The following is a 115,055-nucleotide window of genomic DNA, read 5'->3' as shown; positions in this document are numbered from 1 at the left end:
GGTAGGGAGGAGGGGCTTCAACCCATGCCCTTGCACTTGGTAATATATGCACTTAACTGGGTGTGTCACCACCCTTCCCCCAGTGCTAGACATTCTCAAAGGTACCCTTTCTAAGAAGCCAACTGCAGAACAGAACTTTTTCATCAATAAAATCTCACTATTTTTGGTGAAAATCAATTTAATAGGATGACAAGGAAGGAATATTTTTGTTTTTTTTTTAAAGAGACTTTTGAACTAAGGATATATATCTTTCAATTTCAATTTAACAGAATTACTGATTCATCTGTTACCCAACAGCCATATCCATAACTTAAGTTCCATTTGCCCCTTGATGGCAGATCCTGTTATGAACTACATGTTTATGTCTTTTCCAAATTCTTATGCTAAAATCCTGACCACCTCCCCCCAATGTAATGGTAATTGGAGATGATGCCCTTTGGAAGTATTTATATTAGGAGAAGAGAACCTCAAGATAGGATCCATATTTCTTTTTAAGTTTGCATCTCTCTCCTTCTTCAAAGTAGACACAGAAGATGAAAACCTGAGAATCTAGAAGAGGTCCTCATCATAAGCCAACCCTGCTGGCACCTTGATCTCCAGTTTCTAGTCACTAGAACTGTGAGAAATAAACCTCTGTTGTTTAACCAACCTAGTCAGTGTTATAGGATAATAACATTAACAAACATCTTTAGATCCATCAAAAGCCAAAGAGATTTCAAAATATTCCTAAATTCCCAACAGTCATTAACTGTTGAGCCATGAAATATTACAATGTCTTCTTCAGGTTTAATGATGAATTCATATTAAGATATAGATCATGCTATTAATATCTCAAATGGCATTTCAGTTGGAAACTTTGATTCAAAATAGACTGTTCTATTAAGCAAGTGTTTGCCTTTTCATTACATAAAAGTTCTTCCTCTGTTTTAGTTTGGAAACAAAATTCATCTACCTTGAATCCATTGCAGCATCTGAGTTTCCTTTTCTCTGAATTTTCTACTTCTGTCATCTTATTCAAGTGCTGATTTAGGTCCATCATTGAAGTACAGAGATCATTTGAACGTGTTCAACTTCCTTGATGTTTGACTATGTTCCACTGCTGGGGAAAGGAAAGGGTGACTTGCAGGACCAGATTCACAGTTTTGTTCTGGTGTCCCTACCCACACCCCTGCTTCATCCCATCTGTAAGGTGACAAGTGTCCATGAAAATAGAGAATTGCTGTTGGAAGAACTATCAGAGACCAATTGTTTCTGAGTAACAAGGCAAAAGGTAGAGTTAATCCCACATAGAGTAGACACTAAATACAGGATGCCCTAGGAGACCTTGGTGCCCTTAGGATAACCATAACACCAACGCTCTTCAAACCTGGTTCTACTCCCAGTACAAACCCTGGTACAAGTTCAGCAGAATGAAATGTTCACTCACCACCAAGTATAATGAATATTTACCTCAGCATCCACTGCTGTACTCTATGCTTGTGATCTTCAACAAAACATAAGACAGTGAAAAGAAAGTAACAGTCTGAATAGAGCAATTGTCAGAAGAAAATTCAGATATGTAGCAGATGTTGTTAGAATTATTTGCCAAATGAAGATTCCTTTTTAAATTAATGTGATTCAAAGGGCCATTTTTGCAGAGGGTTTAAATGTATAAAAACTAACTATTGATGAGATTAATTCTAAACACACTGGTGAACAGACAAAATATTTTTGGAAGTTTGAAATCTGATTCTGGTGATCATGTTTTCTGTTGTTTTCTGAATATCCTATATTACTCATGTCCACTTTTAGTAAACAGTTGCTTCCTTTTTATGAATCTAAAATATTTTTACATAGAACTGGTTTAAAATACTGCCTAAGTTTTGGAAGGTTCACACTTTTTAAATGTACAATATTATGTCATACACACTATCAAAGTTCTAATAACTCAGTTCTTCCTATCTGTTACTCCTACACCTCAACCCTCCCCCTTCTGTGGATCACTGTTAAATTGCTGGAATCCAAGTTTTGTTTCATCTGATTTATTTCTTTAAATGTCAACTACAAGTAAGATACTCTGGTATTTATCATTCTCCCTCTGACTTATTTCATTTAGCATATTCTTCAAGTCCCATCTCTGTTCGTAAAAATGGCAAGATTTCATCTTTCTTATGGTCAAGCAATGTTCCATTGTGTACATATATTTTCTTTATACAATATCCCTCCATGGGCATTTAGATTCATTCCTATGATCCTGTGAATAGTGATGCAATGAACATAGGGTTATGCCTCTTTTTAAAATTATTGCTTCCTAACTGGTATCTCACACTTTGACTGACTGTAATTTCTCCGAGTTTAAATGGAAAACAAAGTCTTAGTTCAAAAGGAGAAATGGGAAATGATGGAATGTGGGTGAACACTGGTCTAACCATGGAGATTGGGTGGGGATGAGAAGTTTGCGGGTTAATAAATGGGAATATTCTTATGATTTTGCTAAAATAACATTGCTTGCATAATCCCTTTCTCATCTGGTTGGTTCTTGATTCTCAGATGGTAAGCACAGTCTATTTCGGAATAAGAAACACAGGTGAAAAGCAACAATGGTAACTACCAAATTTGTTATGATTTATTTTCATTATTTTGTTTCAGTCCAATCCATACATAAATGTCGAGACTGATCAAAGAGATCAGCATGGTTCCTGTGAATGATACATGGACACTTTTGTTATATTATGATTACAAACAATTACATACATACTTCATTGTGAGTTTCCAAAGAATAAGGATTCTATTTCATAAATGTATCTTCTGCATTTAAGACATAGGTAACAGTAAAAAGACACTTCTTGAAATTTAAAGTTTTAATTATAAATATTAAAATCTTCAAAACATTACTTCACATCCAATAATAAAACTATTATCAGTTTTTCATGTTGTTTTCAGTTTTGATTTATAATATTCATAATTTATGCAATGGGCATTTTAGAGTTTGTATATTTGCCTACTCATCTACTCATTCAAAAAGTGCTTGACAAACTGCATTTGTGTCAGGTACTAAGTTCATGGTGCTGGAAATAAGACTTGTGTTTCCATCAATAAAATTGAAAGATCTGCCAGTGAAGAATTCAGAGTTCAAGAACAGTGTGCTTGAATATAGATCTGAATATTGAGAAGCAGTCAGTAAAAGAGGGTGGGGAAGATATATCAGAAGTAACAAACATCATGACAAAAGACTTGATGAAGCTAGAGGTAAAAGCACATGTATTCAAGATCTCAATCTGCAACAGAGCACTTTATTTAACAAGACAGCACTCTTCCATTGAAAAATTGACAGGCATTTCTTTCCCATTTCTGCTTTTTTCCTAAAAAATATTGCATTTCTTAGTTTGATACATTAGTTTCTCTTCTAAATTATCCACCTCCTTTCACAATTTATCTTTTCTTCCACCTTTTCACATATTTTCATCATTGATCTGGGTTTTGGACATTATCTTCTTTCAACATTTTCTAATGTTGATTTTCACTGTACTCACATTATTTTCTTCCTTGCAAACTTGCCTTGCTTTATTTATATCTGTTATACTCCTAGAATTTGTATTTCAACTTAACAAATATCACTTAATAAAGAACCACTATTTATTCTTGATTCTTGGATTCTGAAGAAGCCATACTTTGTGGTATATCTATAAACTTCCCTGTTAAAGCCTTAGTTACAGATAAAACTTAGTTTTTTAATTTGCATAATTTAATTTTGATGATATTCTTTATATTGTTACCTCTATGAGGCAGCATCCCTTTTTTATCTATTACAATTCTCTTTCATATATATATATATAACATTTAAATATTGTTGAATAAATGTTCATGAGGATGTATCTATTTTTTGCAATATTTTGTAAAACAGCTCCATTTTTTTTTCCTTTTTTGGAGTAAGATGAGGTTAGGCAAACGTTTTTGATAGTAGACAAACGTGGGTGTTTTTTCAAGCGTTTTCATTATGTAACTAGCATGTCTGTTTTTAGGTCCACAGTTAAGAGAACAGGTTAGCAAATGTTACATGAAGGTAAATTCCAGATTCTAGCAAGCAGTTCTATTACACGAATTTGCTCTCCAGAGGAAAACCTATCACTCAGCTGTGGGCTTCTGGGTTTTATTGATTAAAGATTTAAGTGGCCTGTGCCATCCAGATTTGACTCAGAATCTCTGGGTAGAAGTACCATTTGTTACTTTTTAAAAAACAAATATAAATATAAATATTTTCACAGATAATTCTGATGTCAAATAAAAATTCTTTTAATGAATTGTGAGTAAGAACTAAAATTTCTAGTTAACACAGTATTAAGATTGCTGGCAATAACAAAACAATATTCTAATGTTTTGTACTCATTTACTCTTCTTCTAGATACATTTGTAGGGAATATGAAAAGCTGTCTTTTTCTAAACCAAAAACATATAAATGGGAAAACAAAATCCATTCTAGAGATAGAAAACAATCTAGTGCAAACTCTACTTCTAAAGAGCAAGCACGTGGAGTTTTGTTTCCTCGATATCAGCTTTTCTTAATTCATTGACTCAGGCCCAAAGAAAACTGAACATATTATGTGATCTGACAATCATTCCTTTCAAATTTTCAGTTGCCTGTATTTCTCAGAGTATGTTAAAAGAGGTTGAAAGTAGATATATCAGAGACATAGTAAGTTCTATGACACATATAATAAAATGTAAGTAACAGCATAAACCCTGCATCATACTAGAGTCCAGGCTTGACTAACATGATATAAACTGGTTTTAAAAAGATATCAGACAATGCAGTGGCCAGATGGTTGTGCACCTGGTTGGCCATGTATAAGGATGTAGGTTCTCCCACCTGCAGGGGGGAAGCTTAGTGAGCAGTAAAGCAAGTGCTGTAGGTATCTCTCTCCCTCTCTACCTCTCTTCTCCTCTCAATTTCTCTCTATTCTATCAAATAAAGAAGAAAAAAATGGGGAAAAGATGGCTGCCAGAAGCAGTGGATTTTTCATGCAGGCATCAAGCCCCAGTGATAACCCTGGTAGTAGTAGAAATAATAACAAAAACCTTTGAAGGATTTAGAAAATTTACTTAGGTGACTAGTGTATCTTCTTTCTACTTCTACTTATTTTCTAGTTGCTGGTTTTATTAAGAGTTATTAGAGTATCTAGGGCTGGCAAGAGAGCCCACCTGGGTAGGCACCTACTTTGCCATGAACAAAATCCAGGCTTGAATCTGACCCCATTACACTGGAGGAAGGTTCCAGCTGTGGTTCCTTTTCCTCTCTTGGTCTCTCTGTCTCTGTCCTTATAGCTCAAAAAGTTGGCTTGGAATGGTTAAGCCCTACCCTAGAAACAACAGAAAGCAACATATTTGAGCAAAAAAAAAAAAAAAAAAAAAAAAAAACCTCTTCTATTTCATACTAATAATATCTTCATTTTTAATTTTTTTTTTTTTTTTAGTGTAGATGGGTCATGACTTACCCAGTAGAGCACACAAATTAACCTACATAAGAACCCAGGGTCAAGCTGAAGCTTTATGAGTGGTGAAGCAGTGAACCAGGTGTGTCTCTTCTCTTTCTCTCTGTCTTCTATGCTGTATCACAGAAACAATGAAAAATGACTGCTAAGAGTAGTGGAGCTGTGCAGGTGCCAAGCCCTAGCAATAACCCTGATGGCTAAGTAAAACATTTTTTGTAGGGATCATATATTTAAATCTTAACCACAAGTATACAGCCATACCTTAACAATGGGTATTTCCATTTATAATTTGTTTCATTATTATAAATTTGTAGGTGATTCACTGTTGTATCATAAGAAGCAAACTGTCAGTTAAGGGACTAGAAATTGTTCAATAATAACACCTTAATCAAATACAATGTTGGTGAGAAACATAAAAACAAAAGACTTTTTTTTCTCACTTTAAATTCGTGTTTCACCATCTGTTTTGTTGGAAGGAAGCAACTGTTCAGCCTTATCTAAGGATTCTATGTTTGCTTCATTCATAAATTCGTTCCCATTTTCTGATGTCTTGGCATCTTTTCCTTGATATTTTTTCTTTACAGTGACAAGTAATGCACAAAATAAAAGAAGAGCCGAAAATTTTAAGATTCCCATCAAGCCCAAAAAGGAATATCTGTGAAAAGAGAAAAAAAGTTAATTTATATTTAAATTTTTGTGGAGTAATTAACAATGTTTTCCCTTACATATGGACCTTAAAAGAAAAGATATTTGGGGGCTAAGTGGTGGTGCACCTGGTTGAGCACACATGTTAAATTAAACAATGTGCAAGGACCAGAGTTCAAGTGTCCGGTCCCCACCTACAGAGGGAAAGCTTTGTGAGTGGTAAAGCAATGCTATAGCAGTGCTCTCTATATCTCTAGCTCTCTATCACCCCCTTCCCTCTCAATTTCTGGCTGTCTCTATACAGTAAGTAAATAAAGATAATAAAAAATTAAAAAAGAAAAGAGATTTGATATTATACATTAAAATACACAAAATTCTAGTTATTATTTTTTACTGCCAAATGTGTTTATGATTAATTTAGAAGGGTAAGTAAACTATGAAATCTATGGGTGGCTAATAATCTACCCAAGAAGTATATTTGGAATGTATCCAATAGAAATTTCTCAAAGACTGACTAGTTCAGATGTAAGCAGAACAGGTAATAAATTAAAGGCAATAAATTAAGATTGTCTGATATAATCTATTTGACTGAACTAAAAGCCAAAGTTTAGTTTATAAGCTAAAATAATCATAGTCCACTAGGCCCTTCCATGTGGTCTATTGGGAATGCCTTTAAACAATAACAAAACTTAGGTGCCATGATTCTTGCATATTCACAAAGAGACATTTTAAGACTCCCGTGCCCAGAAATACTCCAGGATAATTAAATCAAAATCTTTGAAGATGGGACACAGAACTTACTATCTTTAAAAGTTCCCCATGTGGAAAATTAGGTTGAAATGTACAGAAGAATTAAACTGAACCACTGTATCTCAACAGAAACAAAAGTAAACTCCAAGTGTATCAAGGACCTGGATGTTAGACCAGAAACTATAAAATATTTAGAGGAAAATATTGGTGGAATTCTTTTCCACATAAATTTCATGAGCATTTTTGATGACACAGACCCAATTACAAGGAAGACTAAAACAAAAATAAACCAATGGGAATATATCACATTGAAAAGCTCCTGCACAGCAAAAGAAACCATCACATAAACAGACTCCTCACAGAATGGGAGATCTTTACATGCCACACATCAGACAAGAGGCTGATAACAAAAATATATAAAGAGCTCACCAAACATAGCAACAATAACAAATAAAAATAAACAAATTCAAAAGTGGGGAGAGTATATGAATATTTACCATAGAAGAGATTCAAATGGCCAACAGACTTATGAAAAACTGCTCTAGGTCACTGATTGTCAGAGAAATGCAAAAAAAGACAACAATGAGATACTGCTTCACCCTTTTGAGAATATCCCACAACAGAAATGAAAGCAGTACTAAATGCTAGAGAGATTGTGGAGACAAAGGAACCCTCCTGCACTGCTGGTGGGAATGTAAATTTGTCCAACCTTTCTGGAGAACCCTCACAAGGCTAGAAATGGACCTTCCATATGACCCAGTAATTCCTCTCCTTGGGACATATCCTAAGGACTAAATCAGACCCATCCAAAAAGATATGTGTACACCTATGTTCATAGCAGCACAATTAGTAATGGCCCAAACCTGGAAACTACTCAGGTTTTCAACAACAGATAAGTGGCTGAGCAAGCCGTGGCATATATACACAATGGAATACTACTCAGCTGTAAAGAATAATGAATGCACCTTCTTTGACCCATTTGAATGGAGCTCGAAGGAATTATGTTAAAGGAGATAACCATAAAGAGGAAGAGAAATATGGGATGACCCCACTCATAAAAGTTGAGAAAGAAGAACAGAAATGGAAATGCAAAACAGAATTTGACAGAATTTGGAGTACTGCACCAAAGTAAAAAACCCTACGGGGGTGTTGCTTGGCTAGGGACGCGAGAGAGATGACCCAGGAGGTGTTTCAAAATTTTCATTCATTTCTGCCCCAAGCTTTTTGAGGCTGGACCACGGAAGGGGCAAATTGAAAATGGAAGTGGCTTGGCAGTACTATACACGGTTAGGAAAGGGGCAGAGAAAGCTAAAAGAGATCTGGGAAAGGTAGGAACTTCCTTAGCAACTGTTGCAAGGGGTTTAACTGGTAGGATTAATAATACCCTGCAGGCAGGGAGGGTCTTGAGGGTAGAAAAAGAATATATCAAGTGAGCAGAATAGGGAGGAGACCTTAAGTCATTTGTTAGAGGAAGCAGAACATTGATATGTAGATAATAAGAGAGCAGGCCATTGTATCAAGGAATGCAGGGTGAAACAGGGGTGCTGGCTTAATGTTTAAAGGAATGCCAAGTCTCTGGGGGCAGAAAAATGCAAGGTCTCTGGAGACAGGGAATAAGCTAACAAGGAGGCAGAGAACTGAGGTACATACCTTTCCCAAGCTCGATCTCAGAAAGAGAGAGTCTGACAGGGAGATTCGTTTCTTCGGTTCCCCATTTTTCAATGGGAAAAACCTCACCATGCTCAACCTGGTTCTCACAATATTCCCAGCAGGGTGAAAGGGTAGATTTTTAGCTCCAATGTACGGGTTGGTTGGGGGTAGGGACACAGACCTTTGGTGTTGGGAACGGTGTTAATAAATAATCCTATTAAACTATAGCCTTATAAATCACTATTGATTCAATAGAATAAATTGTCTCAAGTTCTTTAAATGCATATATTTCAGTTCTAAGTATATATTCCTTTATTTTTTAATTTTTTAAAAGCTAGTTAGGTCTATTTTATTTTTTTTTAATTTTTAAATTTTTTTATTATCTTTATTTATTGGATAGAGGCAGCCAGAAATCAAGAGGGAGGATGATGATAGAGAGGAAGACAGACAGAGAGACACCTGCAGCCCTGCTTCACCGCTTGTAAAGCTTTCCCCCTGCAGGTGAGGACCGGGGGCTCAAACCCAGGTCATTACCCATTGTAATACATGAGCTCAACCAGGTACGCCACCACCCGACCCTATATATTTCTTTAGTTTAAGCACTCAATATTTCAAATTTGTAAACTGGTTGAATTCTGACACTGGGCTTAAATTGTTAAAGCCTTTCTCTTTTTATTATTATTGATTTAATATTGACTTACAAAATTATAAGATAACAGGGGTACAACTCCACACTGTTCTCACCATCAGAGTTCTGTGTCCCTAATCCCTCCATTGGGGAAGCTACAGCAGTTCTCCCAAGTTTGCAGATACGGGTTAACTACTATGTCAGTAACTATCTGTCTATATTTGGCCTTTTTTTTTTTTAATTTATAGGTCCCATCTTCTTTTTCTTTCCAAGTCACACATATACCTATTATTATATCCAAATGTCCCTTCCCTTTTTTCTCCTCACTCCAGTTCTTGATGGAGTTGGGAGTTCAGAGCCTCTTGGTCATCACCCCTGTATCATTTCTCCTTCTCTGGGAGTATGAATCAAAATTATTTTGGAGATGCATTATATTTTGGGTGGTTTCTGTAATTGCTTATATCTGCTGGATACAGGCATTGACAGGTCAATCCATACTCCCAGCCTGTTAAAACATTTCTAATAATAACTTTTTTTGAAATATTAAATCATCTATAATCTTAGACTAGTTAGATCAGAAGCAACCGGTCCTGTCAGTATATAAGATATAGTGATTTTTAAATTGCATTAAATTACATATATCATGGTGAGGTCATATATGGTATAGTAAATCCTAATCATATGATTTTCAAAGTAAACCATGCTCCCAATAACTAGGTTATAATAATTATCTTCTTAAACTCTAAGACAGCGAGGAACCTTCCTCATACTTTTTAAGATCTGCATTTCTCTCAGTCCTGGAACCTCTGATTTTGTTTTTATTTCTTCATGCTTCTCGTGATCCACTACCATTTGATACTGCATCTGCTGACCTCAACCAAATTAATGGAACTAGTACCACCTTGCCACTTTCCACTTAGACCTTTATCCAGAGACACCAAACCTGAGATGTCAAGCTTCCAGCTCCAATAGTCTGGTGAGAGTCTTTCTAACACACTGGACTCCCTAGTTCCATTTCAGATGGCACATTTCCTAACAAATTTATAGAGCTTAGATATAGACTAGGGCCTAAGGGATAGGGAACATGTATCCATAAATTAGGAGAAAATATATACCTTAAAATAAAAGTGCACAATGACACTTTGACTTTGACCCAATAAGTGCAACAGGCAAGTAGAAAGACCTAAAGAGGACATTATAAAGTATTTAATCAAATATTTACTACTTAGGCCTAGACACCCTCTTCTCCTACCCTCTAGTTCACTTCCATTAATCATTAACCTTGTCTAACATTGTCAAATAAAGTAATGAATATAAAAACTGTAGAAAGGCAAGAGACTGGCATACTTTAATGATGGCCTTTTTGGTCAATATCAGGCCACCCCATCATCTGGGACTCTAGTCAGGGAATCCTCGGATTCCTACATAGATATGATAGGCCTAGGCCTCTAACAGATCCCTCTCTCCACCATCACTGGTCACTTCCATTGGGAACAGCATCATAGGTCCTCTTGTGGGCCTCTATAGGACCTTGCCTCATTGTAGATCAGCAGTGGTAGGGACTGCCCCACTCTCTGAAGGGAGGCTGGGTCAACATACTCTGCCACTAGAGAAAGATTGGTCCTGAAATGAGTGCTGCCTAGAATGTTCCTAGCTATGAGCATGGAATGTGAGCTCAGATCCACAGGGACTCAGAGGTTACACAGGTTTCGGTGCTAAATATGAATAGACATGGACCCTAGATCAGATGGATGGGGTTTATAGTTAACACTATTCATATACTTTCCTCATAATTTGGAGCTACTCTCTACCTTAATATAGCTTTCTAGTCCTATTTCTAACTCTGACACCATTTTCCTAGACAATACTTTCAGCACACCTGCATGTTACCTGTCGGGCTCAGGCAAAAATTAGTAAAGTCATGGGTACCTTGTAATATACCTAAAATAGAATTCCTAGCTTTTTCCTACACAAAGACTCTTAGTTTCATCTGTTCATTCTTACCTTTAGGTTCCCATTTATTAAACAATTTGTCTTGTTTTATATCTTAGTTCCTTTTAGCAACCAAGCTGCAGATGCTACCATGACAACATGCTAACTTCCTTAGGCAGAGGACTTCACCAATGTGTCCCAGAACCTCACCTCTCTAGAACCCTACCCAACTAGGAAAAGACAGAAACAGGCTGGGGTATGGATCCACCTGCCAACATGTTCAGTGGAGGAGCAATTATAGAATCCAGACTTTCCACCTCCTGCACCTCATAAAGAATTTTGGTCCATAGTCCTAGAGAGATAAAGAATAGAGAAACTTCCAATGGAGAGGATGGGATATGGAACTCTGGTGGTGGGAATTATATGGTATTGTGCCCCTCTTATCCTGTAACCTTGTTAATCATTATTAAATAAATAATCAAAAACCATTCTCCATGTGGTTATAATGATAAGGAAAGGTGGGTGACTCCTACCTTAGTAGGTTAGGAGGAATTGACTGGATTGATAACACATTAATTCATTGTTGAAGAGATTTATGCAAAACAAACTCTTAATAATTATTAGAGTTACATGAAAGTGAATGGAATGTATCACATAATTTTGATATGTTTGACTTTTTTTTAAAATCCAATGGGGCTTTGCAATTTTGTAGTGCACCAAATAAGACAAAATAAATTGTTTAAAAGCCCTCAAATCAACTTGTCTCAAGTCTGGGTTAAATCAAGTGACCATAAACTAATATAGAACCTTACAAAACTATCACTGCTATTAATAAAAATTAATATAGGTTTCTGTTAATAGGGTTTTATGTGGCTATTCTTGAGAAAACGTAAAAGTTGGGTTTAGATTTAGGACTAGCATAATGTAGACATCTTCTCCTTTGGTTAGAAATTACCACTATTCATCCCATATTCATCCTTCTGTTTCTGACTTATTTCACTCAACATGATTTTTTCAAGGTCCATCCAAGATCGGCTGAAAACGGTGAAGTCACCATTTTTTACAGCTGAGTAGTATTCCATTGTGTATATATACCACAACTTGCTCAGCCACTCATCTGTTGTTGGACACCTGGGTTGTTTCCAGGTTTTGGCTATTACAAATGATCTCACTCTCAGGCCGAAGTTGAAAAACAAGATTAGAAAAGAAAACACAAGTCGAACCTGAAATGGAATTGGAGTATTACACCAAAGTAAAAGACTCTGGGGTGGGTGGGTGGGTGGGGAGAATACAGGTCCATGAAAAATGATGAATGAAATAGTGGGGGTTGTATTGCTAAATGGGAATCTGGGGAATGTTATGCATGTAAAAAAAAAAAAAAAAAAAGAAGTAGAAACGCAAAGCAGAAATTGACTGAGTTTGGAGTATGGCACCAAAGTAAGAAAGCAGAAGTATACTAGAGTTTGCAGTGTGTACCTCCCTAATACTTCCTCTCCACTTTTCCAAGCTTTGGGTCCATGATTGCTCAACAATTTGTTTGGCTTTGTATGTTAACTCTCTTTTCAGTCACCAGGTTCCAGGTGTCATCAGGATGCCGGCCAGACTTCCCTGGATTGAAGACACCAGCAATGTGTCCTGGAGCTCAGCTTCCCCAGAGACCCATCCTACTAGGGAAAGAGAGAGGCAGACTGGGAGTATGGACCGACCAGTCAACGCCCATGTTCAGCAAGGAAGCAATTACAGAAGCCAGACCTTCTACCTTCTGCAACCCTCAATGACCCTGGATCCATGCTTCCAGAGGGATAGAGAATGGGAAAGCTATCGGGGGAGGGGGTGGGATATGGAGATTGGGCGGTGGGAATTGTGTGGAGTTGTACCCCTCCTACCCTATGGTTTTGTTAATTAATCCTTTCTTTAATAAAAAAAAAAATTAAAAAAAAAGAAATTACCACTATTATTTGTTATGTCAGGTACACATCAATGAGCAATTATCTAGTTATTACAAATGATAAATCAATTAATTAACTTATTACCATTCTATGGCCATGGCAGCTTGGTTATCTATTCACTTTACAAAGGACATTTTGACTGCTTCTATTTTTTGGTAATTATAAATAAATGCACAAGAATATTCATGTGTAGACTTTTGTGTGAGCATACACATTTCTAACTTCTGGGAAAATATTGAAAATTTGATATTCTGGGAATATCAATTACTTGATCATATTATAGACTTATACTTAGCTTTATAGGTAACTGTGAGATTCAGGGAAAGGACATAGTTCATCCACTAGAGCACACAATTTACCATGCTGGAGGGCCAGGATTTAAGGTCCTGCCTACCATATGGAAGCACCACACAAAGGGTAAATTTTGTGACTGGTGAAACAATGTGGTGATTTTCCCTCCTCATTCTCTCTCTTTCTTTGTCTCTCTCCTGCTTTGTTTTCACCTTGTCATTCACTCTGAAAAAAAAATTCTGTCACTCACATGAGTGGCAGAACAGTGCAGGCAAAGAGGCCCAGTGCAACCCCGGCAGCATAAACAAAACAAACCAGTGGAAGAAAAAGAAAAATATCTGACTCTCTTACAAAATGGCTGTACATTTTGCATTTCAACCAGCAATAAAATCTCTGTTGTTACTATCTGTGGTTATTAAGAAGTATTTATATATTTAGGGTATTTGTTTTATGTCTATGTTGAATTATTTTTTTTCAATTTACATTTTATCTTTGAAGTGCATTTAAAAACATTTTTAAATATGAAAATTTAGGAATATTTTATCAGGATGCAGAAAATAGGTTACACAATAAAACACACATTTTGTTATACAGAGAGCTAGGGTGCTTGAGAGGAAGCTCTATGAGTGATAGAATGACAGTGTTTCTTCTCTCCCTCTTATTCTCTTTTTCTATCTTAAATTAAGTGGAAAAATAAAAATAAGTCCATCAGGGCAGTAGCATTGTGCATGTATGAGGTACTGGACCAAAAGATATGTAATTTTTTTTTTGATCTCCTAAGTATTTTTGCAGAAGTTAGAAATGTGTATGCTCACACAAAAGTCTGCACATGAATATTCTTGTGCATTTATTTATAATTACCAAAAAATGTAAGTGTGGATATGAACGTTTGTTCATAATTAGAAACATATTTTCATTCCTTAGGTGATTAAGAAAATTCTGCTTCTTTTAACTCTAATATTTTCATATTTTATAATTATAAGATTAGTTAGTTTGCACTTAATATTCACTTAAAATGCATATTGCTATTTCAGTTTTATCCCCTAGATAAAGGCTGGCAATTCTTGCTTTTCCTAGAGAAGCCAAAGATCATTGAACTTAATGGTTGGGTATTGTTTTGGAAACAAAAGAAATTTTGAATGCAAATTCTGATGTAATTGTGATTTGCTGTGTGATTTTGAACAACCTACTTAATTCTCTTTGGATTTTAGTCTTTTATATTTAGGAGGAGAAAGAGAAAATAATTCATCCCCTACTGTTTCTATGAAAACTAAAGAGATACTAGGTTTCCTAATACAACAATGAATGCAATTCCTTAACTGGAAGGTATAATAATTGTTATAACTATTGTATATATTATTGTACATATTGGGCATATAAATTATTACACTTAAATGGTACTTTTTTAGCAATTAACATAGTAAATGAAAAAAAGAACAATTGGAATATCTTTACAACTCACCCATATAACACAGAGTCATATATCCTGCATGCTCCTTGCTTCCCAGAGTTGTTCACTGACCACTTCAAACAAGCTCTATCGATCAGAGCCCCAAAATAAATAGGGGTTGGGATTCCTCCTGCAACATGAGATGAGATGTCAATCCAAGGAAACTATTTCAAATCTAAATAGTTGAGATTCCTTATTGATACATTTTGAGTAAGTAAATGTTGAAAATGCTGGAGTATACTTCCAATGGTTTTGACTAAATTGACTCAAGGATCAAGATTAGACTCAAAAGATCAAGCTATATATATATTTAAAAAGTCACATTTTTATCTATGTTCATCATGAAAACACACATCAGTAAGAAGTTGCAGTATATAACTATATTCTTAGTTCTTCTTAAATTAAGCCTTGTTTGAAAGAGTATTGTCAGTAAAATACAGGAGTTATATTGGTTCATATGCAATTTTTTGTAGGCAAGGAGAGTAAAGCAAGAGTAGAAACAAATCTTCACAGCAAAAGGGGGGGAATCTCAAGTCAACTGCTGCAAAAAAGGGGTATCTTTTCCTTTTTTTTTTTGGTTTGTGATTAAAGTGGATCACATGATTGTAAGATTTGCAGGATACAGCTGCATATCACACCCAACATCAAATTTCTGTGTCCCTCTCCTCCAAAAGATAACCACCATAGTTCTCACAAAGTCTTAAAAAGTTTGGTTGCTTCTATTTTTGTTTGTTTTCTGAAAGTTCATATGTATCAGTTCTCTATATTCCACAAGTGAAACAATCTAGTAGTTATCTTTCTTCTCTTTATTTTATTTAATATTTATTTATTTTCCCTTTTGCTGCCCTTGTTTTTTATTGTTGTTGTAGTTGTTATTGTTGTTGTTGTTGATGCTGTCAGGACAGAGAGAAATGGAGAGAGTAGGGGAAGACAGAGAGGGGGAAAGAAAGATAGACACCTGCAGACCTGCTTCACTGCCTGTGAAGTGACTCCCCTGCAGTTGGGGAGCTGGGGGCTCAAACCAGGATCCTTACTCCAGCCCTTACGCTTTGCACCACCTGTGCTTAACGCACTGCTCTACTGCCTGAGTCCCAAGAATTTCTTTTTCTACGTATTGTCGCTAGGGGTTCCAGGAACTGACTCTTCTCATTTTCAGGTTTTTGGGTTCCTTTGTTTGTTTTCGTTTTTGCCATCTGAGAAGACCTTTAGGCCATGTTCAGTATTCTATCTCATCTTTAGAGGAATGATGTCTTTTTACTACTTTCTAGGAAGAAGCACATAATGTGAATTACTCTTACAAAGGAGCACAGGAAGGTTACCAAGTTGCTGACAACAGGAACCTATGAGGTGTAATATGATTAGAGCAATAACTATCCATTGTAAGACAACAGGAACCTCACATTTCCACTATAGAGCCTATATATATATATATATATATATATATATATATATATATATAGAGAGAGAGAGAGAGAGAGAGAGAGAGAGCCTATATTTCCACTATAGAGCCTATATTTCCTGGAACCTTAGGGTGGGGCCCACTTTCCTGCATGCTGCTCTCAATTCAAATCAAATAATATTGCATCCGCGGATCGCAACCTAATCAACACAAGGAGTGCCACCCCAGCATGCTTCACTTCATACTGTAACCAGAGACTTCAGGTGTGGAATGACAACCCTTCAGCTTCATCACTTGGGTGAGACCTTTCCTTTCATAGTATTCTCTAATTCCATTCCAGGTGGTCCACTCCCCAATATAGTCCCCAAACCTAGATATAGTCCAGATCCCCTGAGATAGAGCATAGGTTCACACGTGCCCATAAACTAGGGAAAAATATATACCTGAAAGCAAATGTACACAAAAGTATGCAGGGAATACCCCCAACACTTCATCTGCACTATTCCAGTCTTTAGGTCCATGATTGTTCAACAATTTGGCTTTGTATGTTAACTCTCTTTTCAGCCACCAGGTTCCGGATGCCAGCAAGATGCTGACCAGACTTCCCTGGACAGACGACCCCATCAATGTGTACTGGAGTTCCACTTCCCCAAAGCCCCACCCTACTAGGGAAAGAGAGAGGCAGACTGGGAGTCAACACCCATGTTCAGCAGGGAAGCAATTATAAGAGATATAGGTATCATACCTAGTGATCGTATAGTTAGAGAATGCAATCCCACTGCAAGTGATTTCAGTTCAGGTGGAACATTTCTAAAAGGCAGGAAAAAAACCATTGAACATCTCTAAGATACTAAACAACTTTCTATATTAAAACATATCTCAGCATCACTGTTTTTCATGATTGCATAAAAACCTTCAAATGAATATTTGATGTTATTTACTTAAGATTATATTCTCTATATATTTTAAAAGTTAAACATCTAAATGATAAAATGATCATTCCCTTATTCAGTTATAATAATTCAGTTATATGCACTTTTTCACATTTGTCTTTATGAAACCTTTTAAGACAGTGCTTGTAGACACTGTTATATTTGTGAAGAAACTAACTTCACTTAGCCAATTCACTTGACATACGCCATGAAAAAGAGAGAGAGAGAGAGAGAGAGAGAGAGAGAGAGAAGCTTCCCTCCTATATTGAACCCAGGTCCTTGCATGTAGTAACATGTGCGTACAACCAGGTGTGCCACTGCCCAGTACCTCATTCACGCTTTGCTGTAGACTCATTTTGATTTTTATAGACTTACTCTGATCTTTATTTTCTTTTGTCACTTCTATTTTATTGATATCTGCTTACTTATATATTTACTGTTTCTTGCCCTACACCTACACATTCCCCTATTTCTCATCCCTGCCAAAAGAATTGTTTTTTACTTAGTTTTTGGTGCTAGAGATTAGACCCAGGTCACATAATTACAAAACATGTACTCAACCACTGAGCTTATGTAAAAAGAGTTTTCAGTATTGCACCAAAGTAAAAGAATCTGGGGTGGGTGGGGAAGGTTCAGGTCCTGGAACAGGATGGCAGAGGACCTACTGGGGGTTGTATTGTTATGTGGAAAACCAGGAAATGTTATGTATATATAAATAATTATATTTACTGTTGACTGTAAAACAGTAATCCCCCAATTAAAAGAGTTGACAAAAAATGTTTTCATTTGTCAGGAAATTGTGAGGATGTGGTTGAGCTTGGCAGGGCTTGAACCTGAGGGGTGCATCGAATCCTGTTAGTCTCTCTCTCTACCTTGTGCCTTTAGCACCTGGGACTTTGTTTTTTACATATACTTAAGTACATAATGAAAACATTAAAATGAATGAGCAGAAGTGTTCCTGTTTGACTTATTATTAAACAAAGTTCCTATGATTAAAGTATTCAGAAATAATTAACAGTCTGTTTCATCAAAGTTTTCTTTCAATCATATCTAAGACTAAAAGCAATAGCTATGGTGAATAAAAATAAAGCTATGACTTTGATAATTTTTGCCTGAGCCTGACAAATAGACCAACTTTTTCCAGAAATGGAGACCTCAAGTCTTCATTTGAAATATTCCAGCCTTTAGGTTCATGAATAGTCAACAATTTGTTCTTCGTTATATTCTTGTTCTTCTTTTTCAGCCACCAGGTTCCAGATACTAACATGATGCCAACTGGACTTCTCTGGGCAGAAGACCCCACTAGTGTGTCCTGGAGCCCCACTTCCCCAGAGCTCTGCCTCACTAGGGAAAAAGAGAAACAGGCTGGGAGTATGGATCGACCTGCCAATGCCCATGTTCAATAGGGAAGCAATTACAGAAGCCAGACCTTCTGCACCCCATTAATGACTCTGGGTGCATACTTCCAGAGATAAAGAATAGGAAAGCTTTCAAGGGAGGTAATGGGATATGGAGCTCTAGTGGTGGGAACTGTGTGGAACTGTACCCTTCTGATCCTATGGTTTTGTCAATATTTCCATTTTATAAATAAAAATTAAAAAGAAAAAATGAAAAGTGAGTAGAAAAGGGGGAAAATGTAGGTTTTGACTACTGTCATTTGAAGTGGTTATTTTACAATAAGTAGATACTGAAAATTCAAAAAAGTAAAATAAAATAAAGCTATAGTGAAAGAGCTCAAAAGGGTCTGAGTTGGTGGCTCATCAGAAAGAAAACATACACACACACACACACACACACACACACACACACACACACTCATGCAAGAGAACCTGGGTTAAAGACCCCTGTTCCTACTTGCAGAGAGGAGCCTTCATGAGCTGATGTGTAGTGCTTTAGGTGCAGCTCTTCTCTGTGCCTTTGTCCCATTATATCTCTATCTCTCACCTTCCATCAAAAAAAAAAAAAAAAAAAAAAACTGGCTACCAGAATGGAGTTATGCAGGCATCAAGTTCTAGCAATGAAAGTCCATGGTAAATCAATTGTGCATGTGCTAATATGATATATTTCTTTTTTTTTTTTGAGACTGATGGGGGCAGAGAGAAAAAATATGAGAATAAATGAGGAGACAGACAGAGAGGAGAGATAATTCAGTTCTGTTCCATTATCCATGATGCTCTCCTTGGTGCCATACTCTCCTTGGTGACATTCCCTTGTGGTGCAGGGGAATGAACCCAAGGCCTCATGCATGGTACGGTATGCTCTCCTAATCATCACTAATTGTCTTAATAAGATAAAATAAAGCTTTCTCCTCAAGGAAGGAACAATGATTTCCAAACTCTCTATCTCCTCATGAAGGATTTTATAATAAAAGGTTAAAGTATGCTGAAATGCAAACTAATATTAAATGTTGAGATGACTACTTATAAATTAATGAATCTATAATTTGAGAGCTTGTTTGGAGGGTGCAGCTACTTCCTCGAATGAAGACAGGTTACTCTCTATTCAGGGAAGGCCATCTCTTCCACTGATACATACATAAAGCTGTGAGGGAGGAAGGGGATAAGCCTAGCTAGCCATATCAGCCAAATCAACCCTGGCGATCAGATAGTCCTCACATCCATGAATCTATAATGTGAGAAATGCAAGATTTTTTTTTTTTTTTTTTTGCCTGCAGGATTATCACTGTGGCTTGGTGCCTGCACTATGAATTCACTCTTTCCAGAGTACTGGAGGCTTTTTTCCCTTCTCTTTCTTTCTCTCTCTCTCTCTCTCTCTCTCACTCTCTCTCTCTCTCTCTCTCTCTTTCTTTCTTTCTTTATTGGACAGGACAGAAAGAAACTGAGAGACAATGGGGAGATATAGAGAAAGATAGACACCTGCAGACCTGTTTCATCTGTTGTGAAGCGAACCCCCTGAAAGTGGGGAGGCAGGGGTTCAAATTGGAATCCTTGTGTGGGTCTTTGTATTTCGTACTGTGTGTGCTTAACCTGGTGTGCCACCACCCAGCCCACCAGGAGATCTTTACATTTAAGTAAACAAAGTTTTGTATTGAGGTGGAGCTTGATTTGTGGAATACATTTGTATAAGTCATTTTTGACATCATGTGTAATTATGTTTAGGTGATTGTATAATTAACTTCACAAGTATTATCTGCATTCTTTCTAATTCTCCAGAATCATATTATATGAATTCCTTTAGGCTTATCCAGCCAAAGAGCTTCTTTTCACTTCTCAATACCTACCATTCCTCTTTCCTGTCCTGATGTATTGCCATCTAGACCTACTTATTGTAAAGTTCTTCATTTGGTTTTTATTTTACAGATTTTTAGATTATTTAAAATTCTACTTTTGATAAGTATTTTCTAATACCTCCTTAAAACCCTTCTTTAAATATTAAATAAAATTTCCCTTCTTCCACTAAAAGCACTCTTTTAATTAGCACTAATTACAATCTGTAATTATCTACTTAATTTTAATTGTCTTATGCCAGCCTTTCTTGTCATACTAAAGGCTGTTTCAGAACAAACACTTTGGTTTTAATTCATCCTAGAATACTTTGCATTAAACATAAACCAAATACATGTATGAAGAGCAAAGAAAGAAAGTAATGCTGCTCATTATTTCTATTTGTCTACAAGGTTTCTATGAGAGATTAGTTCTGAGTATGGAATAAGACCTTTAACATATCATAGAATTAACTTGATACTACATAATATATATTTTTTATTTTATGTTTTCCTCTAATTGAGCCAAGGAGTGACCGATTCTAACAGACCCAACAGGATGCAACGCATCTCAAAACTGAAATTTCTTTTAGAATCATTTGGGGAGCACTTCATGATTGAGGTAGTTGTAAACCAGTCCATGTTTCACATTCTTTGAAAAACTGGCTCTTACTCTTACAACAGAACAGAAGAATTAGAGGCCATATTACTATTAGTTATGGCATGAGGCATCAAAATAACCCAAAGAATTATGTATTCTTAAAAAATTGAAGTGTAACCAAAATGAATCTTGGTTCCAAGTATACTACAAGAAAACAGTGTGTTTATAGTATAATACACAAAGAAACACTTAAACAAGTCATACTCACTTAAAAACCATCAGAATATTTGCAGTGCTTCCAAATGAAGCGAAAAAATTAGTAAAGACGTGCAATGATGTGTATATATAGAATTTTTTTTTACACTGGTCACTTCTTGGGCATTCACCCAAATGAGCTGAGTTGTTTCTATTCCAGGGGCCAGTTTCTTCTAGACAGCTACAGTTGTAAAACACCTAAAAAAAGTTTTTGATGAATTACAGAATATACTTGCAAAATACAAATGTGATTTAAATATAATATTATATTTATGTAAGTTTCATCCATTCAATCTAAAATATCAACAGTTTTTAAAAGATATAGCTGTGGGGGGTCAGGTTAAGCACACGTGGTGCAAAGTACAAGGACTGGCGTAAGGATCCTGGTTCGAGCCCCAGCTCCCCACCTGCAGGGGAGTCACTTCACAGGCAGTGAAGCAGGTCTGCAGCTGTCTATCTTTCTCTCCCCTTTTCTGTTTGCCCTCCTCTCTCTAATTCTCTCTGTCCTATCCAACAATAACGACATCAATAACAACAATAATAACCACAACAACGATAAAAAAACAACAAGGGCAACAAAAACGGGTCAGGGAGGATAGCTAGTAGGCAAATGGGCATGGTTATGTGGATTCTGATCTAGATAAGAAAATCTAACTCATCAGCATTAACATTAAAGTCATCCCCATTTTAAACTTTAGGGAAGAACAGAAGATTTTAGTTACTAACACTCTCTATAATCTTCTCAGCCGCATAAACTGCCTTAAATATTCCCCCCCCCCAACTAATTTTTTCTGTAATACACCTGCTTATTCCCTTTAACAGACTTTTAAGTGTAAGGAACATTCCCTGAGCATGGAATACACAGAGAATTCAGAAAATACATCGGTTTGAGAAAGGTTAAAATCCATTCATTCATGACAATGATATGAGTCCAAGACAAAGGGGGCCCAGGTAGTAGTGCTAGACTTCCTAGAATTCTACTTGATTGCTGAAAGCATAAAGCCATATTCTTGGATTCAGCATCAGAGAGTTTCCACACAACAGAATGCCTTAATGGTGAGAATACAGAAGAGAAACTTAAAAGCAACTGTTTTTAGAGATAATTTGGTATTTATTGTATGCAGTTTTGTGTGTTTAATAAATTCTAGGGTAAACTAAATTGTAATAGAATTGCATTCTGAACTTACTCAGTACTAAGAACAAATTATTGAAAGAGGAATTGTAGAAAAAATGGAATCCATACGTAATCTGAAAACCAACCTTTATTTCTTCACCAGGATTAACATGGAAGAATCCTCTATTTAAAAAAGTCTACTGGCTGATAAAACCAAACTTAGGGGGTGGGGATACATAACAAAATGGTTATGCAAAGAGTCTCCATAGTCACAGGTTCAATCCCTCACAACACCATAAGCCAGCGCTGAGTAGTACTCTGGTCTCTCTCTGTATCTTTTTCATTAAAAATAAACAAAATATTAAAAAACAAACATAAGTAAAATTAAAATTATCTTAAGTAGTTGAGAAGGGTGGTTTATTATCCAAGTTTTAGTATGCTCTCCCATAACCTCAAAATTGTACAGTCATTGTTAAGAAACTGCCTCTATTTGACTCCAATAGAAAAGACAATGAAGCACAAGGACCGGCAGAAGGATCCTAGTTGGAGCCCCAGCTCCCCACCTGCATTGGAGTCTCTTCATAGACGATGAAGCAGGTCTGCAGGTATCTTATCTTTCTCTCCCCCTTTGTCTTCCCTGCCTCTCTCTATTTCTCTCTGTCCTAGCCAACAACAATGACATCAATAATAAATACAACAATAAAACAACAAAGGCAACAAAAGGGAAAATAAATGAATAAATATTAAAAAAGAAAGAAAAATTAAAGCAAAGATAGACACATTAATAATCCTGTAAACCATTATCAAATCACTAACAAAAGTTTTAAAATAAAATAAACACACACCCACAAAGGAAGCACATCCTAGAGCTGTTAAGAAAGTTACATTTATTTTACAACATACCTTGATCCATTAAAAATATTGCTCCAGGTCATTGATTATAAGAGAGATGCAAATACAGACAAAAATGAGATGTAATGTCATCCCTGTAGAATGTCATACATCAATTTAAAAAAGCAGCAATTAAAAAGACTGAGGTGGAGCTACGGAGCTGCAGCAGCTGTGTTTCTCTCCTGTCCTCTCCAGGGTCAACTAGGAAATACCAAAGGAGATCATCTGGGACTGCAAGAAGACAGAACTAGAATGCCTTCAGGAACCCAATAAATCACCAGTGAGTATAAACATGTGTGGCACTCGAACAGAGAGGAATCTAGGGAAAGATTAAATGGATGGTAACAGTCCAGCAGTTTACCAGTTGAGGTACCACCTCCAGTCTGTTTCACCAACAAAAAGACTGCTGAAGGGAGGAAAGAACTCCCCTAAGACTCACCAAATGCAACTGTGAGTCTCCATTACTACTGCCCTCAGAAGCTACAGGAGCAGGGGGAGGCTCTGTGCTGACTCCAGGGGACAGACAACTAACCAGGAAACTCAGAAGAAGATCTATACCTTGGTGGCCTAGCAGTGGGGCTGTGAGAGTTGCTTTGAATAACCACTGGATTATCTCTGCCCCATCCTGCTTTATCTCTTGGTCAGGAATCAGTGATTAAGCTAAGAAGCCTACTTACAGTTTAAAAGCCCTCAGGATCCCATAGCCTACAGGGTAGAAAAAGAACAAAAGAGGCTTTTAAGCCACTGAGCTCCAACTCAGAGATTAAAAATAATATTGAAACAACTGTCAATTTCTACAACTGTGAACCGTTTAAGTACCTTACTTAGACACAAGTCAATTCAGGCAGAGTGATCAGTAATTTGAAAAGTACTGAGAGAGGGACCTCATAGCATACTATATGAAATGGGTAAACCAACAAGAAGAAATATTGGAGAAATGAACCAGGACAAGAGTCCAGCTAAAAGGTCCCCAAAGGTTGAAGCACAAAATAATGAGGTCAACATCCAAATGCTAGTTAAGGAAATAATCACAGGAGTGAGTAAAGAGTTTGAAAGAATTGTCATCAGAAATGCAGAAACAACAAATGAGACCCTGGAAGAAAACACTAATTATCTCAAGGTTATTAAGAGAGTTGAAAATTGAAATAGATGAGTTAAGAACACAACTAGCTGAACAAGCTGAAACAGTATCAGAACAGGGTAACAAAATAGATGAACTCCAGACAACAGTAGAGGGGAAAGAGAATAGAATCAATGAGGCTGAAGCCAGAATGAGAAAGATCAAGGACGAATTAGAGACAACTAAAAAAGAAGTAAGAGCTCTCAAAAGAGATTAAGAAATACTGAAAACAACAACAGAGACCTATGGGATAACTTCAAAAGAAATAATATACACATTATTGGCTTACCAGAGGAAGAAAGAGAGTGAGGGGTGGAAAGCATTCTTCAGGACATAATAGCTGAGAACTTCTCTAGTCTAGACAACATCAAAGACATAAAGGTTCAAGAATCCCAGAGGGTCCCAAACAGAATTAACCTGGACTTAAGGACAGCAAGATACATCATATTTGGGATGGAAAGGAATAAGGATAAAGAAAGGATCATGAAGGCTTCAAGAGAATAACAAAGAGTCACCTACAGAGGAAAACCCATAAGATTAGCAGCAGACTTCTCCACACAAACACTACAGGCAAGAAGAAAATGGCAAGATTATCTATTGAGTGCTCAATGAGAAAGGCTTTCAACCAAGACTACTGTATCCTGTTAGACTGTCACTCAGACTAGATGGAGGCATAAAAACTTTCTCAGATAAACAACAGTTGAAAGAATCAACAATCACCAAGCCTGCCTTGAAAGAAGTTCTGAAAGGTCTCCTATAAACAGTTGGACTACCATAAATATGCCATATATCAGAACACCCTACAACTTTACAAGAATGGTGTTAAAATATCTTCAATCTTTGATATGAATAAATGTCAATGTCCTGAATTCACCTATTAAAAGGCACAGAGTAGGAAGATGGATCAGAAAACAACCCAACAATATGCTGTCTACAGGAAACCCACCTAACTCAGTAAGACAAACACAGACTCAAAGTGAAAGGATGGAAAACTATCATACAAGCCAATGGCCCACAAAAAGGGCAGAAACAGTTATTCTCATATCTCACATGATAGACTTTAAAATAAATAAATTTTAAAAAGATAGGGATGGACATTACTTAGTGCTCAGTCGATCAGTCAATCAAGAGCACTTAACAATTATTAACATCTATGAACCCAATGAGAAGCCATCTAAACACATCAAACATCTACTGAAAGAGCTACATCAATATATTAACAGCAACACAGTCATAGTAGGGGACTTCAACACCCCACTCTCTCAACTTGACAGATCATCCTTGCAGAAAATCAATAAAGACATGAGGGAGCTAAATGATGAGATAGATAGACGAGATCTATTGGATATTTTCAGAGTCATGCATCCCAAGAAACTGGAATGCACATTTTACTCAAGTCCATATGGGTCATTCTCAAGGATAGACCATATCTTAGGCCACAAAGATAGCATCAACAAACTCAAGATCACTGAAATCATCCCAAGCATCTTCTCAGACCACAGTGGAATTAAACTAACACTTAACAATCAACAAAAGATTATTAATAGTCCCAAAATGTGGAAGCTCAACAGTACACTACTTAGCAACTACTGGGTCAAAGAGAAAATAAAGGAAGAAATCAAATGTTTTGAGAGCTCAATGAAAATGAAGACAGAAGCTATCAAAATATTTGGGACACACGAAGGCAGTACTGAGAGGGAAGTTAATAGCCATACAAACACACATTAGGAAACAAGAAAGAACACAAATAAACAATGTGATTGCACATCTTAAAGGTGAAGAAGAACAAGGAGAAGAGAAGGAGAAGGAGAAGGAGAAGGAGAAGGAGAAGGAGAAGGAGAAGGAGAAGGAGAAGAAGAAGAAGAAGAAGAAGAAGAAGAAGAAGAAGAAGAAGAAGAAGAAGAAGAAGAAGAAGAAAAAGGTGGAGAAGAAGAAAGGAACCCTAAAGTAACCAAAAGGACAGAAATCACCAAAGTTAGGGCAGAAATAAATAACACTGAAAATACGAAAACCATACAAAATGTTGGTTCTTTGAAAGAATGAACAAAATTGACAAACATTTAGTCAGACTCACAGAATAAAAAAGGGAGAAGACCCACATATATCAGATCATAAGTGAAAGAGAAGATATCACAAAAGACACCGCAGAAATTCAAAATATCATGTGAGGCTTCTATGAACAATTCTATGCCACCAACCTAGAGAACCTGGGAGAAATAGATGAGTTCCTAGATACCTATGAACTTCCAAAATTTAATGAAGAGGAACTAGATAATATGAACAGGCCCACCACACCTAATGAAACTGAAACAGTTATCAAAAACCTTCCTAAAGATAAATGTTCTGGAGTAGATGGCTTTACAAATGAATTCTGCAAAACCTTCAAATTAAAACTAATACCTCTACTTTTGAAAGTTTTCCAGAACATTGAAGACACTGGAATAATCCCTTCCATGTTGCCTTCTATGAAGACAACATCACTCTGATACCAAACTTAGACAGGGACACAACAAAAAAGAAAACAGACCAATATCTCTGATGAACGTCAATGCTAAAATATTGAACAAAATTCTAGCCAACTGGATACAACAGTATATTAAAAAGTTTGTTCATCATGATCAAGTGGGGTTTGTCCCAGAGTTTCAAGGTTAATTTAATATACTTAAATAAAAAAAACGTGATTGATCACATCAACAAAAGCAAGACCAAAAACCACATGGTCATATCAATAGATGCAGAGAAAGACTTTAACAAAATACATCACTTTATGATCAAAACACTACAAAAAATGAAAAAAATGAAAAATTCCTAAAGATAGTGGAATGAATATATATATATACATATATATATATATATATATATATATCAAAACTACAGTCAATATCATACTCAATGGTGAAAAACTTAAAGCATTTCCCTTAGATCAGGTACTAGACAGGGCTGCCCACTATTACCATTACTATTCAACATAGTGTTGGAAGCACTAGCAATCAGGCAGGAGCAAGGAATTAAAGGGATACATATTGGAAGAGAAGAAGTCAGACTCACCCTATTTACAGATGACTTGATAGTATACATAGAAAAGCCTAAGGAATCCAGCAAGAAGCTTTTGAAAATCATCAGGCAGGGAAGAAGGAAAATGGCGGACTGAGAAGCTGCTAGCAGCGTGTGCTCTGATCACAACTTCTGGAAACAGTAGGATTTTCTGCCTTTAGCAGGCCAGTCAATAAGGGGTCCGAGTGGTGACACCAAAGAGGTGACTATAATTTAATTTGGGTTAAGAATTAGAGTAAAGGTGGCATAGACTAGCGGGCGGGCTGCTCCAGACTTCCCAGGCAGCGGCGGGCAAGGCGGGTGCGCCGGGCATTGTCTTCCGCCCGGGAAGGCAGCTCCTCAGCCGGTTGCAGAGCGCTGCTGAGCGGCCGGCAGAGGAACCGGAGGGAGCACTATAGCTCGGGGGCTTTCTCTTGGGAGTCTCCAGGGACCACCGCGAAACTGAGGGCGGATCCAAAGACTTCTTAAGTATAGCTCTCATTGGATCAAAGGACTTGGAACTAGTTTTCATTTTCAAGAAATCCTTTAAAAAAGTCTGGAGGGGGGGGTTTGCTGGAAGATGGCGGACTGAGAAGCTGCTAGCCTCTGAGCTCCGAACACATCTCCTGGAAACAGTGGGATTTTCTGCCTTAGCAGGCCAGCCATTAAGGGGCCATAACAGTGACACCAAGGAGGTGACTATAACTTAATTTGGGTTAAGAATTAGAGTAGGGGAAAAAATTCTTTTTTCTTCCTTTTAATTTTCAAGCATACCTCCTTCCACCCCCCCCCCATAAGCAGTCACTGGGGACAAGCTCCTAGCAGGAAACCCCACACCACCAAACAGGATGCTTTTTTGAATTCACTGATAAACATTTGGGAATTTCCTTGCACTGCTCTTTAATTACAACTCTTTTCCTTATCTTCTCCGTTTTCTCTCTCTTGTCTCTCTCTCTCTCTTTTTAATCTTGTCATACACTTCTTCCTTCTTCTTTGCCTTTCTGAATTTGTGAATTATTTTGGGGAAGAAATCTGACTCAGAGTGGACTCTCTATGTGTGTATCTCTGCTCTAGTTCCCTTTACCCTCTTGTTACCCTTAGAATATACAGTGAATAGTAGATTTGCATAACTGTCTATTCTTGCTATCCTCTCTTTTTTTTCTCTTTCTTCACTGGGATTTGGTTACTATTTTTTCACGGACTGGAGAAATTGTTTGGCTAACTGGTAACGATTAAACTCCTTCAATACTTACTTCAGTTGCTACTGTTATTCCGGAGGTTGGTGAGTGCAATTGTCATAAAGGCATTTAGTACAGTGTAACTTGTACTCAAGACACAACAACTGAGGAACAACAGAGCATAAAAAAAGAAGAAAGAAACATAAATAAAAAAAATGGGTAGATCAAAAACAAATAAAACTGCTACTCCAATGAATGAAGACAAGAGCCCAGAAGAAACTACAAATCAGCCAGAAGTAACCATAGATAAGAAAAGTATGCAAGCATAATAAACTTATTAATCACGGAAATGAAAACAACATTGGAGGAAAGGAATGGCAGTATTAGGGAAACAAAAGTTGAGACCCCCAAAGAAAATACTGATTATCTTGAGGCAATTAGAGAACCGAAAGCTGAAATAGTTGTAATGAAGAAAGAAGGTGAGGCAAGGGAAAGCAGACTAACAGAAGCAGAAAACAGAATTAGTCAGACAGAGGATGAGTTAGAGAAAACAAAGGAAGAGGTGAAAGAGCTTAAAAAGAGATTGAGAGACACTGAAAACAACAACAGACACATATGGGATGATCTAAAAAAAAAAAAAACATTCGTATAATTGGCCTGCCAGAGGAAGAAAGAGAGGAAGGGGAAGCAAACATTCTAGAGGAAATAATACAAGAAAACTTCCCAGACCTGAATAACAGAAAGGACATCAAGATTCAAGAGGCCCAGAGAGTACCAAACAGAATCAACCCAGACCTGAAGACACCAAGACACATCATAGTCACAATGAGAAGAAGTAAGGATAAAGAAAGGATCCTAAAGGCTGCAAGAGAGAAACAAAAAGTCATACAGGGGAAAACCCATACGATTATCTGCAGACTTCTCCACTCAAACTCTAAAAGCCAGAAGAGAATGGCAAGATATCTATTGAGCCCTGAATGAAAAAGGGTTTCAACCAAGGATAATATATCCTGCTAGACTTTCATTCAAACTAGATGGAGGGATCAAAACCTTCTTAGACAAACAACAGTTAAAGGAGGCAACCATCACCAAGCCGGCCCTGAAAGAGGTTCTAAAAGACCTCTTATAAACAAGAACATCACTATAATACTTGCAATATATCAGAGCAAACAAATTTTTTTTACAACCATGGCACTACAATACATTAAATCCATAATATCAATAAATGTCAATGGCTTAAACTCACCCATCAAAAGGCACAGGGTGGGGGGATGAATCAGAAAACATAACCCAAACATATGCTGCTTGCAAGAATCCCATCTGTCACAACAAGATAAACACAGACTTAAAGTGAAAGGATGGAAAACAATCATACAGGCTAACGGACCACAAAAAAGGGAAGGAACAGCCATTATCATCTCAGACACGATATATTTTAAATTAAATAAAATAATAAAAGACAGGCAAGGACATTACATTACATAATGATTAGAGGATCAATCAGCCAAGAAGACTTAACAATTATTAACATCTATGCACCCAACGAGGGACCATCTAAATAAATTAAGCATCTACTGAAAGAATTTCAAAAATACATCAATAGTAATACAATAATAGTGGGAGACTTCAATACCCCACTCTCACACATAGGCAGATCAACAAAGCAGAGAACCAATAAAGATACAAGAGAATTGAATGAAGAGATTGACAGACTAGACCTATTGGACATTTTCAGACTCCTCCACCCTCAAAAACTGGAATAACCTTCTTTTCAAATCGACATAACACATACTCAAGGATAGACCACATGTTAGGCCACAAAGACAGCATCAATAAATTCAAGAGCATTGAAATCATCCCAAGTATCTTCTTAGACCACAGTGGAGTAAAACTAACATTTAACAACAAACGGAAAATTATTAAAAGACACAGAATTTGGAAACCAAACAACATGCTCCTTAAGAACCACTGGGTCAGAGACTCACTCAAACAGGAAATTTAAATGTTCCTGGAAACTAATGAAAATGGAGACACAAACTATCAAAATATTTGGGACACAGCTAAAGCAGTACTGAGAGGGAAACTTATAGACATACAACCACATATTAAACACCAAGAAGAAGCTCAAATGAACGACCTTACTGCACACCTCAAGGACTTAGAGGAAGAGGAACAAAGGAACCCTAAAGCAACCAGAAGGTCAGAAATCACTAAAGTTCGAGCAGAAATAAACAACATCAAAAAAAAAAAAAAAGAACCATACAAAAGATCAATGAAGCCAAATGTTGGTTCTTTGAAAGATTAAACAAAATTGACAAACCCCTAGCCAGACTCACCAAACAAAAAAGAGAGAAGACTCAAATTAATAGAATTGTAAACGATACAGGAGATATCACAACTGACACCACAGAAATCCAGAGAATTCTGCGAAACTTCTATAAAGAACTATATGCCACCAAGCTAGAGAATCTGGAAGAAATGGAACAATTCCTAGAAACCTATGCACTTCCAAAACTGAACCAAGAAGAACTACAAAATCTAAATGCACCAATCACAGACAAAGAAATTGAAACCGTTATTAAGAATCTCCCCAACAACAAAAGTCCTGGACCAGATGGCTTCACAAATGAATTCTACAAAACTTTCAGGAAACAGTTAATACCCATACTTCTTAAGCTATTCCATAAGATTGAAGAAACAAGAATACTCCCTTCCACCTTTTATGAAGCCAACATCACCCTGATACCAAAAGCTGATAGGGACAGAACAAAAAAGGAAAACTACAGACCAATATCTCTGATGAACATAGATGCCAAAATATTAAACAAGATCTTGGCCAACCGGATACAGCAACACATCAAAAAGATTGTTCATCATGACCAAGTGGGATTCATCCCAGGAATGCAAGACTGGTTCAACATCCATAAGTCACTCAATGTCATTCACCACATCAACAAAAGCAAAGCCAAAAACCATATGATTATCTCAATAGATGCAGAGAAAGCCTTTGACAAAATCCAACACCTGTTCATGCTCAAAACTCTACAAAAAATGGGAATAGATGGGAAACTCCTCAAGATAGTGGAGTCTATATATAGCAAACCTACAGCCAACATCATACTCAATGGACAGAAGCTGAAAGCATTCCCCCTCAGATCCGGGAGTAGCCAGGGCTGTCCACTGTCACCGTTACTCTTCAACATAGTATTGGAAGTTATGCCATAGCAATCAGGCAAGAGAAAGAAATCAAAGGAATAAAGATTGGAAGGGAAGAAGTCAAGCTCTCACTATTTGCAGATGATATGATAGTATACATAGAAAGACCTAAAGAATCCAGTAGAAAATTACTGGAAGTTATTAGGCAATATAGCAAGGTATCAGGGTACAAAATCAACGTACAAAAATCAGTGGCATTTCTTTATGCAAACACTAAATCTGAAGAAGACATCCAGAAATCACTCCCATTTACTGTTTCAGCAAAATCAATCAAATACCTAGGAATAAAGTTGACCAAAGAAGTCAAAGACTTGTATGCTGAAAACTATGAGTCGGTACTCAAGGAAATAGAAACTGATACCAAGAAATGGAAATATATCCCATGATCATGGATTGGAAGAATAAATATCGTCAAAATGAATATTCTCCCCAGAGCCATATACAAATTTAATGCAATACCCATCAAAATTCCACCAAGCTTCTTTAAGAGAATAGATAAAACACTACAATCATTTATGTGGAACCTGAAAACACCTAGAATTGCCAAAACCATCTTGAGGAAAAGAAACAAAAATGGAGGCATCACACTTCCAGACCTTAAACTATATTATAAAGCCATCATCATCAAAACAGCATGGTACTGGAACAAAAATAGGCACACAGACCAGTGGAACAGAATTGAAAGCCCAGAAGTAAATCCCAACACCTATGGGCATCTAATCTTTGATAAGGGGGCCCAAAGGATTAAATGGAAAAAGGAGGCTCTCTTCAATAAATGGTGCTGGGAAAACTGGGTTGAAACATGCAGAAGAATGAAATTGAACCACTTTATCTCACCAGAAACAAAAATCAACTCCAAATGGATCAAAGACCTAGATGTCAGACCAGAAACAATCAAATTCTTAGAGGAAAACATTGGTGAAACACTTTCCCACATACATCTCAAGGACATCTTTGATGAATCAAAACCAATTGCAAGGAAGACTAAAGCAGAAACAAACCAATGGGACTACATAAAATTGAAAAGCTTCTGCACACCCAAAGAAACTATTAAACAAACAGAGAGACCCCTCACAGAATGGGAGAAGATCTTTCCATGCCATACATCAGACAAGAAACTAATCACCAAAATATATAAAGAGCTCAGCAAACTTAGTACCAAAAAAGCAAATGACCCCATCCAAAAATGGGCAGAGGATATGAACAAAACATTCACCTCAGAGGAGATCCAAAAGGCTAACAAACATAACAAAAAGTGCTCTAGGTCACTGATTGTCAGAGAAATGCAAATTAAGACAACACTAAGATACCATCTCACTCCTGTAAGAATGGCATACATCAAAAAGGACAGCAGCAACAAAAGCTGGAGAGGTTGTGGGGACAGAGGAACCCTTTTACATTGCTGGTGGGAATGTAAATTGGTACAGCCTCTGTGGAGAGCAGTCTGGAAAACTCTCAGAAGGCTAGACATGGACCTTCCATATGATCCAGTAATTCCTATCCTGGGGTTATACCCCAAGGACTCCATAACACCCAACCAAAAAGAGGTGTGTACTCCTATGTGCATAGCAGCACAATTCATAATAGCAAAAACCTGGAAGCAACCCAGGTGCCCAACAACAGATGAGTGGCTGAGAAAGCTGTGGTATATATACACAATGGAATACTATGCAGCTATCAAGAACTATGAACACACCTTCTCTGACCCATCTTGGACAGAGCTAGAAGGAATTATGTTAAATGAGCTAAGTCAGAAAGATAAAGATGAGTATGGGATGATCCCACTCATCAACAGAAGTTGAGTAAGAATATCTGAAAGGGAAACTAAAAGCAGGACCAGAACAAATTGTAACTAGGGCACCAAAGTAAAAACCCAGTGGTGAGGGGTAGACATGCAGCTTCCTGGGCCAGTGGGGAGTAGGAGTGGGTGGGAGTGATGGGTCACAGTCCTTTGTTGGTGGGAATTTTTTTTATGTACACTCCTAGCAAAATGTAGACATATAAATCAGTAGTTCATTAATATGAGAGGGGGAAAATCAATTCTATATCTCAAAATTTCTCAAAACACAAACTGAATCTTTTTAACATATAGGCTGTTTTTTTGATATGTGGACTCTCTCAAATGCCTAGACCAAGCAGATTAGAAGCATCCAATAGCACAGCTACAGTATACAAGATACTGGATACTGTACAGCAAACCATAACAAAAGTACTTTTCAAAGTTAACCCAATTACCAAATAATGTGATGATAATATTAACTATCGATAGTCTTTTTGAACCCTAAGACAGCAGGAACCTCACATCTCCACTTTAGAGCCCCTACTTCCCCCAGTCCTGGAACCCTTGGATAGGGCCCACTTTCCCCCATGCATCTCCCAATCCAAACCAAATAATATTGCATCCGCCGATCACAACCTAACCAATGCAACAATTGCTTCACCTCAGACTGTGTCCAGAGACTTCACGTGTGGAATGACAACCCTTCAGCTTCATTACTTGGGTGAGACCTTTCATTTTATAGTATACTCTAATTTCATCTCAGGTAGTTCACTTTCTAACCCAGTCCCATAACCTAGATATACACCAGTTTCTGTGAGAGAGAGCTTATGTTCACACGTACCCATAAACTACTGCAAAATATATACCTGAAAGCAGAAGTACACTAGAGTTTTCAGTGAGTACCTCCCTAAAACTTCTTCTCCACTATTCCAAGCTTGGGATCCATGATTGCTCAACAAATTGTTTGGCTTCGTATGTTAACTCTCTTTTCAATCACCAGGTTCCAGATGCCACCAGGATGCTGGCCAGGCTTCCCTGGATTGAAGACCCCACCAATGTGTCCTGGAGCTCAGCTTCCCCAGAGACACACCTTACTAGGTAAAGAGAGAGGCAGACTGGGAGTATGGACCGACCAGTCAACGCCCATGTTCAGCAGGGAAGCAATTACAGAAGCCAGACCTTCTACCTTCTGCAACCCTCAATGACCCTGGGTCCATGCTCCCAGACAGCTAGAGAATGGGAAAGCTATCATGGGAGGGGGTGGGTCATGAAGACTGGGTGGTGGAATTGTGTGGAGTTGTACCCCTCCTACCATATGTTTTTATTCATTAATCCTTTCTTAAATAAAAATTTTTTTAAAAAAAGAAAATCATCAGGCAATACTGTAAGGTGTCAGGCTACAAAATTAACATTCAAGGTGGTTCCCGGAAGATGGCCGACTGAGAAGCTGCTAGTGGCTTGAGCTCTGACCACATCGACAGGAAACGGTAGGATTTTCTGCCTTTAGTAGGCCAGTCAATAAGAGGTACTAGCGGTGACACCAAGGAGGTGACTATAACTTAATTTGAGTTAAAAAATAGAGTATAAAGAAAGGGAAAAAAAATTTTTTCTTTTAAATTATTATTCCCAAAGTGCACCTCCTCCCCCTTCCCTCCTCCCATAACCAGTCCCTGGGGACCAGCTCCTAGTAGGCTCCCCTGCTGAGCTTCTTTCTTTACCAAGATTCCTGTCCCAACAGGGAGTATCATTTATTCTTAGTCTATTCCCTTCTGAAACCTCTGGCCTTTTTTCTTTCTAAGTAGCCAACCAGCTGCCTCTGCTCAGGCAGCTCCCCTCCCTCCTGCTCCCCCATAGCTAATTAAATAATAAAAAATAAATAAATAAAAAACTCTTTCCTTTCACTGCTCTTTTATTATTGTTCTTTTTCTTATCTTTTTCTTTTTTCTGTCTTTCTTTTTTTTTCTTTTTCTCATTCTTGTCATCCTTTCTTCCTTAATCCTACAGCTTTCTGAATTCACTGATACAAGTTCGGGAATTATTTTTGTGAAAAAATCTGACTCAGAGTGGACTCTCTCTGCGAGTATCTCTGCTCAACTTCCCTTCCTCCTTTAGCTACCCCTAGAATATACAGTGGATAGTAGATTTGCACAACTGTCTATTCCTGCTATCCTTGTCTAGTGCTGAGGTTTTTTTTTTTCTTTCTTTCTTTCTTAACAATTAGCTGCCTTGCTCAGGAGGCTTGAGGTAATCTGGGACAGGGTTTTTACCCTGCTCTATTTTAATGATAATATTATATAAAGGAATATATCTAACCTCCCTTTAGGTTGATCAGAATTAACTCTTAGGATATCTTTCATTGCTAGGGTAGTGGGTATCTTATGTATTGTGAGAGGAACTTGTCTCATTACTTCTACCACCTCTACAGACTCTCCCCTTCTTTGTCCTCCTAACTAATTAAAAAAATGATAATAAAAAAATAAAATTAAAAAAATCAATTAAAAAAAGCTTTCCTTTCACTGCTCTTTAATTACAGCTCTTTTTCTTATCTTTTCTCTTTTCTCTCCCTTGTTTCTCTCTATTTTTTTTTTATCTTGTCATACACCTCTTCCTTCCTTCTTCTTTGCATTTCTGAATTTGTGAATTATTTGGGGGTTGAAATCTGACTCAGAGTGGACTCTCTATGTGTGTATCTGCTCTACTTCCCTTTCTCCTCTTGTTACTCCTAGAATATACAGTGGATAGTAGATTTGCAAAACTGTCTATTCTTGCTATGCTTTCTTTCTTTTCTCTTTCTTCTTCACTTGGATTTGGTTGCTATTTTTTCATGGATTGGAGACATTGTTCGGCTAACTGCTAGTGATTAAACTGCTTCAATACTTGCTTCAGTTGCTATTATAATTCCTGAGGCTGGTGAGTGCAATTGTCATAAAGGTATTTAGTTGCTTGTACTCAACACAGCAACTGAGGAACAGAGCATAAAAAAGAAACACATAAATAAAAAAAAATGGGTAGATCAAAAACAAATAAAACTGCTACTCCAATGAATGAAGAGCCCAGAAGAAACTACAAATCAGCCAGAAGTAACCATAGATAAGAAAAGTATGCAAGCAATAATAAACTTATTAATCACAGAAATGAAAACAACATTGGAGGAAAGGAATGGCAGTATTAGGGAAACAACAGTTTAGACCCTCAAGGAAAATACTGATTATCTTGAGGCAATTAGAGAACTGAAATCTGAAATATCTGTAATGAAGAAAGAAGCTGAGGCAAGGGAAAGCAGACTAACAGAAGCAGAAAACAGAATTAGTCAGACAGAGGATGAGCTAGAGAAAACAAAGAAAGAGGTGAAACAGCTCAAAAAGTGATTGAGAGACACTGAAAACAACAACAGAGACATATGGGATGATCTCAAAAGAAGTAACATTCGTATAATTGGCCTGCCAGAGGAAGAAAGAGAGGAAGGGGAAGCAAACATTGTAGAGAAAATAATAAAAGAAAACTTCCCGGACCTGAATAACAGAAAACATATCAAGTTTCAAGAGGCCCAGAGAGTTCCAAACAGAATCAACCCAGAACTGAAGACACCAAGACACATCACATAGTCACAATGAGAAGAAGTAAGGATAAAGAAAGGATCCTAAAGGCTGCAAGAGAGAAACAAAAAGTCATACAGGGGAAAACCCATACGATTATCTGCAGACTTCTCCACTCAAACTCTAAAAGCCAGAAGAGAATGGCAAGATATCTATTGAGCCCTGAATGAAAAAGGGTTTCAACCAAGGATAATATATCCTGCTAGACTTTCATTCAAACTAGATGGAGGGATCAAAACCTTCTTAGACAAACAACAGTTAAAGGAGGCAACCATCACCAAGCCGGCCCTGAAAGAGGTTCTAAAAGACCTCTTATAAACAAGAACATCACTATAATACTTGCAATATATCAGAACAAAAATTTTTTTTTGAACAAAGGCACTACAATACATTAAATCGATAATATAAATAAATGTCAATGGGTTAAACTCACCCATCAAAAGGCACAGGGTGGGGGGATGGATCAGAAAACATAACCCAACCATATGCTGCTTACAATAATCCCATCTTTCAAAACAAAATAAACACAGACTTAAAGTGAAAGGATGGAAAACAATCATACAGGCTAACAGACCTCAAAAAAGGGCAGGAACAGCCATTCTCATCTCAGACATGATAGATTTTAAATTAAATAAAGTAATAAAAGAGAGGCAAGGACACTACATAATGATTAGAGGATCAATCAGCCAAGAAGACTTAACAATTATTAACATCTATGCACCCAAAGAGAGACCATCTAAATACATCAAGCACCTACTGAAAGAATTTCAAAAATACATCAATAGTAATACAATAATAGTGGGAGACTTCAATACCCCTCTCTCACACTTAGACAGATCAACAAAGCAGAGAACCAATAAAGATACAAGAGAATTGAATGAAGAGACTGACAGACAAGACCTCTTGGACATTTTCAGAGTCCTTCACTCCAAAAAGCTGGAATACACCTTCTTTTCAAATCCACATAACACATACTCAAGGATAGACCACATGTTAGGCCACAAAGACAGCATCAATAAATTCAAGAGCATTGAAATAATCCCAAGTATCTTCTCAGACCACAGTGGAGTAAAACTAATATTTAACAACAAACAGAAATTATTAAAAGTCACAGAATATGGAAACTAAACAACATACTCCTTAAGAACCACTGGGCCAGATAGTCACTCAAGCAGGAAATTCAAATGTTCCTGGAAACAAATGAAAATGAAGACACAACCTATCAAAATATTTGGGACACAGCTAAAGCAGTACTGAGAGGGAAACTTATAGTCATACAATCACATATTAAACACCAAGAAGAAGCTCAAATGAACAACCTTACTGCACACCTCAAGGATTTAGAGGAAGAGGAACAAAGGAACCCTAAAGAAACCAGAAGGACAGAAATCACTAAAATTAGAGCAGAAATAAACAACATCGAAAATAAAAGAACCATGCAAAAGATCAATGAAGCCAAATGTTGGTTCTTTGAAATATTAAACTGTTGTATGCTTTACATTGGGTTCTAGTTCTCCCCCGCCAAGAGAATTAGATCAGTCCAGTTAATTTCGCGGGCCGCTTGGCCCTGCCCCTAGGAAACCCGCCAGAGTTCCAGGGTGACAGAGTTAGACAGTCGAGAGTTCCTGACTTTGAGAGTTTCAGAGTTACAGAGTAAGAGAGAGTTCCACAGTGGAAGAGTTTCAGAGTTCGAGAGTGCCAGAGTTTCAGAGGGTTCCCGAGTATGAGAGTTGAAGAGTTTCAGAGTTCCAGAATTCCAGAGTTCCTGAGTTCCAGAGTAAGAGAGTGCTTGCGCCGCCGCAAAGAGACAGCCGAGTTCTGTTTGGTGATTAGTTTGTCTTAGTTTATGAATAGTTGTTCCTGAATAAAGAAATACAGCTTCCCTGCCCAGCCGTTGTCTCTGCGTCTCTGTTACCCGCCGTGAAGCTACTCGGCCAGCAAGAGCTTCCAAAATTTTAACAACATTAAACAAAATTAAACAAAAAGCCCCTAGATAGACTCACCAAACAAAAAAGAGAGAGTTGGGAAATTGTGCAGATGCAGTCACATCTGTCACGTTTTCCCCTCAGGCAACTTGTTCCCATGAGAGTTGGGACATTCTGGGAGTGCCTGTTCCGCCATGTTATGCCCTCAGGACATTGTCTATATCCCCGTGATATCTGGAGTACTTTGGTCACTCCTCCCCCCTCCCATTCTCAGGAGAGTTATCATCCTATCCTGGAGTGCTATGGTTACTCGTCCCCCTTCCCATTCTCGTGAAAGCTACTACTATAAAAACCCTTTGGTTTCCGCACCTCACTCTCTTGCCAGCACTTCACTCCGGTGTTCAGACACAGGAAAGGTTACTGCGTGAGGCAGCAATTTTCGCTACCTCCACGTGGCCCAACCTGCTTCTCTAGCACCCAACTCTGAGGTGGCAGCGCAAATAAAGATTTGTGTTTCCTCTTCGCTCCAGACCCCCTCTCTCTTCTCCGCGGCCCGCGCACAACAACAAGAGAGAAGACTCAAGTTAATAGAATTGTAAACGATGGAGGAGATATCACAACTGACACCATAGAAATCCAGAGAATCCTGCGAAACTTCTATGAAGAACTATATGCCACCAAGCTAGAGAATCTGGAAGAAAGGGAAGAATTCCTAGAAGCATTTGCCCTTCCAAAACTGAACCAAGAAGAACTACAAAATCTAAATGCACCAATCACAGACAAAGAAATTGAAACCGTTATTAAGAATCTCCCGAACAACAAAAGCCCTGTACCAGATGGTTTCACAAATGAATTCTACAAAACTTTCAGGAAACAGTTAGTACCCATACTTCTTTGTTGTTTTCGACGGGTTAGGTTGTTTTCACTGGGCTGGCTTCACGGGTGGGTAACAGACGACCAGGGACTCATGGTTGAGCTGTAGGCAGTATCTCTTTATTCATGCAGGACGCAGCACAATCTAAGACGAGCTAAGTTAAACTCAAAGTACAGTACTGTAAAACTCACAATGCTGTCTTTATATATACTTGCCAAGTAGGGTGGAAACAGGATGTAACATAGAGAGGGTGGAGAGAAAAGTGACTGGCGAAAATCAGAGTGTGACAAGGAGGGGGCAGAGCAGGCAAGAATCCTATCACTGAACCACAAATGCCCTGGAGGGAGGGTGGAACTTGTTAACAGTGGTTATGTAAATAGAATGAAGTGGTTATGTAAATAGAATAGTGTTAAGCAGGGGGGATTTAAACCAAATGAAACAGAAGGGGTCTCATGCATACCAACACTTCTTAAGCTTTTCCATAAGATTGAAGAAACAGGAATACACCTTCCACCTTCTATGAAGCCAACATCACCATGATACCAAAAGCTGATAGGGACAGAACAAAAAAGGAAAACTACAGACCAATATCTCTGATGAACACAGATGCCAAAATATTAAACAAGATCTTGGCCAACCAGATACAGCAGCATATCAAAAAGATTGTTCATCATGACCAAGTGGGATTCAATGGGAGAAGATCTTCACATGCCATACATCAGACAAGAAACTAATCACCAAAATATATAAAGAGCTGAGCAAACTTAGCACCAAAAAAGCAAATGACCCCACCCAAAAATGGGCAGAGGATATGAACAAAACATTCACTACTGAGGAGATCCAAAAGGCTAAAAAACATAAGAAAAACTGCTCTAGGTCACTGATTGTCAGAGAAATGCAAATTAAGACAATACTAAGATACCACCTCACTCCTGTAAGAATGGCATACATCAAAAAGGACAGCAGCAACAAATGCTGGAGAGGTTGTAGGGACAGAGGAACCCTTTTACATTGCTGGTGAGAATGTAAATTGGTACAGCCTCTTTGGAGAGCAGTCTGGAAAACTCTCAGAAGGCTAGACATGGACCTTCCATATGATCCAGTAATTCCTATCCTGGGGTTATACCCCAAGGACTCCATAACACCCAACGAAAAAGAGGTGTGTACTCCTATGTGCATAGCAGCACAATTCATAATAGCTAAAACCTGGAAGCAACCCAGGTGCCCAACAACAGATGAGTGGCTGAGAAAGCTGTGGTATATATACACAATGGAATACTATGCAGCTATCAAAAACAATGAACCCACCTTCTCTGACCCATCTTGGACAGAGCTAGAAGGAATTATGTTAAGTGAGCTAAGTCAGAAAGATAAAGTTGAGTATGGGATGATCCCACTCATCAACAGAAGTTGAGTAAGAAGATCTGAAAGGGAAACTAAAAGCAGGACCTGACCAAATTGTAAGTAGGGCACCAAAGTAAAAACCCTTTGGTGAGGGGTAGACATACAGATTTCTGAGCCAGTGGGTGGTGGGAGTGGGTGGGAGTGATGGGTCACAGTCTTTTGGTGGTGGGAATGGTGTTTATGTACACTCCTAGTAAAATGTAGTCACATAAATCACTAGTTAATTAATATGAGAGCGGGAAAATTAATTGTATATCTCGAGGTTTTTTAAAACACAGACTGAGTCTTTTTAATATATAGGCTGTGTATTTGATATGCAGACTCTCTCAAAAGCCTAGACCAAGAAGATCAGAAGCATCCAATAGCACAGCTATATACAAGATACTGGGTACTGTACAGCAAACCCTAACAAAAGGACTTTTCAAAGTTAACCCAATTACCAAATAATGTGATGATAACATTAACTATCGATTGTCTTTTTGAACCCTAAGATAGCAGGAACCTCACATCTCCACTATAGAGCCTGTACTTCCCCCAGTCCTGGAACCCTTGGATAGGGCCCACTTTCCTGTATGCCTCTCCCAATCCATATCAAATAATATTGCATCTGCCGATCACAACCTAATCAACACAACGATTGCACCTCAACATGCTTCACTTCAGACTGTGTCCAGAGACTTCACGTGTGGAATGACAACCCTTCAGCTTCATTACTCGGGTGAGACCTTTCCTTTCATAGTATACTCTAATTCCATCCCAGGTGGTTCACTTTCTAACAAAGTCCCAAAACCCAGATATACACCAGTTTCTGTGTGAGAGAGCATATGTTCACAGGTATCCATAAACTAGTGCAAAATATTCCTGAAAGCAGAAGTACACTAGAGTTTGCAATGAGTACTCCCCTAACACTTCTTCTCCACTATTCCAAGCTTTGGGTCCATGATTGCTCAACAATTTGTTTGGCTTTGTATGTTAACTCTCTTTTCAATCACCAGGTTCCAGATGTCATCAGGATGCTGGCCAGGCTTCCCTGGACTGTAAACTCCATCAATGTGTCCTGGAGCTTCACTTCCCCAGAGACCCACCTAATAGGGAAAGAGAGAGGCAGAATGGGAGTATGGACCAACCAGTCAATGCCCATGTTCAGCGGGGAAGCAATTACATAAGCCAGACTTTCCACCTTCTGCAACCCACAATGTCCCTGGGTCCATGCTCCCAGAAGGATAGAGAATGGGAAAGCTATCAGGGGAGGGGGTGGGATATGGAGATTGTGTGGTGGGAATTGTGTGGAGTTGTACCCCTCCTACCCTATGGTTTTGTTAATTTATCCTTTCTTAAATAATATATAAAAAAAAGAATGATGATTTGACAACACTAAAAAAAAATTAACATTCAAAAGTCAGTGGCACTCCTCTATGCAAACACTAAGCTAGAAGAAGTTGAAATCCAGAAATCAATTCCTTTTACTATAGCAACAAAAACAATAATATATCTAGGAATAAACCTAGCCAAAGAAGTGAAAGACTTGTATACTGAAAATTATGAGTCACTACTCAATGAAGACATAAAGAAGTGTAAAGATATTCCATGCTTACAGGTTGGAATAATTAACATCATCAAATTGAATATACTACCCAGAGCCATATATAAATTTAATGCAATCCCTATCAAGATCCCAACAATATTTTTTTAGGAGAATAGAACAAATTCTACAAGTGTACATTTGGAACCAGAAAAGACCTAAAATTGCCAAAACAATCTTGAGAAGAAAGAACAGAACTGGAGGCTTCACACTCTCAGATCTCAAATTGTATTATATTATTATTGTCATCAAAACTGCTTGGTACTGGTAAATGAATAGACACACTGATCAGTGGAATAGAATTGAAAGCCCAGAAGTTATCCCCCAAACCTATGGACATCTAATCTTTGACAAAACTGGGGAGAGGACATGGACAGAATGAAAACACATGAAGAAATGCTCCAAGTCACTGACTGTCAGAGAAATGCAAATCAAGACAACAATGAGATACCACTTCACTCCTGTGAGAATATCATACATCAGAAAAGGTAACAGCAGCAAATGCTGGAGAGGTTGTGGGGTCAAAGGAACCCTCCTGCACTGCTGGTGGGAATATAAATTGGTCCAACCTCTGTGGAGAACAGTTTGGAGAACTCTCCGAAGGCTGGAAATAGACCTACCCTATGATCCTGAAATTCCTCTCCTGGGGACATATCCTAAGATACCCAACATACCCATCCAAAAAGATCTGTGTACACATATGTTCTTAGCAGCACAATTGGTAATAGCCAAAACCTGGAAGCAACCCAGGTGTCCAACAATAGATGAATGGCTGAGCAAGTTGTGGTCTATATACACAATGGAATACTACTCAGCTATAAAAAATGGTGACTCCACCGTTTTTAGCTGATCTTGGATGGACCTTGAAAAATTCATGTTAAGTGGAATAAGTCAGAAACAGAAGGATGAATATGGGATGATCTCACTCTCAGGCAGAAGTTGAAAAACAAGATCAGGAGAAAAAACAAGTAGAACTTGAACTGCAGTTGGCATATTGCACCAAAGTAAAAAAATGTATTGCACTCTGGGGTGGGTGGGCAGGTCCAAAAAGAATGACAGAGGACCTAGTGGGAAATGTTATGCATGTACAAATTTTTATATTTCTGTCAAATGTGAAACGTTAATTCTCCAATATAGGAAAAAAATAGAAAGAAAGAAAGAAAGAAAGAAAGAAAGAAAGAAAGAAAGAAAGAAAGAAAAAAAGAAAGAAAAAGAAAGTAGCAGGCCAGGCCATTGAGCATAAAGTTAAATGCACATTGTACTAAATATAAGCACCCATAAAGCAGGTCTGCAGGTCTGCAGCTCTCTCTCTTTCTCTCTCCCTTTCTTTTTTTTTTTTTTTAATATTTTATTTTATTTATTTTTTTTTATTTATTTATTCCCTTTTGTTGCCCTTGTTGTCTTATTGTTGTAGTTATTATTGTTGTTGTCATCGTTGTTGGATAGGACAGAGAGAAATGGAGAGAGGAGGGGAAGACAGAGAGGAGGAGAGAAAGATAGACACCTGCAGACCTGCTTCACCGCCTGTGAAGCGACTCCCCTGCAGGTGGGGAGCCGGGGTTCGAACCGGGATCCTTATGCCGGTCCTTGTGCTTTGCGCCACCTGCGCTTAACCCGCTGCGCTACAGCCCGACTCCCCTCTCTCTCCCTTTCTATCTTCACTTCCCCTCTCAATTTCTCTCTGTTCTATCCAATAAAATAAAATAAAATAAAATAAAATAAATGGCCGCAGCCACAGTGGATTTGTAGTACAGGCACTGAGCCCCAATGATAGCCCTGGAGGAAAAGAAAAAAAAAAAAAACGACAGCAGCAACAAATACTGGAGAGGATGTGCAGACAAAGGAATCCTCCTACATTGCTGTGGGAGTGTAAACTGGCCCAATCCCTGTGAAGAGCAGTCTGTAGAATGCTAACAAGGCTTGAAATGGACCTTCCTTAGGACCCAGTAATTCCTTTGCTAGGGATATATCCTCAGGACACAATCACATTCATCCAAAACGATTTATGTACACCTATGTTCATAGCAGCATAATTCATAATAGGCAAAACTTGGAAGCAACCCAGGTGTTCAACAACAGATAAATGGCTGAGAAAGTGTGGTATATATACTCAGCTAATAAGAATAATGAACCCACCTTATCTGTCTCATCTTGGATGGAGAAGGAATCATATTAAGTGAGGTAAGTCAGAAAGAGAGATGAGTATGGAATGAACCCACTCATAAAGAGAAATTGAGAAAGAACAGACAGGGAGAAAAAAGTAGAATTTAAATGAGTTTGTAGTATTTCACCAAAGGAAAAAACTCTGGGTGGTGGAGAGGGTTGATTTTTAGGGAGGTGGCTGGGGGTGGGGACACAGACCTTTGGTGGCAGGAATGGTGTTAATATACACATTCCTATTAATTTATAATCTTATAAATCACTATTTAATCACTATGTGAGGGGAAAAATAGAATTTCTTTAAACTTTCTGATGCATAGACCCCAGTTCTGAATATATATTCCTTCAATCTAAGCACTTAAGGTTTCAAATTGGTAACCTGATTGAATTTTAATAGTAGGCTAAAATTTTTAATACATTTCTAATATGACTGTTTAATTGAAATATTACATCATCTATAGTCTTAGACCAGGAGACCAGAAGCAACTGCTTATGTCACCATATAAGATACAGCAATATGTAAATAACACTAAATGGTATAAATCATGATAAGGTTTTGTATGACACAGAAAATCCTAACCATAGGATTTTTAAAGTAAATCAAATTCCCTAATAACTTGGTTACAGTAGTAATAATCTATTGCCTTCTTAAACTCCAAGACAGCAGGAACCCTCCCCATTCTATATAAATCCCATATTTCTCCCAGTACTGGAAACTCCAGGACTTGAATTTCTGCCTGAATTCCTGCATGATTCACTAGATCCCTACCATTTGATACTGCATCTGATGAGCTCAACCAAATCAATGCAACCAGTACCACCTTGACATGTTTCACTTTGGACAGTGTCCAACCAGAGACACCAGGCGTAGAATGTCAACCTTTCAACTCTGATGAGACTGTTTCTAGCTCATAGGACTCCTCAATTCCATGTTGGGTGGTGTACCACCTAACAAAGCACAGATCCTAGATATAGATCAGGGGCCTTGAGGCAGAACACATGTGCACATGTACCCATAAGTTAGGGGGAAAATATACACCTTAAAGCAAAAGTGCACAATAGTTTGCAGTGACCAACAAGAAAGCAGAAAGGCTTAAAAAAGAGAGAGACACCACATAATGATACTTATATACTTTCCCTATATTTGGGAGGTACTCTCTGCCCTGATACAGCTTTCTAGTTCTATTTCCAACTCTGATACCATCTCCCCAGACAATACCTTTGGTCCACCTGCATGTTAGCTATTGTGCTCAGGTAAAAGCCATGGGCCCCCTGGGATATACTAAAACAGAACTATTAGCTTTTTCCAAAAGGAGATCCAAAATCTCATCTGATATATTCTTCCCTTTAGGTTCCTATTACACAATTTGCTCTTCTTTATATCTTAATGCCTTTTTAGCCACCAAGCTACAGATACTACCATGATGCCAAATTGACTTGACTGAAAGAGGACCTCACCAATGTACTCTGGAACCCAACCTCTCCAGAGCCCTGCCCCACTAGGAACAGATAAGGACAGATTGGGAGTATGGATCAACCTACCAACTCCCACATTCAGCAGAGAAGTAATTACAGAAGCCAAATCTTCCACCTTTTGCACCACATAATGATCCTGGGTCCATGCTTCCAGAGGATCAAGGATAAGAAAGCTTTCAAGGAAGATATGGAACTCTGGTGGTGGGAATTGTGTGTGTGGAATTTTACCCAGTTTATCCTATATTTTTATTTTATAAATAAATTAATAACAATAAAATTTAAAACAATTAAAAAATTAACAAATTGGACTCCATCAAATAAAATGTTTCTGTACCACCAATGAAACTATCATAAAAACAAAATGATAACCTACGGAATGGAAGGAAATATTCACATAACATATATTCCACAGAGGTCTAATATCTAAGATATACAAAGAACTTACAAAATCCAAAACAAATGGCCCATCAAGATATGTGAAGAGCTGAACAGAAACTTCACCAAAGAAGATACATGGACTGTCAACAGACATAAAGAAAAATGTTCATCATCATTTATTATCAGGAAATGTAAAACAGCACAATGGTGCAATAACACCACACATCTTTGAAATGGTCAAAGTCAATAAAGTTAGAAATACCAACTACTGGAAAGGATATCAAGAAAAGGGCCCCCTTATACATTACTGGTGAGCACATCAATTAATTTAGTCTTTATGGAAAACAACAGGAAGATTTATCAAAAACTTCAAAACAAATCTGCCACATGATCCAGTAGCTCTTCTTCTAGGTCTCTAACCTAAAAAACACTAATCTAGATAGGATATCTACACACCTATGTTGACTGCAGTATCTTTTACAGTAGCCAAGACTTTGAAATCGAGTTCAATTACAGATAACTAAAGAAGTTGTGTTGTGAATAGATATTGGCATGATATTCAGCTTTTGGGCCTGGCAGTGGCACACCTGGTAAAGTTCACACATAACAGTGAAAAATGACCCACAAGTGGTGAAGCAATGCTGCAGGTTGGGGTGTGTCTGTCTGTCTCTGTCTCTCTCCCCTTTTCTTCCCTCTAAATTTCTGTCTCTAGTCAAAATAAGTAAATAAATATAAAAATACAGCTATAGATGAAGTTTTCCTAGGACAAGAATGAAACTGAGGGAGTTAATATTAAGTAAAATAACAAGGTGAATGACCTTATTCATATGTGGGATATAAGGAAATAAATCCAGGGGTATGACAAATTCAAATTAAAACAAATCCTTGTATCTGACTGCAAAACTGATATTACCAGAACAAATAGGAGAAATGAAAGGGTAAAGGGGGTTTAATGGTTGGCGTGGGAGAAATATGTACTTAGCTGGTGGGCAAGGAATGGTAGCAGATATTCTAACATCATATCTGTTCTAGGTCTTCAATAGTGGGCAAAGTGGCACCTTGGATAAATGTGGTAATACCGGGGGTTGGGCAGTGGCACATTGCGTTAAGCACACATGGAATCAAGCACAAGGAACAGTGTAAGGATCCTGGTTTGAGCCCCTGGCTTGCCACCTGCAGGGGGGGTCGCTTCACAAGTGGTAAAGCAGGTCTGCAGGTATCTCTCTTTCTCTCACTCCTGTCTTCCCCTCCTCTCTCCATTTCTCTCTGTCCTATACAACAACAACGACATCAATAACAGCAATAATAACCACAACAATGTTAAAAAAAACAACAAGGATAACAAAAGGGGGAAAAACAGCCTCCAGGGGCAGTGGATTTGTGGTACAGGCACCGAGACCCAGCGATAACTCTGGAGGCAAAAAATGTGGTAATATCAACTAAAGAAATTTATGACCATAAAAATGTGATGGAGGGGGGCTGGACAGTGGTACACATGGCTCAGTGCACGTTACCATGCACAAGGATCCAGGTTCAAGCCCTTGCTTCCCACCTGCAACTAAAATGCTTCACAATTGGTGAAGCAGGTGTGCAGGTGTCTTATCTTTCTTTTAGTTCCTCCTCCCACTTAACTTCTCTTTGTCCTGTCAAATACAATAAAAAGGATAATAGAAAGGGCAAAGAAATGGCCACCAGGAACAGTGCACCTAATGATAAACTTAGTAGCAATTGAAAAATTTTTTAAAAATTAAATGTAGATTACTAAGGATAGTCTGTGGGCCATATTTATACAAATTTCTTAAAGTTGTCCAGATTATAAAAATGTATGCACTTTATTTTTCAAAGTATTGGGGTCCTTCAATAATACAATTAATAAGAATAGAGGCAAGGAAAGGATGGGAAAAGTTTGATAGCCAAAGACAGGATGTATAGCTGAGAGCAATGATCATTGTTACTTATGTGGATGAGTAAAAATCCAGTAATTGGTTACTCAACTTTTTCTTTTCTTTCTTTTTGCCTCTAGGGTTATTTCTGGGGCTCAGTGCCTGCACTACAAATGCATTGCTCCTGGAGGTCATTTTTGTTGCCCATGTTGTTGTTATTGTTGTTATTGCTACTGTTGTATAGGACAAAAAATAAATCAAGAGAGGAGGGGAAGACAGTGAAGAGAAGAGAAAAAAGGCACCTGTAGACCTACTTCACCACTTGTGAAGTGACCACCCCCTGCAGGTGGGGAAATGGGGGCTCAAACTGGGATCCTTATGCCAGTCCTTGTGCTTTGCATCATGTGTGCTTAACCTGCTGCATTACTACCCAGCCCCCTCAACTTAAAAAAAAAAACTTTTTATTTTATTTATTATTTATTTATTTATTGGATAGAGACAGAAATCAAGAGGGGTGGATAGAGAGGGAGAGAGTGCCTGCAGCCCTGCTTCATTCATGAAGCTTCACCATTCATGAAGCTTCCCCCCTACAGGTGGGGACCAGGGGCTTGAACCTGGGTCCTTACATGCTTAACCAGGTGCACCACCACCTGCCCCCCCAACTTTCTATACACTGAATAGGTTGGAAATTTAATGGTAGAACCCCATATCTAAATCTTTACTATTGGAAGTTGCCCAGAGGACATTGGAAAAATACATATTTCACATGAAACGGGGTGCTTTGATGAAAGAAACATTTTATTAGTGATTTAAAAATAAATACTGATTTACAAAATTATGAGATGACAGGGGTATAATTCCACACTGTTCCCACCACAAGCTTCCTGAGTCCCCATTCCCTCCATTGGAAACTAAAGTAGTTCACCAAAGGTCACAGATATGGGTTGACTATTACTTCTATAATTACCTATATTTTTACATATACTCCCATTTTTTTTCCTATGGCCCTTCATTTGTAAGTCACACCAACACCTATTGCTACTTCTGAATGTCCTTCCTTTTTGCCTCTTCTCTCTCTGGGTCCTGATGGAATTGAAGTTCAGAGCCCTCTGGTCAGTCATCTTCTCCTAATATTTCTCCCCTTCTATGAATATAGACCAAAATCCTTTTTGGGATGCAGAAGGTGGGATTTCTGGCTTAAATGCTTCTCTGTTGGACATGGATGTTGGCAGGTCGACCCATAACTTCAGCTTGGGATATGGAATTTCTACGGGAGATGTTGGCAATAGGTGAGGAGAGCATTATTTTGTACAGGAGAAATGCCAACTTTGGGGAGAATGATACTGAAAACCAAGACCTGGACAGTCAAGAGATCATGGAAGTCTGTTAATTTCCTGGAAAATAAAAACTGTGGCTCACCCAGAGATAAACTCATCAGAATATACAAGAAAAGCTGCATAGAGATTTTATCCTGGAAAGGCAAACAATGATGAAAAGAGTGCATACTATTTAATGGAAATCATATCCTTTAGTGAAATAAGGTACTCCATAGAATGCCTATGTGTACTTACCCTCCAAAAAGTAACTGAACTATATGGGGGAAAAGTAGGGCCTAAATTCAAAATTGAATTTGTAAAGCAGAAAACCCACTTTGTGAGCCAAACAAGACTTTGAGGTTTTGTTTGCAAAATATCACTATTATCACAGTAACAGATAATCAGGAGCTTTTTAAACTTTCTCACTGAAGCCTTTGGGTATAGAAACATGGTAATCACTGTTATAACAAACCTGAAATTTTAATTGAGAGGTAAGAAAGTAAATCACTCACTATAGGCTTCTTCGTGCCACTTGAAGACTTGCATCCTGCTAGACAAGGTGAAATGTAAGTAATTCCATTGTCCCCACAGATCGGTTCCCACTGATTTTCATCACAATTGCAGTCTGAGTTGCAATAAGAAAGTGGTACATTTATATGAGATTCCAGTGGGCTATTCCTGGAAATGTAATAGACATAAATTAAAAAAAAGAAGGAAGGTGGGCCAGGAAGTGGCGCACCGGGTTAAGCACACATAGTATGAAGTGCAAGGACCAGAGCAAGGATTCAGGTTCCAGCCGCTGGCTCCCCACTTGCAGGGGGTTGCTTCACAAGTGATAAAGCAGGTCTGCAAGTGTGTCTATTTTTCCATCTCCCTTTTTCCCCCTTTCCCGTCAAATTTTCTCTGTCCTATCTAAGAAGAAAAAAATGACTGCAGGAGCAGTGGATTCCTAGTGCACACACTTAGCCCCAGCAATAACCCTGGGTGTGTGTGTGGAAGGAGATTGGGGGGCAGTAAGGGGCTAAGGAAACAGAGGGAGAAAGGGCATTCTGTGGTGAGGAAAGGAAATGCAGAGAGCTGGACAAGTGGGGGAGGGAGTGGGTATAGAGAGGAGTCAGGGATAACATCATCACTTAGAGAATTAGTAGTCTATAGTGTGTCTGCTTAGTGCTATTACCTTCTCTACCCTTCATCTTTGCCAAGATATGACTTATCACTTAGGAAAAGTAAAACTTACAAAAAAGGTAATCGAGGTGGGTACATGAGAAGTAGGCAAGAAGTCTTAGCAAATATATCAAGAAATTCGACATAAAATAAAGTCACTTCATTTTTCTGAGAGTTTCTCTTCTGTCATGTAATGGCTTCGGACTGAATTTTTTCTTAGCTCATGCAGTTTTATGAACCTGTAAATGCTAATTTTAAGCCATATCTTAAAATCTGAATTTTAATTACACAAGCTGAAATGTATTTGATATGATCAGAATCCTTAGTACAGGATACTAATGTTAGTACAGAATACTAAAAGATCATTTTTTAAGTAAAAAAAAAGCATCAGTGGATCTGGGTGGTGGTGTACCACATAGAATTCACACATCACCATGTGCAAGGACCCAGACTTAAGCTCCAGTTCCCCACCTGCTGGATGAAAGTTTCCAGAGTGAAGTACTCCTATAGGTGTCTCTCTTCTCTTCCTCTCTCATCTCCCTCCCCCTTCCCTCTCAATTTCTCTCTCTCTCTCTGTTTCTCTCTATCTCTCTCTCTACCCCCCTCTTGGCAATTTTTATTGATTTAAGGAGGAGGAGGTTGTAGAGAAGGAGGAAGTGGTGGATTCCCCAGTGATAATCCTGAAGGCAATAATTGTCTTTAAATAATTGAATCAGTGCTAAAGACTATAAAAAAACTCCATGTACTTTAAAAAAAATAGATTTTGGTGGGGGGGCACTAGAGTTATCGCTAGGGTCACAACAAATTCATTGCTCCTGGAGATCATTTTCTTTCTTTTTTGGAGACAGAGAAATTGAGAGAGAAGGGGGAGATAGAGAGGAAGACAGAAAGAGAGACACCTGTATCACTGCTTCACCATTTGTGAAGCTGCCCCCTTGCAGGTGGGCACCAGGGGCTTGATACCTCGGATGCTAGCACATGGTAACATATGAGCTCTACCAGGTGTAACACCACTGGCCACTCCATGTACTTTCAAAATGAAGTACAGCATACTTTACAATGACTTTGCTACACAAAATATAGTTATGAAAGAGTCTTTTAATAAGACTAAAATTACAAAATGAATTTTTTTTTTCCCTCCAGGGTTATTGCTGTGCTCGGTGCCTGCACCATGAATGCACCGCTCCTGGAGGCCACTTTTTCCCCCTTTTGTTGCTCTTGTTGTAGCCTCGCTGTGGTTATTATTGTTGCCATTGTTGATGTTGTTCTTTGTTGGATAGGACAGAGAGAAATGGAGAGAGGAGGGGAAGACAGAGAGGGGGAGAGAAAGATAGACACCTGCAGACCTGCTTCACCGCCAGTGAAGCGACTCCCCTGCAGGTGGGGAGCCAGGGGCTCAAACAGGGATCATTACCCCGGTCCTTGCGCTTTGCGCCACATGCGCTTAACCCACTGTGTCACTGCTCGACCCCCTACAAAATGAATTTTAAGTAATTAGCAATCCTATATTAATTAATAAGACTATGAATTCCAGGGCTATCATTTCACTCCTCCACCAGCACCATAGTTCTCATAGACTCTGAGAGGCAGTTCGGTTGTTGTTTTTTTCAAAACCCCAACTTCCTATAGTTGATTATAGTCTATATGTGAGTAAGAACATCCAGTAGTTGCTTTTCATCTTAGTTCACTCAGCAAAAACTACCTTCAGCTTCACAAAATAGATAATTTGTATCATTACATTTTTGCTTATAGAGCTATTATTGTTGTTGCCACTGGGGTTTCAGCTGTGAGTTGACTTCTTTCAGAGAAGAACACAGAAACAGAACAAAAAATTTATTATTGAAGGTTTATCAATTAATGCCGGGGCCAGACTGAAACCTGTGTCATGTACAAAGCAGTTACTTTCCAATTGAGCTCTCTTGCTAACTTTGTTTATATTTTGGGGACACTTTTGATAGAAACCTGTAGTTGAGGATTGGGAAATTATTTCTAGGAGGCCAGGCGGTGGCACACCTGGTTAAATGTATATAGTACTAAGTGCAATGACTGCGCAAGGATCCGGGTTCGAGCTCCCAACTCTCCACCTGCAAGTGCTGCACAAGTGGCGAGGCAGGTCTGCAGGTATCTTTCTTTCTTCCTCTCTATCTCTGCCTCTTATTTCAATTTCTCTGTCCTATCCAATGAAAGAATGGAAAAAAAATCCACCAGGAGAAGTGGATTCATGGTGCTGACACTGAACTGCAGCGATAACCCTGGAGGAAAAAAAATATAATTAAAAATAATTAATATAAAAATATCCCACTGTAATAGTTTTACTAAAAACACTTACGACCTAATTCTACTTGTAGATAAATGACTGAGATTGGCAAAGCATAATGATTAATGATTCAGCTCAGACACTGCAACCAGAGAGTTCTCTGCTCACCTTAATTCTGCCAATTTATAGTAATGTGGTTAACCATTTAAAAACCAGCTCTGCCATATCAAAATCATAGACAATACCACAAAAATCAGAAATTGTATGAGAAAAAAAGCTCAGTCTGGCAATTCTCAACTTTTTTTCCACAGGAACCCTTTATACTTTTAAGAACTTTCAAGGGTGACAATATTTAAGTAGAATTTCACTTATTCATATATTCTCTACTAGAAACTATTACTAAGGGGTAAAGAGGGGTTAGTGCAGCAGACTGCATGCCTGAGGTCCCAAAGTTCAACCCCCAGCACACCCTATGCCTCTTGTCTTTCTACTTCATAATAATAAATAATTTTATCATGCAAAAAGTAAATTAATGCTATTAGAGAGGAAAGGATGGTTTAGGAAAACTGACCTTCAAAAAAGTAAATTAATGCTAAGAAAAAAAATCAGTATGTGAGAATACACAAACCTGATGCCAGTAATGATCAGACTAATAAGCATATATCTTATGACCTTAGTATATACTGCCAATTACTCATTAGAAAATGAGAATGAAAAATACAAATACTACCTCAGTGTTATATACAAGTAAAGTAGAATCTACAGACCCTCTGCTAATGTCTAGTAAGCTCTACCAGCGTTCATCTTTCACACTCTGAAAAACACTTGGCTAATTCATGCATTCAGAACTTAATCCTGATAATTTCATAAATGGTGAATACATAGGTTGAACTATTATATGCTATCCCTGTACCATGAGTTCCACAAGGATTTTAATCTATCATAAAAATCTCTTTACTTTTTAGGAAGCTCTTGGTAGGATTTTATCGAATGAAAAAATCAAGTAAAACTTAAACTGTCTCCTTTTAAGTCAACAGTTTAGTACTCTTATTATTTTCAGAGAACGGTCTTTAATATAAAACAGGAGTAGAGAACATCTAGTCCATGGGCTGTAAATCATTTTCATTTGGTGTGATCCTGCCAGTGCAACCAGCGCTTTTTTTTTTTTTTACAGCAACATTAAGTGATAAATTTTTAAGTTAATAATTGTGTATGGCCCTTGAATGCTTTTAAAAAATATCCAGATGGGCTTGGAAGAAACAGAAAAAAAAGTCCCCTATCCCTGGTCTAAAACGATTAGCATCACGGGGCTAGGTTGTGGCACACCTGGTTAACTGCACACATTACAGTGCTCAAGGACCCAGATTCAAACCCCTGGTTCCCACCTGCAGAGGGAAAGCTTCACGAGTGGTGAAACAGGGCTGCCTCTCTGCCTCTCTCCTTATCTCTTTCCTCCTCCCCTCTCAATTTCTCTCTGTCTCTATTCAATAATAAAGTAAGTAAAAAAAAATTAGGGTCACTTGGAACTAATGACTTGGTGTAACATCTTTATAGAGTCTTTGTATAGCTGACAAATATTATTTTATCTATATATCAACTAAGAAATGGTGGGGGTATAAGAATGTTAAGCTGTATTAATACCACCACCTCCCACTGCCACTAACCACTAAGGCTCAAATGTTCCAGAACTCTATCTTGGGGCAAGGAAATAAGCTACCTCCTGGATAGTGTTGCTTTGACATGTGCATGGCCCACATTTGAGCCCTGCTCCCACCACATTGAAGGAAATTTCTGTGCTACGTCTCTATGTTTAAACAACAACAACAAACCCTGGTTTTGTTTTGTTTTTGATTTAGCAAATTAGGTAATGGATAGTAATCAGTAATAATCAAGATTAAGAGGAAATAGGAAGATAAGTCATGCTCAGATTGGTAGGGCTGAGAGATGGCTCATCATGCAAAATACAGTCTGTCCATGCAGGAAGATTGGAGGACAGGTCCTGGGTCACAACATAGAAGCACCAGGCACAGGGGAATCTTCTGGAACAGTAAAGTAGTGCTTTGGTCTCTCTCCTCTCCTTCCTCTCACTCTATTCAGGGGTTGGGGTGGGTGGGAGAAAAGAGTTCACTGGGAGTAGGAGATCAAGCGACTATGTAAGTGTAAAGTCCCAGAGAATTTCTGTAGGCAAATAACAAGAGATTAACCAATCTCTAACCAGAATGCTCTTTAGGTAAGGATATATAATAAAGTCAGAAAAGTAAAAACCAACATCTCATAGGATCAATTGTTGAAAAATTCAGTTAAAATCAAATAAACAGCTATAAGAAGCAATGCTACCAAACTGTGATATAAAAAAATTGCTTTCTTTGTTTAAAATTTTTTTTTTACCCAAGCACTGCTCTGGAACTGAACCTGGGACTTTGGAGCCTCAGGCACGAGAATCTCTTTACATAACTATTATGCTACCTACCCCTACCGAGGAACTTTCATGTACTTAAACATGAACCCTTTTTTGATTGTTAGGGTTACTGCTGGGGCTTGGTATCTGCAGGAGGGCTCCACGATTCGCAGTGGCCATCCCTTCCTTCCCCCCTCTTTTATTTATTTATTTTTTGCCACCACAGTTATTGCTGAGGCTTGGTACCTATACAACTAATCCACCCTTCCTGATGGTCAGAATATCTTCATATATATATAGTGATAGAGACAAATGAAGGTAAGTAGAAGAGGAGAGAGTAAAAGAGATACCTGCAGCCCTGCTCCTCTGCTCATAAAGCTCCTCCCCTGCAGGAGGGGACCAGGACCTTGAACACAGACCTCTGTTCATGTGTCCTCAACCAGGTGCACCACTGCCCATCTCCTCCTCTATTTATTTACTTACTTATTGTGTGTGTTTTTTTCTGACAGAGAAGAGATAAACAGGGAGAGAGAAAGAGAAGCACCCAAAGTGCTGCTCTATCTCTCATGAAATCTCCCTGCAGATGGAGACTGGGGACAGGAAATGGGTCCCTGCAGATGGTAATGTGTGTGCTATACTGGCTGTGCCAACGCCCAGCCCCAAATGTGAATGCTCTAAAGTTTATGCTGTCAGTTATAATTAGGAGATAAGGCAAAATCTGCACAGGAGTCCTGCCCTTGACTAATGGTACAGACCATTAGTAATAAGAATACTTCACAGGGTGGTAGCACAGCAGGTTAACTGCATGTGGCACGAAGTGCAAGGACTGGCATAAGGATCCCAGTTCAAGCCCTGGCTCTCCATCTGCAAGGGGTCGCTTCATAGGTGGTGAAGCAGGTCTGCAGGTGTCTCTCTTTCTCTCCCCCTATCTTCCCTTCCTCTCTACATTTCTCTCTGTCCTATCCAACAACAATGACATCAACAACAACTACAATGACAATAAAACAACAAGGGCAACAAAAGGGAAAATAAATAATAAGTACAAAATTTTAAAAAATACTTCACAGTACTTGAAAATGGAAAAGCAAAGGGATTTTTAGTATCTAATAATCATATATATATTTATCAATTATAATTTTTATCATGTTATTGTGTTATTATTTACAGTACAGTTACCGACACATCAGTATAATTTGCCACACTATCACTTTTTTTTAACACTATCACTTTTACCTTATGTCCTTTCAACTCTATTTTTTATGAAGGAAATAGCAGAACAAACAGTATTAGAAAAGAAGCAACTTAATATGAAGCACTTTCTTATGAAAATAGTTGTTAAACACCAATTTTAACTGTATATAGTAGTTTTAAAGTGACTTTTGGAAATGTTCATTTATTTTCCTCTCATTATCTACCCAAGTTTGCAGTGAATTTGACTCTAAGAATTTCAGAGTCAAAATCCAAAATTTGAATCAAAATCTTTTTTTTGGTGGTGGTGGTGGGCATGGTATCACCACAGTTTCACAGTTCTAGACTTTTTCAGATACTGAGAGAGGCAGAAAGAAAGAGAAAGGAAGAAGAAAAATATCACAATATTGAATCTTTCTCCAGTGTAGTAAAATCAGGACTAAACCTGAGTCATATGCATGGCAAAAGAGGTGCACTGTCCAGGAAAGCTACTCTTTATAACCTTTGAGTTATAATCTTGATCTTGCTAGTCATGTAGTCTTTTGGGGCCTTTGTTTCCCCCAAAATATTTACTAATTAATTCTATGAGAGCAGATTTAGGGCCTCACACATAGAAAACCTATGCTCTTTCCACTTCTCCCAACTGCTGACTTTCCTATCTAAAAAAAGGGGTGGGAGTGTTGACAAAAGTAGCTAGCCATCAGTCACTATAAAATGATATAAGCACTCTATAAATGATAGTGATTGTTATTACAGCACATACAGATTTTATTTAAAGAAGGTATTAAAGAATAGTTTTTGACATTTTTACAAAAGGTAAATTTTAGGAATTTGTGACTTGAAATTAATTCACTTATTAATTGTTGCCTAGAAGGTTATCATTCGGGATCGGTGCCTGCACAACTCTACCACCCCCACTGGCTATTTCTTTCTCTTCTTTTCTCTAGGAAGAGGGTGAGAGACAGAATTGTAGAGGTAGAGACAGATAATGAGAGGTGCCAAATACCACTCCACCATTGTGAAGCTTCCCCCCTGCAGCCCTTCCACGTGGTGATCCAGGGCTTGAATCTGGGTCCTTGCACATGGCAATAAATGTGCTCTGCCAGATGAGTCACCCACTTAGCACCCAGCTGCAATTTATTTTAGCTGAGAGAACATTTTGTTTAAATTTCTGGCTGTCTTGCTTTCCTTACAGTCTTCTATATTCAACAATTTACATATTATACAATTGATATACTGATATATACAAACCCATCATAGGTCAAGGTTAGGCCAGCAACTGACTTGTTTTCACATATTAGTAGAAAATCTGATAAGAAAAATATGAAAGATATCACAACGTTAAAAAGTGAGAATTTGGCAATTCCAACCATGGTAAATTTGAATCTTTTAATAATATATCCTCCTGTAAATATTCCTGCTGCAATAGTTGGCAGACTCAGGACTCCTAGAAAAAAAAAGAAGAGAAAAACTGTTTTTATATAACTATGTTTACTTTGCATTGTCTTTATACATGAAACAGTGTATAGAAACTAAATTCATTCAGTCTTAACACTTTTTTTTTTTTTTGCCACCAGCATTATCACTGGAACTCAGTGCCTCCATGACAACTCCACTGCTCCTGGTGATCATTTTATTATCTTTGAGAGAGATGGAGACAAGGAGGTAGACAGCCGTACTGCCTGCAGGTAGGGACCAAGAACTTGAACCCTGGTAATCTGTATGCTCTAATGGGTGAACCACCACACAGACACTCAGTCTTCTTCATAATTTGATTTACAAACAAACCTCAATCTTTTACTGAAAACAAGTATTAGAGCAAAAGCCTCTCAAAATAAATGTAGTATCTGTTTTGATTTACATTACAATTACATTCTTTAGTGATTACATTCTTACATTCTTTAGTGATGCATTTAAATTGTCTAAATTTAAATTGTTTAAATTCTGAAAACATCAATGTCCTCTTAATATAAAGTCCCAATTACAATGTCCATGAATATGAATTAAAAGGATTATATTAAAGAGGCAGTGGTCCATCCAGTAAAACGCACATATAACCATGAATAAGGAGTCAGGTTCAAGACCCCAGTTCCCACCTGTAGGGAGGAAAGCTTCACAAAGAGTACTGCAGGCTATCTTCCTCTTTCTCTCTGCCTTCCCTCTCAAATTCTCTTGTTCTCTATCAACGAAAATAAAAGTTGGGAAAAAAATAAAACAGAATGACTGCTGGAAAGACACATTCACTATGTAGGCCCTGAGACTCATCAATTACTCTGGTGTTAATAAAAATATAAACTAAAAATTAAAAGGATCAAATTACAAAAAGATTTGCCTCAAGCTTGAAGGACTAAATTATAAGATTCAACTATGCAGATACTATATCTAAGTGTCTCATTAACATGCAACTGTTCCTTAGGAATTTGCCACCTAAAAGGGAAACTTCAAATGTCTTCAATGATGGTGCCATCAGTTTTAACAAATTTGGGGCCTGGAAATTTGGAGCTCTGAGTTCTCAGGTACAATTATGGGCATCATCCTATGCCTGAGCTGAGCAGAGCTCTGGTAAAATAAGTAAGTAAAGCTAAATAAATTTAACAAATTTGGTAAGTTTTGAAAAACAGCTCATGTAAATTATATTATATAAAAATGTGAAATCTTCACAACACAAAGCTACAAGGCACTTAATTACTTGAGATCATTTCATATAGAGAGAGCAAGTGGGGCAACAAAGTATCTTACCAAGCAAAACGTTAGTTTCAGATGCTGACTGGGAATACTGTTGTTCTAAGTATTTAAAGATATAAGTAATATGACCAATAAAGCTGCTAATGTGTAGCAATGTTGCAAGCAATGCTAAAACATACAGTTGATTTGTTAGGATGGTCTTTAAGGACTGGAAAAAACCTATAAAACATAAAAGAGAAAACTAGAATGCAAGTATTAATATTTTAATCTTGTTATATGATATAAATTTTCAAATTGCACAAGTAAATAACTCAGGAGTTAAAGTACACTGAAGTCCTATTGTCAAGTTTTCTTATATTCTATTTTCCAGTATGTGCATTAATTATTATGTATTATTTTAAAGATGTATTAATGAGAGGGAGGAAGACAAACACAACATCATTCTAGTATATACAGTAAAAGAGATTAAATTCATGGAGTTTGGTGCTCTTTCCATTAAACCACCTGCCAGGAACCATTAATAAATATTTAGCTCATTTTCCACCAAATGGGATAATACATACATGCTTTATTATATCTTGCTTTGTTCACTTCATATTTAGCTACTATAAACACTACGCTTAAGTACATATGTCATTAATTCATCATCTTTTCATTCAACAATTAGTTTGCATTCATTTGGGTACTAGGAACTATGCTAGGTACTCAGGAGACATAAATGACTAGCTCATATAATGTCTTGTTATATTTAATAACATATTTACAGTACAATCCTAAGTAGAAAATTACCTTAAAATATGTAACTCAGAACTCAAAGAACTAAAAGGCTAAATACCAAAAATCTTAAAGACCAATTTGGAAGGACTTAGATTTCTAAGTTCTAGCATATAGCCTTTCTATCATCAAGAAATTGTCTCAGTAAACTGAGCAGTATTAGCAGAAGGTAATGATGTATTAAGTGACATTATGACAGTGATGGTACAACCACCTTTGTTTACAAGCAGATATGCAAAAAGTTCTTGACTGATAAATGGAGAATTATGGGAACTGGGTCTGTGATAACCAGATCAGTCAATTGTAATAGTTAAAAGTAGAAGAGATTAAGTGGGGAAATAGTAATATGTATTAGACAAATCTAGAAAGGGAGAACCAGCTGGACTATAGGGAGATGAAAGACATGGACTTTAAAAAATCTTGTGGGGGGGTTCCCGGAAGATGGCGGACTGAGAAGCTGCTAGCGGCTTGAGCTCTAACCAGATGTCCTGGAAACAGTAGGATTTTCTGCCTTTAATAGGCCAGTCAATAAGGGGTCCTAGCGGTGACACCAAGGAGGTGACTATAACTTAAGTTGGGTTAAGAATTAGAGTAGGAAAAAAGGGGAAAATTTTTTTCCTTTTAATTTTTAAGCATGCCTTAAAAATCCCCCCCCCATAACCAGACCCTGGGGAACAGCTCCTAGCAGGCTCCCCTGCTAGGAGCTTCTTTCTTTACCAAATTCCTGTCCCACCAGGGAGTATCATTCATTCTAAGTCTATACCCTTCTGAAACCTCTGGCCTTTTTTCTTTCTAAGTAGCCAACCCACCCCACCTCACCCCACATAGCTAATTAAATAATTAAAAATAAAAATAAAACCCTTTCCTTTCACTGCTCTTTTATGACTGTTCTTTTTCTTATCTTTCTTTTTTCTCTCTCTTTCTTTTTTTTCTTTTTCTCATTCTTGTCATCCTTTCTTCCTCAATCCTACAGCTTCCAAAACCACAGACCCCAGCCCCCACACCACCAGTGTGCTTTTTTGAATTCACTGATACACATTTGGGAATTATTTTGGGGAAGAATTCTGACTCAGTATGGACTCTCACTGCGAGTGTCTCTGCTCAACTTCCCTTCCTCCTTTAGCCACCCCTAGAATATACAGTGGATAGTAGATTTGCATAACTGTCTATTTCAGCTAACCTTGTCTAGTCCTGAGGGTTTTTTTTTTTGTTTGTTTTTCTCATTCTTAACAATCAGCTGCTTCTGATCACGAGGTTTGAGGTAATCTGGGACAGGGTTTTTATTTTTTTTACCCTGCACTATTTTACTATTAATATTATATAAAGACATATATCTTCCCCCCCTTTAGGTTGATCAGAATTAACTCTTAGCATATATCTCAGTGCTAGGGTAGTGGGCATATTATCTATTGTGGGAGGAACTTGTCTCCTTAATCCTACCTCCTCTACAGACTCTCCCCTCCCTCCTAGCTAATCAAAAAAATTAAATTAAATTAAAATAAAAATAAAGTAATAAAAAAACCTTTCCTTTCACTGCTCTTTAATTACAGCTCTTTTTCTTATCTTTCCCTTTTCTTTCACTTGTCTCTTCTTCTTTTTTTTTTATCTTGTCATACACTTCATCCTTCCTTCTTCTATGCCTTTCAGAATTTGTGAATTATTTTGGGGAAGAAATCTGACTCAGAGTGGACTCTCTATGTGTGTATCTCTGCTCTAGTTCCCTTTTCCCTCTTGTTACCCCTAGAATATACAGTGGATAGTAGATTTGCATAACTGTCTATTCTTGCTATCCCTACTTTCTTTTCTCTTACTTATTCACTGGTATTTGGTTACTATTTTTTCACGGACTGGAGAAATTGTTTGGCTAACTGTTAACGATTAAACTGCTTCAAAGCTTGCTTCAGTTACTACTGTAATTCCTGAGGTTGGTGAGTGCAATTGTCATAAAGGTATTTAGTACAGTGTTACTTGTACTCAAGACACAACAACTGAGGAACAACAGAGCACAAAAAAAAGAAAGAAAGAAATCAAAAAATTGGGTAGATCAAAAACAAATAAAACTGCTACTCCAATGAATGAAGACAAGAGACCAGAAGAAACTACAAATGAGCCAGAAGTAACCATAGATAAGAAAAGTATGCAAGCATAATAAACTTATTAATCACAGAAATGAAAACAACATTGGAGGAAAGGAATGGCAGTATTAGGGAAACAACAGTTGAGACCCCCAAGGAAAATACTGATTATCTTGAGGCAATTAGAGAACTGAAAGCTGAAATAGCTGTAATGAAGAAAGAAGCTGAGGCAAGGGAAAGCAGACTAACAGAAGCAGAAAACAAATTAGTCAGACAGAGGATGAGCTAGAGAAAACTAAGAAAGAGGTGAAAGAGCTTAAAAAGAGATTGAGAGACACTGAAAACAACAACAGACACATATGGGATGATCTCAAAAGAAGTAACATTCGTATAACTGGCCTGCCAGAGGAAGAAAGAGAGGAAGGGGAAGCAAACATTCTAGAGGAAATAATACAAGAAAACTTCCCAGACCTGAATAATAGAAAGCACATCAAGATTCAAGAGGCCCAGAGAGTACCAAACAGAATCAACCCAGACCTGAAGACACCAAGACACATCATAGTCACAATGAGAAGAAGTAAGGATAAAGAAAGGATCCTATAGGCTGCAAGAGAGAAAAAAAAAGTCACATACAAGGGAAAACCCATAAGATTATCTGCAGACTTCTCCACTCAAACTCTAAAAGCCAGAAGGGAGTGGCAAGATATCTATCGAGCCCTGAATGAAAAAGGGTTTCAACCAAGGATAATATATCCAGCTAGACTTTCATTCAAACTAGATGGAGGGATCAAAACCTTCTTAGACAAACAACAGTTAAAGGAGGCAACCATCACCAAGCCGGCCCTGAAAGAGGTTCTAAAAGACCTCTTATAAACAAGAACATCACTATAATACTTGCAATATATCAAAGCAAATAATATTTTATTTTATTTTTTTGAACAATGGCACTACAATACATTAAATCCATAATATCAATAAATGTCAATGGCTTAAACTCACCCATCAAAAGGCACAGGGTGGGGGGATGGATCAGAAAACATAATCCAACCATATGCTGCTTGCAAGAATCCTATCTGTCACAATAAGATAAACACAGACTTAAAATGAAAGGATGGAAAACTATCATACAGGCTAACGGACCACAAAAAAGGGCAGGAACAGCCATTCTCATCTCAGACACGATATATTTTAAATTAAATAAAGTAATAAAAAAGAGGCAAGAACACTACATAATGATTAGAGGATCAATCAGCCAAGAAGACTTAACAATAATTAACATCTATGCACCCAATGAGGGACCATCTAAATACATCAAGCACCTACTGAAAGAATTTCAAAAATACATCAATAGTAATACAATAATAGTGGGAGACTTCAATACCCCACTCTCACACTTAGACAGATCAACAAAGCAGAGAACCAATAAAGATACAAGAGAATGGAATGAAGAGATTGAAAGAATAGACCTCTTGGACATTTTCAGAGTCCTTCACCCCAAAAAACTGGAATACACCTTCTTTTCAAATCCACATAACACATACTCAAGGATAGACTACATGTTAGGCCACAAAGACAGCATCAATAAATTCAAGAGCATTGAAATCATCCCAAGTATCTTCTCAGACCACAGTGGAGTAAAACTAACATTTAACAACAAACAGACAATTATTAAAAGCCACAGAATTTGGAAACTAACCAACATACTGCTTAAGAACCACTGGGTCAGAGATTCACTCAAGCAGGAAATTCAAATGTTCCTGGAAACTAATGAAAATGAAGACACAACCTATCAAAATATTTGGGACACAGCTAAAGCAGTACTGAGAGGGAAACTTATAGACATACAACCACATATTAAACACCAAGAAGAAGCTCAAATGAACGACCTTATTGCACACCTCAAGGACTTAGAGGAAGAAGAACAAAGGAACCCTAAAGTAACCAGAAGGACAGAAATCACTAAAGTTAGAGCAGAAATAAACAACATCAAAAATAAAAGAACCATACAAAAAAATCAATGAAGCCAAATGTTGGTTCTTTTAAAGATTAAACAAAACTGACAACCCCCTAGCCAGACTCACCAAACAAAAAAGAGAGAAGACTCAAATTAATAGAATTGTAAACAATGCAGGAGATATCACAACTGACACCACAGAAATCCAGAGAATCCTGCGAAACTTCTATAAGAACTATACACCACCAAGAATCTGGAAGAAATGGAAGAGAATCTGGAAGAAATGGAACAATTCCTAGAAGCATATGCCCTTCCAAAAGTGAACCAAGAAGAACTACAAAATATAAATGCACCAATCAGAGACAAAGAAATTGAAACCGTTATTAGAAATCTCCGCAACAACAAAAGTCCTGGACCAGATGTTTTCACAAATGAATTCTACAAAACTTGCAGGAAACAGTTAGTACCCATACTTCTTAAGCTTTTCCATAAGATTGAAGAAACAGGAATACTCCCTTCCACCTTCTATGAAGCCAACATCACCCTGATACCAAAAGCTGATAGGGACAGAACAAAAAAGGAAAACTACAAACCAATATTGCTGATGAACATAGATGCCAAAATATTAAACAAGATCTTGGCCAACTGGATACAGCAACATATCAAAAAGATTGTTCATCATGACCAACTGGGATTCATCCCAGGAATGCAAGGCTGGTTCAACATCCGTAAGTCAATCAATGTCATTCACCATATCAATAAAAGCAAAACCAAAAACCACATGATTATCTCAATAGATGCAGAGAAAGCCTTTGACAGAATCCAACACCCATTCATGCTCAAAACTCTACAAAAAATGGGAATAGATGGGAAATTCCTCAAGATAGTGGAGTCTCTATATAGCAAACCTACAGGCAACATCATACTCAATGGACAGAAGCTGAAAGCATTCCCCCTCAGATCAGGGACTAGACAGGGCTGTACACTGTCACCATTACACTTCAACATAGTATGGGAAGTTCTTGCCATAGCAATCAGGCAAGAGAAAGAAATCAAAGGAATGCAGATTGGAAAGGAAGAAGTCAAGCTCTCACTATTTGCAGATGACATGATAGTATACATAGAAAAACCTAAAGAATCCAGCAGAAAATTACTGTAACTTATTAGGCAATATAGCAAGGTATCAGGCTCCAAAATCAACGTACAAAAATCAGTGGCATTTCTTTATGCAAACACTAAATCTGAAGAAGAAGACATCCAGAAATCACTCCCATTTACTGTTTCGGCAAAATCAATCGAATACCTAGGAATAAAGTTAACCAAAGAAGTGAAAGACTTGTATGCTGAAAACTATGAGTCGTTACTCAAGGAAACAGAAACTGATACCAAGAAATGGAAAGATATCCCATGCTCATGGATTGGAAGAATAAATATCATCAAAATGAATATTCTCCCCAGAGCCATATACAAATTTAATGCAATACCCATCAAAGGTCCACCAAGCTTCTTTAAGAGAATAGAACAAACACTACAATCATTTATCTGGAACCTGAAAACACCTAGAATTGCCAAAACCATCTGGAGGAAAAGAAACACAAATGGAGGCATCACACTCCCAGACCTTAAACTATATTATAAAGCCATCATCATCAAAACAGCATGGTACTGGAACAAAAATAGGCACACAGACCAGTGGAACAGAATTAAAAGCCCAGAAATAAATCCCCACACCTATGGACATCTAATCTTTGATAAGGGGCCCAAAGGATTAAATGGAAGAAGGAGGCTTTCTTCAATAAATGGTGCTGGGAAAACTGGGTTGTAACATGCTGAAGAATGAAATTGAACCACTTTATCTCACCAGAAACAAAAATCAACTCCAGATGGATCAAAGACCTAGATGTCAGACCAGAAACAATCAAATACTTAGAGGAAAACATTCATGAAACACTTTCCCACCTACACATCAAGGACATCTTTGATGAATCAAACCCAATTGCAAGGAAGACTAAAGCAGAAACAAACCAATGGGACTACATAAAATTGAAAAGCTTCTGCACACCCAAAGAAACTATTAAACAAATAGAGAGGCCCCTCACAGAATGGGAGAAGATCTTCACATGCCATACATCAGACAAGAAACTAATCATCAAAATATATAAAGAGCTCAGCAAACTTAGCACCAAAAAAGCAAATGACCCCATCCAAAAATGGGCAGAGGATATGAACAAAACATTCACTACTGAGGAGATCCAAAAGGCTAACAAACATAAGAAAAACTGCTCTAGGTCACTGATTGTTAGAGAAATGCAAATTAAGACAACACTAACATACCACCTCACTCCTATAAGTATGGCATACATCAAAAAGGACAACAGCAACAAATGCTGGAGAGGTTGTGGGGACAGAGGAACCATTTTACATTGCTTGTGGGAATATAAATTGGTACAGCCTCTTTGGAGAGCAGTCTGGAAAACTCTCAGAAGGCTAGACATGGACCTTCCATATGATCCAGTAATTCCTCTCTTGGCGTTATACCCCAAGGACTCCATAACACCCAACCAAAAAGATGTGTGTACTCCTATGTTCATACCAGTACAATTCATAATAGCTAAAACCTGGAAGCAACCCAGGTGCCCAACAACAGATGAGTGCTGAGAAAACTGTGGTATATATACACAATGGAATACTATGGAGCTATCAAGAACAATGAACCCACCTTCTCTGACCCATCTTGGACAGAGCTAGAAGGAATTATGTTAAGTGTGCTAAGTCAGAAAAATAAAGATGAGTATGGGATGATCCCACTCATCAACAGAAGTTGAGTAAGAAGATCTGAAAGGGAAACTAAAAGCAGGACCTGACCAAATTGTAAGTAGGGCACCAAAGTAAAAACCCTGTGGTGGGGGGTTGACATGCAGCTTCCTGGGCCAGTGGGGGGTGGGAGTGGGTGGCAGGGATGGGTCACAGTCTTTTGGTGGTGGGAATGGTGTTTATGTACACTCCTAGTAAAATGTAGACATATAAATCACTAGTTATTTAATATGAGAGGGGGAAAATCAATTGTATGTCTCAAAGATTTTCAAAACACAAACTGAATCTTTTTAATATATAGGCTGTGTATTTGATATGCGGACTCTCTCAAAAGCCTAGACCAAGAAGATCAGAAGCATCCAATAGCACAGCTATATACAAGATACTGGGTACTGTACAGCAAACCATAACAAAGGGACTTTTCAAAGTTAACCTAATTACCAAATAATGTGATGATAACATTAACTATCGATTGTCTCTTTGAACCCTAAGACAGCAGGAACCTCACATCTCCACTATAGAGCCCCTACTTCCCCCAGTCCTGGAACTCTTGGTTAGGGCCCACTTTCCCATATGCCTCTCCCAATCCATAGCAAATAATATTGCATCCGCTGATCACAACCTTACCAACGCAACGATTGCCACCTCAACATGCTTCACTTCAGACTGTGTCCAGAGACTTCACGTGTGGAATGACAGACAGCCCTTTAGCTTCATTACTTGGGTGAGTCCTTTCCTTTCATAGTATACTCTAATTTCATCTCAGGTGGTTCACTTTCTAACAAAGTCCCAAAACCTAGATATACACCAATTTCTGTGAGAGAGAGCTTATGTTCACACGTATCCATAAACCACTGCAAAATATATACCTGAAAGCAGAAGTACACTAGAGTTTGCAGTGAGTACCTCCCTAACACTTCCTCTCCACTATCCCATGTTTTGCATCCATGATTGCTTAACAATTTGTTTGGCTTAGTATGTTAACTCTCTTTTCAGTCACCAGGTTCCAGATGCCATCAAGATGCTGGATTGAAGACCCCTCCAATGTGTCCTGGAGCTCAGGTTTCCCAGAGACACACCCTACTAGGGAAAGAGAGAGGCAGACTGGGAGTATGGACCGACCAGTCAACGCCCATGTTCAGCAGGGAAGCAATTACAGAAGCCTGACCTTCCACCTTCTGCAACCCACAATGACTCTGGGTCCATGCTCCCAGAGGGATAGAGAATGGGAAAGCTATCAGGGGAGGGGTTGGGATATGGAGATTGGGTGGTGGGAATTGTGTGGAGTTGTACTCCTCCTACCTTATGGTTTTGTTAATTAATCCTTTCTTAAATAAAAAAAAATCTTGCTCTACACATTCCATTATGTGTGATGAAAACTAAATTTTATATGCAAGGTAAATTAAGAAATTGTTTAACCAGCCTGTTAAAATAAAGGACAACATAGAAAACGAAAAAATGTAGAGAAACTTACAATAGGAACAGAAACACTTAAAATTATTAGATCTAGAAGGTAGATTGCTACTCAAGGAGTTTCTCATTCAGGAACAATCGCTATCTCATGAGACGTCTTAAATAAACTGTGACATTTAATTAAGAGGACTAGAGCATAAGGATTCACTACATCATTAAGTTTTTTAATTAGATGAGAACTTGAGTGTCATCTATTATATCAAAATCCATTACATAGACTAAAATATTGGATCAATATCAATATGTGACTGAAGTAATATTCAACTGACTACATATGAAAAACAATGCTCTTCTTATGTAATTCCTATTGTTTACAAATTACTTTTGAAGTAAATATTTCTTTTTAATGAATTTGTCTTATGCCCACTCAGGTATATGAAGAACAAATTAATACTTTTTTTTTTTTACTAATTTTTGTCAATGATTTCACCCAAAATTACATATGAAATACATCATTACTATTCTAGTCCTTATTCTACAAACACAGTGATAACATAGTTGGTAACTACAACTCTTTCATTTTGCACTGCAATTACATTATCCATTTATTTGAGCATTCAACTACATTCATTTAGTCTTTAACAATCTAGTCTTTGATTTCATAATATGAAAATAGTACAACCAAGTTTAAATAACCTAGTACTCTATTTTTGGTGTGAGACGTACATTTGCAAAAAACTTCAACTGGCTGGCATGTGGTATATTTCACCAAAGCAAAGGACTCTGAGGTAGGAGGGAAAGAATAGGACATTGAGATACTGTTGTGTCTCTGAGACATCAATCAGGGAAGATGAGAAGTTGTGCCTATGTGTTAAAGATTATATTATAAACCATTACCCCCAATAAAATAAAATTTGAAACAAAACAAGTGAAATATTATAAATTTTTAATAGCAATTCCATTAAATTTAATGCAAAATAAATTGAACTCAGATAATTTAGATACAACTTATATTTGTAATACTTACTACTCCCTTTCATTAGATTATTGACTCCCAAGTGACTATACATGTGAAATTCCTACCTGGCATATTTTCATTAACATTTTGCTTGTGATTGATTACATTCACCATCTGACTTCTTTCTTCTTTCGTTTTGAGTCCATACAAAGATCCTGAAGCTCTCCTTTCTTTCTGTGGTTTATCCAGACTTTTGGGCAGAAAAAAGAATGGTATGGAAGAAAGAATAGCTAATAGTCCAGCTATAATGAAACTAAGCCACCAAGCACCAACCCAACGAGAGTCCTTGGGAGTTATTCTGATAGTGCCTATAATAAAGAATTAGAAGAAGTAAAAAAATAAATCATTTTGAATTGGAATATATTTTGGAAAATACATTCTGAAAAATGATGATTGTTATGGTTTTCCATAGATGAAGAAGGTAGACTTTCATTAATTCTGATACCATATTTTTGGTTTCATACATCATCTCTGAAATCATGATGATGCCACGTGCGCTTAACCCACTGTACTACCGCCCGACTTCCATCCAGTGGTTTTTCTAATGACAGGGGTAGACAACAGCTATCACTAAACATTGACTAGAAAAATGATTTAATAATTACTTATGAAAAGCATATGAACTCTCCTGGTCTGAAACTCTTTGACTCCTTTTTTCTGGGATCAAATATAGCTGATGAACTCTATAGCAATCTGAAAAATGCTCCAGTGCTAGTACTGAGATTTTTATTCCAGAAACAAACATACAGAACTTCTTGATGACACAGAAGATATAACTGGTGAACATACACATACAATAAAACTGAGTTCAAAGTGAACTAAAATCTTTAGGTTCAGTTACATTTTATTTCAACTATATTTTTCTATAATCCATGCATGAACGGCAAGCAAGTGCTTCATCTAAATATATAAATGATTTATTTAAGGAACTTTAAAATAAACAGCCCAAATAAGAAAGCAACACATGCACATTAAAGGTAATGGTGTCATTATTTTGAAGTTTATATGAAAATATATCGTAGAGAGAAAATAAAGTTTAAATTCTACTTACATGGTTTTCAAATATGCACATATCTATTTTATATATATACATATTATATATATAATAGAAACAGAAATTAAGGGGGCAGAAATAGAAACAGACAGAAATTAAGGGGGCAGAAATAGAAATTATAGAAAAATATAGTTGAAATAAAATGTAACTGAGTCTAAAGATTTTAGTTCACTTTGAACTCAGTTTTATTGTATGTGTATGTTCACCAGTTATATCTTCTTTGTCATCAAGAAGTTCTTAGATAGAGAGACACCTGCAGCCCTACTTCACCACTTGTGAAGGTTCCCCCGGAACCTGGATCCTTGCACACTGTAATGTGAACACTTAACCAGGTGCCCCACCACCTGACCCCCCCCAGTATGCATATATCTAGACTTAAATTGATTTATATTATTATATGTATTGTTCCATAATCAGCAACTGTAACTTTGAGAAATGAGTGATTAAATGAGTGATTTCATCTATACTAATAATTTAATTAAAATGTTATTGTCGGTAAATTTTATCACCTACATATAAGGCCTACATGTAAGAATTAGAGACTATAACCTAACTAGATATAATCTGCCAAAGTACTTTACTTAGTTTACTTGCTGTCATAAAAACATAAAAATTAAGAGAGAGACAGGCTGGGAGTATGGCTCGACCTGCCAACACCCTTGGCGGGGAAGAAATTATGGAAGCCAGACATTCCACCTTCTGCATCCCACAGTGACCCTGGGTCCATACTCCCAAAGTGCTCTTATTGTACGGTTTTGTCAGTGCTTCCTTTTTAAAAATTAAAAAAACATAAAAATTCTTTGTAAAAATCTAGATGTCTGAACTTCAGGGAAAACCAACAAGGAGATTTTTTTTTTTCAATATGTCACTCAAATTTCTTACATGGAAAGAATACTGTGAGCCCCAATCACATAAAGCTCTTTTTCTCACTTATATAACCTCCCTATTGCAACTAGTTATGGAAATCTATTGATGTTTACTTCACAATATGTTCAAATCATAATTCAGTAGAGAAGATATAATGTAATAAAGTAAAACCATTCAATGGTAGAAATGGAATAGCCATGAGATCTAAAAGACTATAAGGAGTCTGGGAGGTATCTCACCTGGTAACCATGTGTGAGGACCTAAGTTCATGTCCTGGCTACAACATGAGAGCACCATGTAAAGGGGAAGCCTCATGAATTGTGAAACAGTGATGTGGTCTCATTCCTTCTTTCCCTCTTGCCCTTAATTTTTTTCTATTGGGGGGAACTGGTGGTGGTGCACCTGGTTACAATGACTTTGCAGACATTTTGGATAAATTAAAAGTAAAATGGTTATTTTGTAGTTGTAAAAAGCTTGGTGTAGCATAGAATGGATCAACCTGCCAATGGCCAGATTCAGTGGGGAAGCAACTACAAAAGCCAGACGTCCCACCTTCTGCACCTCATAATGATCTTGGGTCCATACTCCCAGAGGAATAAAGAATAGGAAAGCTATCAGAGGAGGGGAAGGGATATGGAGCTCTGGTGGTGGGAAATGTATGGAATTGTATCCCTCTTATCCTGAGGTCTTGTCGATATTTTTTTATTTTATAAATAAAAATTTTAAAAAATACTTGGTAAGAGAAAATTTAATGATATAGTGGATTGATACACACATCTGAGAAGTAAGAAGATGTAACTTAGTTCTGACTGTACTTACTCAGATCTACATATCCAATATCCACGTACATTTTAGAAACCAGAGAGCCCATTACAAAACCAATGATTGGACCAATCATTGCTACTGCATTCAAAGTACCTGAAAATATTATAACACATTTTTATTAGATGCCAAGAATACACAGTTCTTATTCAACACAAATTTTCAAGTAACTTGAATACATTTCTCTAAATAATTTTCCAAAAGGGAGGAATGTAGGAACACTGCTAATTCAACAACAGACCCAAGGGAAGTGATTATATTTTTTGTACATTACCCAGATAAAAAGAAGAATGTCCTTCTTCAGCAAAATCATCAAGGTAAGAAATCCCTAAAGGTCCTATGGGGGTTTCTCCAATTCCACGAAGCATATTACCCATTAGGACAAATATCCACATATATGACTCAGATTCCTTTTCATAACCTGTGTAGGTAGGAAAGTGCAATTTTAACCATTATTTTAAACATTTATAATAGAATTCCAATTATATTATCTCCACAATTATTGCACTTGAAGTATTTTTTTCTATTTTTAAATGATTCATATTAACTTCACAATATTTCAAAATATAAGTAAGCATAAAGAAAATAAATAATAATCACTGTACTTACTACAGAAAACCATACTGATAATTGTGCACACAACCCACATTTCAGGATAAATAAAATAAGTATATATTTTTCCAAGAGACAGAGGGGATGAGAGAAAGACAGACAGAAAGACAGACACACACACATACACACCCACACACACACACACACACACACACGATGGGGGCCAGGCTGAAACCTAGATTGCACACATGGAAAAGCAGTGAGTTATTTCATCTGTCCAATAAGCATATAGTTATGGCCAGTTCATATCACATTCAGCTTTTAAAAAAATTATATTTATTTATTTTCCCTTTTGTTGCCCTTGTTTTTTATTGTAGATATAGTTATTGTTGTTGTTACTGATGTCATCATCGATAGGACAGAGAAATGGAAAGAAGACAGAGGGGGGAAAGAAAGACAGATACCTGCAGACCTGCTTCACTGCTTGTGAAGCGACTCCCCTGCAGGTGGGGAGCCTGGGGCTCTAACTGGGATCCTTATTCCAGTCCTTGTGCTTCTCGGCACATGCACTTAACCTGCTACGCTACGACCTGACTCTCTACATTCAACTTTTATACTTAATACAACACTGTAATTTCTTCAGATTATAAAATGTATATCACAACTTTAATATTGCATTAGTGTGCTTTAAAAAGTTTCCTAAGTTGTGGTCTGGGAGGCGGTGCAGTGATAAAGCTTTGGACTCTCAAGCATGAGGCCCCAAGTTCGATCCCCAGCAGCACATGTGCCAGAGTGATGTCTGGTTCTTTCTTTCTCCTATCTTTCTCATAAATAAATGAAATTGTTTTTTAAAAGTTTCCTAAGTTATTTATTCAATGTTATTTTTATCACAATGCATCTTCAATCTTCTATTCTGTTAAACATGGATGCCCTAGACCAAAAATAAATAATCACACATACCTTTAACTATTTCTTTTAGATAAACCATAAATACAGAATTGCTGATAAGACACACAATTAGGTTATTTGCTATACTGAAAATTAATTTTCTAAAAGTGCTCAATAATTATACATTCTCAATACATAAAATGTGCATTTTCCCTACTTCTCATCTTGTTTTTATCCATTCTCTTATGTCATATGTATACCATCATTTACAAGTGTTAGGATGTATAGTCAAATTTGGTTATTTTTGTTATAAAGGTTAAAGCTTTATTGATGAAATAATTTGAACTTTTCAATAAAGCCTAAAGTCATTTTACATACCTATGCTTTATTTTTTATTTCAGGTGTGCCTGTATCCAGTTTTCCATAGGAAACCAGGATTAAGTAAATTACTTCAAATGCCTTTGGCAGTGAGGGAAGAGTCTGGAGTGGTGGTCACTGGTGATCCTCTCAACATGGGGCTTTACCAAGTATGTGGGCCTCTCTATCCACCCTTTTATTGATCGAATGCACATACAGCTATGTAAAGCATACATATCTTAAGGTTTTGCATACACATTTTAGGGGAGTATATATTGGAATAATCACTCTCCTAATAATCACTCTATATTAGGCCTATTATCTCCAATTCTAGTGACTACATTGAGTTTAATCTGCAACTCCAGTCCTTGGTCCAAGAATGTAGGAATAGCTGAGGGGCTTCAAATAAGTTTTCTTTTGCCTTTTGACATATTATCTGTATTTACCCTGATAATATCCAAATATTCATGGAGGCTGCAGATATAAATGGCAAGAGAAAGCAGAGAATTTCTGGCATGACTAGTTCTAATAAAAAGTTTTTAATACTTAGAGAAATGTGTCACATATATGTAAGTAACAAGCAATATGAGTCACAGGGGCCCCAACACAAATGTACACAATCCATGCCATTTTCCTTCTAAAATATTAACTTTTTAAAAGTCTTTTACACATTACATATATTTACACTAATGTTTTTGTCTTATAAACATAAGATGCACTGTACTATTTTTAATCTACTTTGATAACAAGCATTTTTACAAATGCAAATGTAATTAATCTGATAACCTACATAATATTTTAGTGACAAAAATCAATTCTTACCTTTTTCCACTATCTCAGGTGATGTTCTATTAAGTAACACATCTTGATTAGGCATACAAGTTGGTAAACTGGATGTCGAATTCACCGATGGATTAATGTGGGTTTCTTTAGAATATTTGTAACTGTAAGAAAATCACTGGACATAAATTTTGGTAATTTATTATTTTCACTTTTCCCCAAAAGAGAGAAATTTTCTCAGTATCTGCACCATATTCTACTCCAAATTATAAGAATCTCCTTTGTCGGGGCTGGGTGGTGGCACATCTATTTGAGCACTAATGTTACAGTGCACAAAGACCAAGGTTTGAGTCCCCGGGCCCCACCTGCAGGAAGAAAGCTTCACATGTGGTGAAGCAGTGCTGCAGGTATCTCTCTGTCTCTCTTCCTCTCTATCTCTCCCTTCCCTCTTGATTTCTGGCTGTCTCTATCCAATAAATAAATAAAGATAATAAAAACAAATTTAAAAAAATAATCTCCTTTGTCAAGTTCTCACACTGTATTTTAGGGAACTTGATGTTGAAAGCGAAATGACATTATTAACTAAAAAATATGTGATAATCCCTAGGCCAGATAGAGTATTACGCTGCTGTCATTCTAGGAAAGCTTATATTATTTATCTTAATCTGTACAAGATGTGAGCTATCTTTTGATTTCACATTCCCTTAGAGGAAAAAAAAATTCTGGGTCACCAGTAGAGCACATACATAACTATGAGCAAAGATGTGGGTTCAAGATTCTAGTGCCCACCTATGTGTGCAAAATAAAGTTACTACTATAGGTATCGCTCTTTCTCTTTGGAAAAAAAAAAATGGCTTCCAGGAGTGGTAGAGTCATCATTCAGGCCACCAAGCCCAAGTGATAAACTTGGTGGCAAAAAAACAGTTTAGCACCAAGTGATAGACTTGGTGGCAAAAAACAGAGTGCCCATGTTCAGAAGAGAAGCAATTACAGAAGCTAGACCTTCCACCTTCTGTACCCCATAACAATCCTAGGTCCATACTCCTAGAGGGATAAAGAATAGGAAAGCTTCCAATGGAGGGGATGGGATGCAGAACTCTGGTAGTGGGAACTGTGTGGAGTTGTACTTCTTAACCAATGGACTTATTCAGAATTACATCAATTTAAAAAAAAAAAAAGCAAGAAAAGAAAGAAAGAAAACATTTTGGTTCATAAGCCCAGAGGGTGGGCAATGTTAGGGGAGATGGCCAGAGGATTCTAAACTTCAACTCTAAACTTCAATGCATCAGGGTCTTGAAAGAAAGTGGAAAAAAGGAAGGATATCTGGAAGTAGCAAAAAGATGTGGGTGTGACTTGGAAAGGAAGTAAAGATAATGGCCATATAAAAAAAAAGGACAGAAAGATGGTGGACTGAGAAGCTTCTAGTGGCTGAGCTCTGACCACATCTCCTGGAAACGGTAGGATTTTTGCCTTTAGTAGGCAGCCAATAAGGGGTCCAAGCGGTGACACCAAGGAGGTGACTATAACTTAATTTGGGTTAAGAATTAGAGTAGGAAAAAAGGGGAAAAAATTTTTTTTCTTCCTTTTAATTTCTAAGCATACCTCCTTCCCCACCCCCCCACCCCCCATAACCAGTCCCTGGGGACCAGCTCCTAGCAGGATCCCCTGCTAGGAGCTTCTTTCTTTACCAAATTCCTGTCCCACCAGGGAGTATCATTCATTCTAAGTCTATACCCTTCTGAAACCTCTGGCCTTTTTTCTTTCTAAGTAGCCAACACACCCCACCTCACCCTGCATAGCTAATTAAATAATTAAAAATAAATACATAAAAAAACCTTTCCTTTCACTGCCCTTTTATGACTGTTCTTTTTCTTATCTTTTTCTTTTTTCACTCTCTCTTTCTTTTTTTTCTTTTTCTCATTCTTGTCATCCTTTCTTCCTCAATCCTACAGCTTCCAAAACCACAGCCCCCACCCCACACACCACCAAACAGTGTGCTTTTTTTAATTCACTGATACACATTTGGGAATTTCCTTTCACTGCTCTTTAATTACAGCTATTTTTCTTATCTTTTCCCTTTTCTCACTCTTGCCTCTTTTTTTATATCTTGTCATACACTTCTTCCTTCTTCTTTGCCTTTCTGATTTTGTGAATTATTTTGGGGAAGAAATCTGACTCAGAGTGGACTCTCTATGTGTGTATCTCTATGTGTGTATCTTTTCCCTCTTGTTACCCCTAGAATATACAGTGGACAGTAGATTTGCATAACTGTCTGTTCTTGCTATCCTTTCTTTCTTTTCTCTTTCTTCTTCACTGGGATTTGGTTACTATTTTTTCAAGGACTGGAGAAATTGTTTGGCTAACTGTTAACGATTAAACTGCTTCAATACTTGCTTCAGTTGCTACTGTAATTCCTGAGGTTGGTGAGTGCAATTGTCATAAAGGTATTTAGTACAGTGTTACTTGTACTCAAGACACAACAACTGAGGAACAACAGAGCATAAAAAAAAGAAGAAGAAATAAAAAAATGGGTAGATCGAAAACAAATAAAACTGCTACTCCAATGAATGAAGACAAGAGCCCAGAAGAAACTACAAATCAGCCAGAAGTAACCATAGATAAGAAAAGTATGCAAGCATAATAAACTTATTAATCACGGAAATGAAAACAACATTGGAGGAAAGGAACGGCAGTATTAGGAAAACAACAGTTGAAAACCCCAATGAAAATACTGATTATCTTGAGGCAATTAGAGAACTGAAAGCTGAAATAGCTGTAATGAAGAAAGAAGCTGAGGCAAGGGAAAGCAGACTAACAGAAGCAGAAAACAGAATTAGTCAGACAGAGGATGAGTTAGAGAAAACAAAGAAAGAGGTGAAAGAGCTTAAAAAGAGATTGAGAGACACTGAAAACAACAACAGACACATATGGGATGATCTCAAAAGAAGTAACATTCGTATAATTGGCCTGCCAGAGGAAGAAAGAGAGGAAGGGGAAGCAAACATTCTAGAGGAAATAATACAAGAAAACTTCCCAGACCTGAATAACAGAAAGGACATCAAGATTCAAGAGGCCCAGAGAGTACCAAACAGAATCAACCCAGACCTGAAGACACCAAGACACATCATAGTCACAATGAGAAGAAGTAAGGATAAAGAAAGGATCCTAAAGGCTGCAAGAGAGAAACAAAACGTCACATACAAGGGAAAACCCATACGATTATCTGCAGACTTCTCCACTGAAACTATAAAAGCCAGAAGGGAATGGCAAGATATCTATCAAGCCCTGAATGAAAAAGGGTTTCAACCAAGGATAATATATCCTGCTAGACTTTCATTCAAACTAGATGGAGGGATCAAAACCTTCTTAGACAAACAACAGTTAAAAGAGGCAACCATCACCAAGCCGGCCCTGAAAGAGGTTCTAAAACACCTCTTATAAACAAGAACATCACTATAATACTTGCAATATATCAGAGCAAACAATATTTTATTTTATTTTTTTGAACAATGGCACTACAATATATTAAATCCATATCAATAAACGTCAATGGATTAAATTCACCCATCAAAAGGCACAGGGTGGGGGGATGGATCAGAAAACATTACCCAACCATATGCTGCTTGCAAGAATCCCATCTGTCACAATAAGATAAACACAGACTTAAAATGAAAGGATGGAAAACTATCATACAGGCTAACGTACCACAAAAAAGGGCAGGAACAGCCATTCTCATCTCAGACACGATATATTTTAAATTAAATAAAGTAATAAAAGATAGGCAAGGACATTACATAATGATTAGAGGATCAATCAGCCAAGAAGACTTAACAATTATTAACATCTATGCACCCAATGAGGGACCATCTAATACATCAAGCACCTACTGAAAGAATTTCAAAAATACATCAATAGTAATACAATAATAGTGGGAGACTTCAATACCCCACTCTCACACTTAGACAGATCAACAAAGCAGAGAACCAATAAAGATACAAGAGAATTGAATGAAGAGATTGACAGACTAGACCTCTTGACATTTTCAGAGTCCTTCACTCCAAAAAACTGGAATACATCTTCTTTTCAAATTGACATAACACATACTCAAGGATAGACCACATGTTAGGCCACAAAGACAGCATCAATAAATTCAAGAGCATTGAAATTATCCCAAGTATCTTCTCAGACCACAGTGGAGTAAAACTAACATTTAACAACAAACAGACAATTATTAAAAGTCACAGAATTTGGAAACTAAACAACATACTGCTTAAGAACCACTAGGTCAGAGACTCACTCAAGCAGGAAATTAAAATGTTCCTGGAAACAAATGAAAATGAAGACACAACCTATCAAAATATTTGGGACACAGCTAAAGCAGTACTGAGAGGGAAACTTATAGCCATACAACCACATATTAAACACCAAGAAGAAGCTCAAATGAACGACCTTACTGCACACCTCAAGGACTTAGAGGTAGAGGAACAAAGAAACCCTAAAGCAACCAGAAGGACAGAAATCACTAAAGTTAGAGCAGAAATAAACAACATCGAAAATAAAAGAACCATACAAAAGATCAATGAAGCCAAATGTTGGTTCTTTGAAAGATTAAACAAAATTGACAACCCCCTAGCCAGACTCACCAAACAAAAAAGAGAGAAGATTCAAATTAATAGAATTGTAAACGATGCAGGAGATATCACAACTGACACCACAGAAATCCAGAGAATCCTGCGAAACTTCTATGAAGAACTATACGCCACCAAGCTAGAGAATCTGGAAGAAATGGAACAATTCCTAGAAGCATATGCCCTTCCAAAACTGAACCAAGAAGAACTACAAAATCTAAATGCACCAATCACAGACAAAGAAATTGAAACCGTTATTAAGAATCTCGCCAACAACAAAAGTCCTGGACCAGATGGCTTCACAAATGAATTCTACAAAACTTTCAGGAAACAGTTAGTACCCATACTTCTTAAGCTTTTCCATAAGATTGAAGAAACAGGAATACTCCCTTCCACCTTCTATGAAGCCAACATCACCCTGATACCAAAAGCTGATAGGGACAGAACAAAAAAGGAAAACTACAGATCAATATCTCTAATGAACATAGATGCAAAATATTAAACAAGATCTTGGCCAACTGGATACAGCAACATATCAAAAAGATTGTTCATCATGACCAAATGGGATTCATCCCAGGAATGTAAGGCTGGTTCAACATCCATAAGTCAATCAATGTCATTCACCACATCAATAAAAGCAAAGCCAAAAACCACATGATTATCTCAATAGATGCAGAGAAAGCCTTTGACAGAATCCAACACCCATTCATGCTCAAAACTCTACAAAAAATGGGAATAGATGGGAAATTCCTCAAGATAGTGGAGTCTCTATATAGCAAACCTACAGGCAACATCATACTCAATGGACAGAAGCTGAAATTATTCCCCCTCAGATCGGGGTCTAGACAGGGCTATCCACTGTCACCATTACTCTTCAACTTAGTATTGGAAGTTATGCCATAGCAATCAGGCAAGAGAAAGAAATCAAAGGAATACAGATTGGAAGGGAAGAAGTCAAGCTCTCACTATTTGCAGATGATATGATAGTATACATAGAAAGACCTAAAGAATCCAGCAGAAAATTACTGTAACTTATTAGGCAATATAGCAAGGTATTAGGCTCCAAAATCAACGTACAAAAATCAGTGGCATTTCTTTATGCAAACACTAAATCTGAAGAAGAAGACACCCAGAAATCACTCCCATTTACTGTTTCAGCAAAATCAATCGAATACCTAGGAATACAGTTGACCAAAGAAGTGAAAGACATGTATGCTGAAAAGTATGAGTCTCTACTCAAGGAAACAGAAACTGATACCAAGAAATGGAAAGATATCCCATGCTCATGGCTTGGAAGAATAAATATCATCAAAATGAATATTCTCCCCAGGGCCATATACAAATTTAATTCAATACTCATCAAAGTTCCACCAAGCTTCTTTAAGAGAATAGAACAAACACTACAATCATTTATCTGGAACCTGAAAACACCTAGAATTGCCAAAACCATCTGGAGGAAAAGAAACAAAAATGGAGGCATCACACGCCCAGACCTTAAACTATATTATAAAGCCATCATCATCAAAACAGCATGGTACTGGAAAAAAATAGGCACACAGACCAGTGGAACAGAACTGAAAGCCCAGAAATAAATCCCCACACCTATGGACATCTAATCTTTGATAAGGGGGCCCAAAGGATTAAATGGAAAAAGGAGGCTCTCTTCAATAAATGGTGCTGGGAAAACTGGGTTGTAACATGCAGAAGAATGAAATTGAACCAATTTATCTCACCAGAAACAAAAATCAACTCCAAATGTATCAAAGACCTAGATGTCAGACCAGAAACAATCAAATACTTAGAGGAAAACATTCATGAAACACTTTCCCACCTACACATCAAGGACATCTTTGATGAATCAAACCCAATTGCAAGGAAGACTAAAGCAGAAACAAACCAATGGGACTACATAAAATTGAAAAGCTTCTGCACACCCAAAGAAATTATTAAACAAACAGAGAGACCCCTCACAGAATGGGAGAAGATCTTCACATGCCATACATAAGACAAGAAACTAATCACCAAAATATATAAAGAGCTCAGAAAACTTAGCACCAAAAAAGCAAATGACCCCATCCAAAAATGGGCATAGGATATGAACAAAACATTCACTACTGAGGAGATCCAAAAGGCTAACAAACATATGAAAAACTGCTCTAGGTCATTGATTGTCAGAGAAATGCAAATTAAGACAACACTAAGATACCACCTCACTCCTGTAAGAATGTCATACGTCAAAAAGGACAGCAGCGACAAAAGCTGGAGAGGTTGTGGGGACAGAGGAACCATTTACATTGCTGGTGGGAATGCAAATTGGTACAGCCTCTGTGGAGATCAGTCTGGAAAACTCTCAGAAGGCTAGACATGGACCTTCCATATGATCCAGTAATTCCTCTCCTGGGGTTATACCCCAAGGACTCCATAACACCCAACCAAAAAGAGGTGTGTACTCCTATGTTCATAGCAGCACAATTCATAATAGCTAACACCTGGAAGTAACCCAGGTGCCCAACAACAGATGAGTGGCTGAGAAAGCTGTGGTATATATACACAATGGAATACTATGCAGCTATCAAGAACAATGAACCCACCTTCTCTGACCCATCTTGGACAGAGCTAGAAGGAATTATGTTAAGTGAGCTATGTCAGAAAGATAAAGATGAATATGGTATGATTCCACTCATCAACAGAAGTTGAGTAAGTAGATCTGAAAGGGAAACTAAAAGCAGGACCTGACCAAATTGTAAGTAGGGCACCAAAGTAAAAACCCTGTGGTGGGGGGTAGACATGCAGCTTCCTGGGTCAGTGGGGGGTGGGAGTGGGTGGCAGGGATGGGTCACAGTCTTTTGTTGGTGGGAATGGTGTTTATGTACACTCCTAGCAAAATGTAGCCATATAAATCACTAGTTAATTAATATGAGAGGGGGAAAATCAATTGTATGTCTCAAAGATTTTCAAAACACAAACTGAATCCTTTTAATATATAGGGTGTGTATTTGATATGCAGACTCTCTCAAAAGCCTAGACCAAGAAGATCAGAAGCATCCAATAGCACAGCTATATACAAGATACTGGGTACTGTACAGCAAACCATAACAAAAGGACTTTTCAAAGTTAACCCAATTAACAAATAATGTGATGATAACAGTAACTATCGATTGTCTCTTTGAACCCTAAGACAGCAGGAACCTCACATCTCCACTATAGAGCCCCTACTTCCCCCAGTCCTGGAACTCTTGGATAGGGCCCACTTTCCCGTATGCCTCTCCCAATCCATATCAAATAATATTGCACCCGCCGATCACAACCTAACCAGCAATTGCCACCTCAACATGCTTCACTTCAGACTGTGTCCAGAGACTTCACTTGTGGAATGACAACCCTTCAGCTTTATTACTCGGGTGAGACCTTTCCTTTTATAGTACACTCTAATTTTATCTCAGGTGGTTCACTTTCTAACAAAGTCCCATAACCTAGATATACATCAGTTTCTGTGAGAGAGAGCTTATGTTCACATGTATCCATAAACTACTGCAAAATATATACCTGAAAGGAGAAGTACACTAGAGTTTGCAGTGAGTACCTCCCTAACACTTCCTCTCCACTATTCCAAGCTTTGGGTCCATGATTGCTCAACAATTTGTTTGGCTTTGTATGTTAACTCTCTTTTCAATCACCAGGTTCCGGATGGCATCAGGATGCTAGCCAGGCTTTACTGGATTGAAGACCCCACCAATGTGTTCTGGAGCTCAGCTTCCCCAGAGACACACCCTAATAGGGAAAGCGAGAGGCAGACTGGGAGTATGGACCGACCAGTCAATGCCCATGTTCAGCGGGGAAGCAATTACAGAAGCCAGACCTTCTACCTTCTGCAACCCTCAATGACCCTGGGTCCATGCTCCCAGAGGGATAGAGAATGGGAAAGCTATCAGGGGAGGGATATGGAGATTGGGTGGTGGGAATTGTGTGGAGTTGTACCCCTCCTACCCTATGGTTTTGTTAATTAATCCTTTCTTAATTAAAAAAATTTTTTAAAAAGGACAAATATAGACAGACAGTTTTAAAAATAATAGTTAACCCCTATCTGCAACCTTAGGAGAACTGCTGTTGATTCCAATTGAGTGAATAGGGATAAAGAACTCTGGTGGTGGGAACAGTGTGCAGTTGTAACACTGTTACCTTGTAATTTTTTTAAATCATTATTAAATCACTAATAAAAAATTTAAAAGGAAACACGTATATATCTACCTTTAAAAAAGTCCCATTCTGTATTACCTTAATTTTGGTCTGGAATATAACACCAATAGGTAGTACACCAGACTTTCAGGTCTGAGGTTCTGAGTTCCCAAATTTAACCCAATCCACATTAAAGTCACAAACAAGAGATAGCCCTCTATTTATATTTCATTAAAACATCTTTTTAAAAATATTATTTATTTATTTACTTATTTCCTTTTGTTGCCCTTGTTTTATTTTTTATTGTTTTAGTTATTATTGTTGTCATTTTTGGATAGGACAGAGAGAAATGGAGAGAGGAGGGGGAAGACATAGAGGGGGAGAAAAAGACACCTGCAGACCTGCTTCACCACTTGTGAAGCGACTCCCCTGCAGGTGGGGAGCCAGGGCTCACACCTGATGCCCTACAGCCCAACTCCCAAAACATCTTTTTAAGAGTATTAAAATGTAAACTTTCTGATACAATACTTTACAGCAAAATGAGTGTTTTTCAGATATCACAGTCAGATGAGAAATTGTACACAGCTTCAACAACTGCAGTGTAAACCACTAACTCCCTCATCCCAATGAAAAAGGTGCTTATATTAACTATTATTATTAATTAATTGCTTATATTAAGCGCTTATATTAATACTTGATGTTCCTTGGCTTAGGGTTTATCACCCCATTCCTGTATATCCTCTGTCTCATGGCCCTTTCTTTCTTTGTGTGTATGTGTATGTCCTCTTGCTATATTGGACTTAGCATCCATCCTACTCCATAATGAACTCACATCCATTAAATACATTTACAAAGACCTGATTTCCAAATAATGTCTTATTCTGGAGGCTACTAAAACTATCTTAAATTGAATTGACTTATTGGTCTGCTAGTGGTACTGTATCTGAAGAATGAAAAAGCACTGCTTTGGGAAATTTATAGATTGAAGCTGGAGTAAAATAATTGGAGTTAAGTTTTAAAACAAATAGTCTAGTATAGCAAACAAATTAGAATAGAGTTGAGTCTGGGAGCTAAATGTACAGGGCAGAGATGATAGAAGTCTCAGTTACAGTAGGGCAATAAGGTGAAAAGAGTGACAATTTTGGCAAGTAATAGGGAGAATATGCATGTGTGCTGAAATGAAGAATGAGCTAAGGATGAGAACCCTGATGTGAGAAGGTGTGTGTGTGTGTGTGTGTGTGTGTAAATGAATCACTATTTAAAGAATGAAGGAACTATCTGAACAAGGTTTAGATTGAGGGTAAATTCAGTTTTGAATATGAATATATAGGTGCAGAATGTTTGGAGACATCATTATGAGGTGATGCATGCTATAGATCTTTAAGTATCTATTTATTTTTCATTCTACAGAGACTCAGAACATTACTCAGTTTTAGTATATGGTGTTGCCAGTATCATCAGGCATGTAAACATGATGCACTACTATTGCATCATTTTCCAACTGCTTCTTCAATCACTATGTATAAGTAATTTTTAAAAATATTTTTATATTTATTTATTTTCCCTTTTGTTGCCCATGGTTTTTTTTTATTGTTGTTGTAGTTAGTGTTATTGTCATCACTGTTGGACAGGACAGAGAAAAATGGAGAGAGGAAGGGAAAATGGGGGAGAGAAAGATAGACACCTGTAGACCTGCTTCACCGCCTGTGAAGTGACTCCCCTGCAGGTGGGGAGCTGGGGGCTCAAACCAGGATCTTTACGCTGGTCTTTGCACTTTGCGCCACATGCACTTAACTCGCTACGCTACCGCCCGACTCTCATGTATAAGTAATTTAATTCATGTCCTCTGCTCGACAGAAACTAAGTAGAATGAAAACTAAAAATATTGAATAGGAATTTAGGGATGGTGAGATTATGGGACCAGTAAAAGAAGAAAAGGATATGTAATATGAGGAAGCCACAAAGGTAAGGAATAAATTGAGAGACTAATACAATGAAAATGAGAACAAAAGGCACTAGGAAGAAGTACTCATGAGTACTTCAAATACTGAAAGAAAAATATTGGCCAAAAATTTAAGATAAAAGGAAATTAATGTGACAACTAAAACATGTGAATTTGGTTTTGGAAATGAATAGTATATGTTACTTTATATCCATTCTTCTCTCCTTCCATTGTAATAAAGGAAAATTGTACAGCTGAGAACATAGCCATCTGTAATGAAATATATTTTCTGAGGTCTTTATGTCTAGATTTGAGATATAACAAAGTTCTGGATAATATGAAGCCAACAGAAGTATTATGGTTCTGAAAATATTTCTTAGGTCACAGTCTGTGAATCCTGCTTCTCCTTCTCCTTACTGAGCAGACTGGGATAACAACGTAATTTCAAACATGAGGGTGAGGCTATATAATGCAGATGAATACAAAATAGAAACAGCATCACATCACTTTTTGATTAGCTTTTTAAGTGGGGAAAAAACTGTATTTCTATTTTGTTTGAGCCATTACTATTTTTAGTTTTTCTTTCATTATAACTGTCACTATAACTACAGAGACCCAATGACTTTAGGAACAGAAAAGTATCATCAGAAATGGTAGTGGGAAAGCCCATACTTCCATAAATTGAGTAGTGAAACTTTCAAAATCTTTTTTTAAAAAAAGGCTGTATTCATTTTTATTTGATTGGATAGAGACAGTGGAATCAAAAGCAAAAGGGGAGACAGAGAGAGAAAAGAGGGAGGGAAATCATCTGCAACACTACACTACTTGTGAAGCTTTCCCACTGCAAATGGGAAAAGGTGGTTTGAACCCAGGTCTTTGTGCATAGTAATGTGTGCACTCAACAGGATGCACCACCACTCAGTTTCACCTTCAAAATCTTGTAGGCAATTACATGAAGTATAAAAGTTACACTAAAAAAGTCATTGTATTTCTTCATTATCCATCAAACTGTATATCTTAGTTAGTACTATCTGTATTTTAGAATGAATATCCTAATGGATGAAGCCATAGGTAATTTCTTTATGAAAATATACTCAATTCCTAAGATTTAAGAGGAAAAGTTAAATTATATCAGCCATTTATAAGAACATAATAATTACGTACTGAAATCTAAGCTGTTCATACTTACTGTCCCATGAAGAAATGTGGTAAAGCAGTTAGAATAGTTCCAGTTCCCATTATAAAACAACCAATTCCAATTATTTTTGGTCTGTGTAGTCTAGATCCAAAGTAACTCACAAAGACAATAACAAGCAAGTTTCCTAGAGGGGATGATATAATAATTATTAGTATAGTTTTTATATATTCAGCACTTTATACCATTCCCTGGCCAGTTTTTTTTCCCTCCTCATTCTTGGTTTTTATCTCAAATAGAAAGAGACAAAGAAAAATTACAATAGCACACCACTCCAGTGGAACTTTCCACAGTGTCATGGAGATCTTATGTGGTGTCAGAGCTCAAACTTGAGGACTTCTAAATAGTAACATTGGCTATCTTCTAGGTGAGCTATGTCCTAGCTCTCAGAATAGTTATTTTATTTATTTATTTTTTATTTATAAAAAGGAAACATTGACAAAACCATAGGATAAGAGGGGTACAACTCCACACAGTTCCTACCACCAGAACTCAGTATCCCATCCCCTTCCCTGATAGCTTTCCTATTCTTTAACTCTCTGGGAGTATGGACCCAAGGTCATTGTGGGATGCAGAAGGTAGAAGGTCTGGCTTCTATAATTGCTTCTCCACTGAACATGGGTGTTGACAGGTTGATCCATACTCCCAGCCTGCCTCTCTCTTTCCCTAGTGAGGTGGGGCTCTAGGGAAGCAGAGCTCTAGGACACATTGGTGGGGTTGTCTATCCAGGGAAGTCTGGTCGGCATCATGCTAGCATCTGGAACCTGGTGGCTAAGAAGAGAGTTAACATACAAAGCCAAACAAATTGTTGAACAATCATGATCCTAAAGGCTGGAATAGTGAAGATGAAGAGTTGGGAGGAACTCCATTTTATAGATAGCTAGTAGGCATATTTTAGTTATATTCCTAAGGGCCTGTGGCTATACTAGTTGTTTTTTTTTTTTTTTTTTTTTTACAGTCAACAATATTTATACCACTTTCCCATATTAGGGAACTACTCTCTTCCTTGATCCAGCTTTCTGTTCCTTTTCCAGCCATGACATCATCTCCTCAGACAATATCTTGGATCACCTACAGGCTCAGAGTAGTTTTTTTTTTAAATGTTTTATTGTGCCCAGGAGATGGCATAGTAGATAAGGCACTGGACTTTTAAGCAGGAGGTCCTGATATTGGACCCTGGCATTACAAGTGCTAGAGTGATACTCTGGTTCATTCTCTCCTCCTTCCAGTCCTCCTTTAATTCTCATTGTTTAATAAGTAACTACTTGAAGTGATTCATTAAAGCTGACATAGATTCACAACGGTTATGCAAAGAGACTTTTCATGCCTAAGGCTCAGAAGTCCCAGATTCAAACCCCCATCCCCACCCCCATAAGCCATAATGAATCACCCCCATAAGTCAGAGTTGATCACTGCTCTGTTAAAATATATAGATAAATAAAGTGATTCATTATAGAAAACAGAGTCTTATTTTTTTTTGTCCAGTAAAAAAGGAAGGCCTCAGAATAGAAATAGATGAGCATAAACTATATTACCTTCCTTCAAAGATCATGTTATATAATTATGAAGATGAAAGTCACAGAGTAATTTCAAGGTGTATGATATCAAGGATAAAGCTTTATGAATGAAAGGAAGTTCTTGAATTACCTGACATTATTAGTGAAGTAAAGTAAAAAAATTAAAACTATTTCATGGGGGGGGCTTGTTTACAGTAAACTTGCTGACACATAGATACAATTTCTCATTTCCTCATGATAAACATCTACAAAATACTCTCATCCCTCTAGTGACTAGAATTCTACTACAGTGGAGAAAAATGAAAAAACTCTGTCTGGTAAGAAAGGCATTCTTTCATTAATTTATGGGTACTATAAAACAGTTTTCATTGTCTGAAGTAAAAAGAGATTCTGAACTTTTAATTCCAGATTCAGATAAATTATCACTTGAATATTACATAAAGTAAGTACATTTTTTCAATGAACCAGTGCTCAGAAATTATGCCACATATTCAATAATTTCTGGAAAAATGACCTTTACTCCATTTATATCCAATCAACATGTCTAATTTGAAAAGATATGTGAACACCTTTGCTCATAGCTACAGTAGACACAATAGCCAAAAGATGAGGTTAGTCTAAATGCCCATCAAGAGATGTCTAGATAAAGAAGTTATCAGATATATTCTCAACAGAATACAATGTGGGCATTAAGAAAAGATGTCATTGCATCATTTAGAACAAAATGGATGGAACTGAAGATGATTATGCAAACTGAAATAAGATGTAAAAAAATAACTATCCGATTATTTATTTATGAAACAGTGATAAAAACTAAAGTAAATTAACTTTCAAAAATGGTGATAGCAAAAGTAACTCATACTGTAAAACTAAGACAGCTATAGAAGGCAATAGGAATAGGATACGATGGCAAAGGAACTTTGGTAATAGGTGGGGTGAAACATAGACACACATATCTATATATAAGGAATTAAAATGTAATCATAACACTTTTTTTTTTGCCTCCATGGTTATCTCTGGGGCTCAGTGCCTGCACTACAAATCCACTGCTCCTGGAGGTCATTTTTCCCATTTTTTTTTTTGCCCTTGTTGTTGTGCTTGCTGTAGTTATTTTTGTTGTAGCTGCTGTTGTTGTTGGATAGGACAGAAAGAAATAGAGAGAGGAAGGGAAGCCAGAGAGGAGGAAAGAAAGACACCTGCAGACCTGCTTCACCACTTGAGAAATGACCCCCTGTAGGTGGGGAGCTGGGGCTTGAACCAGCCCTTGCGCTTTGAGCCATGTGCGCTTAAATCATAACATTTTTTATACAGTCAGAGGAAGAGAATAACAATAACCTGGGTCCATGTGCATATGAGATGTCAGGCTCAGGCAAAAACTAATAAAAAGTCATAGACCCTTTGAAATATACCTAAAATAGACTTACTAGCTATTTCCAAAACGCAGACCCAAATCTTCATCTACAATATTCCAGCCTTTAGGTTCAACAATTTGGCTTTATATGTTAACTCTTTTTTCAGATACCAAGTTCCAAATGCTACTATGTGCCAACTGGCCTTTCTCGGACAGATGGCTCCACCAATGTGTCCTGGAGCTCTGCTTCCTCTGAGCCCTACCCCTCTAGGAAAAGAGAGAGACAGGCTGGGTGTACGGATCAACCTGTCAATGCCCATGTTCAGCAGGGAAGCAATTATAGAAGCCAGACCTTCCACCTTTTGCACCCCATAAAAACCCTGGATCCATACTCCTAGGGTGTTAAAGAATAAGAAAGTGATCAGGGGAGGGGATGGGATATGGGATATGGGATGGTCTTGTCACTGTTTTCCATTTTATAAATAAAATAAAATAAAAATACCTAAAAAAAAAATAAAGAAACCACAGCATCAAAACTTCCTTCTATGGCAAAGCAGTGCCTATCCAAGTGAACTATCTCATGAGCCCTACATAACATTTTGGGATACTATAAGCCAACACAAACCAACAAAAAGAAAAAAAACATAGCTATATCAAATAAATAGGTGTTGCTAACTATTTTAACAAATTAAAAACTGAGTGTTCAATATAAAAAAACTATAGTAAACAAGAATATTAACCATTTGAAGGCTATTATATTATCTAAAAATAAGAACTTCAACCTAAATTTTATACCCAATTAAGATAGTAGTCTTTTTAAGTGATTTAATAGTGATTTATAAGATAATAGGGTTATGTAACACATCACCTCCATCACCAAAGCTTTGTGCAACACTTCCCCCCAACAGAGAACCACAGAGTTCTCTCAAGGTCATAGTACGGGCTGACTATATATGTATATCTTTTATTTTTTCAGAATAATATGTTTCAATTCTCTATATTCCACTTATGAGTAAAATCATTCCATAATTGTCCTTCCTTTTCCCTCTTTCCTCTCAGATAAGAGAAACAAACAGCACCTGACTTCCTTGGGTGTTCTCCAGAATCTTTTCCCTCTTAGTGATAGTGCAAAAACAAAAGTTCCTTCTCACAAAAGTCCTGAGTTCCAGTGGAACTAGGGGTTCAGTGCCCTCTGTTCTTTTTCCCCTAATATTTCCCCCTATAGGAATATGGACCAACATTATTTTTGGAGTGCAAAAGGAAGGAGTTCTGCCTTCTGTAGCTGCTTCTCTGCTGGACATGGACTTTGGCCAGTCAATCCATACCCCCAGCATGTTTCTAAGATAGCAGAATCTTAACATAAATTTCACCAATATTCTTTCTTTCATTGGAATCATATTTCTATCTCCAACATTTTTTTTTTACTAAACCATGTTGAAAGAGAGAAGGGAAAAACCCTGTGAACTATTAATTTATAAACAGTTAAGTTTATACTCAACCTCTATATCACTGACATTATTAGCAGAATAGTTATTTGCTTTAGGGATTGCCCTATGCATTGTAAGAAGTCTAACAACATCTTTGGCCTCCACAACTAGATGTCAGTAGTAACCTCCTTATCTGAGGTTATGTAACCAAAAATATTTCTCAATACTTTGGTACTGCCATTGAGTGAGAGGGATTAAACCCTGCTTCAGAACCAGTAGTGTGGATTATGAAGGAACAGTTTCTATACCCACAAATAGCAGCACTAAGTAATAAAACAGACATAGAAATTACCTATTTCAAAACTTCCATCAATTAAGCCAGCAGTAGAAGATGATATTTCAAATCTCCTTTCTATTTGAATGATAGAACTTTTCATAATGACACCACCTAGTGCCTTGCAAATAAAACTAAGTGACAAGGCTGCCATGAACATCTAAGAAAGAACAGAAAGGATAAAATGGTTAGTCAAAGGACTATATAATATTTATATATGCAATAAACTAAAATAATCTTTCTTCTATGTAAAAACCTGGTTTAAATTTAAAAAACTATTTTTGATCACTGAAAGCATACATCCCCACCTTTCTTCTATATCAACTACTACTTCTTAGCTCATTCAAAGTTATAACTAAAATCATAAAGCAATATTTCTGACTTGCTTACAGTAACATTATTTGAGGTTGTTCTTAATTAAAGCCATTAATTTACTTTTAAAGAATTTAAAAAGAAGTAACTAAGCATTATGAAAGAAAGCACTTCTGGGAAGGCATCTGTAAAAAAAAAAGATTTTGTCATTAATGAAACCTTGCTATTTTTTGAGAAATACAAATTAAAATGAAGACAAAAATATGTATTTAATGTTATTAAAAACACTTGCTGAAGCATCATCTAACACAACTATGTAGCCATACTTAGGGCAAAGAGATAAAAGGCATCTCCATGGTTGGTAAGATGTATATACTTTTTTCTTAAATAGGAAATTCAAATGATGCTGAAAGGGTTGAGGAAAAGCTGCATGTTATTACAGTATATTAGAAATAATATTTGTTCTGGAATGGACGGTGGGGCACCTGGTTGAAAGCACATGCTACCATTTACAGGACCAGGGTTTGAGCCCCACCCCTCCCTAACTTCAGGGGAAAACTTCACAAGCAGTGAAGCAGGTCTGCAGGTCTCTCTCTCAACCTCCCCTCCCCTCCCAATTTCTATCTGTCCTATTAAAATGGAGGGGGGATAAAGAAAGGAAAGGAGAAAGAAGTGGGAATGTTGAAATCCACTACCCTTTTCAAAAAGGAATATTATATAAGGTATAGGAAATATTATAAGAACGAAACACAAATGGTATAAGGATATCAAGACCAGTCTTACTAAGCTGGTGAAAGATTCAGAGTAGAAGGAAATTAAATTTGTCTAACAGACGTAGAAGCAAATTATGAAGAGTTCTTTCAAGGTGAACCAACATTCACATAATGTAGAATCATCAACTACAGTCTTTAAATTACAGGACAGAAGTAAAAAGTCTTCAAGTTTTATTCATTTCATAAAAGCATGTTGAAGGTATAAGAGATTCAGTAATGTGAGTGGGAGTGATGACAACAAAATTACAGAAGGTATGGATTAAAGACAAACACACTAAACAAATACCTCTGTGAGAAATACAAATACCACTAAAATATTCTGGCATCCTAGGAAGTATGGAGGCAATCACATAGAAGTTCTGTAGGAAAATGTGTGACATTTTACATTTTCTTGTCAGAGTTTCCCCTACCAAGCATGTTTGATATAATTAGGATACAAACCCGCACTTCCTTTACCTCACTGGGGAGAAAAATCAGTTTAACTTGGATTTAATGACTTTTAGGGAGGTGCTACCTGAGGAACCAGTCTGCTTGTTGCCCAACTGTCACACTGCAGAGCAATAAACCATGAAGCAGAATCTGCAGTCACACGGATACACACTAGATGGAACAATAGTTTCATGACTTACTACCCTGGTGAGTCTGCAGTATGTCAGACAGATATACTACTGAAACAGAAACCAGCAAACCTCTTAACAATCCCAGAAAGAACATAACTGCACAAAAAATTGGAAAGGTCACCAATATCCTGTATGGAAAACAGGTGAATGTAATCTTCATATCAAGTAAGATCACCAAGTCAGAAGGCTGCAAAATAGCTCACTTGGATACTGTGTTGCTTGTCACACATATGACCTAGACTTGAGCACAGTCCCTACCACACTGAAGGAAGTTTCCATACTGTGGTTTCTTTCTTTTTAATTAATTAATTAATTTAATTTACTTTTTGCCTCCAGGGTTATTACCGGGGCTCAGTGCCAGCACTATGAATTCACTGTTCCTGGTAGCCCTTTTTCCATTGTATTGGATAGGACAGAGAGAAACTGAGAGAGGATGGGGAAGAAAGGAGAGAGAGAGAGAGAGAGAGAGAGACCTGCAACAGACCTGCAGACAGACCTGCTTCACCACTCATGAAAATCCCCACTGCAGATGGAGAGCTGGGAACTGGAACCTAGATCCTTGTGCAGGTCCCTGTGCTTGGTACTGTGTGTGCTTAATTGGGTATGCCACCTCCAGCCCCTGATGTGTTTTCTTTCTTATTCCCACTCCTTCCTCTTCCCCTACTCTTTATTCTTTTTTTTTCAAGTTTTCATGATCTTTTTAACAACACACTATTGTTTCATCATACATAATTTTTTAAACATCATCGTTAACATGAATTAAAAGCAGTTACTCAGTTTATTTTATACTAGAAGAAATCAAGACACAATCCGTATTAATTTTCTTCAGAGAACAACATTTCCAAGAGGTCTGCCTAAAGGCACTCAGATTCTACCAATTTTTGAGGTGTTCCATATTTAAGTAGTGTAGGTACTGCAGTTACTTTCAGGTTAAAAATATGGAATGCTTCACGAATTTGCGTGTCATCCTTGTGCAGGGGCCATGCTAATCTTCTCTGTATCATTACAATTTTAGTATATGTGCTGCCAAAGAGAGCACTCCCCGACTCTTTCTATCTGGAAAAAAAATTCACAAAGTCTACCCTCGCTGATTTTTCAAATGACAAAATTGCAACAGAAATAACAAGATAAAAGAAATGAGAAACCACAACACATTTAATGTATCATGTTAAGTTTTCATAAATTGACTCTAAAGAAATGGAGGTACAAGAAGTGACAGAAAAAATAATTCGAAATTACCATTCATTATAAGAATGTTTGGTGAATAAAATGTTGGGATCACATAAACAACCATAAAAGCTTAAATGATGGGTAAACTATATGAAAATATTAATAAAAAATATGAGCCAGGCTGTGGTACCTCTAATTAAAAGCACTAGTGTACCCTGTTAAAAGCACACATTATGGTAACTGGCAAGGATCCAAGTTCGAGCCTCTGCTTGCTGCTCACCTGCAGGGGGGACACTTTCATGAGTAATGAATCAGGGCTGCAGGTGACCATCTTTCTCTCTCTCCCCCTCCTCTCTCAATTTTTCTCTGTCCTATTAAATATAATAGAAAACATTTAGTTTACATTTTATCAGTGAATTAGTATTGATTTACAAAATTATAAGATAATAAGGGTATAATTCTGCATTGTTCCCACTACAGAGTTCTGTGTCTCCATTCCCTCCATTGGAAGCTATAGTAGTTCTCCCAAGGTTGGCAGGTATGGGTTGACTATTATTTCTATAACTATCTGTCTATATTTATATATTTGCCCTGTTATTCTTGAATGCTCCTGTCTTCTCTTCCTTTCTAAGTCACACCTACACCCAGTACTACTTCTGAATGTCTTTCCTTTTTTCCTCTTCTCTTTCCGGGTACTGATGGAGTTGAACTGCAGAGCCCTCTGGTCATCTTCCCTCTCTGAGAGTATGGACCAAAATTCTTTTTGGGATGCAGAAGGTGGGAGTTCTGGCTTTTGTAATTGCTTCTGTGTTAGCAGGTTGGTCTATACCCCCAGCCTGTTAGAAAAAATAAATGTTTAAAGAAAAATTGGTCACTGGGAGCAGTGAATTCTTTTTTTTGCCTCCAGGGTAATTGCTGGGGCTCAGTGCCTGCACCATGAATCCACTGCTCCTGGAGGCCATTTTTTTCCCATTTTGTTGCTCTTGTTGTTGTCATTATTGCTATTGTTGCCATTGATGTTGTTGCTGTTGTTGGATAGGACAGAGAGAAATTGAGAGAGGAGCTGGTTAAGCACACATGGTGCGAATAGCAAGGATCCTGGTTGGAGGCCCCAGCTCCCCACCTATATCGGGTTCGATTCGCAAGCGTTGAAGCAAGTCTGCAGGTGTCTTTCTGTCCCCCTCTGTCTCCCCTCCTCTCTCAACTTACAAACGCTATAATGGTTGTGGGGGGAAAAGAACCCATCTACACTGCTGGTATGGATGTTTTATAAATTGGCCCAACCGCTGTGGGAAAAAGTCTGAAGATGTCATAGAAATGTAGAAATGGACCTACTCTATGACCCAGCAATTTCTCTCCTGAAGATTTATCCAAAGGAAGCAGATGCACCTATCCAAGAAGATATATGCATATTAATGTTCATAGCAGCACACTTTGCAATAGTGCAAACTTGGATTAAACCCAGAAGCTAAAAAGCAGATGAGTGGCTCATAAAGTTATGGTATATATCGACAATGGGACACTATGAAGCTGTTACAAATGACAAAATTGTCTCCTTTGTCTACTCTTAGGTGGAAATTAAAGGAATCATGTTAAGTGAGATAGGCCAAAAAAAAAAAAAGGACCAATTCAAGGTGATCTCACATATAGATGGAATTTAAGATCAAGGAAAGACGTTAAAAAAGCGAAGTAGAAACGGCAGAAAAAGGGAGTCAGGCAGTGGCACAGCGGGTTAAGCACACGTGACACAAGGACCAGCTTAAGGATCCCGGTTCGAGCCCCCAGCTCCCCACCTGCAGGGGAGTCACCTCACCAGCGGTGAAGTAGGTCTGCAGGTGTCTGTCTTTCTCTCCCCCTCTCTGTCTTCCCCTCCTCTCTCTATTTCTCTCTGTCCTATCCAACAACAATGACATCAATAACAATAATAACCACAATAATGTTAAACAAGGGCAAAAAAGGAAAAATAAATAAATATAAAAAAATTAAAAAAAATAAATGGCAGAAAAATATATTCCAGGCTGGACAAGACAGTTCACCTGGGAAGGAGCCTAATTTGTCATGTGTCTGACCCAAATCCAAGCCTGGCACCTGCTGCACTGGGGAAGGCTTAGTGTTGTGGCCTTTCTTTCTCTCTAGTTCCCTCTCCCTTCCTCTTTGTCTTTCTCTCGCATTATTTCCTTTTTTGCTATAAGACTTAACACTGGGGCTCAGTGCCTGTGTGCCACCATTCCCAGTGACCATTTATTTATTTTTCTTTCTTTATGAAAATGAAAGACAAACACAGAGGAGAAGACAGAGAGGGAGAGACAGAGAAAAGAAAAAAAAACTGGTAGCAGTGAGATGATTCTGTAGCTACACCCCTAAAAGCGGGTGCTAGCAATTTGAATCCGGGTAATTGCACATGGTAATGTGTGTGCTGTACTGGGTGAACCACATGTCTCTCTCTCTCTCTCTCTCTCTGAAAATGCTAGCCCACAAAAGTGAATCCCTGTAACAGAAAGGAAAAGAATAAGAACTGAAAGAAAAGAAGGAAATAAAATAAAATAAAATCAGGAAAGAAATAAGGAAGGTGGGGGAGAGACATTTAGTTGGTCAAGAAAATGGCTTTGTTGATAGAGCATCATAGTTGTGCACCCTCGCATTCCCAGTTCAATCCCTGTCACAGGACCTACCGGAATGGTGGTCTGGCTTCTCTTTCTCTATGTCCCATGATGAATGCTCTCTCTAATATGTAGTAAACTAAAAAAAAAAAAAACTTAAAAATATATATCCGGGGATAGCGCAACAGGTTAAGTGCACATGGTGCAAAGCTCAAGGACCGGCATAAGGATCCCGGTTCAAGCCCCCAGCTCCCCACATGCAGGGGAGTCGCTTCACAGGTGGTGAAGCAGGTCTGCAGGTGTCTCTCTCTCCCCCTCTCTGTCTTCCCCTTCTCTTTCCATTTCTCTTTGTCCTATCCAACAATGACAACATCAACAACAGCAACAATAACCACAACAATAAAACAACAACGGCAACAAAAGGGAATTATATATATATATTCTCTGGGCAAAGAATAGATAGAATAATGGTTATGCAAACAGACTCTCATGCCTGAGGTTCCAAAGTCTCAGGTTCAATCCCCCGCACCACCATAAGCTAGAGATGAATAGTGATCTGGTTAAAATTATATATATATATATATCCTCTGCAAATGATAACTAATAGCAGGGAGGACTGGGGAGAGTGTGCAGTTGTAAGACACAGACACATGATGTGCATGCCAGAAGTACTTCAGAACACAAACAGGTATGCTGAGTAATATTTTTATTCTTTCTCTCACACATACAAATTAATCTTAGAAAAAGAGAAGCAGAATTTTAAAAAAGAGAAGGTTGCATTAGACAAAATAAGACTTTAAGTAAAAAAAAAAATACCACAAAGACCCCACCCCAAAGGACATTATATAATAAAAGGATCAGGAGACTATGAAGATATAAAATTGTTTATATATGCACACACACATATATATACATGTTGGATGTATACATACACATACATGCTGCATTTGTAAATATATCACAGTGCCTACATATATAAAGACAACTTAAAAGTGAAACATATAACAATGTAGTAACAGTAGAAAAATTTAAAAAACAGCTTGAAAACAATGACTAAAACACCTTGACAGAAATCAATAACGAAGAACATAGACATCATAAACTAAAATGACACACACAGACCATTCTATCCAACCACAGAGAAATTTACAATTTTCTAAATGTACACATAATTTTTTCCCAAGATATGTCACAGGTAATGTCATAATTTGTACTCTTCTTATATTATAATCTTGTCAAGCATTATTAAATCACTAACAAAAAACTTTAAAAAATAAATAGGCAACAAAACAATAAAATATCTAGAAATAAACATAACCAATGAAGTGGAAGACATATACAGAAATTTGTTAGTCACTATTCAAGGAAATAGAAAAAGACACAAAGAAGTGGAAAGATTTTCCATCTTCATGGTTTAGAAGAATTAACATCATTAAAATGAATATACTACCCACAGCCATATACAAATTTAATGCTATCCCCATCAAGATCCCAACCACATTTTTTAGGAGAATAGAACAAATGCTACAAATGTTTATCTGGAGCCAGAAAATATCTAGAATTGCCAAAAACTTCCTTGAGAAGAAAGAACAGAACTGGAGGCATCACATTCCCAGATCTCAAATTGTATTATAGGGCCATTATAATCAAAACTGCTTGGTACTGGAACATGAATAAACACACTGTCCAGTGGAATAGAATTGAGAGCCCAGGAATAAGCCCCCACATCTATGGACATCTAATCTTTGACAAAGGTGCCCAGACTATTAAGTGGGGAAAGCCGAGTCTCTTCAACAAATGGTGTTAGAAAAAAAATGGATTAAAACATGCAGAAGAATGAAACTGAACAACTATATTTCACCAAACACAAAAGTAAATTCCCAACTATCAGATATTCATAGGAAAATATTGGCAGAACTTTTTTCCATATACATTTTAAAGACATTTTCAATCTAACGAATCCAATTACAAAAAAGACTAAAACAAAAATAAATCAATGGACTATATAAATTTAAAACTTCTGCACAGCAAAAGAAACCACTACCCAAAAAAAGACACCCCTCACAATAGGAGATCTTTACATGCCATGCATCAGACAAGAGGCTAATAACCACCATATATAAAGAAGTTGCCAAACTCAACAACAACAAATGACCCTATTAAAAAATGGGGAGAGGACATGAACAGAAGAGATCCAAAAGAGGATGAATATGGGATGATTCCACTCTCAGGCAGAAGTTGAAGAACAAGATCAGAAGAGAAAACACAAGTAGAACCTGAACTGGAATTAGCATATTGCACCAAAGTAAAAGACTCTGGGGTGGTTGGGGGGGTAGAATACAGGTCCAAACCGACCAGTCAACACCCATGTTCAGCAGGGAAGCAATTACAGAAGCCAGACCTTCTACCTTCTGCAACCCTCAACGACCCTGGGTCCATGCTCCCAGAGGGCTAGAGAATGGGAAGGCTATCATGGGAGAGGGTGGGTTATGGGGATTGGGTGGTGGGAATTGTGTGGAGTTGTACCCCTCCTACCTTATGCCTTTGTTCACTAATCCTTTCTTAAATTAAAAATTTAAATAAAAAAAAAAAAAAAAAAGAATACAGGTCCAAAAAGGGTGACAGAGGACCTATATGGAAAACTGGGAAATGTTATGCATGTACAAACTATTGTATTTACTGTCGAATATAAAACATTAATTGCCCAATAAAGAAATTTTAAAAAGAGAGATCCAAAAGGCCAAGAAACAGATGAAGAAATGCTCCAAGTCACTGAATGTCAGAGAAATGCAAATAAAGACAAGAATGAGATACTACTTAACTCCTGTGAGAATGTCACACAACAAAAAAGATAGCAGAAACTAATGCTGGAGAGGTTGTGGGGACAAAGGAATCCTCCTGCACTGCTGGTGGGAATGTAAATTAGTCCAACCCCTATGGAGAGCAGTCTGGAGACTCAGAAGGCTAGACCCTATGACTCTGTAATTCCTCTCCTGGGGATATATCCTAAGGAACCAAACATATCCATACAAAAAGATTTGTGTGTACCCATGTTCACAGCAGCACAATTTTTAATAGCCAAAACCTGGAAGCAACCCAGGTACTCAACAACAGACGAGTGGCTGAGTAAGTTGTGGCCTATATACACAATTGAATACTACCCGGCTATTAAACAATGGTGATCTCAATGTTTTCAGCCCATCTTGGATGGAGCTTGAAGAAATCATGTTAAGTGAAATAAGTCAGAAACAGAAGGATGAATATGGGATGATCTCACTCACAGGCAGAAGTAGTAAAAACAAGATCAGAAGAGAAAACATTAAGTAGAACTTGGACTGAAGTTGGTGTATTGCACCAAAGTAAAAGACTCTGGGGTGAGTGGGGGGAGGGTTCAGGTCCTAGAACAGGATGGCAGAGAACTAATGGAGATTTTATTGCTATATGGAAAAATGAGAAATGTTATACATGTACAAACTATTGTATTTACTGTCGACTATAAAACATTAATCCCCCAGTGAAGAAATAATAATAAAAATAAAGAGAAAGAAACATAGTCAGAATCTGCCATAGGGATTTTGTAAGGCATTTTCACTTTTACAAAAAGCAAAGAAAAAATATATCTATTGATTTATTTTCAAGAAATAAAAAGAAAATTCCTCAAGATGGGCCAGGTAGTAGTGCACCTGGTTAAGCACAATTACTGTGCGCAAGGATGCAAGTTCAAGCCCCTAGTTTCCACCTGCAGGGAAAAAGCTTCCTGAGTGGTGAAGCTGAGCTGCAGGTGTATTTCTGTCTCTTTTTATCTCTCTGTCTCCTTCTCCCCTCTCAATTTCTGTCTCTGTCCAATAATAAATAAATAAATATATTTAAAAAATTTTTTTAAAGTAAATTCCTCAAGACAAAAATGAAAACAGAACATATCAAACTTTATAGGAATCAGCAAAAGCAGTTATAAGAGGGAAGTTAATAGTGAGAAATAATACATCTCTAGGGGCTTGGGCAGTGGTGCACCGGCTTGACAGCACACATGACCATGTGCAAAGACTCAGGTTCAAGCCCCTGCTCTCTACCTGCAGCGGAAAAGCTTCAAGACAGGTAAAGCAGGGCTGCAGGTGTCTCTTTTTTCTCTCCTTCCTCTCTTAATTTATCTCTGTCCTATCCAATAAAATATAAAGGAGAATAAAAAAAGGAACAAGTGGCTGCCAGGAGCAGTAGATCACAGTACATGTACCGAGGTTCAGAGATAACCTTGATGGCAATAATAAGAAAACTAACTTTTACAATCTGATAAGTTAGTAAGCTAACAGAGAGCCATAAAACAAACACGGAGAGGCTGAGTGGTGGTGCACCTAGCTGAATGCACACACTGTGGAGTGTAAGGAGTCGTGTTCAAGCCCTGAGCCCCCACCTGCAGGGGAAAGGCCACGAGCAGCTTCTCAATTTCTTTCATATATAAAATCTTATATGGAACATTCTCAAGGATAGGCAATATATTAGGCCACATACATAATATCAATAAATTCAGATTTTTAAATCATGATTAAGTACGGTTTATCCCAGTGATACAAGTCTGCTTCAATATAAATATCCCTACCCAGAGCCATATACGAATTTAATACAATCCCTCATGACTTACTTTAAATGAATAGAAGGAAAGTTGTAAAAATTTATCTGAAAACAGAAAATACCTACAATCACAAAGCAATCTTGAGGGGAAACGAATGAGAACAGAGGCATTATACTTCCTAAACTCAAATTATACTGAAGGTTTTATTATTTTATTTTTTATTCCTGGAACTGGAAAAGAAATCAACACAAAGACCAGTAGAAAATAAATTGAGAACCTCAAAATAAGCACCTATGCCTATGCATAACTCAGTTTTTACATTAAATGAAGTAAGGTGATTCTCTACAAATGGTGTGAAAATGGGGTGAAATGCACACAAAAAAAATGACACAGTACCACCACATATCACTAAGCACAAAAGTCAACTCCAAATGGATTAAAGATATGCACATTAGACCATAAACCACTAAATATGTAGAAGAAAATACTTCACAATCTCTGCTTTGTGAACTTCCTTTAAGACTCAAGTCTAATAGCAAAGAAAAAAAAAAGGTTATTGTTGGGGCTTGGAACCTGCACTATGAATCCACTGCTACTGGAGGCCATTTTTTCCCATTTTGTTGCCTTCTTTGTTATCATTATTGTTATTGTTGCCATTGAAGTTGTTGTTGTTGGGTAGGACAGACAGAAATCAAGAGAGGAGGGAAGACAAGAGAGTGGGAGAGAAAGATACCTGCTTCACCGCCTGTGAAGTGACCAGGGCCTTGAACTGGTATCTTTACACTGGTCCATGTGCTTCATGCCATGTGCACTTATCCCGCTGCGCTACCGCTCTACCCCTAACAAACTGATTTTAAAAAGACTCCATAGGGGCTGGGCATTAATGCACCGGGTTAAGCACACATAGTGCAAAGCACAAAGATCCCAGTGTGAGTCCCTGGCTCCCCACCTGCAGAGGAGTCGCATCACAAGTGGTGAAGCAGGTCTGCAAGTGTCTATCTTTCTCTCCCCTTATCTGCTTTCCTTTCCTCTCTCCATTTCTCTTTGTCCTATCCAACAACAAGAGCAGCAGCAACAACAATGGAAATAATATGGCCTCCAGAAGCAGCGGATTCATAGTGCAGGCACTAGGACCCAGTGATAACCCTGGAGAAAAAAAAAAAAGTCTTTTGCACAGCCCTGCCCTTCTCCCCTGTCACTCCCCATTTCTCCTTGCTTTCATCATTTTTAAAAGGCCACTGGGAGAAGTGGCACTGAACCTCAGTGATAACCCAGTGGCAAAATAAAGGGGGGGAGGGGAAAAAACAGAAGCAGTGCTGTTAATTACATACGACATTTAAAAATATTTTTCCAGGGGTGGGTGGTGGTTGGGATTGAAGACAGAAAAGAGAAAATTTTGCATCTTCCCTAAAATGTATGTTTTCAATGGATATGCATTATTTTATGTTGTTTTAAATAGCTCATTATAACAGAGATAATATAAGAAACTTAAATCATAGAAATGGTAATATAATTGCAGAAATTATATGAGCAATATCATGGCACGATCTATATAACCTAGTTGGTTCAATCCAAAAATGAAAAGGGAAAACACTAAATTATATTGTTGCTTAGATATATCCATTATATATTTGAAATTTTAAATATTTCTACCAGGTGAATCTGCACATGTATGTCAGCAAAATGTGTATGTGTGTATATGCACATTATTAAGTGTTAAGAAACCTATTGAGATTAAAAGTAATTTTAAGAAGCATAAGATGAGGCAGATCATTGAATAGTCAGTTCACTTATAAATGTCTGCACATAAAAAAAAATCTGAGGATTCTAATACTTAGGTAAACCATAGTTAGAAATATGGAGTAGAACTGAAAGCATGAGGTATCTACACATTTGGGTTGTCTAAGTGTAGACTTTAGCTAGACCATTTGCCAGCACTGGCACCTAGAGGAAGTGACTTGCCTTCTCCACATCTAAGTAGAAAGGAGAAGAAAACACTTGGTTGACAAACTTGTAGTATCAAATTCATTTTATAAATTTCCTATGTTGTCTTTATTTATTGGATAGAGATAGTCAGAAATCGAGAGAGTAAGGGAGGTAGAGGGAGAGAGAAAGAGAGACACTTGCAGCTCTGCTTCACCACTTGCAAAGCTTTTCCCCTGCAGGTAGGGACCAGGTGCTCAAACCCGGGTCCTTGAGCTTTGTAACATGTGAGCTTAACCAGGTGTGCCTCCACCCGGCCTCTCAAATTCATTAATGAAAGTAAAACACTAATACATTCTTACATATGTTAAGTGACGAATAAAAATTAACTCCAACCATTATTGCTTTTCTAGTTACTCTAGTTAAACTATAGTAAACATAATGCTAACTTGCTAACTCGTAGCTCTTCTACAAATATAATACACAGAATCAGTCTAGCAACCCCATTAAATCAGTGTAATACTGTGTTTATAAACAGAAATAGGGGGCCAGGCAGTGGTGTGCCTGGTTGAGTGTACACATGACCATGTAGAAGGGCCCAGGTTCAAACCTCGTTTTGCTCCACCCACTTGCCTCCCTGATTGCTGCATGGGTAGTGAAACAGGTCTGCAGGTATCTCTCTCTCCTTTTTAACCTCCCTCTCCTCTGTCCTATCAAATAAAATAGAAAAAAAAATAAAATAAAAGCCCCTCGGGAGGAGTGGATTCATAGTGCTGGCACTCAGCTCCAGCAATAATCCTGGTAGCAATTTAAAAAAAAAAAAGATTCTGTTTAACACCACACAAATGAATGCAATGCAACTGCATTAATCAATACCCTTTTCATGTGACAACCAATATTTTAAAAAATTTCATCAGAACAAACTTTAGTAATCTCTGAAAACAAACAGGGTGCATGTTCCCAGAACAAAGTTAAAAGTGACCTAATCCCACCCGCAGAGGAGTCGCTTCACAAGCGGTGAAACAGGTCTGCAGGTGTCTATCTTTCACTCCTCCTATCTGTCTTCCCTTCCTCTCTCCACTTCTCTCTGTACTATCCAACAACGACAACATCAATAACTACAACAATAAATAAACATTAAAAAAAATTTTTTAAATGACCTAATATTAATTATTGTAGATGAATATGAGTCTTTGTGGTCTTCATCCAACTAAATAAGACTAAATAAATACATTTTTTTAATGTTGGTAATAGGTAGTCTTGATTGATTTTTCTTTTCTTTCTTTTTTTAAAAACTTTTTTCTATAAGAGTTTAAAGACTTTGACTTGGGGTCAAAAATTCAATTTACAGATTAGATGACCTCAGGCAAAGGTCTCAATTTCTTTGAGTCTTGATTTCTTTAATGTACCTAATAGAGATATTTTTTCCTGTCTATGAAGCTCCCATGTAGTCTGTATCATTTATTCTTTCCATTATCTGACAAGAGGGCGGGGGTAGATAGCATAATGGTTATGCAAACAGATGTTCATGCCTGAGGCTACAAAGTCCCAGGTTCAATCCCCCATACCACCATAAGCCAGAGCTGAGCAGTGCTCTGGTTAAAAAAAAAGTCTCCTTTTTTAAATAAATAAAATAATTTAAAAAAATAATAATAATAAAATAAAATAAAAAATTATCTGACGAGACAGGGTTATTACTTCTATCAATTTGTATATTGAATAATTAAAATTACTTTCCAGTATTTAGCTATTTTATTTTAATTTTTTTTATTATTACAATCTGTGTTTAATTTCCTCCTGGCTTTTATTTATTTATTTACTATTGTATAGAACAAGAGATAGAAAGAAGGGGATGAGAGAGACAGAGATACCTGCTGCACCATTTCACCACTTGTGAAGCTTCCCCTCTGCAGGTGGGGACTGAGGGCTTGAACCAGCACCCTTGGACATTATAGTTTGTACTCAACCAGCTTTGTCACCACCTGGCCCCTAAATTAATTTCCTATTAGGCCTGTGGGTCAGGTCTTTCGACTGTTATTTTGGCCCTCGTTCCATGAGAATTATTTAAGCTTTTAAAAGAAAAAATTCTGTTTTATAAAACCAAAAAATTAAATAGGTCAAGTAATTTATAACAGTAATTTATAATACTGACTTATCTTCTCTGCCTGTAGATTAATTTTAAGAATATATTTTTATATATAACCTATAACAAAGAAGTTAGTGTACATTTACAAATATCTTTCGATCCATCAAAAAGCAAAGAAATTTCAAATATTTATCAATTTTCAACATCAATATATTCTTAGCCTAAGAAATATTACCAAAGAAACACCTTTTTTCAGGTTTAAAGATTAATTTTAATAAAGACACAAATCATACTGTTAATATTTCAATGCATGCTTCATTTATAAACTCTAATTTGATTTATAAACTCTGAATTCGCTGTGGTCTATATACACAATGGAATGCTACTCAGCTATTAAAAATGATGAATTCAGGGGTCGGGTTAAGCACACGTGGTGCAAAGTGCAACAACCTGAGTAAGGATCCCAGTTCGAGCCCCAGGCTCCCCACCTGCAGGGGAGTCGCTTCACAGGCAGTGAAGCTGGTCTGCAGGTGTCTCTCTTTCTCTCCCCCTCTGTCTTCCCCTCCTGTCTCCATTTCTCTCTGTCCTATCCAACAGTGACGATATCAATAACAACAGTAACTACAACAATAAAAAAGGGCAACAAAGGGAAAATAAATATTTAAAAGAAAATGGTGAATTCACCTTCTTCACCTCATCTTGGATGGTGCTTGAAGGAATCATGTTAAGTGAGATCAACTGGAGAGGATGGATATGAGATGATCTCACTTATAGACAGGAGTTGAAAAATAATAACAGAAGAGAACACACAAAGCAGAACCTGGACTTGAGTTGGTGTATTGCACCAAAGTAAAAGACTCTGGGGTGGGGGCGGGGGTTCAGATCTTGGAACATGATGGCAGAGGAGGACCTAGTGGGGGTTGAATTGTTATGTGGAAAACTGAGAAATGTTACTACTGTATTTTACACATGTACAAACTACTGCAATTTACCATTGACTGTAAACCATTAATCCCACCAATAAAGAAAAGAAGAAATAGAATGTTCTATTTTCTTTACATGTTTTAGTTGGGAAACAAAACTCATCTACCTTGAATCCATTGCAGCATATGGGTTTCCTCTGCTTTGAAAGCTCTGCCTCTGCTGTCTTATTCAAATGCTGATTTAGGTCCATCACTGAAGTACAGAGGCCAGGTGACTATGTTCAAATTTCCTTGATGTTTGGTTAGAAACAATCACCTATTCAGGGAGAAAGACGTATAATTTATTCAACTTTGAAAAGAAAACAGTCCAGAGACAAGAAAATAGACAATTCAGACATAAGAAAAGCTATATGGTCAATAGTAATCAATCAACAAATCCTCTAATATTCATTCACAGACTACTATGTCCTTAGTCTGGAATCAGTAAATGCTGGACACAAAGTAGGTGAAACACACACACAGGTCTTAACTTTTGAGAGATTATAATATAGTTAGAAAAATAGATTAGTGGAGACCATTCAAAATAATCTGGAGACTATTTTGACTTACTGAAGTAGAAAAACACACTTTTCAAGGACCCGTGCAAGGATCCAGGTCCAAGCCCTCTGCTTCCCACCTGCAGGGGGGTTATTTCACAAGCAGTGAAGCATATAGTATATAATTAATTCATTCTTATAGTTTTATAAAGTGACAAACAATATTTTACACATAGTATTCAAGAGTGCTACAAAAAAAGAATGTAGATAAGTCTAAATAAAATAAGCTTTAAGACTTCATAGAGGAGAATATTCTGTATTCAGGTTTAAAAAGCAGATAGATTTTGAGTTATTTTTTTGTCACCAGAGTTATCACTGGGGCTTAGTCCCTGTACAAGTACTCATGTGTTCCCAGTGGTCATTTTTTATTTATAATTTACTGCTTTTCATGATAGAGGAGAGAAAGTAAGAGGGAAAGAGACAGAGGGAGAAAGAGACCTATACCATTGCTTCACCACTTGTGAAACTTCTCCCATGCACTTGGGGACAAAGGCTTGAACCCAGGTCCTTACGCAAGTAATGTGCACTGTACCAGATGCACCATCACCTGGATCCAAGTTTGGATTTAAAAAAAAAAAAAGAGGGGAAGGGGGGTCATAAAAATGGCTCACTTGGATAGTGTACCTGCTATGTCATGCACATGGCCCTAGACAAACCTGATGCCCACTGCACTGGAGGAAGTTCTGATATTACAGTGTCTTTCTCTCTCGCTCTTTCACTGTATCTGGAAAAGCTGGCTCAGTGACTACCAAAACAAAACAAAACAAAAAAAGAACTTTAATAGTTATCAGAAAGACAAATGGCCATGCTTGACACTGCCATAATCATCATATTTTGTTCTCATTTTGTTCACTTATTTTTTGAAGAATATATTAGTGCATTAAAATATAAAGATCAAAATGACATACAGTAAAAGCCCCTGCTCAGAACCCTCATACCTCCAGCATTTAAAATCTCTTTCTGGGGACCAGCATTCCTAGTTTTTAGTAACTCTGATTTAGAAATATAATATGCGATTTTCATTAAATACATATTTTCCTTTTAAATCACAAATGGTAGCATACTACTAACACTATACTTTACCCTTTATATAATTATATTAGTACATGGCTTCCTCAGTTTCATGTGATTACATGCTATTCATTTGTCCATAATATATCTATGTTACACATTTATAAATGTTTAGGATGCAACTAATTATTTCATATAAGTACAAGTAGAGTTCTAAAGAAAAAAAATAGCAAGAGGAATCCTAATTTTGAGTTATTAAAGCTCTGTTTTAAAAACTAAAAAATCAAATGAATAAACTTGTTTCTTAGATCCACTAATTTATGTAGAATAATAACATCGGTAAAGTTTAAAAATGTATTCTTGGGAGCTGCATGGTGTTGTACCTGGGTAAGTGTACACTTTACAAAAAATTATTCTTATTAATTCATTTGTGCATAATATATATTTATACATATAAACCACTGACATATAGAAACACAAAGCAAAGACAGGATTATTAATAGAGTGCTAATTATATATTTAATTTCCATTATATGTCCAGTTGGGTCTCATTATATGCAGTAGTTATATTCTATAAAGTCATTGCAAATAGTGAAGTAGCAAGTACTGAACATTACTAGGAGAAATGCTGCATTCATGTCAGCCTCTGGTCATGACTTTTATGTTTGCTAATCCACTAACATTGAACTTAGGGCAGAAGTACTATAGCTCCTACATGAAGGAAGCTAATGTAATTCATGTAGTTAGTTTCTATGATGTCCAACATGGGTTGTTTCGCACTTAGCAACACTGGGCAGCCAATGTACTTGACCACTATGCTCACATGTCACATTACCAGCAAAATTCTGAATAAAATGAAAAATAATAATAATAATGACAATACGTAGGCTGGGAGGAGGTTACTAGTTTGCAAAAGGAGAGCTGAAACAAGAAAGCAGACTCTTCCTTGTTCAACCTCAACTGAAAACATGCATGTGTTGATGTGGGGGGGGGCGCAAATAAATTCTGCAGTGAGCAAATTTTCAAATACAGAATCCATGGAGAATGAGGAACAAATGTGTATTCATGTATTCAACAAGGATTGAGCCACTATGTTATAAATGTATAAAGACCATGCAAGTGGTTAATGTCTAAATTTAGATGACTACCTAAAAATATGCCCTTGTACCTATAGGAGTTATTTGAACTTTTGCATTAATGTAGAAATCTGCACTTATATTCACCTGAGTCCCAATTTCTCTGCATTTTGCATGTTCTATACCTGTTGATACTTGTTTAGTTTCTAAGAAGAGTGAAATAGAAAGCAACAGTTTAGTGGTCTTATGTCATAATAAGTTTCTTGATAAATGTCATCTCAATCATCTTATAAATACCTCTTTCTGCATCTTTCCCCAGGATTTAATTGTTAACATAATAGTTTGCTACATTTAATCCAGAAACTGTAAATCTCTGATAATATGAAAGGTGAACAAAACTTGTTTTTGACAGCAGGGTAATATCTTGATATCAAAACTTACACACCTCCACCTCTCCCTCAAATATATATATATTCCTTTCTTTTTTTGACCACCAGAGTTTTTTGTAAGACTTGGCATCTTTAGGACTCTACTGCTCCCAAGTTCACTTTTTTTTTTGGCAGAGGTTAAAAAATGAGGATACATAGAAAGAGAGGGAGAAGGAGAGAGACTACTCTGCTACTTGTATAGCTGCCTGGAGGTATACCCGTGTGGTGGTTGTAGACCTGAACCTTGGTCTTCTCAACTGGTAATATTCTACTGAGTGAGCCACCTCCCAGCGCCCTAAGATGAACAATATGTTCACTTTAGTAAAACACAATTTTCCTGAAGGTCAGTTTCACCACTTCTCAACTTGTTTATTGCAACTTATTAAACTCTGGGTACACTACCTTCCTTTTTTGTGTAATAATATCCAGCCTCAGAGTCTACCAGGAGGTACCTTGAACCCCACGTAACAGAAGCTACACTTTTCTGTTTTAGAGTCTTCATAAACTAAACCTAGCCATTGATTTTGACTCTTAATTCCCAATACACCCATGAGCATATTCTGCCATATGGAAACATTGTCTCCAGAAGAAATCTTTGCCTTCCAACAAATGTCTTAAACCTAGAAAATACTTCATGATTGTATTTCCCATAATTTTCATTCAGCTCCAAGTCAACTTCTTTAAAATATTTACCTAATTACTTCCAATTAAAATATCCTCTCCCACAATGCAATTCTACTACAGAAAGTACTTTGAAATAGTTAAGACCCCCCTCCCCTATATTTCTACTTTCTACCTTCCAAGGCAATTATTTTACATCTCTCTCCTACATACTGGGATATATTTCCAAGAAGAAATATTCAGACTTTATTCTCTATTTGTGAGAAAAGCTCAATGTACAGCAGGCAACTACAAACTAATTATAAAGTAATTAAAAAGTTAAATTAACAATTTAGGTTAGAATCTGTTAATAGTTCACTTTTACCATGATAATTTTAAGTGCGACTTAAAAAGATTGCACCAATTTATAACTGGGCACTTTTTTTTTTTCAGCGTTCTAAACAAGTGAGATGCAAATGAATTTTTGGGACACTACATTTATGTGTAGACGAAAAGTATTCAGAGTAGCCCATTTCTGCCCAGGTTAACTGTGGTGGAACAAGGGCAGAATCTCAACAACCTCTGCTTATGTGTGTCCAACTTTGAATATCTAAGGAATAATGAACAATCCTAGCTAAACGACCCAGTTCTAGTCTGTACTTACAAAGCTGAGGAGGTAAAAAGAGAAAAGAATATTTGCTAATTTTTAAAGAATTTTTCTTGGGGAAGGTGCATGCAGGGCATACTACTCAACCTCCATGTAGCTTTGACAACAATAATTGCCTTATAAAAGTAATCACTTGTTTGCTTGGTTTGGAGAATGGGACTAATACTTAATGATTCCTCAGTTTATACCAAGAACTGGGATGAGATTATTACTATTATTATTATTACGATGATTAATGGTTTACAGGAAATACAGCTGAGAAAATTATCTTGGAAACCTTCCCCCCCTCCCTAGTCAAACCTAAGCTGAGGAAAAGAGGAGTGACCTTGAGACACATTCCATTGCTTGATGTCTGTCAATAAGCCTTCACTCCACACTGCTCAGTCACAACAGAATCAAATAAATAATAAAGTCTAATAAGTCTATATAGTAACCATATTTTGAGAAGTTATCAAGAGGGCTTTTTAGATTTGAAGTTCCCTTTGTCTTGAAATAAGAAAAAGATTTCAAACTCTATTTAAAATTAGAAATAGCTGATTTTCTACATTTTATCTTTAAGAATATATAAAATTTAATGTAAAATATATTAAATATCTCCAAAGTAAGTATTAATAGGTCTCAGGGGCTAAGTACTGAAATATAGAGGAGACACAAAGCATAGAATGCATCATAACATATTGATCATGTCCTTCAAAATGTTTTCTTCCTTAAAATCTCTGGAGTGTTTCACACATAACAAACATTAAAATTAGAGCATCTCAAAAGTTCTTACCTGGACTTAGAATCCTACAGCAACAGCAACAAGCCAATTCCCTTCTCTGCAATGAAAAATGTGCTTAAGTTAAGTTTTAAAAAGTTGACTTCTTATCAGTCTGATGATGATTAACCATCCTACGAGGTCACTTTCAGGGTAAATAAGAGAAATTTAACTAGTTATTCTAAGAGCCTATTTCTGCATTTCCAAGATTATATAATTTCTCAGATTTCAGAAATTATTTTTATTTGAAAGTTCAAAAATTAACCAGGAACACCTGGTTAAAAGCACTCATTACAGTGCACAAGGACCCAGGCTCTAGTTTCTGACCCCTACCTACATGGAGGAAAGCTTCACAAGTGGTAAAGAAGAGCTGCAGGTGTCTATCTCCTCCCCTTCTCAATTCCTCTCTGTCTCTATCCAATAATAAATAAACAAAAATATTTTTAAAAAATATTCAATTCCTAAAAATTTGTATATACTTACTCATTAAGTTAGCTGCACTCTTTACATAAAGATTTTTATAGCACATTATCCAAGGTATTTTAAGTTTTTTCCAAATATAACAAAAATTGACACATTTTGAAATGCACCTAAAAGTTAGTTTAGAAGTTAAAAGAAGGAGTGGGGGTAGATAGTATAATGGTTATGCCAAGAGACTCTCATGCCTGAGGCTCCAGAAGTCCCAGGTTTGACCCCTGCACCACCATAAACCAGAACTGATCAGTGCTCTGGTAAACAGAAATGGGAAGAGAAGAAGGAGGAGGAGAAGAAGGAGGAGGAGAAGAAGAAGGAGAAGAAGTAGCTAAAAGACAAAATATACTCTTGCAAGATACTTGGCTGTAATACTATATGGACAGATAGTGAATGTGAATGTCTCACAAAGAAATGTAACATACTTATTACAAGATAGTTCTAAATGGCACAAAGCACTCTTTCTATCTTTCCTCCTCTCCCTTCCTCCTCCCATCCATCCATCCATTCATCCTTTCTTTTTTTTCTTCCTCTCTCTCTTTTTTTCTGTTTTGTTGTTATCACTGGGGATTCACCAAACCAGGCTTACTTTTTCAGATACAAAGAGAGTCAGAAAAATAATGCAAAAGATACCACAAAATCAAAGTTCCCTCTAGTATGGTGGGGATTGTGCTAGAAGCTGGGTCTCAAGTACAACAAAATGATAAAAATCCTGACTACTTTGCATGATAGATCCCTCATACGAAAGCCTAAAATATGAAAGGAAGTCACTAGTGGTTTACAATAAGTACAGCTATTGATAATGAGTGAAATTTCTCATCTTACCACGATAGGCATCTAGAAAAGACTCTCACCACAGCCTCCACCATTACGAATCAGAATATGAAAGCCTCTCCCCTCCTTCACCCTCCCCAAAATCCTTTGGTTTGGTGTAATACATCAAACCCAGTCCAAATTCTGCTTTGTTTCCCCTTCTGTTCTTACTTCACAACTTTTGCCCATAACAGGATTATCCCCTATCCATCCTCCTCTTTCTGGTTGATCTCACTTCACATGATTCCTTCAAGATCCATCTAGATGAGGTGAAGAAGGTGACTCCATCACTTTTAATAGCTCAGGACTATTTAATTGTGTATATAGACCACAATTTTCTCGGCCACTCATTTGTTGCTGGACACTTAGTTTGCTTCCAGGTTTTGGCTATTACACATTATACTGCTATGATCAGTGAAGCAGATCTGCAGGTGTCTATCTTTCCCTCTCCCTATCTACCCATCTCCTCTCAACTTCTCTCTGTCCTACCCAATAAAAAGGAAAAAATGGCTGCCAGGACCAGTGGATTCCTATAATCATCAACAAGCCCCAGAGATAACCCTGGAAGCAAAATAAATAAAGCCCAAATATATTGTTCAAATACCTATCATGTAGATAGATCACATATATAAAAAAGCATATATTTATGTAAAGAGAGAAACTCAATGTGAATAAGTATGTATTTGCAGACACATACATATATAGCTATGTAAGAATACACATATAGAAGTACTTATGCCTTATCACTTCTGAAAGACAACTGTTGATACAGTTGCAGCAATACACATTTCCCTTCTTTAGTTTTTTTTTTATTTTATCATTTATTTATTTATCCTCCAGGTTTATCGCTGGGGCTCAGTGTTCCTGGTGGCCATTTTCCCCACTTTTTAAAAAATTTAATCAACAGGACACAGAGAAATTGTTGAGAGAGGAAGGAGAGATAGGGAGAAAGACAGATACCCACAGGCCTGCTATACCACCCGTGAAGCTTCTTCCTTGTGGGTGGGGAGCGGGGGCTCAAACCCAGGTCCTTGCATATGGCAGTATGTGCACTTAACTGGGTATGTCACCTCCTGGCTCCATTTATCTTCTGTTTATTGCTACCAGCGTTATTGCTAGGGCTTGGGACCTGCACTAGGAAGCCTCCACTCCTGGTGGCCACCCCCCCTTTTTTCCTTTTCTGTTTTATTGGATAGAACAGAGAGAAATTGACAGGAGGGGAGAAGTAAAGAGGAAGAGAGAAATACAGACAGCAGCTTCACCACTCTGAAGAATCCCCCCTGCAAGTGGGAAACAGGGGCTTGAACTAGGGCTCTTGTCCATGGTGATATGTGTACTTAACTGGTTGTGTCACCACCTGGCCCCTGCATTTAAATTCTGTTTATCAGATATATGATACATAGGATCTGTGTTGATTTATTCTTGGAAGTATTATCATTACAAGAAGAACCAGAGTGTGTAGAAGTAAAAATGGGCTAGAATATTCTTAGTTAGTGATGGGAAGATAGTATAATAGCTATACACAAGACTCATGACTGAGGCTCTGAGATCCCAGATTCAGACCTCAGCACCATCATACACTAATTAGTTCTTTGTTCTGTTGTCTCTTTTTCTGTATTTCTTTCATTAAAATAATTTTTCTTTTAAAAAGGAAATTTGTAATTACCCAATTAAGACAAACCGAAAAATAAAGACATGGAATTAGCAAGACTGTTTAAACTTAATTAATGTATTTATTTTGTTGTGCCAGGGACTCTCACATGCACAGTTTTGCTGTTTCCAGGATGATTTTCAACATTTTGACAGACAGACAGACAGACAGAAAGGGAAGGAGAGATACTATAGCACCACCCCACAATCCACCACACCCCTGGTAATATCCATGGAGTTTTCATATGGTATCAAGTAGCAGAACTGTGTCCTTGCACATGGT

The 115,055-nt window shown here is 37.4% G+C and overlaps 1 protein-coding gene and 1 non-coding gene across 2 annotated transcripts; both read right to left on the bottom strand.

The window, feature by feature from the left end:
• Positions 1-2,582: 2,582 nt before the first annotated feature.
• Positions 2,583-111,900, bottom strand: LOC103127361 (solute carrier organic anion transporter family member 1B1). The gene is made up of 16 exons (XM_060194477.1): positions 111,854-111,900; positions 106,871-107,019; positions 91,748-91,889; positions 87,095-87,227; positions 75,202-75,323; positions 72,857-73,003; positions 72,580-72,678; positions 69,905-70,147; positions 59,846-60,010; positions 58,358-58,553; positions 50,612-50,777; positions 21,187-21,371; positions 16,908-16,972; positions 14,776-14,893; positions 5,909-6,123; positions 2,583-2,678 (listed from the first exon to the last, which is right to left on the bottom strand). Exons 2-15 carry the CDS (start codon positions 106,952-106,954, stop codon positions 5,910-5,912), a joined length of 2,079 nt encoding a protein of 692 aa, XP_060050460.1. The 5' UTR covers positions 106,955-107,019; positions 111,854-111,900; the 3' UTR covers positions 2,583-2,678; position 5,909.
• Positions 94,367-94,473, bottom strand: LOC132539581 (U6 spliceosomal RNA). The gene has a single exon (XR_009550922.1). It is a non-coding gene; the product is annotated as a U6 spliceosomal RNA (small nuclear RNA).
• Positions 111,901-115,055: the final 3,155 nt, after the last annotated feature.

The sequence above is a fragment of the Erinaceus europaeus genome, chromosome 7 (assembly GCF_950295315.1).
Source record: "Erinaceus europaeus chromosome 7, mEriEur2.1, whole genome shotgun sequence".
Lineage (NCBI taxonomy): Eukaryota > Metazoa > Chordata > Mammalia > Eulipotyphla > Erinaceidae > Erinaceus > Erinaceus europaeus.
This window is presented reverse-complemented; position numbering and strand designations above follow the sequence as displayed.

What these genes read in the sequence shown, in the direction of transcription:
- LOC103127361 (XM_060194477.1), bottom strand. Translation starts at nt 106,954, where the DNA reads ATGGACCTAAATCAGCATTTGAATAAGACAGCAGAGGCAGAGCTTTCA. An exon ending in TATGCTGCAATGGATTCAAG is followed by an intron (nt 91,890 to 106,870) that starts GTAGATGAGTTT and finishes GTTCTTTCTTAG; the next exon opens with ATGTTCATGGCAGCCTTGTC. An exon ending in ACATTCTTCTTTTTATCTGG is followed by an intron (nt 72,679 to 72,856) that starts GTAATGTACAAA and finishes TAATATTTTCAG; the next exon opens with GTACTTTGAATGCAGTAGCA.